This window comes from Furipterus horrens, unplaced genomic scaffold, assembly GCF_987537825.1.
Source record: "Furipterus horrens unplaced genomic scaffold, mFurHor1.1.pri manual_scaffold_1, whole genome shotgun sequence".
Lineage (NCBI taxonomy): Eukaryota > Metazoa > Chordata > Mammalia > Chiroptera > Furipteridae > Furipterus > Furipterus horrens.
In genome coordinates this window covers 208,529,485-208,673,663 of record NW_028327171.1, presented here as the reverse complement: position 1 = coordinate 208,673,663, position 144,179 = coordinate 208,529,485, and the positions used below count along the sequence as shown (strand labels likewise).

The window sequence follows — 144,179 nt, the reverse complement described above, 5'->3', positions numbered from 1 at the left end:
ACTCCCGAGTCGGACTGCACAGCCATTCTCGGCGGTGCAGATAGACTCTTAAGAAGCTACACCATCGTCTCTCGAGACGGACGGCTGCCGACGACGACTCATCGAATTTCTCAGGATTCTGAAGGCTTTTTATCATATTCCTTCTTTTGATTTTTTAAAACAAATAAGATGTTTTAATAAACATTTTTATGGTGATAAAATACACATAATGTAAAATTTACCATCTTAGCCACTTTCGAGTATAGTTTGGTGGTATGGCATGCATCCATATTATTGTGTACCCCTCACCACAATCCATCCCCAGAACTCTTTTCATCTTGCAGAATTAAAACTCTATATGCATAAAATAATAACTCCTCATTTCCTTTTTCCCCAACCCCTGGTAATCACCATTGTACTTTCTGTGTCTATGAATTTGACTCCTCTAGGTACTCATACAAGCGGAATAATAGTGTTTGTCTTTTTGTGCCCGGCTTATTATACTTAGCATAATACCCCTCAAGATTCACCCCTGCTGTAGCCTCTGTCAGAATGCCATCCTTTTTTAAGGCTGAGTAATATTATATTGTATGTATATATTGCATTTTGCTTACCCATTTAGCTGTTAGTAGACACTTGGGTTGCGTCTACATTTTAGCTATTGTAATTAATGCTGCTATGAACACAATTGTACAAATCTCTTCAAGACCCTGCATTCAATTCTTTGGGGTGCACACTCAGACATGGAATTGCTAAATCATACCACAATTCTATTTTTAATTTGTTAAGGAATTGCCGTATTGTTTTCCATAGCACTGCACTAGTTTATATTCCCACCAACAGTGCCCAAGGGTTCCGGTCTCTCCATGTCCTCACCAACATGGGTGGGTTTTTAAAATATATACGGTAGCCATGTGAAGTGCTGTCTCCTTAGAGTTTTGATTTGCATTCACCTAATGACTAGGGATGTTGAGCACTTTTTCCTGCGCTTATTGGTCATTTGCATATCTTCTTTGGAGAAATGACTATCCAAGTCCATGGTCTATTTTTGAATTGGGTTTTTTGTCATTGAGTTTTAGAAGATCACTATGTTATTCTGTATATTATTATCTTGTTAGATAGATGATTTGCAATTATTTTCTCCCATTCTGTGAATTGCCTCTTTACTGTTAAGTGTGTTTTGATGCACAGAAGTGTTTATTTTCATGAGGTCTAATTTGCCTATTTTTTATTGCCCTTGTCTTTGGTATTATATCCAAAAAATCATTACCAAATCCAGTGTTGTAGAGCTTTAGTCCCATGTTTTCTTCTTAGACTTTTATAGTTCATTCATTGTTTTCTTCTTGCTTTGTTCTTAGAGCTGTATTTTCTCATATAAAGTTTGCAGCCTAAATATGTCCTGGGTAAAATACACACATGTATCACTCATCTGGAAAACGCAAAGGTAATTAGCTATTGTGCCTGTACCTGCACACATGTGTGTGTATGGACACCCAAGTGCTCACATCACTTACTGCAAGAAATAGAAAATCTACATAACACCAATACAAGAAAATAAATAGGGTAGACTTGTGGCTAAACAAATAAACCTAAAAATATATAGCTGTTCAAACAAAAACAGGGTTTGCTTTTTGCTTATGTAACATCCAAAACAAATATTTCCAATTGATGGCAGGCTCTCCTTAAAGTCATGCTCCAAAGACCCATGCTTCTTCCTTCTTGTGCCATATTTAAGAGACAGTGTCCACTTGCATCAAGCTGATATAAACGGACAGAGATTGTAGTAGCCACACCTGCTTCTTAACCATCTTGGTTTAGATGTGACATACATGATGTCTACTCCCAAGCGTTTGATGATACTTAGTCACTGGCCTTTCCTAGATGCAAGGTAACTAGGAAATGAAATCCCTGATATCAAAGCTGCCTTCCAGTGATTGCTCCATGCCTGCACCATTCAATATGGTAGCCATTAGTTATTGGGCCCTTGGAATGTGGTTCATCCAAACTGAATTGTGCCGTAACAGAAAATGTACACCAGACTCCGATGCTTAGCCTGAAAATAAGAATGTAAATATCTCACTGAAAGCCTTTACATTGATTACTGATTGAAATGGAAATATTGTGGATATATTGGATTCAATATATTATTAAAATTAATTTTGCCTATTTCTTTTTACCATGGCTACTAGAAAGTTTCAAATTATATACGTGGTTTGCAATCTATTTCTATTGGATAGCACTGCTATAAAAATCAGCCTTTTCTGTACACAGATAATCTCACAGAATCAAGATAAGGAATACATCTGGGTCTCCCAAGGGATCAGAAGAAAGAATCAGAAGCTCTCTGGAATCAAGATGTGTATTCTCTCTTTTGCTTTCTGCTTCTCCCTCTCCCTCTCCCTCACCTTCTCTCACTAGAGCCACATGGTCACTGGTCTCTATTTCCATACCTACTGGCTTTACTCTTCCTTCTGTCTCTGTCTCTGTATCTCATTTTCTCTGTCTTTTTCACCCCTATGGTCAGGAGGGTAGGGTCACATGGCCTGCTGCCCATTCGTTAGAAGCAGTGGGAACAGCTTCTCAAGAAGGGAGCACAGGAAGGTCAGACAAATTGACTGACGTGTTGGCTCAGCATGTAGAATGTATAAATGTCACATGGGCTTGGCAGCTGTCAACATTCCCCAATTTTTACACTTAATAGACTGTAAATTTGCTTTGAGGCCTTTTGTAAGAACTCTGTGTTAAATAGGTGACAAATTTAATCTGAGGGCATTACTAGTTAACTCATGTCATCACTAAATAAAACATGTAACAAATCTTTCTTGCTGGGGCTTGTACTAGTGCCCAGAAACAGTCAACCTCATTGACATGTCTAGAATTTCCAACAGTGCCTCTTGGGATTAATACATATTTATATAACACCAGATTTAGCCCAAACGACCTAGCTAATCAAATCATATGCAGAAATTGTATGAGGGCACAGAGTTAACAAATGGGAAATATATCTTCAAATATAACTCTTCTTTAGGGCTGGAACTTTTATTTTTCACTGAATTTATTGGGGTGACATTGGCTAATAAAGTTGTATAAGTTTCAGGTATACAATTCTATAATCCATCATCTGTATATTTTATTGTGTGTTCACCACCCCAAGTTACGTTCCCTTCGATCACCATCGATCCCACCTTTACCTTCCTCTACCCCTTCTCCTCTTTCCCCCTGGTAATCACCACTGCGTTGTCTGTGTCTACAAGGGCTTTTGTTCCCATTGCTCAATCCCTTTACCCTTTTCACCCAGCCCCCAAACCCCTTCCCTCCGACACCTGTCAGTCTGTTCTCTGTGTCTAGGAGTCTGTTTCCATTTTGTGTGTTAGTTTAGTTTGTTTATTAGATTCCTCATGTAAGTGAAGTCATATGGTCCTTGTCTTTCTTTCTCTGACTGGCTTACTTCACTGAGTATAATACTTTCTAGTCCATCCATGCTGTCACAAAGGGTAAGAGTTCCTTCTTCTTCTTTTTTTCTTTTGGCTGAGTTAAATAGTCCATTGTGTGAATGTACCACAGCTTTTTTATATTTACTCATCTACTGATGGGCACTTGGGCTACTTCCAAATCTTGACTATTGTAAGTAACACTGTAATGAACATAGAATTGCATATATTCTTTTGAATCAGTATTTCAGGTTTCTTTGGATATATTCCCAGAAGTAAAATTGCTGGGTCACAAGGCAGTTCCATATTTGATTTTCTGAGGTAACTTTATCCTGCATTCCATGGTGCCCAAACGAATCATATTCTCACCAATAATCACAAAGCTTCCCTTTTCTCCACATCCTTGTCAACGGTTGTTTGTCGATTCTTTGCTGGTAGCCATTCTGACAGGTGTGAGATGATATCTCACTGTGGTTTTAATTTGTATCTCTCTGATGATGAGTGATGTTGAGCATCTTTTCATATACCTATTGGCCACCTGTATGTCCTCTTTGAAGAAGTGTCTATTCAGGTCCTCTGCCCATTTCTTAATTGGATTGTTTGTTTTTTGGTGTTAAGTTTTATAAGTTCCTTATAAATTTTGAATATTAAGTAAGACTGGAACTTTTAAATTCTCTGGACTTTAAGAAATGTCTTAAATTCATGTATATAGGTATATCTATGTATATAGTCATAGATACAAAGATATGGTCTGCAGCCTTCTGAATCATCAGTAGTTTACATGAAGGAACATTCGAGCTTAACACAAAACCTGATGTAGATCATTGTTATACCCAATCGGTAATTTTGAGTATGACAGCCACATAGTACACATGCTCGTTTGATGGCATCGATTGCTCCCACTGACTAATACAGTGAAGTCATCATTGTTCACGCATGCACATTCCAGTCCACTCTCCTTGGCTGTCAGGTTACATCGATGTCGCACAAATTGTTCTCATTGTATTAACAATGGCTGGACTTTTTCCAGATAGACCTTGTATTTGAGGCTTTTAGGGAAAGTGTAATGAGTGCAGCTCAAATAAAAACATGGCACAAATGCTTCGAAAATGATTGAGAATCTGTTGAAAGTGATCCACATTCTGGAAGGCCCGCAACAGGCAGGACACCTGAGAATGTTGAACATGTATGGGCTGCAATCACAGAGACTGGCGACTGACAGTGTGAGAATTAAAAGCTGATCTGGGGATTCAATAAACTGCTATGTCCAAGACGTCGATGCAGGATCTTAGCATGAAACGTGTCGTGGCAAAATTCATTCTGCAGCTTCTGCTACCAGAGCAGCAGGAACATCGTGCTGCAGTTGCTAAAGACAATTCAAATAGCTATCCATGAACCAGATTTTCTCAAGAAGGCAAAAAATGGAGATGAATCATGGCTCTATGGCTATGATCTGGAAACAAAGGTCCAGCCATCCCAATGGAAGTTGCCTGGTTCTACACACCAGAATAAGGCGTGGCAAAGTTGCAGTAAGGTCAAGGCCACATTAACTGTGTTTTTTGATAGGGAAGGTGTTGTCCATCATGGGTATGCCCCTCCTGACCAAACAATTAATGAGGAGCACTACCTCAATGGTCTTCATCGGTTGAGAGATGCAACAGGATGAAATGGCCTCAGCTATGGGCATCTGGTGATTGGCAGCTTTCTCATGACAAGGTGCTCACTCATGTATCACGTCTCATGCAGTTTTTGGTGAAACATCAAATCACCCACGTGACTCAGCCCCCCTACAGCCCAGATTTGGTGCCCTTTGACTTATGACTTTTCCCAAAACTATAACTAAAATCACCTTGGAAAGGGAAGAGATTTCAGACCATTGATGAGATTCAGGAAAATAAAATGGGCAGCTGATGGCAATTCCAACAAAGGACTTTGCAGGGCTTTAAATAGTGGAAGAGATGCTGGGAGAACAATGTGAGGTCCCATGGTGCCCACTTTGAAGGATACTGAGGGGTCATGTCCAATGTACAGTGTTTCTTATATCTTGAATCTTCTTCAATAAATGTCACTGTTTTTCATATTACATAGTGGATACTTTCTGGACAGACTTCATGTGCACGTGTGTGTGTATACATATATACATATATATAAAATATATATTATGACTTATCATAAAATAAGAATGTAAATATTTCATTAATAATTTTACATTAATTACATATTGAAATTACAATGTAATAGATGTATTGGGCTATATATGTGTGTATGTATATTCACTATATATGTTTTATTTATTATATATAAATATATGTAAAACTTAAAGAGATTACCAGATGCTTTTATATTTTCTTGGAAAACAATTTATATGTCAGATATAATCCTATATCCATTATCACCATTAACAACAATTAATCATGAATGGATTTTTCAGATTATCTTTCACCCAGCAAAGCAAAAAAAGGGGGGGGGCATAAGGGATGGAAGACAGGATAATAACTCATGGTGAAAGATAAGATTCGGTTAGCCTCAGCATATTTCCAGATGAGAGTCACTTCAGTGGGGCTCTGCAGAGGAACAGATGTGGCTCAGGACCCTGGGATCAGAGAGGGAAGGGGAAGTAAAAGATGATGCAAGAAGAGGGGGCAGTAGTGTCACCAGATACACATTTGCCTGCTTTATCTTTCCGATGGAACTTGCGCTCTGATAATGATGCGCTCTCTGCTAGTCCAGTTTCACAGTTCTGCTTTGAGGTTATGGACTTCAAAGTCAGTAGAAGTCTCCCAAGCCTCTGAGGTTCTTTGGATTTGTCTCAGTAGGTGGATGACCTTCCAGAAATCAGCTAACATTTCACATGGCATTTTAGGATGCTGAACAGGGCTGGCTGTAAGTTGGGGATGCATTCTTTGCCTCTCTCTCTCCTGCAAAGCCTGCTCAGAGATCAGTGGGTGGGTAGGTCTGCCAGGAGACAATCTCCACTCTGCCAGCACACTGAGCTGGGCCTGCTACCTCCCACTTGAAATGATGACCTACCTCGTGAGAAGCCCAGCCTTCTCCTGAGAGTGATACTTTTCCCTTTCCACTGAGTAGAGGTGGGGTGATCACGCTTCTGACAGCTTTAATCTCCTCTCAACTGGAATCTAGACAAATGCCAGAGGGGACATTTGCCAGGGAGTGGGATGAAGTAATGCAAACAGCTTAGGTGTCTTCCAGAACTCGTGGGTGGCTTTGAGGTCTACACATACATCTTTGTATGAATCATTGGCCTTGTAATTTCTATAACGAATAGTACTTCTCAGCTCATGTTCTTTCTAGTACATGTTCCTGAAATTAAATATACATCTTATAAATGTCCAGCACATTTAACTAGAACTACATTATTAGCTTTATGAAGACCAGAATCACTTCTGCTTATTGTCTCGTTTTTCCTTGTATCCTTGGAGCTAAACAGTGATTGAATGAATGAATAAACGAGCAAGAAATTTATTTATTCTCTCGGTGTTATGTTGTCTGTGTTGATTATGCATCTTTGCTGTATTCATTCTTTTAGGGAAGAATACGATGGATTTGGCTCAATAAGACCCAGATGCCATGTCTTCATTTGGAAATTCTGCTTGAACATATTCTTCATGTTTTTTCTTAGCAATTTTATATAATAAATCTTTCAAGTTGTGCAAAAGCAAATTCTTAGCTTTCATTAGAAAATCTGGTTCTGCATTACAATCACAGACTTATAAAATTTAACTCTTAGATGGTTTTTTAAAAAAAGACATTAAAATATGTTCACTATTTTTAATGGAAGTCATTTTTTAATTAATAAAAAAGGTTATTATTACAAGATTTTAAACTTTTTTAATAGGAGATATCTATATCAAGGGACTACTTACTAAAAATCATTTGCTAATAAACAATTGGACAAGAACCCTATCCTCTAAAGCACCAATTCTTTTTCTACTTGCTGTGTGAAAATAATAATAATGAACACCACAGAGAGATAAAATAGTATCTGCACAAAACTCTATGCTGTGGGAAAAAAAACACTTTCACAAATATTATTTCATTTTGTTCTTAGAACAATCTCCTTAGACAAAGAGCTTACATTATATAATCTGTTTTATTAATAAAAGAGTAATTTAAGGCCCAGATAACTGAAGTGTAGTTGGAAGTATCTCCAATGAAACTGCAGGGGTGGGCTCACTCATTGTGATGTGCTGCTAACTTTACTGTGAAACCTGGAAACAGAATTTCGTAAAGCGATTCTCAGGCGACGGACTTACAACTGTAGCTAAAACTGTATTTTATGTTTGACTTCTACACAACCCTCCGATCTCAATTCAAATGCCTCTTCCTCTAGGAAGCCCTCTCTGTATACAAGGCTGGGTCTGGTCTCCCTAGTCCATGCCTTCATAGCGACTGGGAGCTTTCATACATGGTAATTATCACAATCGCCTCCTACAGGTTTTTTGTGGGGCGTTATTTGATTACTATCTTGTCTCATTGGCCAGAAAGCATGCTGAGTTATCATGGTATTTCTGGCGCTTAGCACACAAAAAGCATTCAATAAATACCATAGCATTAATGAGTACTGCAACACATAAATATTGATTGTTTTAAATGGAGTTTAAAATCCAAGAAGGCACTCAAAGGAAAGAATAGCAATTCTTTTTCAGAAGACTTGATTCATGTTTACATTTTCTAAGAATTTAGAAGAATTTTCAAAATGAAAATAAACGTAGCCAAGAGAGTGAATTCAATCAGTTATTACTAAATCACATTATTTTTATAATTATGTATGTGCAGTAAAAGACCACTTAAAACACTCTTAACATCGATAAATCAGTAATACAATTTGAACTTACTTTTTTAAAACTTGGTTTATTTATGCTTTTTTAATAAAAGCATAGGTTAAGTGCTGAATTTCATTAATTTTTTCCTCGCTAATAGCCTGAGCATCCCATGTTTAAGATAGAAATATTTGATTGACTTTATTTATAACAATATATTTTATTAAACTGAGGTTGAGCAAGAAAAAAAATGGTAAGAAAGTCTGAAGAAATAAAAATAATGTCATACTACATATGGATTAAATTTATAGGAAACTTGAGCCTACCTCTTTCTTTACAAAGTTTTATAAGACAGTAAGACATCCCCCCAAAAAATTTTTTATGTTGATTAATAGAAGTAAAGAAAGTTTACAGATTATTTTAACTCTCCTTGATCCAAAACAAAATTAAATATTTAAATGTGAAAAAAATAGTAGATAAATGTACATTTGTCTTATTCTAACTGTAAGAGTTTTATGGGGTTTTTTAAAATATTTTTTAAAATTACTTATTTGTTTGTTTGTTTATTTATTTTTAGAGAGGGGTGAAAGGAGAAAGAGAGGGACAGAAACATTATTGTGTGGTTGCCTCTCACTTGTGCCCCCAACTGGGGACCTGACGTGCAACCTAGTCAAGTGCCCTGACTGGGAATCGAACCAGCGACACTTGGCTCGCAGGCCGATGCTCAATCCACTGAGCCACAGCAGCCAGGGCTTCAAACTGTAAGAGTTTTAATATGGAAGATTTTGGTTACTTTTCTTTCAGTCTAAACACTGATAAAATGTTTTTTAAAAGATTATAGTTTTAACTTTTTTCATGTTCACAGAAATACAGATATGTATTGCATTAAGATATCCTCAGACTCAGTCAAAGAAAAGATTACCTAAGTAAGCAACTGAAAAAACAAAAAAAGGATTTGGGGGAAAAATTTTGAGACAATTTTCTTAATATAAAAACTCAGGAAACATGAAACAGTGAATGAGATCTTTAAATAAGAGAACCAGAGCAAGCCCGGAGGACTGTCTGGGGAAAATAAATGGGGGTAGAGGTCAGGGAAATATTAAGAGTAGGAAATAGGAAAATCTATAGGCCTCTGAAAGTTTCCATAAATATAAGTCTTTTCCCTGGTAAGCTATAATTTTCTACTCATGTTGTTTAGCTTAATAGTAGAATTTTACCTTAATCAAGGTTTAAGTAGGCTTACTAAAAATTTTGAATGTTTGTTTTGGTGAATTCCATGGTTACTGTGATGCTGATTCACAGGAGTCTGACATAAATGATACATAATGCTAGAAAATTGGGTTTAAAATACACTTCTCTTTTATATTCTCATTCCCATAATAGAATAGAAAATTGAGTCTAATGCTGCTTGCTACTGACACTTCAATAAGATTTAATTAGTTTCTCTGACAACGCAGTAAATCTTTAAATTAAAGAGTTCAGGAGTGCTTAGCCCCATAAATCCTCTAAGGAAATTTAAATAGGAATAATAAGGTTTAAACACATCTTTCTTACTGTTTCTCATGAGGCAGCCGGTGCTGGCCCTTGACAAATGGCAAGCATAAATATACCTTCAATCTGTAAGAGTCCATTTCAGACATCCAGTAAAATAAAATTTCACAAGTGTTAAAAAATTAGAAGCCAACCTCCAGAATATCAAAAAAATGATAAAGAGAAAATATCAATCAATAAATGTCATATTCTTCTATTAAAAAAAAAAAAACAGCCAACATTTACTAAGGGCTGAGGAAATGCTCTACAGTCTTTTAAGCGCTTTACGTGGATTGAATTTTTCTTGAATCCTGCTAACAACTCTGTGAGACTGGTGCTATTATTATTCCCACTTTACAAGTGGGCATAAACAGGTTGGGTGACTTCCTAAGAATAAAAACTCAAGGATGTGTGTAGCAAAGGCCGTTGGTATGCCAACGATACTCCCCTGGGTCTTAACACATGGAGTGCACACCTCATTCCCAACTGCCAGGGCCCATTGCAGCCCAGTTTGTCCTGTGTGCAGGACCGGCCAGAAAAGCCAGAGCCGGGACACTGACCCCTCCCAGGGTCCTTCAATCAGTGATGAAGGAGATTTGGTGTAAATTATCCCAGGCTCCTTTATCCTCAGGTAGGATAACTCAGAGTTGCATGTTCTCCGTTGGTTAATAATAATCTCCAAGTGGGGCTAAACTTTTGTTACCCACGGCCATAACTTACTTGAAAATTCATCATTTATCGGTGGCCTTTCCTCCCCTTTCTCATTCCCTCAATTCTCACCAGGGATTCCTGGGATCACCTCCCAAATAAACTGCTTTCACTCATATCCTTATCACAGAGTCTCTGTCTAGGGGAACCCATATAAAAAGAGAGCCCTATACAGGATTAGAACCCAGACAGCCTGCACACAGAGTCCACGTGTTTAATTACTACAATATACTGCCCGTTCTCCCAAAAAGTTAGTGTATATTTTGTAAAAATTATCTCAAGACATGATAGAAGGGAGAATCTCTGTATCTATTTTACACCCCAACTTCTTGTCAAGAACTGTGAAAGTTCTGAGATTTTACTGGCCTTGCCTGCCACAGTTTGATAAGGGCTGGTAGAAGGCGTGAGGTTCCCGGGTCAGAGATGAGAGATGATATTACACACAGAAATAGCAGTAGCTAGAGAATCAACATTTGCAGCAGCTCCCCTAGGCCCATTTCCCACAGGGCAATACAGATGAGCCCAGGTAGGTAACTGCACAGAGAGTAAACTGTGTTTTGGAAGAGAAGCTCTGAGGTTAGGAGACCCAGATCTTTTATACTGGACAGTAAGCATTCCTGATCTTTGCTCCAGAAAGAGACGCTGTCTGTCTTTCAGGGATGTTATCTATACAAAAGTTTTTGAAAAGATAGTCTGTAATAAAGGTAATCAGTGTCTCACTAGAAAGGTGAGTAGATACGCAAGAAACCCATGGAGAGTTGATGTTCGTGTTCTGAAATCAAGAAAGAGGTTCACAGTTTCACTGCACAATGGAAACATGGTTATGCCTTCCAGAAACTGGGTGGAACAAATGACAAAATTTAAAAACTGTGTTGTGCTTAGTTTTTATGTTTTTGTCCTTTTGTTTTCAAAGTGTCACTACATTTTCCTGTGATGCCCCCAGTAATCCTGTGAGGTGAGTCTGTCATAGCTGATGGAAGAATGACTTAGAAGATAAGGAACTCCACTGTCACCTAGTGAGTGGTGGAGCCAAAAGTTAAATCCAGGATTTCTAACTCCAAAGCTGCAAAAACCTTTGACTGATAGTATTAGAGCAGACGACAACTGCCTAGAACTTAAACCATAAAAGTTAGTGATCTCTTCATTTCTTGAACGCTGCCACATTCCCATATCAGAATAAGACATGAGTTGGGGTGAAGGGAGAGATGCAAACAGAGGAAAGGACACTAATTTGTCCTTTTTAGCTTTTTAATGCTGAACTTCCCTTTTCTTTGTTCATGCTCTTTAAAGGTGGTTTGCACTGTGTAAATCAGTTTCTGCTAAAAAATATTACAAGTCTTACAAATGTCACAATTTTGGAAGTGAGCTGTGAGAAAGATTCTAGAATTATAGCATTTTCACTCAAATAGATACAATAATATTTATTTCAGAATTCCATGCATTTTTTTTTTCCCACCAGGGAAATGTGCCAAATTTGAGAGCATTCAAAAGCTCAAGCTAATGTTACATGTTTGGACATACCGTTTATAGCATCAGGATGCCATCATTTATCAAATATATTATACCTGAAAAAGGCATATAGGTGAAATTGTACTATAGCAAATTATTGTTCAAGTGCATTACGGAAATTTGTTACTTAAAGGAACCCTATAGTGAATCCATTTTGTGAAGAAAAGAAAAAAAAAAAAAAATCCATTGCACTTGGAAAGGCACCGTGATTAGTAGCAAAAGCCTTGGGCAAATAGTAGAAATTTGGGGATTGCTGACCTTTCTGTCATTTGTAGTAAGAGGCAGAGAAATTGAACTAGATAATCTCCAAGTGTCTGTAATTCAGATTTCCTTTTCCTGGAGTGCAGCGGTTAAGGACACTGGTCATAGACTCAGACAGATGTGGTTTGACTCTCAGCTGTGCCACTTCTGGATGTCCACCCTCCTCCCCCACCAAGTTACGTAACCTTCTTATACCTTTTCCTGGCCTGTAAAATTAGGATAAATAACATATATAAATTAGATGATGCTTATTATGCTCTCTGAACAGTGCCTGGCACATACTCGCCACTCAATAAATTACAATCGATATCATTGTTCATTCTACATTTTCATGTATCAAGTTCACTCACTGTGAGACTCCCTATTACATATGCACATCCTAGACTTTTATTTATTTTAAAATAAAATCTTACTATAAGTCAATCCATGTATTCATGTTTTGTCTCACATTTTATTGAAATTTTCAAACCTATTATTAAGTTGAAAGAACTATGCAGTGAATACCTAGATCCTACAATTAACACTTCACTAGATTTGTGTTATCACATACCTGTCTACTCGTTTCTAAGTCCATCCAACAAGCCTTCCTTACTGGTTTTATTTTTTAAATAATTTATTTGTTTGTTTACTTATTTTTTTATTTTTAGAGAGAGGAGAAAGAGAGGGAGAGAAGCATCGCTGTGTGGTTGCCTCTCACTCGCGCCCCCAACTGGGGACCTGACGTGCAACCTAGTCATGTGCCCTGACTGGGAATCGAACCAGCGACGCTTGGCTCGCAGGCTGACGCTCAATCCACTGAGCCACAGCAGCCAGGTCCTTATTGGTTTTGGAAGTTCAGTGGTAGACATCAGGACACTTTTCTCCTGAACATATCAGCCTGCACATATTAAAGTCCAGAATGTTTTTGTGTGTCTTTTTTTCCAATTAAGGTAAAACTTAACATACAACAGAAGTATGCATTTATTTTAATATCTGAGGGTGATTTAAATATTCCAAATTGACTCTTTTGTGTTGACTTAAATATTCAAAATCAAACCATAAATTATATTTGCTATAATTTCATAATACATTGACATGCCTTTAAAATCCTGGTGTCAAAAGGCAATTCTACCTTGTAGGTCAGCTGTACCATATCACGTTTTCCTTTGGTGGTTGTTTTATTTGGGAACATGTAATTTGATACTGGTGTCATATACCCCAACCCATAAAATAATAAACTGTAATAAAAGGATGTTCCATCACACACACAAATAAATGGTTACTATGTGTGGTGATGGACGTCAACTAGACTTATGGCGGTGATCGTTTTGCAATATATAGATATATTGAATCATTATGTTGTACACTTAAAATTAATACAATGTTATAATCAATTGTATCTCAGTTTTTAAAAGATAAGAAAAATAAATATGTAATAAGGCATAAAAATGAGTTTTGAGAGCTAATAATGAGACAAAGGTCACATTCTGGTTCTACAACTTTTTATTTGATTCTTCCATGCTTAAACACTCAAACTCAACAGTTCCCACGAGTAGCACTAAAGGAAAGATGAGTTAGAGTACCGCACTGAAGGAACGCGCTTTAACAATCTTGAGTCCTGTTGGGTACACTTTAAGAGACAGGATTCCAACAATATTATCTGCTAAAGTATACCTGTTTAAAGTGTTTTATCATTCACCTACACCCTGCCTACTTCTCATAATATGTTTTCTGCACAAAGTAAACCCTGGACAGAATAAACAAACAACAACAACAAAAAATTTCCACTATATTTACTAGAAAGTATCAATTAACCATAGCTGGGACACGCGGATATTTCTAAAGTTTCTGGTGAACTAAGGAAAGTCATTATGCTCCAAAACCTCTATTGAAACGTTGGTTCCTTTCTCTAACATGCTAAGTTATGCCTTAAAGTATACAGACATGGTCTTCATGGGTAAAGATGATAGTGACATAGAATTAATGAAGCTACAGAGGGCATGAAGAATGACTGACTGTATGACCTTGTTCCAACCCCACTATAAGCCCACAGGGTAGTTTGCTTTCATTGCTAGCATGTTTGTTTGATTTGCTTTTATGTTTCTTTCTGTCAGAACACAAAGCCTAATGGAATGGTTAATTTTATGTGTCAACTTATTGGGCTAAGGGATGGCCAGATAGTAGATAAAACATTATTTCTGGGTGTATTTGTGAGGCTATATCTGGAAGAAATTAGCATTTCACTCAGTAGACTGAGTAAAGAAGATAAACCTGATCGATGTGGCTGGGCATCATTCAATCCTTTGAGGGTTCCAATAGAACAAAAAGTCAGAGGTTACTCCCTGTTTTGCATGGGACTTTCAGCCTCTCTTGCCCTTGCACATAGCACTCCATGGTTCTTGGGTCTTTAGACTCAGACTGATTTTATACCTCATTCTCCAGCTTACAGAACGCTAATGGCAGGCTCTGGCTGGTATGGCTCAGTGGATTGAGAGCAGGCCTGTGAACCAAAGGGTTGCTGGTTTGATTTCCAGTTGGGGCACATGCCTGGGTTGCAGGACAGGTCCCCAGTTGGGGGTCTGCGAAAGGCAACCACACAGTGATATTTCTTTCCCTTTCTCCCTCCCTTCCTCTCTCTCTGGGAATAAATAAAATCTTTTAAAAAAAGAAAAGGAAAGAAAAGAAAAGAAAGCTAATGGCAGGGCTTCTTAGCTTCCATAATGATGGGCTAATTGCATATAAGAAATGTATTTATCTATGTATCAAGCAAGCAAGCTGTATCAGGCTGGTTGTTCCTCTAGAGAGTCCAAATACATCTGATTTGTAGGTTCTTGTCACTTAAGGTTTTGCTGCCCATTGTACTAAACTTACTCTGCATGTATTGAGAGCCTTTTAAAGCAGGGGTGTGATCCAGCAGGTGGTCAGGATCATGAGTAATGCAGCCACGCACACTTCCCACCAGGGATCTCTCACCTGCAGTCAGGTAAACCACTTCACCTTCCCCAAGCCATGAATATCACTGCACTTCCAGACCATCACTCAAAATTACAACAAGAGAGAGGCGTAGACAGACACGCTGCGTCTCCCTCCACAACTAAGAAGGAATGCAACTACCTCAAAACTAGAAACAACCAGAGGTTCCAGAAAATCAAACTGCATGGAAGTCCAGCAAATAAAGGTATAAAGAAGAAATACTCATCCAGACTGGTAGGAGGGGCAGAGCCGGGGCAGACAGGACTCGGTGTGGTGGCAGCAACAGTGGCAGGCTGGTGGAAAAGTGCAGTCACACGTTTTAAAAAGTCAGGAGGAACACCTGGGGAGCATTCCCAGCTCCTCACCGGACATCGCAGCTCACGGTCCCAGCACCGGGGAAATCAAGCCTCATTGCTTCTGACTGTGCAGACCAGTGGGGGTTGGGTTGGAGGCAGAAACTGCTGGTCTCTCAGCAGAATCTGCTTGTTTAAAGGGCCCTCGCGGTCCTTGAACGTCCACAGACCCATCCACTCTGAGAACAATGGCCAGGGCAGCAGCTAGAGGGGCGCCAGTCTGGTGCGGAAGTGGGAGAGGTGCCTAGAAAAGGGGCAAGTGCTGGGCAGGTGGCATTGTTCCCTCTCAGACCCCTCCCCACATACAGCACCACAACATGGTGAAACAGGTTGCCCTGTACTGACGAATCCCTAAGGCTCTGCCCCTTACAATGTAACAGGAGCGACAGCCCTACCTGGGATGCGAAGGCAAACAAACACAGCAGCCTGTCAGAATGAGGGGACAGAAGTATGGCTGAAAAGGGGGAACGGATCAAGGTTCCAGTGGGAGAACTAAGCGACGAGGAGATAGCCAACCTAACAGATGAGGAGATAGACAACCTCACAGACGAAGAATTCAAAACACTGGTGATAAAGATGTTCACAGGCTTGACAGATATGCTTGAGTACGGCAAACATGTAAGAGGAAAAGTGAAGGCTATGCTAAGTGAAACGAAGGAAAATCCACACAAAACCAATGGTGAAGGGAAGGAAACCTGGGTTCAAATCAATGATTTGGAACATAAGGAAGGAAAAAACAGTCAACCAGTGCAGAATGAGGAAGCAAGAATTGAAAAAAATGAGGAAAGCTTTCCAAATTTTACAAAGGAGATGGACATACAGATCCTGGAAGCATGGAGGGTCCCAGATGAGACCACACTAGGAAGCATCATGATTGAGATGCCAAAGGTGAAAGATAAAGAGAGAGTCCTGGGGGAAGCAAGAGAGAGGCGGAGAGTTGCCTACAGGTGGGTGCCTATAGGACTATCAGCTGATTTCTCAGAGGACACTTTGCAGGCAGGAAGGGACTGGCAAGCAGTATTCAATGTGATGAAAGGCAACCTGCAACCAGGACTACTCTATCCAGCAAAGCTATGGAAGGGCAGATGAAGTGCTTCCCAGACAAGGTAAAGCTAAAGGAGTTCATCATCACCAAGCTATTATTATATGAAATGTCAAACGGACTTAAGAAAAAGCAAATCAAAACTATGAACATTAAAATGACAACAACCTCACAACTATCAACAACTGAATCTAAAAAACAAAATCCAACTAAGCAAACCAGAACAGGAACAGAATCCTAGGTATGGGGATCATTTGCAGGGTTATCAGCTGGGAGGGTGGAGGTGGAGAAATGGGGAAATGGTGCAGGGATTAAGAAGCATCATCAGTTGGTACAAAATAGACAGGGGGAAGTTAAGAATAATATAGGAAAGGGTGAAGCCAAAGAACTTATATTCATGATCCATGGACATGAACTAAGGGGGGTGGGATTGTTGGAGGGAAGGGGGGTCCTGGGCAGAGGGGAGCAAAGGGGAAAAAAGAAATTGAAACTACTGTAACAATATAATCAATAAAATATACTTTAAAAAAATCACAATAAGATAGTTTGTCAGGGTCAGTTGGTCACTCCACAACATTCACTTAGTGCCCTCTAGATGCAGAGCACTCAGAATGACACCAATAAATTCTTTTTGATCCCCGACATTTAGGAGCTTTGTCCCGCTATACTGTGTGAAACAGAGTATCTGAAATAGATGATTCAATAGAAAAATGTGCATACTCTGAATCACAGAAAAAACTTCAGGTAGATTTAAAAAGTTTGAATTCCTCTCTCACAATTTACTTATATGGTGATCTTCAACAAGTTACTTAACCTGTCTCAGATATGACAAGTTACTTAGTCTGAGAAATGACTTTCTAACCTGTAAAATGAGGAGCACAATGAAATAAGAGCAGACATTAACTGTTAATTATTTGCAAGGTGCTGAGCTAAGAGCCCTTAAATTTCTTGAACTCATTTAATTCTCAAAACTATCTCATGCCCGTGGAAACCATTGCTGTTATTCTCTTTTTATACAGGAGCCACTAGGTCATCCAGCTGACTCGGGGGGTGTCTGGAATCAAACCCCGTGCTCTTCATCCAGGTCCTAACAATACTGAGTCACACAGGGCTGCTGTGAAGATGGATCAAAGAAAGCCGAGTTGTGGAACAGGCATGTAGTAAATATTCAATCCATGACAGCCCTTCCTACCTTTGCAAAAGTGTACTTCAAGTAAGAACACTCAAAAACTTTACTTTAGATGTTTCCTTACTTTAAGGTAGTGAAAGTAAAAAAAAAAGAAAGAAAGAAAGAAAAAGCAATAAATTAAGAATAGATTTGACCTAAAACACTAACTTCTATTCCCAAAGGGAATTTTCCTTGTTACACAAGCTCTTTATGTCTTTGAGAGACATTTACACCAAACAGTAAACACAGGATCAAGAGCTTGAGAGGTTCCAGAATGATGGATAAATATCAAGTATAAACACTTCTGAACTAAACACCCTAATACAAAATGTTCACATATCTACTCTTTCCCTTCATGAGGGTCTAAAATGAACCCAAGTCATACTTCATTCTGGGGCAATGTCTTGATTAATTTCCATGGTAATGTGAAGAGAAGCCAACCTCTTATCAACAAGCAGGCAGTGAAGAAATGGTCCCAGGACACCCCTCAGCAGCCAGCCAGGGGAGGAGGAGCTACCAAAGGGCCACACCAGCCTCTCCTGTGAATCTTAAGTTCACGGCTTCTTCCCCACGTATTGGCCCAAGTAGGACACATGTCTGAATCTCTCGGTCACATTATTTTTCCATGTGTTTTACATAGCTATATTTGTCTTACTGGAAATCAGGCAAAATGATAAGAAAGTTGCGCTTCCCTCTTTGAAGATCCCACCTATCTAGGGAATTTGCTTGTTTCTTGGTGCACTTAGTATCTATGATGCAATAATTGACGCCAAGGTGCTGGTGGCTTTATCCAATAGTGGCACTGCTGGCTTTGGGGCTCACAATGGAATACTGTGGGGTTCAGAGAGATAGCATGGACCTCTGGCACCATGTTCCCTATTTAACCATCTCATACACCTCAGCAAATAGCTAGTTTGGTCCCTCTGTGTGTTTTGTGCATTTGGTTTCACATTGTTTTCTTTTCTGTGTGTGGCGAGTTTGGACAGTAAAGGGGTCTCTCCATCCCCTGTCAAACTGGTCTGTGTAGGCAACCAGCCACCTTGTCTCCATTTGCCTGTTGCTACCCTTGTCTATAGATCTCATAAAAGCAGCGAGCAGAGAATAATGCTTCTCTAGTCCCTCTGAAAGAGAAGCCTACGGTCCCTAAAAGATGTGTGCAAGCGTCTGTGTAAATGTGCAAGCCCATGATACCTTTTTGAAACAAGCTGTACTTTTCTGTGTGTGCCTGGCTGTGATGTGCTTATGTTTGATCTCCTTATCTGTGTTCAAAAGTTGTACTTTTAATGTTGTTGGAGCCTGAGATCATGACCCTGTCGTTAGCCAAACACCCTATTATTACACACACATGCACACACGTGCATACACATACACACATTTCCCTTTGTACTCTCTCAGACTCATCTATCACCACGTAAAACCTCTTCAGAGAGAAATGTCCTCTGTACGAGTAGGTGGTGGTAGCTGACTCCCAACTATCCTACCCCAAGTAGTATAAACGATGCCTAGTCCCCCTTGCCACTGAGTGGGTTAATAGAGACATGTAACCCAATCTTGGCCAATGAGCCACGAGAGAGTCTCCTGGAACTGCTTCTGGGAATAGTCTTCTAGCTCATAACACAGATCCATAAAAAAGAAACAGTCTGTCTCTCTTCCTCCTCTCGTCTAGACTTTGTTGTATCTGTAAGTGATACCTATAATGACTGCAGCCACTGTCCCACCAGCTAAAGTCAGGGCCAAGAGACTTGTTACAAAGCTTGGCCAAAGCCCTGAGGTACCATGCCTGGGACCCACACTAACTCCAGACTCCTTGTTGTGTGTGACAATAGATTTGATTATTCCTTATGCCAGTTTAGGTTGGATTTGCTATTACTTGCACCAAAAAGTAATTTAGCTGATTCAAATGCACTATTTGTATGGACAACCTACATTGTTAACAGTTATTTAATTTCACATATTTCTTGAGCTGCTCATAAACTTCAGTGCTCTGATACAACCATATGATAATTGCTAATATTCTTTGAGTTCAAATTACACGCCAGGTATAGATACAGAAGAGAGTCTGTTTTGCTGTGTTTTAAAAAGCGACATTGCTTATAGTCAATTAATTTGTAATTCTTCTCTATCCCTACCCACAGTCACTTGTTACCAAGTATCACTGGTTAGTGTAATGTGAGATGGTAGCCATGTAAATTAACCAAAAACTGATGGCAGATGAGTTGATCAAACTATACCCATATGGCCTATTTCTTTTGCTTCTGAAAGTCTGAAGAAAATGACTAAAAGAACTGCCTTCTTATCAGTGGATCTAAATAAATACTTCAGGTTATAGGGCATCATGCATTTAATCAAAAATTTAAAAATACATTTAATTTTCCATGCACTTAACCATTGACAGCGAGACTCATCATTTTTCAGGTATTGTAATGATGTAAGCTCCAGCCTGGCTGCCCTCTTGTGCAGGACAAATGTGTCACGGCAGTCGGGAAAGGAGCGCAGGGGCACGAATGAGGAATTGGACCACGTAATTTCCATAGCCCAAGTCTATAATTTGTGTGTTTTGGAAAGAAACGATACAGTACAAGCGAGATCAAGAGACGTGACTGTTGGGAGACAGTGCTTTGTGTGTTTATTTTTAAAAGTCCCTTGATTAACCTTAAAATGAGCACGACAGGTTTAAAGTGTCAATCCTAGAATTGTGAAACCAAATCTCAATCAAAGTACAGAGGAGGTGTCTTCATGATTTAAAGCTCGGGGAAGATTCTGACCTGGTTTGAAAGTCAAAGCAGAGTTCCCATCACTGTTTCTTCCCGTCACTTGTTTTTCGAAGCCTTGCTGCTCCTGGGTCTCCCTGGGAGGACAGGTAATTTGGGATCTGCCTCCAGTGATGAGACAGCGAGTGAACAAGCCTAGAGCAGCGAAAGTTACAGGGAAGATGAACGCCGATTGGAAAGCAATGTGATGGAGAGCATGGAAGTACAGATACCAGATATAGATGACAGGGAGGCCACCGGGTAAGGGGCGATGGGACCGGACACTGAGAAACAGACCGAGCAAATAGGAGGATCTGGGGACTGCATGAATAAAAGCCAAAAATGGAATTAGAAATTAACCATAAACTAGGCGTTAATATTTCCGGAGTTCAGACCACATGCCAGCTGCACTGCATACCTTATACCTACATTGTCTCATTTAATTCTCACACCGGCCTTGTGAAGTTGGCACTATTAGTAACCTAATTTTATCCATGGGAATAAATGGGGCTCACTTGATACACTGCAGAACTCAGATTAGGATCCAGGTCGTCTCATTCCAGAGCTGGCACTCTTTACCACGGCGCTCTATTATTTCATATTTTAAAAGATTAGTGTACTGGCAAAGCACAGCCAGCCACTGCTACTCTATATGATGGTTTTCATGCAAGTAAAAACAGTCAAAGGGCCCTGCCTACCACCCAGAAAAATCCAGCCTTGTAGCTTCAAAGGCAGCTGGCATCTTTGATCAAGAAAACAAACAGGCGCTCCATCCTTCAAGCATTGACAGCGCTTGTCGGACACACGCCTTGGGTATCGGCCTCCATTTACCTGCTCAGCAAGCCACCTTCCTACAGTGCAAAGGCTCTGCGACAGCATGAGAGGGCTTTTCAGAGATGCTGTATAAATATATCTTACCTTTACACATCAGAGTCTTGTTTGCAAGCACTCTCCGTGGATAGTCCTTGTTTGCCTCTCTAGATCTAGTCCCCACCCTTCACTCTGCTCTGGGTCTTGGAGGGCTGACCTTCATGAGCCCCATCAAGGGCTCCTTTGTCTCCTGGTTTTCAGTTAGTTTCATCCATTGGAAGGCACCAGACAGAAGTCTGAAGATAGAAGGAGAGCGAGGCCAAGGTATTTTGTCCCCTGGCCGCCTCCATACAAAGCCAGTAGCCTGAGTTCTCTCCTAAGACCCCAGCTTGTCAGCGAGCCCTCTCCCATAGCTACGGAGAGAATTTTCTCTCCAGGTTCTGGTGGCCGCTTCTACAATTGGCCCTTCTAGCCTAGAAGTGCAGCAAGACTCCCTGCTGTGGCTAGTCCTGAGATGCTTCATTATCCCTGATCACTCCCTAACCCCGCCCACACTTCTGTAAACAGTCCCTGCACTAAAGTCACCCCCAATTCCCTGTCTGAGTGAGCCATCTGTTTCCTGCCAGGACCCTGACTGATGCACAGCGGAAACAAACTTTGGCTATTTTAAGCCAAAATGGAATTTGGGGAAGGCATGTTTGGAGTCACAGAAATCAGGGGAGGTGGGAGAACCAGGGCTGGAGAACAAGCAGGAATCAAAGGACTGCTGGAAAGTTGAGGAGCAGGAATGACAGCTAAAGCCACTTATGGGAAGAGCATACGCCACCCACAGCTACCGCCTGCATGCTCACCAACTGTCCCTCTGTCCTTCACTCACCTACTCGAGATTTCTAGGAGAGGGTCTGATGGTCTGAGTCTACATTATACATCCCCTGGCTAATCTGAGAAATGGGGGTTGGGGGTGGAGATCAGGCCCCTTTGGCTATTGTGATAGGAAGTAGATACCACTATTCACCAACACCAACCAAAGGCAGAACCCTTTAAGATAAGAAATCAGGGTGGTAAAAGGAAGCAAGACCCCCCCCCCCAAAGGATAAATGTTGCTATAATAATTAATAAAAGAATGTGAAACTGCCTTAACAATCCAAGCATTAAAGCAACTTTTCCCAAAAGATGTAGGTTCCTATATAGAGAGGCACTTCTCAGCAAGGATTGAAGTAGCAGAGAGGGAGCATTTCTAAAGGTCTCAGAAATGAAAATGCTTTAAAAGGATTTTTAACTGGGGTAGATATAAAGTTGCTGGTTTCATCCTAATAAGGTGTCCATATTGTCCCTTTCTTAGAACCCCATATTTAAGGTGTCTTCTGCCCAATAACCAGCCACCCAAAACTAGAAGATTCACAAGCCAGTAATCACAAATAAACTTATCGCTACAAATTCATTCATTATATCAATTGGGATAGAAAGTGGCCCTAACGATTTTTTTCTTATTTGTTAGTCTCTTAAAGGTTATTTTGAATCTCTACCAGCAATCCTTTGTTTTACTCAGATTTTGATTTTTACCAGTTCCAGGTATAAGAAATACAGTTTTACTGTGGACTAAAGAGAAATAGCTTATTGAAGAAGTTTAAAGATAATGCCATTTTATTACATTTGCTGATTGTTGTATTCATAATTCACATGATTACTAAGCCTAACATAAAATTTAGACTATTTGCTTTTATAGTTCTTTGGAATCATGCTTTATCTCAACTCCAAAATTAACTTACTTCACAAAGACAGAGCTGATGACTTATGTCAACATACACTTTCCTCATCACGAATGAAAGCGATACATATTTGTAATTGTTCCCTGGAGGTCTCTTAGTACAGTTACTGTTATCAATAAAAGGAAATTCTTTTGATTCAAAATAAAACTACATGGATGCAATACTTATCATTTTCAACTAAGAATTTATGCTGTTAAATTAGGTTAGTTGGTTGTATATCTAAACATTTTTATTTCAAAAATATCAATTTACTAGGAAAATAGGAAATAAACAGAACACTGTTCAGGACAACTAGAAAGATTCCAGAGCTGCCAGTGAGATGATTTTGTTCGGCATGACAATGTGATGAAAAATGGAGACAGGTTTTTAATAACAGATATTTGAGATTTTTCTTTAATTCAAGGTGTAACTTGTCTCATATGTTCTTATATCTCATATGTTCCTTGTTTTAAGGAGATATGTAAGGAAAATAGGAAGTATCTGTGGTATGCTTCAGTGGGATGCTCCTCTAACACGTCATCTTATAAAGCACATACAGATGTAACTGCTTTAACTATATACAAATCTAATGGCCTACAACACTTACTAGTTGCCTGGTGGAGACAAGTAAGGAAGTAGAAATCTATCCTTGATTTTCACAGAAGTGATAACATCTGTAAATCTTCCCGTTCCAATTTGAAAAACATACATCTTTCCCTAACACAGTCTTTGTCTATTCAAAACCTTGGAACAGGTCTAAGTGAATTGGTAGGCTGTCAGCTGTTTTAATAACCAGTATCAGCACAACCAAATCAGCAGGTGTGATACAGTGATTAAAAGTGGCTTGGTATCCTAGAAACTCATGGCCAAGAAGAGGCTATTCCCTTTTACTGGCTTCTAACAGTGCATAATTTCCAATTCGAGACTGAGATGTAGAACAGGGGCCGGCCCGCTCAGCCTTCCAGCTTTGACTGCGCATGGTCCATATGAATAAATGGAAATGGGGCCACTGTTTTCCTGTGTCAGGACACCGTCAGCATAAGTGGGAAAACAAACCCACAGGCAGACAACATCTAGCAAGTTCCAGTTCCAACACTGCTTTCTCCGCTAGATTAGGTGGCAGTTGGCAGAAAAACTAATACCCTGAAAGTTAATTTGCTAGCTGCCAAGTCTGGTATAGAAGAGTCAGAGTCTGCTGCTGCTTCAGAGAGTATTTTACATACACTTTGAGGATGCTGGTTTCTTGGGAAGAGAGAAAATCTGATTTCTGGACTGGAGTATATAAGCAGTTGTTGCCAAATGCAACTTGGGTCTGTGGTTTCCAAATTTTGAGATGTGAAAAAGAATGATATAGTCTGTGATGGAAGCTCTCATCTGTCTTATTCACCTTAGTGCCTGACATATAGCAACCATTAAATAAATACTTTTTTAATAGATGAAAAGATAACTGGACAAATAAGTGAGCAGTATATTTCTTAATGGAAATGGCAGATGAATTCATTTTAAAGAGTTTCTCTGGGTCTTTGTGATTAAAAGCCTAACAGAAGACATAATTGATAGTGATCTTTCAAATGCAGTCAAATTTTACTTAAACAAAATCAACATATAAAAAAAATGTGTGTTCACAAAACAAATAAAGGGTGATTATATGCATCACAATCACATGGAAATATGCCTTACTATAGAGGGTTCCTAAATGTGGGCCCATGACAATTTTTCAGGTTCACAGTGAAATGAGAAATATCAGCTCAGTGGATTGTTCTTCATAAGGCTAAATTAATCAATTTAAGATACTGTCCCTTTTAAAAAAAATCGACCTTTCCCCATTTATGTAGTTAAAATACTAAACAAACAAACAAACAAAAACCATAATGAACCGAATTTAAGCTAGCTATTCCTTTTTAATACTCTTATTTGCCAAAATAAAGTTGGGGAATCTGTATTGGTTCCCCAGGTTTTTTAGAGTGTTTTATTGGTTTGTGAAACCCAAGTATTGGAGACCGATTCCATTTTAAAATAAAATTCATTTTTATAACAGTATAGAAATATTTTTTAGAAACTTACATATTGAGTAAAGGAAGAGAGTATAACCTTGGCCTTAGTTATCTATGATAATAACAGCCAACAGGTGTTAAGTGGCTACTCAGTGTTGAGCACTGCTCTCTGGTTTTTTGAAATGTATTAACTCATTTAAATTTCATAGCAGCCCAGGAAGGAAGAATTATTATCCCCATTTTACAGATGAGGAACTCCAAGCAAAAAAGTTAAGTCTTTGCCCCCAAAAGCACAAAATACAGCTAGTAAAGTGGTAGAGCTGGGAATCAAACCAGTGGCTCCATAACATACTTATACAGTCTTATATTAAGAAACTGGGCCATATGATATTACAATCAATAAAAAAACATTGGTTGTTGTATTCTAATGACCATACAAATGGAGGTTCAATCACCATACATAAACTCCTATCATTTTATATTTAAATCGGAGTCCCTCCCAGTCTTACCTTAACAATCCAGTTCTTGATGACCTATTTTTAGCTTCAGTGTTTACACAGACACTTGCTTCAAGCAACATCCTCATTTCTTAAACTCATGTTTTGATTAGCAAATACCGAAAAAGAAAACAAGAAAATATATTTTCAAATGGGGCATTTCAACCAATTAGGAGATGAAAGCATACACTCAGATTTAGTTTTGGGATTAAGTTAATTTAGGGGCAAATTCAACAAGTAAACACACAAAAAAGTGTACTTCAGTTTACCTGTTTTTAAAAATAGGCTAAAGTATTAAAATTCCAACTTCCAAATGTATATACCCACCCCCAACAATAGGTTCTTACTTAAAATGAGATCACATACTTCTCTGCAGCATCAGAACTCCGAATATAATATCATTGAGGCAAAGAGGCAAATTAGAAAGTAAAATTCATGACTGATGAATCAAACCAGATGTTTTGACCACAACAAAAAAAAAAAAAGAAAAACTTCCAAATTTTCAGCAAATTGAATCAAAGACAGTAGTTTTGTCTTTCAAAACCTACAATACTCTTGGTAGTGGTTAAAATGATTGTTAGGATAAATATGGGTTTCCATCATCTTATCTTCTATTCAACACCATTTACCGAAATATTTCACTACATTAAGGGAGTTGTCATTTTAGTTCGACGGTAAGGAAAAGAAATTTTAAGACTAAGAAGTCCTGGGTCCCTCAGAGAATATCAGGGATTGAAGAGGCTCTGGAGTTTCGGCAGTTGAAGGAAATTTTGCGGATTAACATCTCCACCCCTCAGTCCTGGAGCTGAGGTGTGCACATCCAATCCGAATACCTTGTTAAGCATCCGGGACCCTAATTTCTGACACTGCAGGTGACTCCTGCACAAACTCTTGTTTCAACTTGCTGGCTTCTGCTCAAGTACCCATCCCTAGTCCACATGCCCTAGAAAAACACAGGAACCAGTTCTAGGACGTAGTTATCCAGCTTGCACCCCACGTTCCTCCCGAGACTACCCTCCCGCCTCAGCCCCCGCCCAGCTCAGCGGGACCCAGCCCACTACAATCCGGCTGGGTCTCTCCAAACTTCCCCCGCCCACTGGATCCACGTGATCAAGACACACCAACCCGCTCCACGCTCCACCAATCAGCAACTACCTCCGTCCTGAACCCAGTTTCCGAAGCTCCCCCTTTCAAAAAGGCAATTTACTCCTCCCGCCCTCAGCCACGCCCCTTTCCCCCACTTCCCTGCTCTGCTGGTCCCTCCCACTTCCCCAACTCCCCACTCCGCCCTCTCGCTCCCGGGCTTCGCCCCGCCTCACCCTGGGTAGCGCGCTAGCCCTCTTCTCGCGAGACCGGAGCGTCCCTTCCCCAACGCGGCGGCCGTCCACCGCCTCCTCCCGTCCTCCCACTTCCCTCCCCCCAATCTCTCCACTCTCCGGCTCTCCTCCCTCCCTCCACCCCCTCCACCCTCTGGGCCGGATCTCGTCTCGCTGAGGCGGAGGAGGAGAAGGAGGAGGAGGACGTTCGGCTTGCGCAGTGAGATGTTTGTCCGTCGCCGCCGCCGCCGCCATCGCGGAGAAGCGCGATAAAGGGAGCTGAGTCGGGCGTGAGGGGGACCCCGCGGAGCAGTCGCGCCAGCGCAGCCGCCCCCCCAGCCGAGCCTCAGCCGCCGGAGCCTGAGCCGCCGCCGCCCCCGCCGCGGCTGCCCAGGGGCCGGCCAGCTCCTCAGCCCAGCCCGGGGGTCGTGCCGCCGCCCCCAGCGTCGCCCCTCGCCTGCCCGCCCGCCTTAAATGTGACACCGGCGCCTCGGAGTGCGACCCAGAGCCGCGGCCGGGAGGGTTCGGGCACCATGTCGAATCTGAGCAAAGGCACGGGCAGCCGGAAGGACACCAAAATGCGGATCCGGGCCTTTCCGGTGAGTCTCTGCTCGGCCCCCGGGACTCCGGGGCCGGGGGCCCGGCCGAGAGCCGCACGCGAGGCCCAGGCTGAACTCCCCCAACAGGCCGCAGGCCTTGCCTCCCCTCCCCCACGCCGGCGGCCGCGGGGCGCGAGCCTTCCCAGCAACCGGGCGGCGCGGGGCCCCTGCGCGGTCGCCCTCCCGGGCCTGGCCGTTTCCTTCGCCCGGCGCCGCGCCCCCGCCCGGAATGGCTCCTCCAGCCGCCCCGCGGGCGTCGGCTGTGGCCGGGACCCCTTCCGGGTCCCAGCACGTCCCCCCCGTTCCTGGGCTGTAGCCCCGGCCCCTAGCAGCCCTCTCGCCTCAGTTCCCGGGACTGCCAGCCCCGCGGGGACGGGGACGGCCGAAGTTCTCCGTGTGCGGGGGGCCTGTGTGTAACTTTTCACTGTGGTTTCGCAAAATAACCCCGCGTGCACGACGGCCGGCCAAACCCTGGGGGTGATGCAGGAGACCGTTCTCGCGCGCGCTCTTCGCCTCCTCGGGAAGCGTCCTGCCATCAGCCTCCCCTCGACGCAGTGACAGCGCTTCCACGTAACGCTCCCGAGTCGCAGGCGGAGAACATCGGGTGTACGGAGAGCATCTTCCCTCCGCAGGCGTGCAGAGCGCTTGGCAAACCCTCGCGGACAGGGACTGCCCGCCGCCCCCCGTGGGAGGGTCGGGAGAAGCGAGCGAACACAAATGGGACGATCAATTCTCCACTTCTTAGCCCCGGAAGCCCGAAAGACGGAGTAGTCACCACCACCACCACCCCCCCCCGGGTTGCTTTGCTCTGTAGGGTTTGGTGACAGCAAGCGTATTCGGTTTAGACTCTTCGGCCTTGCGTGGAGCCGTCCGCGTGCGGTGTGGAGCACGCAGGGTGTCACTTTGGACGTGCCACTGATGCAGCTAGAGAGCGGCGAGCGAGGAAATGGACTGTTAAGCAGGGACGTGGACACGCTCGCTCGTGTCGCTGCAGGAACACGTATGTGTCCCGGTGGACGAACTAACCCTCGGACGGACTTTTAAAACAGCAGAACTGGAGAAAGGCCTCGGGGTTCCTTTCTTAGGCTCCCAGACACATGGCCGATGAGGAGGAAAAGGGGGGTGGTACTCACTTTAAAGCACGACTTTCCTTTGGTGTAGTCTGCAGCGAGGAAAGCCCTTACTAATAACGTAATTGCCGTAGTTGGGAAAGAAACCCCCACCCAAAGAATCTGACCTCTGACTTCTTAAAATTGAAAGAATACACCTGATTCAGACTTAAGGCATTTTAACGTAAATACTAATGTCAATGCATGGAGACTTCCTGCTTTCTGTAAGGCAACGTGGGGTATACTCGGGGGAATTCAATGTTTTGAAAGGATTTTGAGTCTGAAGTTTTTTTCCAAGTAAATGTGAGAAACTGCAAAGAGAGAAATTTTGACCCAAGAGCGCTCATAAAGCCCACTAGCATGTTTTCCCGTGCAGTGGGACGGTGAACTGGGTTTATGAATTTGTGACCATTTCTTTTAGCAGATTTTAGAATTACTTAGTATTTTAAATAATATTAGACAAGTTTTCTAGGAAAAGTTTGCTCTTTTGGAGTCTGAGTTCTTCTAATTCAGATTATTGCTAAAATGTGGAATAGTTCACATTTGGCATAAACTCATTTAATATTCTTATTAACCATTTGAACCTTTATGTATTGTCAACTCTTTGGTCACTGTTGCTTTGCTTGTTCCTGTCTGTTTTCCCATTTATTCCATTCATTCAACAGATACTGAGTACTGTGTGCCAGGCACTGTTCTAAGGACTTGGGATATATCAGTATAGCTTGAAAGACCAAGATTGCTGCTTCTGGGTCTTGTATTGTTGGGAGAGAATTTCGTTCTTTTTGTTGTTTTTTTTTAGTTGGAGAGTATAATATGTGATAGGACTGAAACTGATTTTTTTAAGTAGCATTATGGTTATGAGCTAATTTGGATCCTTTCTATCTCTTAACTTGCTGTCCTGTAAGTTTTTAAAAGTCCTTTAATGAAGTTTATGACTAGTGTTTAATATTCAGTACTCAATATTTGCTAATTTTTAAAAGCATAGAATTTTTCATTATCTATCTTATAATTACTAACATCATTCATAACTAGTTCCCAGTGAAAAGAACCATTATAGTTTTTTAATATGTAAATTTTTAAGCCACAGTTCCTGAGCCTTTATTAAGGATAGAGATATATGCCTTAGTGGTGTGGTAGTTCATATTGGTAGATGAGTACTTATAGACCTTAAAATTTTTTCTTCCACGTTAGTGATCTTTTGTGTAACTATAGTCTACATAGATTGCTAGTTAGAAGTAGTAAATACATAGTGTTCCATAAAGAAAAAGTGTTGTTTATGCGTGTACCTATGTACATACAAATGCTGTATTTTACATTACCCTTTGGACGTATAGTTACTATAATTTAAGGGAAATTATAGTTTAACCAAAGATCTGAAGTGCTCGTTTCAGATTCTGTTTTATGAAACTGATGAGTGAAATGTATAAAAATATGTTTGGGGATTGTTTTGTTTTCATTGCAAAAGAGAGGTAAGTGAACTAACAGGATATTTTATTGTCGTGTAAGCCTATTCCAGGTACAATCCTATCAATAGAATCAGGTTCCTCTTAGAACTTTGAATGCATATTTTAAGTGCTTTCATCATTGTTCACAAGAACAGAAGTTACGCCATGCCATACCATACCAATTTTATGTACAATTTACATTTTAAGTAGACTTTTTCATAAGATTTCAAGAGAAATTGGTTCTTTTTAAGATGGATAACAATAAGGAACTTTCTGTATTTATAAATTGTTTATAGAGGAAAAGTTTATTCCAGTTTTTAAGCTTTCTTGCAGTGTCCAGAATATATATCATGTAACATCTTTTTGTTTTTTGGGTACCCAAAGTAACAGCGAGGGCCACAAACCTTTTTTAAGGAAGAAGGCTGTAGTTGCCAAACTCTTGGAAACAACATGGATTTGGACCAGAGAGTGCCGCCCCCAGAAGTTCCTGCTCTTCTTTCCTTGCTGTTGCCTTGTGTCCCACTCCTGAGCCGGTGTTCCACTGTGCAGGATTATTTGCTGTCAGCTGAACCTTTTGGCCGTATCTCTGCAAAGCCATGCCTCACCATCTGTACTTTACAAGGTTTTGTCCACATGAGCTTGAGAAGTTGGTTGGATTGGAGGGGATATATTTGAATAGAAGTGCTGGCCTGTCCTCTGATTTGCCTTAATTGGCTTAGCCTTCAGAGTTTAAGACATTTTGAAAGTGATTGTCTTTTAGAGTGTGATCTGGAAATGGCTTTAGTTGCTAGTCTAGAGAAGCGTGCTAATCATAAAGAATCTGTGATTGTGATGTCCACTCCATTTTAGATGACTTGCCCCAGAGCTCCTCTACCCATGTGGCTCGGACAGGGGATGATGTAGAGGTTACTGTTAGATGGAACCCGTCAAGTGACTGACATTAGTAAGATTAGGTTTTAAGATTATTTTTGATATACTTAAGGGCACAAGAACTTAACTTCAAATGGGGACAGTTAATGTTTTTGTTTTTCTAAGCTACCTACTACTTGCCACATTTTGGGGAACAACTTTGATCTTTATAATAGGTTTCTCTCCCTTAGGGAAAGTAATTGTTGCCTAGAACTACCTGGGTATACATACAGGGAATCTGAATAATAGTCTCTCAAGTCACACAGGGTGGGGAATTAACTATAAGTTTGTTTTTCCATGTTCTGGTATTTCCTTATAGAGAAGTTCTGGAGTGAGGTGTAGCAGATTCATTAAAGGGTTGCTTACACTTAAACTGATTCTTTTTAATAGTTTCAGGACAGCTGGCTGTGTTGTAGCTGTAAGAAGTTGAAAAATAAGAGCATAAAGTGTTTATTTTGTATTATCTCCTAGATAGCAGTTCAGAGGTAGCTGGAAAATTATTAGTACCAATGTTGAATTTGAAACTATTTTTGATAGTATAGAATATAATGTGAGAATTTGGTCTTTTAAAGAGTGCATTAGTCACAAGGTTGATTCATTGAAACAAAACAGAAAGCTTCATTTGTTTGTAATACATCATTCATTCGTTTGTAGTACATCATTCATTCATTAACAGCATTAGTTCAGGGTAGGAAGATTTTATAATTAAGACTAGGAAAATGCAGTGTGCCTTCCCTCTGTGTTATAAATTGAGAAACCTTAGAAATAGTTTTTTGCTGTTATTACCATTCAAGATTATCTTGATATTCTTTAGCAGTTTTGCTAGATTTTTATAAAACTTGCTGGACAGTTTGCAGTTTTAAATAATGAAACTTGGAATAGTGCCCATTTGTCTATTGTAAAGTCAACAAAAAAGTAAGGGGGATACTAGTAAGAACATGCCACTGAGATGAAATATGAATTACAATTAGTGCCTAGATATTGTGAAAATTGTTCAGTCATAATCTGTCAAAGCGATGAATTCATTTTAGTAGCTTTTCTAATTATAACAGTGATGCATATTCATAATAGGAAACATAATAAATATCTAAATTATAAATAAATAAAAATTACCTGTAACACTACAGGTAGTATAACACTTTGTGTTTCCTTTTAATATGTCATACATGTGTGAACACACAGTAAAAGTGAGGTACTATATCAGTTTATATTACTGCCTTTAAAAAAATAGTATCATACTGTACATATATTTTCATGTTAAATATATTGAAAACATAATTTTTGATGACTGTAATACTCTGTAGAACCTCATTATGCTTAATCATTTTCTTACTGCGAGGTATTTTGATTAATACCAGTGAATCCATATTTCCTCTTATAAATAATGTAGCTGTGACCAGCATATAAATATTTGAGCTCATTTATGATTATGGAATTACTGGGCCAACCATAATTGATATGTATTACCAAATTGACAGAAAGATAGTAATAATAATAGCTAACACTTACTGAATGCTGTTCTCTGTGCTTTGCATATATAAACTCATTTAATTTCCACAACTCTGTGGAATACTACTATTCTCATTTGTTTTACAAACGAGGCCTTGAGAGGTTAAGTAATTTGCTTAAGGTCGCTGTAATTGTAAGTGGCAGAACTGGGATTCTAACCCAGACTGTCTGGCTCTAAAGTGATGCTCTTAAGAATTAATTATACCTCTCAAGGTTGTGTCATTTAACAGTGTAGCAGTGTCTTAGTCAACATACACCTTTAATGTTATAGGTGAAAATATAGTACTTTAATGTTTTAATTTGCATTTCTTTGACTACTTGTAACAAGAATAAGAATGTGGAGAGCCTGTAGGGAATTTTCATATATCTTTACAATAGTGTATTCAACATATCTATTAGGAATATGCTACAAAGTAAAGAAACTGAGCATATCAGTGAGGGCTCTGGGCTGTCAGGGTTTGAATGTCAGCTCCACTTCTTAACTGTGTTATCTTTTTAACAAGTTACTTAACCACTTCTAGTCTGGGTTTTCTCTGTAAAGTGTGAATACTAGTAGTACCTACCTTACAAGGTTGTTGTGAGGTATAGAAAATAAAGCATTAGAATAGTACCTAGCACACAGTTAGCTATTGCAGTACCAGTATGTAGCCATGATTATGCCACCATTTAAATACTAAAACTGAATGCTATTTTTGCAAGTAGCTATATGAGGATACTATACACTTATTTTAGTGATGCTGTGATTTTTTCGGTACAGTTTTAAAAACTTGCATTTTGAAAAGCCTACCCAGTCAACTTGTGAACGACACTAAGAAATTAGTCTCAAAGGATATAGGTTTGGTACCACTGGGGCACTTCAAAAGAATGCTACTGGCTCTTGGGGGAGAGATTCAAAAGAGAAGTTCCAGTAATGAGTCCATGTAATCATTGGAGTAAGTTTGTTATTGTATTGGAGGGCTAAGCACTCGTTTGGTATGTACATTCTAATACATACATTAAATTTTTACCTGTACTTTTTATTTCCTTCCAGTTTTTCCTCCCTTTCTCCTCCATCCTCCTTTTGTGTTTCACTTGTGAAATAGGTTGTGGTCCTTGTCAAAGTTTATACCAGACGCCCTTTTGAACCACAGAGCACTTAGCATAATGTTAGAAAGTGTGAGTGGTTACTGAGAGATTGATTAAATGAGAAACTAATTCTTTTTTTTTTTTTTTTTTTTTTGAATCAAACAGATTTTATTCAACTCTTTAGGATGAAGAAAACAAATGATATAAAATAAGTCATAAGAAATGCTCTTTGTACTACTATCTCAAACCATTTTCAATGTTTTACAAAATGCTTTACAGAGCAAATACGAAAAGCCACAACATACTCTTATAACTTTTGCTGCAATAAATGCAGCATTAACAAATATATAAGAGAAACTAATTCTTAAGCCAAACCATAGTAATTGGTTAATTTGGTAAGTCAGTGCAAGCAGCCTGGTCTCCTGAAACAACGATGGCAGAATAAAGGTAGAGTGACGCATTGGCAGTGACCTCGGGTTGCGCGTCAGAAGACTTGATCTCTCGTCCCATCTTTTCTGTGTACTAACTATACTTCACATCTGCTGCCTCCACCTTGGCTGCTTCCGCCCAGGCTGCTCACCTGTACACTCTGATCCCCTGCTTCACGTCTCCATGTCCTCAGCCTGTTCTTGGAGTTCTTAGCTTTTTCAACTGAAACCTTGCTTTGCCCTACGGATGCAAGCTAATTTTCTTCAATTGTGGTGCCTGTTTTCTTTATAGTCCTTGAATCACGGGGCCCACGTGCCATTGATTGCCACTTTCATCATCCTCTTGTGGCTCAGGCCCTGTGAGCTATTCTGTTGAGTCCTTCTACGACCCTCTCCTAACTTCTTACCTGTTTTCCCTCCATCACTGAAGACTTGAATACCTTCTTGATGGACATTCTCTCCAGTTTAAATCTTAACTTTATCCAAAGCATGTGGACATAGTCATTCATTTATTTGATTTAAAATACATTTATCGTGTGTACCTCCTAGGGGGTCAAGCATTAGATACACAGTGATGATCAGACAGACGTGGCCTCTTCTATATTTGTGACCTTCACCCTGTCTTGGAGGTTGTCATCCTGCTGCTTTAGAAATCTTAAACTCCAATATTGCCGTGTATCCTAGCTCCTCCATTTATTAGATGTAGGATTTGAGCAAATCACCTTTGCTGGTTTCCTCTTTTGTAAAAAAGAAAAACAATGGTACCTACCTCACAAGGCTGTTGTAAGAATAGAGTTAATTAATACATGTAAAGCTCTTACAGTAGTGCCTGGCATATAGCAAACATTATAAATAAATGCATGCTGTGATTATTATTTAATTATTCTATCATGTTGTTTCCTTCTCACATTAATGCCCTCTTGGATCTCAAGTCTAAGACTCCTTTCATTCTCCTACTGAATGTTCCTAGTTGCCCCTTCTTTCCTGCTACTTTCTCAGAGCAAGATTGGGAATATTAGCCAAAAGGACCTTGGATTAATCCATCTTGTCTGCCTTTACTTTTACTGCTTACATTTTTTAGGCCATTTTGCACTCCTGGTGAAAATTGCAAGACACGGTGGTCTCTAACTTAGCTGGACTCTCAGTGCCTCTCTGCAGTTTTTTTGTGTCCCTTGTTAGCTCACTCCTTTGCTGAATGAACTGCCCTGGACTTTAAACACTGCCCTTAAGCTCTTTAGTGAGAATTCCCTTACCACTCTTCAGAAAATTTAACTACTGCTTCAGTGTGAAAACTAATGTTAACTTGTGTAAGTTCCTTCAACATTCTTCCCTTTCAAAGTTTTATCCTTTAACCTGTGTCTTGGCTCATTCTCAATTCCTCTCAGGTCTCAGAGAAAGGAGGATGTTTCTTTTCCTGTCTTCTCTACCATTGTGACTTGTGAATACCATATTATCCTTATTCGTAGCCAAGAGCCTCAGAGAATAGTCTGTCCTTTATTAGAACACATTTCTTCAGATGAGAAAGCAAGTCTTTTTGTATTGATCTTTGTCAATACAGCCCAGTTGTATCCCAACGATGCCAAGTGAATGAACTAATAATAGATTCTAGTTTTTCTCATCTTTAAGTTGGGAACTATACTGATCTTTCTCATGGGTTAATTATGACGAGTAAAAGAAATAATGTCAGAAAGTGCTTTCTAATCAACAGTGGAATCGCTGACACATTTAAAATAAATTTCTAATCATAAAGTCAGAATTTTCACCTAAAAGTAATGTGTAGCCAAAGAGCATATATGCATAACCCGCAGACACAGACAACCATGTGGTGATGGATGGGGGTGGGGTGGGGTTGGTGGTAGACAAGAGTGGGGCAGGGGGTGTGCATCTGTAATAGTGTAAACAATAAAAATAAAGTTAAAAAAAAAAAAAGGTAATGGGTTTCATATGGGACAGACCCAGGAAGAGGAAAGTAAATATCTTCAGAAATCTCCCTCTGTGATAATTTAGAGCAGGTCCTATGCTGCTATTTGTATAAGTAGTTTAACCATTGCTTTAAAATAACCAGGCATTAATTCAGCCTTTTTATAGTTGAGGAAAGTCCCATTTGCACAGGTTGTTGAAGTTAGTAGGGAATGGAGAACAGAGCCAGTCGTTGCCCTAACCCCCAATACAGAGCTTTTACTGCTGGAAAGCATCACTGCTTCTTCTTAAGTCAGTTCTAAAGTTGAAAATGTAATTGAGTAAAACTTCCTAATTTGATTTTTCATTCATTTAATATTTGTAATCATTGAGAAAGGAATGGATTCAAATTTGCTCTTTAAATGACAGAGGCCTGCTACTAAGCAAAAGAATAGACTTCAAAGGATATTTTTACCAACTTTAAGAAAATACAATATTCTTTAGAGATGCTTTTCTCTAAAAGCAAGCCATCGTTGCTAAAAGGAATACTTTCACAAACTGATTGTAAGTCATTCTTATCTAAAGCAGCCCTTAACTGAGCAACACTTTGCCTCTTCTACTTGCCCCCTCCTCTTGAAAGTAATCATGAAAATTTGTTTTCCCTTTTTTATTTCCAATTTATTAATAGTATGTGAGAAGTGTCTTTAGAAGATTAGTAACTACAACTTGTTGAATGTCTACCTTGTGTCAGGCTTTGTTTTAGGTACTCTGAACTATAATTATCTCAAATCCTCAAAACAATCTTTAGATGTTATTACTCCTGTTTTAAATCTATCTGGGGCTCAGAGACCTAGTGTAATACATTTACACCTAGTAAAACCTAGAAAAGGGCAGAGCTAGGATTCAGATCTCAGGCATGTCTGACTCAAAAATTCATGTTCTTCCATTATACCACACTGCCTAATTATATTCTGTTAAGAATTTGCTAGATTCTAAAATGTTTACTTTCTTAGTAGGAATGTATTAGAAAATTAGTTCTAAAGTTTCCATTTAAATTGTTAGCCAGGGGCAGAGTCAGGGTCCCTGAAGTGTATACAATGCAGTACTCTCTATGAAAAGAATTCAAAATTAAGTTCTGGGCCTTGGAAAGAGTGTTTTTTTGTTTGTTTGTTTTCTTCAGGCTTAAGCCTTACTAGATTCAAGGTAAATGCACTACTTATAAGAATAAATGTTATAAAAAATTTGAATCAATCAAAGTATATATTCAGTAAAATTTGAATATATAAATTGCTTAAAGGGGCCCTAGTGTGTTATAGACTTTAATAAAAATCATAACTTACAAGAAAGACACATTAGTTGTTAATATTATGAGTTAACACTTTCCTTTTCAAGTTATAAGGATGAAAGCACATATTTTTAACTTCCTTTGTCAGTTAATATAAATTTATCTTGTTAAGTATATGTTTAGAAAAAAGGGAGTCCTTGAAGCTATTAATATGTAAATACTTTAATCTTTATTTTTTTTGTCTTGGAGACTATTCTAAGAATTATGTTAAATAGTAAAATGAATTTTGAAGTACAAAGATCAGATACTTTAAAATAATTCACTTTTCCTCTTGATATATGCAAAGAAGACATGAAAAGGGTATAATTTTTGGATAAATGCTGTCACTACCCAAATAAACAAGTGACTTCCTTGCTGCTGTTTGTAGTATTTTAATTTTTAAAAGCTGTAAGGGACTTTAGAGAGAATCTGTTCTAAACTTATTTACCAGAGTAGCAACAAGAGAACTAGAGAGGACTTTAATTTATGGAAGAACCATTATATAGAAGCGTGATTTCTAGTTGAAAGCTTTTTTCCTCTAGACCAAACAGAAATAAGCATTTGGCTCTAGTCACTTAGTGCTTTAAAATTAGCCTATTCAATTAGAAAATGATTTTTTAACATTGACTACCCAAGTGATTTGAGTTGACATGGTGTAAGGGACACACTCTTAGCTTAGGACACTTGGATTCCTTCATTGTTCTAATTAGCTGTGTGGTCTTGAATAAGCCTCTAAGCCACAGTTTCCTCATTTGTAAGATGAAGAGATTTTAATTTGGGGTTATTTTAGGCTCATTCCAACTCTAAAAATTTTAGTGAAGACACTACTTATACATAAGTCTAGGATCTGAATCCTGGTGTGATCTGTGGCCTAAAACATTTTCTGTGATGTTGCAGAAGTCACCTTCAGCTTTACAATTCCCTTTAAAATAAGAATGGTGTATTTCAGTGATGATGGTTAAATTCTGATATGAAGCAGTGGGACAGTTAGCTGTGTTCTCCATCTTCCTGTGTGAGTTGATAGGTTTAAAGACATTTTGAGCAGATTTGATAGCATGAGGTTTGTCCAGAAACTATTCAGCCATGTAATATAAAAAATATAGACATTTATTGAAGACTATACAAGATATAAGAAACATTGTACATAGGACAGTGACGCCTCAGTGCCCTTCACAGTGGGCACCTTGGGACCTCACACAGTTATCCCAGCATCTTCCACTGCTCAAAACACTGCAGAATCCTCTGTTGGAATTGCCAACAGCTGCCTTTCGTACTTTCCTGAATCTCATTGATGGTCTGAAATCTCTTCCATTTCAAAGGTGATTTTAGTCATAGTTTTGGGAAAAGGCAGAAGTCACAGGGTACCAAATCTGGGCTGTAGGGGACTGAGTCACCGGGGTGATTTGATGTTTCACCAAAAAACTACATGAGACATGATATATGAGCAGGTGCATTGCAGTGATGGAGCTGCCAATCACCAGCTGCACATAGCTGAGGCCATTTCGTCCTGTTGCATCTCTCAACTGATGAAGACCGTTGAGGTAGTGCTCCTCATTAATTGTTTGGTCAGGAGGGGCATACCCATGATGGACAACACCTTCCCAATCAAAAAACACAGTTAATGTGGCCTTGACCTTACTGCAACTTTGCCACGCCTTCTTCTGGTGTGTAGAACCAGGCAACTTCCATTGGGATGGCTGGACCTTTGTTTCCAGATCATAGCCATAGAGCCATGATTCATCTCCATTTTTTACCTTCTTGAGAAAATCTGGTTCATTGATAGCTATTTGAATTGTCTTTAGCAACTGCAGCACGGTGTTCCTGCTGCTATGTTAGCAGAGGCATGGAACAAATTTTGCCACGACACATTTACTTCTCATACTGTCAGTCTTCAGTCTCTGTGATTGCAGCTTGTACACGTTCAACATTCTCAGGTGTTCTGCTTATTGCAGGCCTTCCAGAATGTGGATCGCTTTCAACAGATTCTCGACCATCCCATCTTTGAAGTGTTTGTGCCACACTTTTATTTGCGCTGCACTTATTGCCTCATCTCCAAAAGCCTTCTGAATCATCCGAGTAGTTTCTGCGGAGGAATGCTCAAGCTTAACACCAAATTTGATGCAGATTCATTGCTCTACTCTCTCAGTCATTTTGAATGTGACAGCCACACATTACACATGCTCACTCAACAGTGTCTGCCGCCCCTACTGACTAGTACAGTGAAGTTGTCATTGTTCATGCATGTGCGTTCCAGTCCACTCTCCTTGGCTGCCAGGTTACATCAATGTCGCTCAAACTGTTTTGGTTATATAACAGTGCTTGGATTTTTTCTGGACACGCATCCTATATTAGTAATAATAATTTTACATGATAGGCCTTTTGCTGCCTTAACACATTTGTTACAATTATGTTCCTTCAATAAAAAGACAAAGCTAACTGTGGCAGTTTATACTATTTCACGTTTTTATCTCCTCCTTTGGATTGTGTATAGTTGATTCTAGTGTAAACTAATTATTATTGCCTTACAGTTTATAGAGCTTTTGTACATTTTAATAGTTTTAGAAAAACTTGTTTGCCCTTAAAAAAATAGTAAAACAAAAATTTAGTGACTTAATCTAAAGAGAAGACAGTATTATCACTTTTGTTAAAATCAATACTTTTAGATTATAGAAGTGTGGAACTCAAACGTGCATTTAGATTTCATGTGTTTTTCCCTGTAACATTACTACTTCTTTGAAATTTCATCCACAGTATGGGTTCTGCTTTTCTATTATTTCTGTTTTCCAGATGAATGTTTAAAAAGCAATTTTATACACAGGATGCTTATTAGTGTTAGGTGTTTAATAGCATCTTGGGAAATACAGCAAATGATTTTAAAATGTTGATCTTACAGATGTAATAATTTGTCCTATTAGGGAGAATCTCTAATTATGATGTTTAAAGAATTTCAGTCAAGGTGTATATAGTGCATTCTTTGGATAAAATGTGCTTCAGAATGCCATGTAACATGTCTTTAACACCAGTAGAGGACAGTGACAAGCTTACTGCCTCAATGAGAGTACTATATAGGATTGCATCTTATTTGTTGTGGTCATCATCAGACTGAAATGTTACATGTATTTTTTAATAAATGCAAAAGTAATTCACAGAGATACAGTTGAAATAATACTGTATTGTTTGAACTTAAATCAGTTGTGATTTAAATGGATTTTAATAGGCTAATCAGGAAGCTTGACTTGTACCTTTGAAAAGAAAGTTTCAGATTTTCAAATAGATTTTTGCATAGTTTACTCATGTAGAGATCTGAAATGCAGATTGTAATTGAACCTTCTGTTGATATTTGGCTCTCTCATCACTTTACTGTTCTACAATTCAGTAATATTGGAGGCCACCTAAGGGTAGGTCAGACTGTTTGTGATTTCACAGACTTCGTCCCAGGCTACTGTGCTTTTCTGATTGATAATCTTTTTCTCTCTTTCCTTGACTATTACTTTTGGCTGCCCAGTTCCTCTCCCATCAGGTCTCCACTGGAACCTAAGAGAAACCAGTCAACCAAACGTCAGTAACCTTAACTTTACAGTTAGGTTTAAGCTTTAAGACTACCTATGTCTCTTCGGTGTAGTAAAGAAACAAACAGATTTGTTGAGCAAGTGCTGTGTGCCAAATGCTTTCACAAACTTAATTGCCACACGATACTCCATCTTCTCCCCTTTCTCCTTCCCTAAGCAGATGAGGAAAAGTGAAGTTTGGAAAGTGAAATAACTTGTCCAAAGTCTGAATGTTTTCCACTGGGCTGTTTTCATCAAAGCTTGAACCTTTGGCTGTATTTTTGCTGGTTGAGGTTACCTAAAGATCAACTGATGGGTAAATGGGATTGTTGCAGGTGTCATACATTATTAAATAGTTTTGGGTCATCAAGTAAGATTAATCATCAATAATTAGACTGCATTTAAATCATATTTTTGAATATTGTCTAGTCACTGTGCCTTGCATTATAAAGGATGCAATAAAATAAAGGAAGAGAGACTTTATCTTCCTCTGAGGTGCTTACAACATGGGAGGGAGCTTCCTTTTTATAATTTATGACTTAGTTGTGTCTGACTGGCACACTGCCATTCCTCAGATATTTGTACCAAGCAACTTTTTTGAGGCTGAAGCTTAAAATTAAGATTAAGCATTTTTCCTTGTTTATTTTTTTCTAGCTGTGTCATTCCGAGTTGCTTGGAATTTCAAATTCTCACCCTTTCCCCCACCCACCCTGTTCTGAATTTCTTGTAGAAAATTATTCACAGGGGACTAAAGACTTCTTGTCCTTTGTATGTAGTGAATCTGAAGAATACGGTTCTCTTCATTTTTGTTTTAATTGGCTCATGCTGTTGTTCTCTTCAACTTTTAGAAATAAATTACCTAACCTTCAAGATGTGTAAGTATAAAAGGGACTTAGATCCTTTCAAATTCAAGTATTTTGAAGGTTATCTTTTTGTATCATTTGAAGTAATAAAGATGAAAAATCAAGAGATGTTTTTATGAAAGAAAATAAAGATGGTTAGCGTTATTTCTGTTATTGCTACTTTCTAATGAGGGAATTTTAATCTTGGATTGGGGAAAGGTAAGGGGGAGAAGGTCCTGTTTAAAAATTAAAGTCTTAATTTGTTTCTTTAAAGTCTCACTAAGTCTTAAGAATTTAAGATTACTTAATTATATCTTTCCTTTAAAAGGGGGCTTTTGCTTTTCCTGCTAAATGAATTTACTTTGCTTGATGATCACTTTGTAACTTCAGCTTCTTAGGGATAGATACTGTATGCACCTAACAATGAACAAATATTAAATATTTGTGTGAGTATGTGGGCATTTTTTAATCACTGTATTGTTTTGCTGAAGTATCGTTACCAGATTCCTTCCCGAGTATGTGTGCAGTTAGTGCACTCTAAGTCAGTTTCTTCAGATGGAATTAAAATCCTGCTCACAGAATTTAAAATCAGAATGTTGTAACTCCTCTTTAAAAAATGTACATAAAACTAGGGCCTTATATTTTGTGACAGCTAATATTGTGTTGTGTATTAAGGATGGGTGAGAAATTAAAGTTTATTTTTAGCATAATTATTTTGCCACTCTTGGTTGACGTGTTCAATGATGCCAAGACCAAAGCATGCATATGTAAGAATTTGCACCTGAAGCTAGTGCCCTTTGGAATATTGTTTTGAGACTTGTTTAATTTCGGGAGACATTGTAGCTTATGGATCTTCTCTTTAATGGCCTTTTCCATTTACTGCTTTCCTCCCAATTAACACCTATTAATAAAATTCATGATTAAGCAGCCTTGTGAGGTATTTAGTTAAGCGAATGGAAAATGTGAAAATACTACTTGATAACTGAAATTTGAGTTTGTTGCTTGCACATTATTGTACTTCATTTCAAAAACACCTTTAACTATTTAAAAATTACATTAATTGCTATAGATAAGCACATTATAATATTTTTCTGTTATTGTACTTAGTAATTCAAATGTTTGTTTTCAAAATTGCATTGGTGTAGCATAAGTAAAATGATATTCATTCACTGGACATTTGCTTATTGCCTTCTAAATGGCACTGAAGAAAACGTATACTCCCTTAAGTATCTCATACTCTAGTCAAAAAAGATGCCCAAACATACTATGAAGTAGTATGGGAATGTAATGTTAGATATAACCTGAGTATTATGGAACAGCTGAGAAGGAATCATAAGCTTTGCTTGAGGTCAGAGAAGGATCCCTGGAGACTATGACACTTGAGCTGTGTTCAAGGGCTCTGTGAAGAATCAGATAAAGAAGGCGGGGCATAACGAAGACATGGGTGGGTGAGGAGTGGGTGGGAGGAATGACAGTGGTCTGGATTTTCCATTGGTTTAATGTTGTTAGGGAATAAATGTAAAATAGGTAGTGGTGAGTGAAAAATGAAGTTCTAGTAGGCATAGACTACATCTTAAAGAGTGTGTTATGTTCCCTTTTAAAGTATACCCCCCACTGCCCTGCCATTAATGAGAGCTGGATTTTGAATTGAGCGTGGGAATGATGCTCATGTGTTTATTTTGGTGTTGATTTTGAGGAAGATAGATTCCAAGAGGATATTTGAGTTCATGATGGTTGGGAGGCTCTTGTGGTGTTCCAGGTGAAAGTTTTAAGGCAATAGTATTCAGGATGAAAGAATAGGGCCATATTTGGCTTAATGTTAATAGGACTTGATGAATGGATGAGAAGGGTTTAAAAGAGAGGGAAAAAGAAAAACTGAGGGTTATGCTTCTATGTTGTTATAACTAGGTGGGTGTGTTGCCACTACTGAATGTATGAATACAGGAGGAAGATTTGGATGGGTGTGGAGAGTGATTTTGGACATGCTAAGTTTGATCCTTGGTCTGGAGCCTTTGGTTGGAGATGTCCAGCAGATAGTTGAATAAGTAGTTCTGGCTTTAGGGGGAACATCTGGACTGGCAATATAGGTTTGAGAGCAATGAACATATAAGCCAGTAATTTATCTTATTTCAGATGTGGGCCAGGCTTTTTGGGAAATCTGAGCTAGGAATCCACCACCCAGAAGAGTGTACCTACATTATATTTGCAAAATTCTGTATAGTTAGAAGGCCCCAGAATCCCTTGCCAGCCTAGCCTTGCGAATTTTAGAATCCTAGATGTTTGCGTAGTAGTTGTAACTGTGAATGAAAATGCATAGGGACCCAATGTAAAGTGAAAAGAGCCAAGGACAGAACTCTTGGGATTAAAATGATTTAAATGGCAGTGATTTAGGAGACATGAAGTAGGGGAATACTACTTCTGAAAGAAGGCTACAATATACTGACATATTTATTTAGCATAGTTGTACTCTTAAGGTACTTTTGTTTTGCTGAGCTTGAAAAACTGTACTTTTTCCCTGGCATTTGATGCCCATAGATAGATGAGAGCTCAAGAGATCCTCTCATTGGGTTCTTTTGTTAGTCAACATGAGGGGAATTATACTTTCTTGGGCTGGGCTAAATTCTACTGACATTCTTATTTAATCTTCAGAATAGTTCTTACATACGATAGTGTTATTAAATCCTCTTTACACGTGAGGAAGTAAAGGCTTAGAGGAGTTAAGTAATTTGCCCAAGGGCACGTGGCTTGTGAATTTAAAACAGCCGTGACACAAATTCAGGCCATTCAGATGGCAAAATCTGTGTACTCTACTAGCATACCATCCTGTGTTTACCAAGATAATCAGTGACTGGCACTGTGACACTACTTCACTATGTTAGCACAATGGAATGTGAGTGAGTCCGAGATTATGAACTAGCTTTGGGATGCTCTAATCCTAGCTCTATGATTAGGGTAAATCATTTAATCTCTATTTTCTTTTCCTTTGTTTGGAAATTTTTATAACCGCAGTCACCAGAAGAAACATTGTTGTCCTGTTGCTAAATCTCTGCTCTATATGGCATGAATGCTGACGAAAATACTAATACAGTATTGGATTACAAAACAACTTTTATGTGAGAAATGATTTTATCATAATGTGAGAGTACTTGTACAATATCTGAAACCCCTTGGTTTATATTTTTTTAATTCTTTAGTCTCTAATAGGAAATTTAGTAATTTTGTGCTAGGTAGAGACATTTTTGTATATTTTCTAGCTTTCATGGAAAGTTAAGTTGTAGAGCTTGAAAAGATCATTTGAAGTTTTGCTCAACTATTAGCAGTACAGGTATCTCTAGAGTTTATAGTCCACATGCACTCTGCTCTTTCTCTGAAATTGTTGAATATTCTGCTTTAGGTGTTTGTTACTTAATATTTGGGGTTGCTGTCTTAGTCTGTTTTATAACCTCTGCATATGCTGTCAGCAAACTAAAACCACATTGCAGATACAGTACTCCCCCCCCACCCCTTATACATGGGATAAGTTCCAATACCCCCACTGGGTACCTGAAATTGTGGTAGTACCAAACAACAGTAATAAAATAGAACAGTTATAACAACATAATGAAATTCAAATGATGTGAATGTGGTCATTTGTTTGAGGGGGACCCCTTGTGCTAGTCTTCATACAGCCTCAATGCTTTCTTGCTGCTCTCATTCAGAACCTGTTTTTTATTCATGTCTTCTACCCGTAAGTTTAATGCCTTTCCAACTAACTAAGGACTTATGCACTATGACTGAGGTGTGACAGCTAAACTAGCACAGATTTCTTTTTCCTTCCTCACAAGGTCATGGACAGAATAGTCATTCTTACTGAAGATCTTGACAACCTCAGCATATGATTTTTTTTTTTTTTCAAGTTGAGAACTTTCACCTTTTCACTTAAGGGAAGCACTTTACAGTTTCTCTTTGGCATATCCAAATTGCCAGCATCACCACTCTTGCACTTTGGAGCCATTCTTCATTAAAATAAGGATTACTTGAACACAAGTACTGTGAAACTGTGACTGTTGATCTAATAGGTGCCAAGTGACTGATGCTGGGTGACGTATACAGTGTGGATATGGTGGACAGATGGGATGATTTGTGTCCTGGGCTGGACAGAGCAGGATGGGGCACGATTTCATCATGCTATTTAGATGGTGCATCATTTAAAAACTGTGAATTGTTTATTTCTGGGATATTTTATTTAATGTTTTCAGACCATGGTTGACCGTGGGTTACTGAAACCACAGAAGGCAAAATTGTGGATGAGGGGGACTACTGTACATGGAGTATTGAACCCATTATTATCACATGGGCTTGTATTTCTTATTCATGAAAAGTTATAAATAGCAACATCTTATTTATATTTGATATGGATGGCACTCTGTGCATCAGGATATCTGACAAAAAAATCGTAGTTTAGGTGTAGGGGTAAATTCTCTTAAGGCCATTTCAGAAAAGTTCAACAGACCTGGGATTGAATAAGATTTGAGTAACAGGAAAGAAGTTCTCCTAAAAAGTTTCTATGAACCCTCCAGGAAAGATTTGAGTAATAAGACTCAGTTTGAGTCATCTGCTTAAGAATCCTTTTGATTGATAGTTGAGCTGGTATTTTGTTGCTAGGATGATTGAAAGAACTATTTTTGCCAGTCTGCTCCTTTTTCTTTCACATTCATACACATTGGACATGGCTTGGAGAGGATTTTTCTTTTTTAACTACTTTATGGAGGTATGATTGACATAAAAAAACTACATATTTAATTATGCAACTGGATGAGTTTGGAGGTAAGTATTCACCTGCGAAGCCCATCACCATGATTGATACAATAAGCATATTCTTCTCTTCCAAAAGTTTTTTCTCTGTCCTCTTTGGTGTGAATTTTACTAGCTCAGTAATTTCTGTCCAGTTTAGGTCAGAAGTATGTGTGAAACTAATGACTCATTGTTGCAGCGTTTCCCAGATTGTGAATGCAGAACTTGTACGTTTTATGTGGCATAAAAACAGCTCCTTAGGGATTAGCAGAAAATCATTTGATCAGAAAGTTTAAGGACCTGTTATATGCCAGGTATGGTTTTAGTGGCTGAGGGATTCAGCAGTGAAAACATCCCCGCCTTCATGGAGCTGACATTTGACGGGCAGGAGGGAGGCCAGGAAAAGAAATAAGGAGTGTGAGGTTGGAATTTGAGGGTCAGTAGTAGGAAGCCGCTGCAGTTTTTAAGAGTGGGCAGTTAAAGCTTCATTTTAAGGTGACAGCTGAGCTGAGTTGTAGTTGATAAGTGAGCGGGCCATGCAGGTGTCTGGGGAAGAATCTTTCAGGGAGAGTAGCCGATACAAATACCTTAAGTGAACTTGTTGGGTATATTCCAGGGAATAGCCAGGAAACTGATGTGACTGGAGCAGACTGAGCAAGGAGAACTAGCAGAAGTCAGAGAGATGATCAGACCAAAATAAGGCTTTGTAACATAGTTTAAGGATTTCAGGCGAAATGAGAAGTACCTTGAGGGTTGTGACCAGGTGAGTAATGATTTGATTTATGATGTCAGAAGGTCAGTTTGGTTGCTCTGATAATAGGCCAAGAGCAGAAACAGAGACTAGTTAGGAGGCTGTTGCAATAATGGGTATATGATGGTGGTTTGGTCTAGGCTAGTAACAATGGAATTAGTGAGGAGGATTTAGATTCTGAAGGTACCAACAACAGAATTTCCTGTTGGATTAGAAGTGAGGTAAAGGTGTATAAAGAGGATTACAAGCTTTTTGGTTTTAGAATATGTAAGGATGGATTGGGCATTTGCTCAGTTGGAGACAACTGCGTGAGAAGCAGACTTAGGGGAAAAGATTGGGGTTTCTGTTTCAGACTTGATACTAAGAATTCAAGTAGAAAGCTGAATATATGATTCTGGTATTAGGGGAGAGCGCCAAGTAGGGTATGTGCATTTTGAGGTTAACTTAAAGCCACGAGAATAGAAGAGATCAGCTTCACCTTTTAAAAACAATGTGGATAGACTAAAGATTTAGAACTGAACCTTAGGGTTGGAGGTTGTGGTGAGTAAGAACTGGTAAAGACTAACAGAGGAGCCAGTAGACTAGAAAGGGAAAAAAAAGAGAGAGATTGTAGTGCTTGGGAGGCAAGGGAGAAGTGTGTTTGGAGTAGGAATGCCCAGCTCTTTCATTTGCTGCCAGATAGGTCAAGTACGATAAGAACTGAGACTTGGACCACTAAATTTAGCAATGTGGAAATCACTAGTGATCTTTTGAGTGATTTCAGTGAAATGCTGGAGATGGAAGCCTTACTAGAGTGGATTCGAGATAAAATGTAAACATAGGACTTGGAGACAGTGAACATAGGTTATTGTCCTCTCCTGCCCCGTGGTTTTGCTGTAAATGGAAAAGAGAAAAATGAGGTGATGCTGGAGAAATATGTGGGGTTGTAAAGATTTGTTTGTTTTTAAGGTGGGAAAGTGATGATTTTGAATGCAGATGAAAACCATGTAGCAGAGAGGAAACTTTTGATGATGCTGGGAGGGGAGATTGCTGGGGGGCGGGGGGGCTTGAATAGTGAGTTGTGATGGAACTAGAGCAGTACTTGTTAAACTTCATTCTGTATGCATATTACCTGGGGTTCTTGCTAAAACGCAGGTTATGGTTCTGGAGAGCTGGGCTGGGGTCTGAAATTCTTCATTTCTAACAAGTTCCTAGAATTTGCCTGTGTTTTTCGTCCCTGTGCTATAATTTGAGTATAAGAATTTAGCATTTTGAGCACAAGAACTAACAGATTATATTGGTGTGCAGTCAGCTGGATAAGTGGATGTGGTGAGTTTGTGCGGTTTGTTTTCAGGTTGTTCCTGTGTTCTCAGTGGAACAGGGAGCAAGTCATTACCCTAGAGTGAGGGTGGAGGAGACGGTGTGAAGTCATGCAGGGCGTCAGGTCAATAGACTAGAAGAGATGGGGTTGTAGGGGTGCACCAAGGGCCCACTTGTGATGAATAGTCATGAATTTAAACCGAGGTGAATTAAATTTGGCTGCATACATTGTTCTTCATTTACTTTCCACCACATGGGTGCAGGTGAAGTGTAGGCGGGCAGTTGAGGCTTAGGATGGCGGCATGTGTTTTGGAGGGAGGAAGAGAGGGGCAAGTGACTTACGCTGTATAAACGGCAGTTACAAATGGTGGCCAGTGACATCCAAGTGGGACAGGAGGAAAGGTGAGGATGCTAACTTCAGCAAAGAAAATGTGCTGGGTTTTTGTTGGTTTTGGTTTTTTGTTTGTTTTGTTTTTAATTGCAGGTCTTCTCCCAATCTTAATTTGCTAAGGAGCTCTGTAAATCTTCAGGAAAGGAAATCTCTGAACTTGTGTTGTACTAAATAAACTTAGGGGAAAGACGTCTTACACTTTCGGCTAAAGCAAGTATTAACATCAGGGATTGATTTTATTTAAAGTGGAGGGTTCTGCTGTAGATAAGAAGGGAGGGAGGTCTTAAAAGATTTTTAAAAAATTGTTTCTGTCAACTCAAACTATTTTTAAATGCATTTCTTTATTTCTGTTGAAACAGATTGTTAACATCCTTATAAGTCATACAGCTTTATCATTATAGCCATATAATAAAATATTTACTATATGGACAAATACAGACAAATTTCAACCATTGGTTTTTTTGTTTCTTTTTTTTTTTTTTTTTTTTTTGTCTTTTTCTCTCTTGGATATTACAGATGACCATGGATGAAAAATATGTAAACAGCATTTGGGACCTTCTGAAAAATGCAATTCAAGAAATCCAGCGTAAGAATAACAGTGGTCTTAGTTTTGAGGAGCTCTATAGAAATGCATATACAATGGTTTTGCATAAACATGGAGAAAAGCTCTACACTGGACTAAGAGAAGTTGTTACCGAACATCTCATAAATAAGGTATCCAACTTTAAAGGACTGTTGCTAATTATATTGAATTTAGAAAATCCTTTATACCATATTTTACTTTGACTAGAAGTATTATTTTTAAATGCTCCAGAAAGTCTATAGAAATAATAATCAGTTACTTGGTTGTATTATAAAAACGTTCTCAAAACTTATAAGCATGTAAATCAGAATTTAAGGAAGCAAACTTTCAGTAATTTACAAATGCTTATTTAGTAATATGTTAATTATGGATCTTTTTTCCTTAAAATGCTTAATCAACCAACATTAGTTTTCTTCACTTTCTCTGTGTAGTTGAAAATATTAAAACCACATTGTTTAAAAATATCGTCTCAAGATTTTTTACCATTTGAAATTGACTATTCATTTTAACTGAGTTTTACTATAAAACTGTGAATTAAAAAAAATAATGGTGGGCTGTTAACATTATAAAATGGTTCTTTGGTTCCAAAAAGATGTATTTGCTTTTTTAGAACATATGTTTTTATAGCACAAACTCTTCCACTGCAAGTATGTCTTGCTTTAAGATTGTCAGATAAAATGTAAATGCCACAGATAAATAAAAACTCAAGAGTTTTTGTGTGGTATTAGGGTATTGATTTTTTAATTCTTATTTTGAAAAAGTTGCACCAATAGTACAATGATTTCTTCTATTGTAGGTTCACCAGTCAGTATTTTACCACATTTTTGCCAATCTTTTTATTGATACTTATTACTATTATTGATGTTATTATTGCTGAATATTTAGAGAATAAGTTTTAGATTTATTTACCCTCAAGTACTCTGGAGTGTTTCTCCTAAGAACAAGGAAATTCTCTTACTTAACCAAAGAACAATGTTTAAAACCAGGCAGTTCCCCATTACTATAGTACTGTTATCCAATGCAGTCCACATGCAAATCCACCGTTGTGCTGTGTAGCAGTGATGTCATTTATAGCAGTTTGGTTTCTGATCCAGGATCACACACACAATTCCTCAGGCTTTCTTTGTCTTTCAATACATTGATGTTTTTGAAGAGTATAGGTCAGTTGTTTTGTAGATTGTCCCTCAGTTTTTGGTTTGTCTGATTGTTTCCTCATGACTAGTTTCAGGTTATGCATTTTTGGCAGGAATAATACATAAGTGATGTTGTGTCCTCAGTGCATCACATCAGGAGGCACATGATGTCAGTTTATCCCATTATTGGTGATGTTAACTTTGATCACTTGGTGTCCGCCAGATTTCTCCACTGTAAAGGTACCTTTTTTCCCTTTGTAATTCATAAGTAATTTGTTCAGATATATTTTGAGACTGTGTGAATATCCTGTTCCCCAAGAAACTTTCATATAATGGTTTTAGCATCCATTGATGATTCTTGCATGAATCATTATTACTCTAGTGGTTACAGAATAGTCGCTTTTTATTTCTACTATTCCTTCTGCAAGTCTTTTCTCTTAAGTGGAGTTATGTGAGTAGTAGCTAGTATCATAAAGCAGGTGATTGTGTCCTTCATGCAATTCAGCAGTGTTTTGTTAAGTGCCTACTATGCACAACTTTCTAGGAAAATACAGTGGATATAAAATATATAAAGAGATACATGATACTATCTCTTACTAGGTTTGTTTTTACTCTGATATGAGAGATGATACCCACATTTAGATAACTGTGTGAGGCATTATATAAATAAGTGGTAAATAAGTTACTCTGGGCTGTCAGATTTCATGAAAAAGGATCAAATTGAACTGAGCTATAACAAATTTGGGGTATAAGTAACCAGTGTGGAAGACATTCCAGAGATTGCCAATGTCACATGAAATGTATGCTTAGGTGGTAAGTAGAGTTTGAGTGAGGTGTGTATATATAATAATTGTGGGGATTAATGGATTATAGTGTTGCAAAAATGGTTTAGGAACAAATTGGAAAAAAAATTTGAATACCGAGTTAAGGGATTTGGACTTACAGTTGAGGTTCATTGGATGGTTTTAAGTAGGTGATAATGTGACAATATTTTAGGAAGATCAGATTGGAGATGATAGACATGTGGAATTGAGAGGCGGTTTGGTAGCAGAAGAGAACCCGGAAAAGTCTGAGTCGAGTGATAGGCTGGAAATGAATTGATGATATCAGAAATTCCAAAGTAAGACGAGACGGAATTTGGTTAATGGGCTGTGGCGCCACCAGTAGAAACATTGTGAAGTTGCAATAGGAAACTGATTTGAAAGGAGTAGAGGAAATGAAAAGTTTTGTTTTAGATTATATTGGGAAATTTTTATAGTTGGCAGGCACCTTAGAAATTATTTTACATTTGAAGAATATTGAGTGTGAGATTAATAAGATGCTCAAGTAGAAATACATGTTTGGAGATGCACAGACTAGAGCTTGGGCAGGAGCTCAGCACTGAAGATCAAGGTGGCATTTGGAAGCCTGTACTGAGGAATAAGTGTTGGAGTTCAGAGAACAAAACTCCCAGAGCGAAGGAATGAATCTTCAAGAGCACACTGTGGTTACATAGGTATGGGAAAGTAAAGAAGACCAGTTTATGAAGCTTGACATCAAACCAAAGAAGAAAAGTACAGTGGAAGACTTTTGCTAGAAGCTCATAAGTGGGGAGAGGATTGCAGCAACTGAGTTTTTGCATTTGGAGAGAGTTGGGGACAACGGGGGAAGTAAAGGTAGAAGAGAGGGGCGTGTTCTCTCCTTTGCCAGAGTTCTGTTGGGAGTGATGATAACAGTCACAGCTGACTTGTAATTACTATGTGCCAGGTCCCGTTCCAGTGCTTTTTACAAGTATTAACTTAGTTAACGGTCACAAGCCAGCGAGTCAGATACTACTATTATCTCTATTTTACAAGTGAAGAAACTGGGGCAGAGAGAATTGGTCATTTGTCCAGAATGCACATAGCTAGTAAATGGCCTAGACATATTCCATCAGTGTAGCTGAGTCCTTGGCCTCGCTGTAGATTGGCTCCTGGGCCTACATAGGGAATGGATCCAGATGCAGTAGATATGCTGGCCTCAAGGGTGCCTGGGGGTCTTCAAGTCAGTGGGCTCAGTGTTTGTAAAGCTACAGTCCTTTTAATTCTAGGTCTTGGTTTATATGATTAAAACAAAGAAGTTGGCAATAATACCTCTGAGATTTTTTAGTTCTAAAACTGTTATGAATCTATTCATTAAACCATGCATCTTCTGAAAATAAGATGAAGAGGCTTGGAGTAGCCCTTGTGGGGAATATACCTAGGAATTGCTAAGGAAGGACAAAGATAGCTCAGTAGGAAATGGCCTGAATGTGTGATTGTTTGTTTGTTTTTTTAAGCAGTGCTTTGCAGCTTGGGCACAGATGTAGAAAAGCATTTGTAGCTCCTATGTAATGGTTGAGAATGGCTTATCCAAAAAGTGAGGAGAGGAGGCCAGAGTGTGAGGTCAAGTGTTTTAAGTGATTGATTTTTGGATTCTGCATCATGGTTAGGTAGAAATTGAAGTCATGTGAATAAATAACTCCATGGTGACTGTGGGCGCTTTAGCATATTTTCAGTTGCTTAAAGTGGTCCTAATATATAAGGTTAACTGTCATTTCAAAATATAGGCTGTTCCCCAATATATCCCAGAGAACATGTATTCAAGTTGAATATGCTAAAGAAATGAAAAATATATGCTAAACTCTTTATTTTTTTGCACAGGCCTTAACGGTGTATTTCAGCATGTGAAAATGTTCTTTAATTTTTTTTTCTCACAAACTCTCATTTGTTCAGCTTAAACTATCAGTTTCTTACTAGGAAATGTACCAATATCAGCATATCTACCTCTTTATTTCAGTTGAATTAAGTTTTTGAAACTGCTAGTCTCTGTGCTTTCATTTTTGTGTTTTCCATTTATCTTATTTGGTTTTTACCCTTCTTTTATGAAAAACTAACTGTAAATATGTATGGAGACACTACCAAAAGAAATCTATTAACTGGCAGGCAAGAGCTATCATACAGTACCTCAAAATATTCATCCTCTGATGTAGGAAGTTTCACACTTGTTCTACCAAACCGGACTTTTAGGAATGTTTCTGATAAAATGTAATGAGTGCAGTTTGCATGAAAATCAGTATCAAGGGCAACATTCTACCGTCCCACTGGAAGCTGAAGAAATGGTTTAGGGTTGTGTGGTGTCAATGTAGCTATTTTCAGTCTCACCGAATATAGCCCTTTGTGTTTTGAAAGCATTTACTGCATGGGCTATTCATCAAATTTTTGTCCATGGTGCTTGTTAGTAGTTAGCTGAACCTTTGCTTAAAGGTCCTACTGCAGTGAACCTTTCTAGTGGTAGTGCTATGGCGCAGATAGCCAGAACCTATCTTTTCGTGTTGAAGAACTCAACAGAAATGCAATTTTTACTTGGAATCAGTAGAATCAGGGCTGGTTCATTATAATTTATTGGTACCCTGATTTCAGAATGAGAATTGTGAACATTTTGAGGAACATTTTTGGTAAAGCAGAGTGGTACAGACTATCACGTCTTTGGGATGAAAGTATCTGACTGTCAACTTTGGAAATGAATTCCCAAAACTGAAGCAGGCATAGAAAAGCTAAATGCTAATTTCTGCTTCTTGGTAGTATTTTCTTTCTATCTCTAGAAGAATGTTCCCTTTGAGGAAACTGAGACCCAGTGGAATTCAGTGTATTTCACAAGACCACAAAACAAAAATGAGGGTGTGATGTGGCTTTTGTGCCTTGCCATAGAAAAATCTTATTTTGGTAAATATGAAAACATTTCAGATTTCACAGAAATTATTTTTTCTTTAACTTTTTTCCTAAATAAGATACGTTTAAAAGCATGGTTATATTGGAGGGGAAGAAGTTCTACTTTCCAGTTTTAAGAATTTTTAAATTTTAGATCATTTTGTTTAAGCCTTAAATGTATCCTTGTAAGACATCACAGAATTCAATATTCACGGGTATTTATTATTTGCCATCTCTAACTTAGGTGTAAAAAATATGTTGGTAAATAAAATGCATCTGATCCCTGCACTTGTGAACAGATAAACAAATGTTTAGTTAAGTTATAAAATATAATGAAGCAAGCAAGATGCAGTGATAGAGAAAATTGATGAGGGCAACTTGGATAGGCCAAGAAAGGGCTCTTTGAGGAAGTGGTGATTTTTAAACTAAAACTTGAAGAACGAAAAAGGTGCTCATAAGACAGATGGGTTGAAGAGCATTCCAGGCAAAAAGAATGCTTCTAAAACATTATTTTTTCTGTGAAGGATCGGATAGTCAATATTTTCACCTTTCTGAGCTGTACATTTTTTGTCCAAGTCTTCTTAGGGCGGTATTTCAAGAAATTTTTATTTTAAAAAAGAGCAAGCCGTTTTTTGCCCATTTCTGGACTAGAGAAATTGAAGGGGGGAAGAAAAATCCTGTTGTGAACGGGAAGTTAAGAATTGGTAGTGAGGAAGAGGGGGTTCAGGTGAGGTTGGAGAGGAGCAGAAGCCAGATCATGGCAGGCAGTGCAGCCTGGGTAGAAGGACTTCATACAGATTGATGTGAAAGGAAGCCACACAAGGAGCTGAAGCACGACAGTGACTCATCTGGTTAGGTTTTAAAACATTACTCTGGTTGCTGTGTGGTAAATAAGTCGGAGAGCTCAAAGTCGGAGAGCTAAAGCGTTTTAAATGAGGAGAACAGAAAGGAGTAATTCAGTAGCTTCAGGTGAAATAACAATGGTGATTTGCACCAGTCTAGTGATACACGGAATAGAGAAAAAATTTTCAGTTTCAAGATATATTTCGGATGTAGAAAGATTGTTACTTTGGAATGTGATTTTATACAGTGAAGAAGAGGGAAGAACGGTTTCTATGCTTTGGGCTCTCAGAACATTCAGTGACTCCGCTTTTTTCTTTTTTAAAAAATCTTCACTTAAGGATATGTTTATTGATTTTTTAGAGAGAGAGAGAAACATTGATGTCAGAGAGAAACATCAGTCGGTTGCCTCCCATGTGCACACAGACCAGGGATTGAACCTGCAGCAACTAGGCATGTGCCCTGACCAGGAATCAAACCTGCAGCCCTTTGGTGTACAGGATGATGCTCCAACCAACTGAGCCATTTGGCCAGGGTCGGTAATTCCATTTCTTGATACAGATTTAGGGGTAAAAAAAAAAAAAAAAACAAAACTCAATTTAAACAGGTTACTTTTAAGATGCCAATGAAATTGGGTATGCAAATCTAGTTCCCTGAGAAGTTTGGACTGGAAATGTAAATTTGGAGTTATGAGCATACAGATGATACTTAAAGCCCTAGAGGTGGAAGAAATCAAACAAAAAAGAAATAAGGAATCCAGATTGAACTCTTGTTGAATTTAAACATTTCAGATAGTTTGAGGGTTGCAGTGGAGACTGAAAAATGGCCAGTGTTCAGTGTTCAGTGCCTAACTTAAATTATAAAATAATTTAGTTTCAATATTTATGAGTTGTGGTTTTCTGTGTGTGTGTTTGTAATGTTAAAAGACAATTTTAGATTCAGAAATAGGGATAATTCTGTTACTAGTGGGCAGGGTTAAACCCGGTAAGGGTTGAGTTGTCTCCCTTTAAAAAATTTTTATACAGGTTTATTGAGTTATAATTGACAAATAAAATTGTAAGATATTTAAAGTGTTTTGTTTTTTGAGACTTTATTTCCTTTTAGAAGATTCCTATTTGGGGTTCAAACTCGACAGTCCGTAAGCTCACAGTACATTAACCTAGGGCTTGCCTTTTCTTCTTTTACGCAAGTGTTGAGCATTCCATGTTTAAAAATAAGAAATAAGGAACAGCTGCAGGAGAAAGTACTGGGTAGAAAGTAGGAAGATCTGGACTTTAGGGCTAATTCTGCCACCAACAGTCTTGAACAAATTACTAGACTTTTTGGAATTTCAGATTATTTATTTATAAAATGAGATTGGGATTGGTTTTGTTAGCCAGAGCCATAATATAATGATTGTGTGTCTTTAGTAAGACTTAGAAGGATCATAGTTCTTGCAGTTTTTTCCTTTGTCATAGTATGTGTTTAGAATAAAATCATTTCCATTTTTAAGAATTTCTTAAAGTCAGGGGAAAAACTTTTAACATGTCAAGAATTTTATCTCAATTTTGTGTTGCTTAACAGGTTTTTTAGATTTGCTTTATGTTTCATTTTCCATTCACTTTCAAATTATTGCTCTATAGTAATAATTTATTAATAATGCAGCCTTATAAATAAGCTTATAAAACCTAATTCTTATACTTTGAAGGTTTGTTTTCTTAGTAAAGCAGCTAACTCTATTAGAAACAGCTTCTTACTGCTATAAAGAACATTTATTTCAGTGGCTTTCAAAATATTTCTGTTTATATACCCTGTTTTTCAAATAGTATCTTACTCTGATTAGGTGGGAAGAAGGCAGAATAAGAGGGGCTTCATCCTACTTACTTTTCATTCATTCAGAAAACTGCCTATGAGGACCTACTAGTGCCAGGCTGTAAGCACTGTGAGGGCTGGTCCCCCTCTTTATCTTGTTTTCTGTTGAATTTTCCAGTGATATCCCTTTAATATTTATAAAATAAGTGAATTAACAAGCTAGGACCTGTTTTATTCATCTTTGTGTCTCCTGCTCCTTCATGGAGTTGTCATTCCGTAACTGTGGAAGTGAACCCCTGAGAATGTTACTAGCATTCAGATGGTTTCTATCTGTGAACTGGCGAGATGTGTCATCTTCTGTGTGCGGGGCAATACTTCTCCCTCCCCAAGTTAATCACTTCATCTAACTGCTGTTGAAACACAGTGTGTTTCACCGTTTTAAAGCACAGTATAATGTTTGGCTATATACCTCTGGTTTTTTGAGACTGTAGTTTTTCAGTCTACTGGGTACCAGATCTTGGGATCTTGTGGAAGTAATGGTTCTTTTTTTCCATGGTAATCAAGAGGACAAGAAGACTAATTGCCATGTTGTCATACTTTGTATGTTTTACTAGTTATTCTGTCACTGTCCCCATTGTTTAGGGTACTGCTACTATAATGGCCTTTAGTATATATCTTATTGTCTTAACCATTGGAACCAGAGTAGTTTAGAAATGATAATTCATACTGTCCTTCTGTGGTATACTACTTTTTCTTTCTGTTTCCCATTTAAATTAGTAGGTAAAAAGCTGCCGTTTCTTAATGGCATTACTTTGTACTGATAGAAATATCCTGATTTCTAACGTGTTATTTAAAAAAAAAATAGTTAAAGTATTTGAGCTTAGAATGTATTTTCTTAAAAAATGCTAAATTTAGATGAGTATTTGCTTGAACGTGTAGCCAGTTTTCTTTATGTATGAAATTATGAAAGCGTATTGTACTAATTCTCACTGTGTGCCCCTCCTGGAGCTCATGGCTTCTCTATCGCTAGTCATGGTATTGAGATCATATGAATGGTACTATTAGGCTCCTCTTTTCTCCCTTTCCCCATAGAGATTTTAAAGTGGCTTAATGCATTTTGTATTCCCCATAGTGCCTAGCATCCCGCTTTGCCTGTTGGAACTAATCATTAAATATTTGAAGAGTTATTTTGTGTAGAAATTTTATTTATTGTTTTCAATTAAGAGCTTCACTTTGGACACTTAAAGCAAGACACGGGAAATATTGCCACTAGGAGTGAGTTTTTTGAAATTGCAAGTAGTTTGCTTTTTGCAAAGTGCTTAAACTGGTATTACTATTATATGCGTTAGTAAACTACTTAGAGAAGAATATTCCTACAGTATCAGGAAAAATGTTTTCCCTACAGTGGCCATCTTGTTTTGTTAATGATACTGTTATGTCCTCTGATCAAGATTTCCACCTTTATTTTGAAAATTTAGTGAAAATGAGAACAAACCTGTCATTCTAGAAAATATCAAGGGAGCAGTGAATTTTATGTTTTCATCAATGAATTCTTAGAACGTTTTAAATATCTGCAACAGTTATGATTAATTTTCCTAACTTTAGGAGAAGCTTGCTTTGAAATAGGAAATCTTGAGGTATTATACATATTAGGAGAGGTAACAACATGTATTTGCCAAACTTATATTGAATATACAAATAATAGGAGATTGGCTACATTGCAAGCTCCTCGAAGTGTGGAGTAAGAGAATTCCTTCTAGTTATGGAGAAATAGCTGTTGTACAGAGGAAAGGAAAACAAGAATCAAGTGGAAATTGAGGGTGTAGAAAATACTGTATAAAATATGTGAACATATGTGTGTATGTTTTATGTCACTTGTTTCTCAAAATTTAAGGCCTTTAGGATTTCCTGCTAATCTTGATAAAATGTAGATTCTCATTTTGCCTTTCTAACAAGTTCCCAAATGCTGGTGGTGATGATCTTCACCATGAGACTGCTCTTTGGAACATGCTTTGAGTCACAGGATTTAAATATGTATATGAATAATATTATGAATGTGTAACACAAGAAATAATAGTAGAAAATGTTTATATGACATTTACTGTAGACTAGGCATTGTTCTAAGCATTTTGTGTTATGTTAACTCATTTTGTCCACACAGCACCTTCTTAAGTAGGTGCTGTTATTCCTATTTTATAAAAACTGATACACAGAGTAATTACGTTCCTCTGGGTCACACATCCACTAAAAGTTGGATCTGTGATGTGAATCAGGCAGAGAGGCTTTGCAGCGTCCATACTCCTGTGCAGCCACTATTCACTGTATGTGGATAGCAAAACATTGCACTATCTCCCTTTAATCTTTGAAATCAAGAATTCTTGGTGTAAGGCAATGAGCTGTGGAGCTCTTTTCAAACTATTTATGTTTGATTAGGAGAAATGTTCTTTATATTCCAAGACTTAGCTTCCATTGATATTCATTTCTGTACTAAGCCAGTTTTCATCGATATGTTTATGTTACATCACTTTGGTGTGATGAAGTGAAAATTTTTTTGAGATCTTCAAGAATAATTCTTTAATGGCATTTCTTGGAAAGCTAGGATTTATGTAACTGGTAAAATTTTTAAAGTGACAGGCTCCCAGATCACATAGGCAGGACTCTGAGAAAATAAAAATGTATAAGTGGGAACTTAAATCGTTTTTTAAATTACGGTAAATGTTTCATATTTATGCAAATATTTTTGTTTCATCAGATGAAACAAGCAATATATGTCAGAATTTAGAGTCAAAAGGATACACAGCAGATATCCAATGGCTCTCAGTTATTTTTTAAACCAGTAGAAAATCAACCCCACTTTTAAAATCATACAGAACCAATAGAAATCATGTTTAATCAGAGGAAACGAAGCCTGCCCTGCAGTGGTACTAAAGTGTCTTAGTGGAGCATGGTGTGAATGTCACTGATCGAATCAGTCCCAGTCACGTTACAGGTAAGAGGAGCTGCAGACTAGATAGGTTAAGTAACTAGTTAGTAGCTGCCCTGGGCTTGCAAATACTAATTCAATTGTTTTAGCTCCTCGGTGAATGTTAAAATACTACAGATTTCTAGGAGGTCATGCCTCTTAAAATTAGTATCCCTGTGATACTTGTTAGTCTTCTTCGTATAAGTAGCATGTGCTCCTGTTATGCATGCTTCATTTTGTGTTTTTAATACATGATGTCTATTTTAATGCAAAATAATACTACATACAAATTTCTGTACTTCAGAGATTAAATTAATATTTTAATTAAATATTGTTCAGAGTTTGGGGACTCTTAAGAAGAAGATCCTTAACTTTCAGTAATCCCTATCATCATTAATTATATGGCTCAGTTCTAATTTCAGTGAATTTTAGAACTAAAATCTTTATAATTAGTTTTAGTTGGTGAATTTCTTTGTGTTACCTAAACATTGTGTTAGGATTGGCTGCCTGGGATTTTGCTTCAGGCACTGAAATTTAGAGGGTGAAAATTTTTAATGAATGATTGAAAGTGATTTTGTGTGTGTGCCTGTGCATGTACACGTTAGAAGGTGGGGATACCGGCAGGTATTGTGCTTCAGCTTTCCATCCAGCCAGGAGCTGCTGGCCCTGGGTTAGCCCCCTTGTCAGTCCATGAAGATTCTTGGATGTGAAAACTCTGGGGCGAGCTCATGCCTGTTATCCTTTCTGTCATCCTCCTTTTCATTCTCTTCTTCCCTTGGCCAGTAATTTGTTTGATTTGAGGATGTGCTTTTTTGCAACTTAGGCATTAATTTATCAGTGAACATGTTTTATTATAACGTTGAAAAATAAAGGTTTCCTTTTGACTTAGTAATTCCACTTTAATCTTTGCTAAGTATGTAAGAAAAAGGACAGGAAAAGCTATATTCACCAAAATGAAGAATGTAGTTATGCCAATGCGAATTATTGCAGGGTCGTTTGTAAGGTTGATATACTCAAAATAATTCACAATTCTTTGTTTGGCATTCAGATTGCTTTTATGAGTAAAGATTGTGGTATCATAGCTTACCTTTATGGTATTGTAATAAAGCAGGACCCAACTTGGGAATCATAATTGCAAGTTTTTAAAAAATCAGTGTGTAACAAAATTGGCCTTTTATTTTCATGTACATTTCTATGAATTTTATCCCATATGTCAATTTATGTAATACCTATCACAATCAATACAGAGCATTCCCTGACACCATAAAATTCCTGTTTTCCCTTTATAGTCACACCTTTTTCTCACCCCTAATACTTGGCACCCACTGATCTGTTCTCTGTCACTATTGTTTTGTTTTCTCAAGGTGATATAAATGGAGTCAATTTGTAACTTTTGAGACTAATTTCTTTCATTCAGCATAATTATTTTGAGATTGATCCAAGCTGTTGTACGTGTCAATAGTTTTTTTTATTGCTGAGTAATATTCTGTTGTATGAATGCACCATAATTTGCTTATCCATTTACCTATTTACTTGTTTTAACACATTTATGTCGTATGCGGTGTCTTGTGATTTTGAATAGAGCTGCTTAGGACATTGTGTACAGGTTTTTGTGTGCGTGTACACTTTAATTTCTTTATGAGAGGGGTTGCTAAGGCATATGGTAAGCGGATGTTGAACTTCATAAGATGCTGCGGTACTGCCAAACTTTTTCTTCAGGGCTGTACCATTTTTGTGTTCCATTACCTTTTTGGTGATGTATGAGAGTTCTAGTTGCTGCGAATCATCAGCAGCACTTGGTACTGTCAGTATATTTTGTTAGCCGTTCTCATGGGTGGGTAGTGGTATCTCGGGGTTTTAATTTGCATTTCTTTAATGACTGATGTTGTTGACTATCTTTTCATGTGCAAAATTGCCTTTATATGTTCTTCGATGAAGTGTGTGTTCAAGTCTTTTGTCTGTTTTTTAATTGTTTGCTTTCTTTACTTCTAAGAGGGTTTTAAATATATGATGCTTTTGTCTATTGCTTGTCTTTTTATTGTTTTAACAGTATCTACAGAAAAAGTTTTTTGATGGAACACAATTTTTTTCTTTTATAGATAATGCTTTTAGTATTATGTAGTAAGTTGCTTAGAGTCTCAGATGATATTTTTTTCTTTTGTTTCATTCTACTAGACCTTTTTCTCTGAATTACTATGATGCTTTGGAAATACGCTATAACTAGGTATTTTTCTCATTAAAGCAAAGTTTAATGTTAACCAATGTCTTTAAAAAATCAGGATTCAGAGTCAACATCAGTAATATTATTTGAACTATATAAAAACATTCATGTTGAAGAAATTCTGCAAAGGTGAGGTACATAAAAGACTAGTGTGGTTCTTTTAAGCCATGGTTACATCAGAATCACTTGGGCCATTTTTTATGATAAAAACAAAACGGAGATTCCCTTTCTTTGGATCTTGGTTAGGCCCAATTATTTTAAAAACTTTTTTAAAGATTTCACTTTTTAGGGTGGTTTTAGGTTCATAGCAAAATTGAGCAGAAGGTACAGAGATTTTTCACATCCTCTGTGCCTCCATACATACCCGTACAGCCTCCCATGCTTTCTGCAGCTCACACTGGAATAGCACATTGGTTACAATGGATTAACCTCCACTGATGTATCATGGTCAGCGGTCTGTAGTTTACATTATGGATCGCTCTTTGTGTACCTGCTGTGGGTTTTAGCAAATAAATAATGAAATGTGTTCTTTGGTATGGTACCACACTGAGTAGTTTCCCTGCCTTTTCATCACTCCTTGAACCCTAACCCCTGGCAACCTTTTCCAGAATGTCACATAGCAATTGGAATCTCTTTATATGCTATTTGCCACCTGGATTTTTTTTTGGTGAGGCATCTGGGTCTTTTGCCAATTTTTTTATTTAGTTTTGTCGTTTTTCTTCTTATTGCTGAGTTTTATGAATTTTGTATACGGTAAGCTCTCACTTAACTTCATTGATAGGTTCTGCGACTTGAAGTGAAATGACATGTAATGAAACATTTTACCGTAGGGTAGGAAACAAGATTGAACAGTCCTTTACCAGATATGGCTTTTGCAAGTATTTTCTCCTGGTCTGTGTCTTGTCTTCTCTTTCTCTTGATCCAGATCTAGTGCTCTTCAAATGTTTCTAACTATTCACCAAGTTTCTGAACTGTTTTTTGAACTATTTTCTGTGTATTGCTTTATTCTTTGCAAGGCTCAGTGCCATGCACAGCCCTTGGTTTTCAGCTGCTCATTCTAGTCTCTGGCACAGCTGACTCATCCACTCTCAGCTGCCACGGCTTTGTTATTCGTCTCGCCCTTCGAATCCCAGCTCTTCCTCTGGGTCACCTTTATGTGGGTTTTTTTCTTCAGTGACAGTGCTGGTCATACTTAACCCGCAGGCCCCATTGGGTCTGCTATCACCTCTGTAGCAGGGCTCCTTCCCGTTTGCCTTTGCTGGTGCAAGGACAGATGGATTGGTTGTGCTGGGGTGTGAGCCTAACAGTTCCCGCCCCCCCCCACCCACACACACTACCCACCTTTCTCTTCTACAACTTCTGTATTGTTAACGTTAGTGATTTGTAAAATGAAGTTAACTTTTTCCACTTAATGGTTGTTTTTCATTTATTTGCCAACTTTTTAAAAAGTCTTTAATTTTCATAAAGGTTGAATTTTGATCTGATTCCTGCCATTTTATTGTATATATATATGAACAAATATCCATTTACTTTTCATGTATCAGAGTAGAAAGATATTTTCCTAGGGTAGCGTTAAAGAAATATTTTTTGCTTATAGACAGATTTAAACAATCAAGGAGATTACAGCAAGGGTACCTACGGCATTTATTTTAAGTCGGGCATGTGTGTGTATGGGTAATCATTCAGATAAATTAACAATATTCACTTACTAGCCATTTTTTGCTTAGTAATTATTCACTGTTGGTTTGTGAGGATAATTTTAAGTAATGCAAACAAAGTTTTATTTATGACACCTTGTGCTAGCTGATCACATTATTTTGTTGAAAGGTATAAATAGTACATAAATACTTGTTGATATTTTATTTTAAAGAGTATTAGTGATTTTGAAAAACATGTTTTATTTTATCACTTTTTCATTTTTCCAGACAAATACAGTAGTCCCTTGCTATATTGCAGTTCACTTATTGCGGCCTCACTGTATCGCGGGTTTTTTTTAAATATTATATTTAATTATTTATCGTGGATGTTTCGCTATACCGCGGGATTTTGCAGTACTGTATACGTATGTTGTTAAAAGTTAACATAGGTTTAAGAGTGTAGAATAAATGTAAGGTTCCTGCTTCGCAGGGGGCTCTGGAACGTAATACCCACGATAAGTGAGGGAATACTATACCAAGCACATTTTTTTTTTCTAAAATCAGAATGACTTTAGTATTGGTAACACATAACTTAATTTTCATAACAAAAGAGTATACAGAAGTTTATTTAAGTTCTTGAGAATAATTAATTGCTAAATATTCTAATGTTTGGAATATATATATATATATATTTTGTTATGTGGTAGAGTATCTCTACTGTTGCCATGATTGTAATTTAATTGACACTCAAAATTTAGTGGTTCAGTGAAAGAATGAAGTTTGGTGAAGAATTTTGTAAATAGCTACATTTTCAACTTGTTGTGTTCTTAGTTACCTTGGAAATTTGTATGTGGCAAATGGTAGGCTTAATGACTTGAAATAAAAGCTACTTTTTTCCACTTTGCATAATAATATTTGTTAAACACAGTACTATAAACTAACCGACATGGATGTTTATCATTTTTGATACAATCAACGTATTTGTGGAAGAATTTCTGGGTGATACATTTTGAAGTCCAGATGCTTCAAAATAACATCTGTGTATACGACAAAATACAGTTGTGAACAAAAACTTAAGTATAAGCTAGTGGTAGTAGAATAGATGTATTTTCCCCATCTCTAATATCTTGTTGAAGACCTCTTTTCCACTAATGTGTAAGAAAAAATAGATACAGTTTTCTCAATTTGAACTTATTCTTCCACGTGTTGGGAATAGTGTGTTATGTGTATTTTCTTTCAGTGTTTGGCACTTCAAACCACTTGTTTATACTAATAATATGCATTGACATTTTATTTACATGTGTTTAGAATTCAGATTTATAGGTATCTATATATTTCAACTCATGTATTAAATAATTTGTTTTCCAAAAATATCATGACTTCAGATTCTCCCCAACCTGAAAAAAATGTACTACTGCAGATTATCTATGGTACAGGATGTGTGGAGATTCAGGTGTCTGATAAGGCTGGAGCTCCTGAGAATTCTGCCATACCATGGAGGATTAGTTGGATTTGGATAACGGGAGAGGTTGGCAGTATAGTCCCAAGAGTTATAAGAACTTAGAGGACAAACACTGCTTCTTCATGATGAAGCTAGAACCAGAGTCTAGATTGTTTCCTACTAAAATACTCTTTCTTTTGGACTAATAGCATAACAAGAAGAAGTGGTCAGTAGCCCCTTATTGGAGAAAGTGCCAGTATGCTTGTGGACTATGTAAAGAAATTCTTGAAATCTGCGTAGTCTTGTCAGGATTGCATTAGAAAGGCATTTCAGACTCAGGGAACTTTATATGCAGAGACAGAGACCCTGAAAGAGCTTTACCCTATTGGTATTAGAGGGTGGGAATGAAATAAAGGTTCTTACCATACATACGCCAGGCACTGTTGTAGGTGTGAGAGGTTCACATGGAAAAGACATAGTCTCTACTGCTGTGGAGCTTACATTTTGGTGGGAGAAATAGTAAACCAGTAATGTAGTGGTAGCGATGAGTACTGTGAGGAAAAATGAACTGTAGGGTAAAGGAGTAAAGATAGAGATGGTCGTTTGAAATAGGCGGTCAGGGGAGACCTGTCTGTGGAGTTGAAACTTAAGCAGAAAAAAGTGAGGGTGGTGAGCTGTGAATCCAGGCGGAAGACATGGCAGAGCACATTTGCTGCATGTGCTCCATTGCAGCTAGAGGGTACCAGATTAATCGTTAATGCTCCCTGGGTGTGTAATGAGTGCGAGGCACTGTTCCGAGTGTTATGAGTGTTAACTCAATCCTTAACACCAATCCTACAAAACGGACACTTTCGCATATAAGGAAACTGAAGTATAGGGATTAAATAATTTACCTAAAGTCACACAGCTAGTCAGGGAGCTGGGATTTGAGCCCAGGTAATTTGGCTCCAGAATGAGTGGTCTTATCATTCTTTAAAGATGGGAGAGGGAAGGTGGAGATGGAGCAATAACCTGGGGCCAGTTCTATAGAGGCTTGTAGTTCCTTTTAAGTGTTCAGTATTTTACACCGACTGTGATGTTAAGAAATGCCCAGGAGGTTGCTTTATGATTTTGGAGGTGAAGGGAAGGATCTGGACTATACAAAAACACATTTCTTAGTCATCTCTACGTAGATTATATTGTAGCTTAAAATATTCCTGCTGGTCTGTAACATTTCTTAATTTAAATTTGAAGATTCCATTTCATTACTTTATTGAACAGATAAGTGCATGTATACGAATGAGCGCGCGCACATGTGTCTATATTTAAAAAAACTGTGATGAACTCTTCTGTTAATAGGTGCGAGAAGATGTACTTAATTCATTGAATAACAACTTTCTTCAAACGCTAAATCAAGCTTGGAATGATCATCAAACAGCTATGGTGATGATCAGAGACATACTAATGTATATGGTAAGCAGAGCTTTTTGTTTTTCCCTTAAAGAAGTTAGACATTTCAAAACAATGTTTTCTTTCTGGTGCGTTTGGTTGAATAGTATATGTCAGTGTGGAAAGTGCTTTTTTTTTTTTCAAAAATAAACAATATTTCATTTGCAAGGTCCACCTTAGCTTATGAGTAAAAGATTGAGTGTTTCATATACTTAATTAGTGGTTCATATACTTAATGATTAGAATGAAAGTCTGGGAGGATAAGTTGTAATATTTCCCCTCAATATCTAGCATTTTTATTTCAAAATGGGAAATATTGAAAAGCTTTATTAAAAACTCTTCTTGAGTAAGGGTGGTTGAATGACAACATGATAGATGAAAGGTGAATATTCTATTACACGTTTTTAAAACCTAATGTCCTTATTATATCTTCAGTAATAGGGAATGTCATTAATACAGATATTTTTGTAATAACTGTAATAGTTGCCATCTCTCTCCTAATACTAAATCCTTGCAATATATATATATATATTCGAGAGGGAGCCAACAAACCAGAATTTATTTATTAAAAATTGTGTATTTATTCTTACATGTCTAAACTTCAGTCACCTTCACAGTACTCTGCATTTGATACAGCAGACCTGTCCAGGCGGTTTTTCCCACTGCTCTAAAACAGTTCTTGAACTCATCAGTCTTGATGCCTTCTAGTGCCTCTGCCCTTTTTTTGTTTCACCTCTTCCACATCAGCAAAACTTTTCCCTTTGAAGACTTTTTTCATCAGGGGAAACCAAAAAGAAGTCTCTTAGGGCAAGATCAGGTGAATAGGGAGGGTGGGTGAGTACGGGTCATGCCATTTTTGGTCAGAAACTGCTCAACACTCAGCGCAGTGTGGGCAGGTGCACTTGTAAATCTCCCATCGAGAAATGGACAAACACGTTGATAGAGTCTAGTAAGATCTTGTTATATCGGTGTTCATGTTTGAGAATTCAAAATAATGATTTCTAAACTTTTACTCTCTGCTTTTCAAATTTTTATTTTGTTTAGTTGTAATATAGTGGTGAGAAGTTTCTTAGTTTTACTTGATAGAATAAAGTAACGTGTGGAAAGAATTTTCCATGAGAGCCAACACCTGTAAAGTTTTATGTTCTGATAAATTCAGTAGGGCCTATTACCCCTGTTTTGTAGGGCCTAGTGGCAAGGGGGTCAGGGAGTGGATACTTCATTTTTCAAGGGTTTGATAAAAGGTGTAACAAATTGTTCAGTGCTTCTCAGCCTCATTTTCCTCTTCAGGGTACAGATTCGTGTTGTGTTGACATTTTGATGAAATGAGATAGTATATAAAAACATCATAATGTTTGGGATATAAATGTGAAATAAGTTAGCTTGTTGCTATTCTATTTAAGTTCTGGGTTGATGAGTCTTTATATTCTAACACTAAGATGGAAACCACTTGTAATTTCATGGTCCATTGCTCTACTGAAACAGGAAGTATTCTAAAATTATGCACATGCTTGTTATTTTTAAAATTAGTTTTATTTCAGTTCTTTGTTTGTTTATTGTCTCATGAAATGCTAGCTGTTTTGTGGCCAGAGTCTAGTTCATCCCTCAGCTTCCTCTTTTAAAAATGAAATATGGTACCAGTGGAGTAGGGTAAGACATGAGGCTTAAAGGAGCCATTCATGTAAAGTATTTGCTGGGCCCTGGACTATAATATGCTCAGTGAAAATTAACTAATACTAATATTTCTTGTCCCATCAACCTTTTCATCAATCCCATCTGGTAGTGCTACAACCCTGGATAAACCCAGCAACTTAAACCTTTCCTGGGCCTCTGTTGTAGGAAACCCCACAAGCTCCCTGGGTAGATCAGTGGCACATTTGTCCTTTGTTACAAACCTCGGTCAGTCCCCCAGACTGCTCAACAGTCTCATGTGTCTGCTCATTCCACCGCTTTGTAACTGTTGTTTCTCTTCAGACCTCCCGCTCTCCTCTGGGCGCCCTTGCTTTTAGTAACTGGTCTTGCCTTCTGCCTCTCAGAGAGAAGAGAAAGCATCCCGTGGAAGCTATGTCAGTGGCTTGCCACTGGATCTTCAGTTTTACCTGTTATTTTCTCCCTTCTGTGGTTTTCTTTTTCCTTCCTGTTTTAATGGGGGAAATCCCTCTCTGGCAATAACCTCTTCTGAGGATTACAGCTCTTTTTATCTTGTCAAAAACCTGAAGTGTTTTCAGGTTCTGCCTTTCTACTGGGTCTCACTCATCAGCTTTAGTATGTGTGGGCCACTCACATCCTCAAAATGAAATTCTGCCAAATTTTCTGTTGGGCCCTTGCATGGCTAAAGGTCTCATAAGAAATGTTGACACTTGTTATCCTTTTCCCATATTTGCTTCATGTTGAGTATGTGTACACACCCATGTAACCAGTATTTTAGTCTAGGTAAGGAGTGATTTTAGTTTTCTAAAAATCAAAAACGTAGTCAACATCTACATTATATTTGGTCACGTTACCTGCTGGATAGGGCATATGCTTGAGGTGTACTGGTTATACCTTCATGGAGACTAAACAGATTTCTTCTTTCAATGAATACTAGTTCTAACTGTTGCAATTTTAAATCTCAGGCTCAGGGAGGAAGGAGACAAGCTGCTTCACTGTCTACCCACCTGCCACCTACTCAGCCAGCTGACTTGACTTTAACAAGGAGGTGTCTAAAATGTCAAGCACGAGCCCCAGTGTATGGGTACCATGAAACACACTCCTGTAAATGGGAATGCACTCACAGGTTACATGGAGGCAGCCAGTGGTCAGAATTTGTCCCACATAACTTTGTTATTAGGCAGGTTCAGTGTTGGGGGGGGGGGGCGTGTTTATGCCTCTAAATGGAACATGTGACCTCTAGTTTCTGCCACTCCACCTCTTCCTAATGTTTGAGACTGCATCACCTGTAGCTCCTGAAGGCAATAGAGTTTGTAATCTCTGCTTTACTTAAATTAGTTATTTTTTATTCATTCTGTTTTTAAACAGTTAACATGTTGAACTTTTAAGATTGGTTTGGGGTTGCTCAGTATAAGCTGTATTTTCAGCTTTAACTGTTTAAAAAATTAAAGATTAGGGGAGAAATTTAAATATTTTGTGGAGGAAGTTTGTTACAATACAGGTTACATAGTAACTTTAATTATTGGTATAATTCATAAATTTAGATTACAATTCAGTGTACTTTTTCCCATTAAACATTGTACAACATCAGGGTGAAATTAAATTATGAAAGGTACGTGCAGGCACTCGTGAGAAGCCGAAAAAGGCGAGGAAGTGGCTTCTCCCCACTCGGCCTCCAAAAGGAACCAGCTCTGCAGTCATCCTGACTTTAGCCCAGTGAAACTGACTTTAGCCTAGAACTATAAGAATATATAAGCTACTGAATTTGTGGTACTTTGTTTAGCAAGAGTAGGAAACTATTACAAGGGGGAAAGGTTGGAATAATTCTTGTGCTGGGGTCAGCTTTCTATAAACAAATGGATCATCTGTAGTTGTGAAAGGATGATTAAGGTGAGTTGGCCCAGATTTTGTATAGTGGAGGCAGTCAGCAGAGTTTGTACTTTTTCCGAGGATACTTAGCAGTCTCAGAGAAGAACGTTCGAAATAAGGAAAGGCCACTGACAGGCTTTGTCTTATCAGGTGTGGGAGAGAATCCTACGATTGTGAGTAACGTTAATGAGTAGTTGATCGTGGACTGTTTTAATAAGTAGGTAAGTGAATCCTAAAGTTCCAGGAAATAGAAATGTTAGGTATTAGGGATCAGTAGACCTGAAGATCCAGTGCGCATGCGGAGCAGGTTTGTCAAAGTATAATAAAGTAGGGAAAGGTGGGAGGAAGATTCCTTCAGTGCCAGAACTGTTTGGTGTTTCCTGATGATAAGCTTCAGGGTTTGCCTCTTATCACTGTCGGGGGAGGGGAGTCCTAGTAAGATGGGAGATGACAATCAACACATCTGTAAGGAATATGTCTGATTGGTCAATACTATGAATGTTAAAGTTACCGAAGGTAATAGATGGCAAGGAGCAGAGTTGTGAGAAATGTAAGCTGTTACTGAAGCTACTAGAGATTTGTACGTCCTTGGAAGTCAGATAGGATGAGAGGTGAAGATGGTGGAATGTGTGAGTCTGTATTTTTTTTCTATAGATTTTGATGCATTTAGGCCCCCAAAACATTTCTTCTTTGTAATGTGCTAGGTTACACATTTGGGGAAGTTTGAAAATAGCTATAGTCTGGATGAGCACAGATACTTTGCTTAAGAATCTTCTTGGCACTTTCTCTGCTTTCAAAATGATAACTTAGAAGAAAGCGGATCCAGTGGCTTTTGGGCTGTTAGCGTCATGCCTGTTCAGTAGTTTTACTGACTGCTTTTGCAAGAATGGTTTGTTCAGGACAGGCTTTCCCCTTATATTTTCTAGTTCTTTTGTTTGTGACTGACAGTATAAAATCTTGGCATCTTTATGGTTTGGTCAGAAGCCAAGTACTAGGTCTTTATGTAAAACAAGACCAAGGCATCATCATAAATAACTTTAAAGGTTAAGAGTGTTGTACTTGATAATTAGGAATTCTTCACTGCCTTCCGTTTCAGTTTCTGTTCCAAACAAATAGACCCATGAACACCTCTATTACTATGGCCTGTGAACTGTTTGTGCGTGTGCAGTGATGATCTAACAAGCAGTCCATGACATTGAGTTTAGGGAGGCAAGTATATGTTAAGCATGAAGTAGGCCCTGTGGTTCGGTCAGAAATAGAGCACATATTTCTTGATATAATAAAGTGAGTGAAACTTTTTGTACATAAAGGGGAAGCTCCCAATACTATATATAGGAGATTTGGAGTAGTGAGGAAAACATTTAATGATGAATTAAGAGACAATATGCTTTATTTCCTATTTTGTCATTAATTTGCTAAAGTTATTTAACCTTTTGGGGTAGGACACTTGTTTCCTTATCTGTAAGGAACATAAATTAACTTTATTGGGTAAGAGCTCTCTGGTTCTTTTGGGAGTTATATACCCCTTGGAGAATGGTCAAAATTCTTGGGTCCTCTCCTAGAAGACACATGTGTGCATGTCCACAGTACACAATATGCCCTTTTATGTGCAGTTTCAAGGTGTTAATGAGTTGGTGTCCTGAAACCTGCAGATAGGATCATTTTAAATTTTAGAGCTCTTTCAGCTCTGAAGTTTTATCCCATTTTAAAACTGAAAGTGAACAGCTGCACATGGTATCTGGAGGATAGTAATGAAGGACAAAACAGGAGCTGTGGGTAGGTTACTATTAAGTTGATGAAATGTCTTAAGCAACTCTTAAGGTGGGTTTATGAGCCTTGGTTGCCTATGAGTCTACCCAGTACTGTTCCTTGTATTAGCAGGTAGCTCTCTCATAGCCCACAGTGTGTGCCAGGCACTGTTCTGTGCACCTTCAGTATATTCATCTAATCCTCACAGCATTTTTTATTGTAGTTTGGGGAAGCAATAAATTCTTCTATTTATTTGAAAAAGTAAAATACTTTAATACACAGCAACAAATATCATTTATTACACGGCCACGTCCCTGTGCAAAATGTTTTAAATACTTGAACTTCCAGGTGAGTATTGTATTCTCCATTTTGTGAATTAATAAACTGAAGTTAGAGAGAGTAACAACTGGGGTAGAGAGATTAGCTTGCCAAGATCACACAGTTATTCCATTACCGGAGTGGTGAAGTTTTTTGATTCCAAAGCTCATGGTCTTCACCTCAGTGCAGAAGAATTATGTATATTGACTCCAGCTCTGCTTTAACAGAATTTACGAGTATGATAATTTACCCTGAGTCGGCTAACGTTCATTCACCTTCTGTGCTTGGAAGGGCAAAGTCATTCATTCAGAAAATATACAAGTGTGTATTATGTATCAAGCCCTTGTTCTAAAAAGCTGTGTTTTCTTTTTCCAAGACATCTGTTTGGGCTGATAACCCTGGTTTCCTAAGTCTAATTTAAGAACAGTGACTTGATCTCTGATCTAAGGCAGAGAGTTTCACCTTTTTCATCTCATGGCACACATAAACTAATTACTAGAATTCTGAGGCACACCAAAAAAAATTTTTTTGCCAATCTGACAAAAAAAGTAGGTATAAATTTGACTTGTTCACACTGGATGGCCATGGTTGTTGACTGTTGTCATTTCTTTATTTGGCGATCTAAGGAAAAAGAGGTCAGTGCCCCTCAGGTGTTGAATGTTTTAAAAATTCTCACTGAGCAGCCGTGTGCTGTGGCATACTGGTGGGAAGTGGCTGTTCTAAGTTATCAGAGCACATTCAGAATCTTTCGTATTGTGTGCTTTTTTCTCATTTTTACCAAAAATTTTGAATCTAATATTAAAATCCTCATTGAAAAATTGGCTTTCTAATACTTAGATTCTTAATTGTCATCAGAAGTCGTTTAAAACTATTATTTAATACCTAGAAACTCACCAAAAAATGAGATGCTCTACACTAGCCTTATAAGTCCTCTTCTAATTTTTGAAAACATTTTTGTTGACATATAACAATTCAAACAAATCTTTTTTGTCCACCACCCCCCCTTTCTTTTAAATAACTTGTGGAAATTTGTTACGTATCCTGGATAGACATTATTTGTCAGATATATGTATTGTGAAATACTGTCTTTCCATTCTGGGCTTGTTGTCTTCTTTCTTAATGGTATCTCTGAAGAAAAGTTTTAAATTTCCATCTAATTTCATTTTTTCTGTTTGTAATTGTTACATAGTGTATACATACCAGTTTTGTCAAATTTATTAACCATGTTCAAATCTTTCACATCTTAACTAAAAATATTTTTTATGACTTGTCCTATTAGCTATTAAGAATGTTAAAATCTTTAGATTTGTAATACCATTTATTAAAAATTAAGATTTGTTTATTTCTCCTTTTAGTTTATATATTTGAAAGTTTTGTTACTAAGTGAACATAAATTTAGAATAGTTTATCTTTCTGTTGAATTGATATTTTTATAAAATATCCTTTTTTATCTCTCATTATACTTCTTGCCTTACAGTCTGCTTTGTATAGTATTACTGTATGAGCTTTCTTTTGATTTAATTAATGTTCGCATGGCAAATTTCTTCCCATCTTTTCCTTTCCACTTTTTTGTGTCCTTACTTTTAAGATGCGTCACTTTTAAGCACCACACAGTAACAGGCCTTTTAACCCATCATTTACATGTAACGTTCATTTACACTTACTGTAATTATTGATATATTTAGTTTAAATTTGCCATCCCACTATATTTTTCTTTTAGTCTTATCTGTTCTTTATTGACTTTTTGGCTTTCTTGGATTCTTTAGGTGCATCAAGTATGTTTTATTGTCCCATTCTCCTTCCCCGCTGTTTTTATATATTCTTTTAAAATTATTATAGTGCTTATGTGAGTGATTATGACATAGATCCTTCACTTGTAGTTTACTTTATAGTTGTTTTGTATTCAGCTACTTCCTGGATAGTATGAGTTTTAGAATACTTTGGACTTCCTGTTTTTTTCCTCTTGATTTTCAGGCGTTTGATCCTGGAGTGTTTTGTTTTGGTGTGGGAACAAAACCTGATAATTTTACCAACACTGTATATGAAAAATGTGGAGACCTTGGATGATACTGTCTTTCTTTAAAGGAAATACAGTTACCTTTTGGCAGGCAGGCACAGTATAGGCAGATCACTATGATTAAGTTGAAGTTGGCTTTTAGGCTTTGTTAGGTTGGTCTGTTTTTAGTTTGCCTCTATTTCTAGGGCATAGCTTTATTCACAGAGAACAGACCTTCTGGGGTCTCCGCTGAAGCCTGAAGTGCTGAGCAGTTTGCTCTACACATTGCTCTGCCTTGAATTCCAACTTCTCTCTCTCCACGGCTGCAAGCCAGCCAGTAGTCTCTGTTTGGCTCTGGCCTCCCAGGGCTGCTGCTGGGTGTTTTGGTGTCGCATCCATGCTCGGGTGATGTGTCAGTGAGCAGCTAGATTAAAATAGTTTGCAGAATTTCTGATTCTGTTTTGGATTTCTCTCCTCTTCAGTTCTTGGCCCTTCGTAAGTCTTCACTGCTTGGTACCTTCTGTTCGGGCTCCTGTTTCCAGGTCTCCAAATAAACGACCGAAGGGAATGAGTCAAGATGAATGTGGGGCCCCCCACAGTGTACTTGTCTTTTCTCCAGAATCTTGACGCCTCAAGTCCAGGTTGTGTCGTAGTTGCTCTTTGATGCTTTTAAATACTTGGCTTTAAAAATACATATACTGTACAATGCATATAACAAAGTTTATCTTAACTCTTTGTATGTGTACAGTTCAGTGACATTAAGAGCATTCATACTGCCATGCAGCCATCACCTCCAGCCATCTCCAGAGCTTTGATCCTGCAGAACTAAAACTATGTGCCCGTTAATCGGTAACCCCCCATTTCTCCTTTCCCTTAGCACCTGGTCACCACCATGGTACTTTGTCTCTAGATTTGACCTCTGCTGTGACTCGATGTTAATTCGTGTTATCTGGGTCAGCATTCCCTTCCCTTTTAAGGCTAACAGTATTCTGTTGTATGTATGTATTACATTTTGCTTCTTCATTCATCTGTCAGTAGACACCTGGGTAGTCTTTACTCTTTGGTTATTTTGAATAATGCTACTGTGAACACAGATATACAGATATCTCTTTAAGACCCTCCTTTTCTCAGGAACTTCAATTTCTCCATATCCCCCCCACACCCCGCCAACTTGTTATTTTCTGTGATTTTTGTTTTGTTTTGTTTTTTGATAGTAGCTATCTTATTGGGTGTGAGGTGGTAGGTAGCTTTTCATTTTTATAGTAGTTCTTGCCAGAGGAGTTGGTCTTATGGAAGCTGTTCTTTCAAGTTGAGAAGTGGAAATACATGGACTGGTCTCTTGGGGTAGATGCTATTTCACAGATAGGAAGGAAGCTGCCGACAAATGTTTGGAGGCCACATCTAGTAAATGGCAGAGATAGAATAAAAATGGCCTGTCGGGCCCTTAAATCTCTGCCCTTACCCACTGAGTTACATCATTTCTCTAATACAAGTCTTCATTCCTACTGTCTTATAGTCTCATTGACCCAAGACCTTGAGAGTGACGGTTCCACTAGGACTGTGAACCCCCTCCCCCTGCCTGCCACCAGGTTATTACATTTGGGAGTGGGCAGCCGTGCCGTCACGGTGGCGCAGTTTATCCTGCTTTAGAAAAACATGACGGGCTTTGATTTGTCAAATATCCTAGGGTACACACTTAAAATAAATGAAAATTACTTTAAATAAAATTTCTTAAAACTACATTGCTTTTAAAACTTTCATAGGCCTGAGAGAGATTTAGGACCCATTTTACAGTGATGGAAACATTGAACTTTAGTTGTAGAGTTGTTTCCACGCCAGGTTTTTGACTCCATGTTCTCTGCTTTTTCATTCACTTTACCAGGAAAGTTAAATCCAGAAATGTTACTGTTTCTGTACAGTTTACTATTTCATATCTTACTGGTGCCCCTTCAGCAAGGAAGTCAGCCATGAGCATTGTGGAAAATATTGGGAAAGTTCTTTAAATTTTGAGCTATTTAGACTTGTTTCTACTGTAAAATTATTGTACAGGTTTTTGGGGGTTGTTTTAAATTTTCTCTGTCTTCATTGTGTTAAGCCTTCATAAGTCATGTTTAGAAAGGGAACCCTGTTTGAAAACGTTAAAATTTATTACGTGTTGATAAAAGATTTCCTAGTGATTATGCTGGGGAAAGAAGGTTCAAACATGTTCTAACAGACTTGCTATAGAGAATTATTTGCTTATTTGTTTTTATAAGTAAGCTAAACTTTTCAGGATTTCTCTCTATACCAGCAGGATAAATGTTTAATATTTATAAAGATTTTTTAACACTACTTACATTCTTCTTTTCCTATCCTCCTTTTTGAAAAATAAATGAAGACACAGTTATAGATCCTCTTGCTGTGAGGACAAGAAACTGAAAGAAGGATTATTTCAGAGTTTCATTAACCACCTTTATAGTTTGCTTGATAAACCAACTTCCGGTATTTTTGCTACAATTTTAACAGTGGGCTTTGCCTAAATAGCTACCAGTGACCACAGTAGGACTGGACACGGAAGTGTGGATGAACACTAATCTGTAACTGCCCTTGGTTGTTAGTGGTGTGATTAAAAGTACTGAACTACTTGTATTTGAAGCAAAAAATTTATAAAGAGCTCCCTTAAACTTAATAATTAGGACAAAGGGCTATTGTATTTATGTTTGTAGTACTAAGTTTTGTAGTTTAATGTGACCGAAAGGTTTGTTTTAGAATTTGCTTCCCAAGTACCTGTTTAATTTTGCAAGAAAACATTGTTCGATGCGACACTAGACATGAGTGATACTGTGAAAGAGCTTATAATTTCTTTCTTTCTGTGGGTGCGTCATTGGCTGCTGTGTCGGGTACCATTTTGTCCTACTTTACTTTTCTGTGACATAGTGACTGGTGGTTGAAAACATTTGCTGAACCATTTCTTGCAGGTAAATTAAGTAGTAAGAGTTAAGTTACTTTTTGAACTTCATTAACAGATTTTTTTTGTTGTTGTTAAATTTTGATTTGTTTTTAATACTGTTTTCTCAGTAATGAAGCTGTGTAGCCCACTTACAAAGTCACTCCTTGACTTTGCACAGGTTTAGCTTTCGGAAAATTTATATTTTTGCATAGCATGTCCTAACATCCCTAAGAATACTTTTGCATGCTGAGTTTGATCTGCCATACCTCAAATATTTAGGCGTCTTGTTGGATTAGGTATCTTGTGAAGCCATTAGTTAAGGGGAAAAGGCAAATCTTTTTCAAGATGATGGTAGTAGAAAGTAATATTTGTGGTCTTTAGGGCCAGGCACCGTGTAGACTGAGACCGGGAAGAGTTTCAGGGTCATGAGGAGGCCTTTGCCAAAGAGGTTTTACATGGACATCCGCTGGTTCAAGTTCCGTTGTTTTGTAGTAGCAGGAAGAGAGACTGCCGGACTCTACCTCAGCTCCCAGAGACCCGCCTGCGCTAGTCTGTGTTTTTAAACAGGCGGTGCTTGCCGTTTTTTACGTAGCTTTTATAGTTCTTGTCACGGAAGTTAGCCTTATAACAGTTATTCTAGCAAGGATAGAAGTGGAAATAAGTAGAATAAGATCGTGAGGTGGATGTTGAATTACAGATGAAGTACTTCTAGGTTGGTTTATCGAGTTGCCTGTACAGGTGAAGTCAGATGCAAACGCGGTCTGACGTTTTCCCAGTTCCGAAAATGGGAACAATGGATGGTTCTGTCATTGATGACTCCTTCCCACCGCCTGGTCCGTGTAGCTTGTGAAGGAAGTTCTTGCTCACTTCAGGTTAGCAACTCCTGAGGGAGAACCATAAATTTAGAGATTTAAAATAGAGCTTATCTCTGTGGTGATGAAATCGCATCTCTTTAGTGAATCTGATGTTTGATGTTTTTCTGAACATTTTATATTTAAAATGCCTGCATTTTGGCTTAAAAAGGCAGATAGAAGCAGCCATCAACTTTCTATCCTGGCTGAGCTCTCTTCAATAGGTAAATGATTAATGTTAGACTCATAAAACTACATTTTGGTTTAAAAGCCTGAGGTTAAAATACTCTTTTTAAGGTTAAATGATTTTTTCTTCTCTGTACTTTTGAGATTGTATTTTGACAAAGAGAGGCTCCTGTTAGACTCTAGTATTATGAAAATGCTATTGTGTACCCACAGGCTGAATGTGCTAATAAGCAATAAACAGAAATTTAGCATTTTTATTTTGCAGATATTTTCATTTGTATTTGTGTGCACATCACAAGTTTATTGTGAATGTCTGCATGTATTATTTGCTTAACGTATGCACACATAAACACGTGGGTGTATGCATGTATAGCTTTTATTTTGCTTGATGGTAATCATACATACCAGACATTTAATGTAAATGACTATTTAGTGTTTCTAATTTAAATAGCCAAACTCAAGTTTATGGGTTTTCTCTTCTCCATTTATTATCTCTCTGGGATCTATACTCAAATTTCAGGGTTAATATATGTCATTTAATTATCATTATATACACCTTGACAATCTTATATTAAAAGACAAAGGTTTAGCTTTTATGCTACAACATCTGTATCTCCCTTATCCACTGTCGCCTCTCGGGGACTTCAGTGTTTGATGCTCTGCTCCAATACTCCAGCTGTCACACAGCCACTTAATGGTAGAGCCATAGGTGATATGAAGAATTTCTAACTCCACATCTATTATTTTCATATTCAAAAATTTGTAATAATCAACATTTTCACTTTAGAGAAGATAGGTACTTTTCATGTGACTCAGTACTTCTACTCCTAGAAATCTATCCAAGAAAAATTGAAAGCACATATGCACAAAAAGGTTGTACCTAAACGTTCATAGCAACGTTACTCGTGATAGACAAAAACCGGAAACAGCTCAAAATATCCTTCAGCTGATGAATGAATAAATTAAATGGGGCATATCTATACAGTGGAATGCTCTTCAGCGCCAGCAAGGAATGAAATACCGATACATGTTACATTAATGAACTTGACCCACTCTGTGCTTGGTGAAGGATCAGAATGGAAGATCACGTGGTATATGATAAGTCCAATTACAAAATGTCTAAAAAAGAAAATTTATAGAAGGAAAAAGCAGGGGTGCTAGAAGTGAGGATTGACTGCAAACGGCTTGGAAGATTTGAGGGAGGGTAATGGAAATAGTCTAGCACTGGATTGTGGTGATCGTTATGCAACTATAGAAATTTACTGTAAATTATTCAACTGTACTCAAAATGAATGAATTTTATAGCATATAAATTATACTACAATAAACCAAAAAAGGAGGACATTTAAAATTTTTTCACTCTGGCACTCTTAATTTACTTTGAAGATTACATATATATGCCTTTTGGTTTATAATTCTTATACTTGGTACCCTTTCTTCAAAAACAAAGAGATCTCACTAATTTTTTGACATTTCTCTTAGCCTAAATTAAGGTTAGTATCTTAGTAATATGTTAAACTTGCTAGTATCATATATTCCCTTTAGGGGAATATATGTTCCATAGCATGTAGTGCTTTTGAAGCCTACAGTACTTGACAGAATTACCAGTACTTTTTCTTTTAGCTGTGAAGTAGCCTAATACGAAGCTCTCTCACTGCCGTTTAATCACTTAGCAGTTGAGCTTGGTGCTCACTGAGAGTCCGCTGTACTTGTTTTCAGCCCTGTTTATACCAGTTGTACTTCTTATTATTACATAATTTAGTATGTGAAGACCAATAAAATGGTGTGGAAAACAATAGAATTTCTTCTTTGGCAAACTAGATCAAATGTTTTGGAAAGACTTGACAAAGGCAAATCACTAAGTATTTCTTTGAATTAGGTGTGGGTAATTTTTTAAAAGATGAATGGAAATTGTCAAAGTGTGGGAGAATTTTGTGTTCGGATTGCTTGTTCATCCTCCATTCCAATGAAACTGGGAGAAGAGATGTTAGTTCACTGTGTGTGGGTGTGTGTATGAAGACAGTGTGGGACTACAGGACTCACTCAGCGTCTTGACATCTCAGTGAACATTTTCATATATTTTAAATTAAAATGTTTAAGATGCAAGTATGTGTATGTATGTATATTTAGTAGTTTCATATGTCTCAATTAGTCAACCAGTTACTGGTTTTGATCTGTGTGTGGTACTTTTCTGTATCACAGAAAATGAATATTCAAAAGTGCAAAAATCACATAAATAATTTATGCTGTAAAAAGGATCATCATTGCTTCGTAAATTATTATATTTGTGTCAGTTTTTATTAAGTGCAACTTGTTCTATACTGAAAGTGAGCTAAAATTTGGACCACAGTCAGGGAGCCAGGGCTTGAAGGTCCTGAGTAGAAAGAGTAGCTTCCACACGTAGGAAACAGTGAGAGTCATCACAGGGGAGGGGAGAGGTGTTCAGGGGAACCTTGGAATTTAAGATCTTGTGAAGCCCAAGAAATTGTCCGAGAAATCATCAGTGGAAATTTCTGTCTCACTAAAGTTGGTCTCAGGACTTCACAAGCGTGAGTGCCGCAGATGCTAAGGAAAGAGCAGGTTTTCTTTATCCACTTGCTGTGCCCATTCTGTGAGGTAAATAAAGACTGGAGGGTTGATGTCACACGAAGAAAGCGCTACTCGTGGAGAGTTTAGTAAGCATTGGTTGGAAGGCTGATCAGTATCGTTTAGTTTCTTTGGGGAGAAAGGAGGATCTGCTTACCTTGCTGTCTGCCTTTCTCCTCTGCTTTCTGCTTACTTTCCCCCATCTCTGGGTCTGTGCTTGCTTTTTTCCTCCTTTTTTCTTGGGGTGAATGGGCAATTACCTACAGCCATTGTTTATTTCACTAACAATTGTAAATTGTAAAGTCCCACTTTCATAAAATTTAGAAGGTAGTAGAAGACTCCATTTTGCTTAAGAGAGTTTGAAGTGTTTCTCACCCGAAAAATTAACTGCTTTTGAAATTTTATTTCCTTGATTATTGTAGCTCACAGTGATTATTATGTCTGCAGGAGTTGCACTCATGTTTACATGATTTTCTGTTCACTGCAGGACCGTGTGTATGTACAACAAAATAATGTGGAGAATGTCTACAATTTAGGATTAATTATTTTTCGAGATCAAGTTGTACGTTATGGGTGTATTAGGGATCATCTACGACAAACGCTGTTGGATATGATCGCAAGAGAGCGGAAAGGAGAAGTTGTAGACCGGTATTTATCATATTTTTACTCAAGTTTTGGATTTTAACAGTTATATCCTGAAAACCGACACACTGTCAAAATTTTGTTAAAATAAATAAAAGTTTGTTTAGCACATTATGAAAATTCTTGAAAACCCCTATCACAGTTAACCAAGTTACATAGATGTTGACTTAAAAGCATACTTCTGTTTTTAGAGGAGCTTCTATTTGGTATGCTTCTTTAAAGCAAATCAGCCATTAGTTTCCCTGTTTAATTTTGCATGTATTTTTTATGCTGGCTTTTCGGCTGCATGATAACATTGTTTTTCTTTATTTTGTCTTTTTCTTTAAGGCCTTTTGACTAGCCTTCCTTGACATATTTGAATAAAAATGTTGAACATAATCTTAAAATAACCAGGAACTACTATACCATTCTGTCACATCCCTTCTCCCTTTCTTATATGATTAGAGTGCCATTTTTGTGACACCAGCTAGAGGGGCTTAAAACATGCAAAACTGCTTTCTCTGCTTCTCTATTCCAAGCAGCTGTTAAATGAAGACTTGTGATATTCTTTCTATTTCAGCTTTGGTGCTTGGTCAGGATTACTTAAAAGCTGTTTGATACAGAAATTTGTATGTCAAGCAGTACAGCCCCTCTCCCTCCTTCCTAATAATAAGCAGTCTTTTTATTCTCTCTGTTTTTAAATACACAGAAATATTTAGACATCTTAAACATCTATAAAATGTTTAAGTAATCACTGCCTGAGAACAACTTGAGATAAATACCTGTGCAGTCAAGAAATGTTTTCCAATCAAAATTGCTTTGAAACCTTATGCTATAAAGAAGCTGCTTCTAGGAGATGGGTCACTTTGATTTAAAAAATGTTCTGAAACCCTTCCTAGCCCCTTATATTGTTTTTTTTTTTTTTACTCAAATCTTTGGTATAATTATATTTTCAAATGGTTTTAACTTCTTTTGACAGAGGCGCAATAAGAAATGCTTGCCAGATGTTAATGATTTTAGGTCTTGAAGGACGATCCGTCTATGAAGAAGATTTTGAGGCTCCTTTTTTGGAAATGTCTGCAGAATTTTTTCAGGTAATCAGTGAAGTGCTCTTTTAAGATGTTCTGAAAAGATACTAAATGTGGTTACTAATTTAAACATTTTTACCTTTGTTTACTGAGGAGAAGATCATACAAAAAATATTCTTCAGCATACCTACCCACATTCTCACATTTTAGTGAAGGAACTCATTGAAAACAAATTGAAGAGTTTGGACTTAAACAGTGTTTTTAAAATTACATCTCATAAAACTTATAAACTTAGAAATAACTAACATTTTATTATATGTTGCAAATTATGTACCACCCATTAATAGGCAGTGCATCACCAATGAAGTCTCACCATTCAGTAACTAGTAAAATAAATGTAGAAATATGCATGATTCCATAGTGCGTGCAAATCTTAAAAGACTATTTATTGGGAAATTTTAGGTTAGTAAGTACAAATGATACAAATTTGCGGCAGTGTATATAACCCAAACACCAACTAAAAAGACAGTATTTATAAGGTAATGGTAACCAGGGTTTATCAAGATGGTCTTGCCAGTATTTTTGTTTGGTGTGTTAATGTCAGTTCTTAGAAACTTGATTATTTTCATGGATTAAAAATATTTTTAAGAAAGAAGTGTTAACTAAATTTGTACTAGTTCATATCAACATACCTTTTATTATGTAATTCTTAGATATGTTCATTAATCCAACTTTCAAAATAGGTTTAAATCATTTGGGTTAACATTGGTAATTTAGTGGAACTTCTTAAGGCTGGTGCTAGCAGGCAAGATTAATAGTTATTTTAAAGCTCTATTTCTCCAGCTTCAGTATATCTGCTCTTTGAGACTGGGGAATGGGGTGGCAAGAGACTTTAGTAAGTAGGAGCATTCCAGCAAAACTGTATAATAAACATGATGGATCTTTCTAGGCATAATTTTACATTAACACAGATCAGAGAAGAATTCACCACTCTCACTTGGAATCAGATGCTTTATTCTGTCATGTGTTTACTTTTTCTGCTATTTGGAGTATATAGGCAGTATTTAAAAACACTGCTTAAGGATAATGTATTAATTTAGTCTTAGGTACGTAATGCTTTAAAGGATATAACTTGGACTGTGTGAACATGTGTAATAAACTACATAAAATGTTAATAGTGCTTATGATAGTTTGGTTTATGATAAACACTAGAGAAACCTATTTAAAAGCAGAAGCACCTTCTGGTTTAATGTTGTTAAAGAATCATGTTTCTTATTTGCAGATGGAAAGCCAGAAATTTTTAGCAGAAAACAGTGCTTCAGTATACATAAAGAAAGTAGAAGCTAGAATTAATGAAGAAATAGAACGGGTGATGCACTGCCTTGACAAATCAACTGAAGAGCCGATTGTAAAGGTGGTTGAGAGGGAACTCATTTCCAAGCACATGAAAACTATAGTAGAAATGGAGAATTCTGGGCTAGTACATATGTTAAAAAATGGAAAGACAGAAGGTAAGTCTTAGCAGTTGAAAAAATGCTCTACCAAGTACTCAATAATTTTTTTATTTTCCTATAAATAGATTACGAATGTCAGTTTTCAAGAAGTTGTGGTATATAGCATTGATTTCTCACATTACCTTGAAAGGATGTAATGGTAAAGCTTTATATTTAATAATGAGGATTTTAGATGTTTCTGGTGAATCAAATGGCCTTTTTTTTTTTCTGTCTTTCATCTTAAGTCTCCTCACTTCTGTGTTTTTCGTAACCCAGAAGATAAAAATCTAATATTGGTGAGGCCAATGAGCTTCTCGTCTATTCCTGTACTTTGGTGTTATTTCCATATGGTATTCTGTACTTCTTGTGATTTCTTTTAAAATCTGAAGTTCCGCTCTTACAATTTTTGTAAGCTTTCTTGTCAAAGTCGATTTTGATAAGGGTTCCAAAAATGCAAAAATAGGTGTCTTTCATGTTGCTATATTTAGATAAATTAGTAAACAGGTTTTGGGGACTCAAGTTACAGACTGTGAACAGGTAAGGGAGAATTGCATAAAATGAACATTTTGAGATAACTAGCATTTACTTTTTTTGGCCGTTTACCTTTATTTTCCTGAAAACATATTTGGTGACAAATACCGTAGAGGATATAACAATCAATGTTGTCCTCATTCTTAATTTCTGAAGATTTGCTTTAAAACTATGATGTTATAAATAAATTGCTGACATGGTACTAAAAAATAAACAGGGTACTTACTCTTCTATTCTCCTACTTCTTGAATGACGTCTTGGTGGTATTTTAGCCACTTATATCTTATAGAAGAAATACGTATTGTCTGTTTGGGGTAATGACTTAGAGGTATTTGATATGCCAAATTTACTGTGGTATACAAACAATGTCTGTCCGGAAAAAGTCCAACCACTGTTAATATAACTAGAATGGTTTGCGTGACATTGATGTAACCTGACAGCCAAGGAGAAATGGACTGGAATGCGTGTGCGTGAACAGTGACAACTTCCCTGTACTAGTCAGTGGGGGTGGCAGACACTGTTGAGTGAGCATGTGTACTGTGTGTCTGTCGCATTCAAAATGACTGAGCAAGTAGAGTAACAAATCTATATCAGATTTTTCATTAAACTTGAACATTCTTCCGCGGAAACTGTTTGAATGATTCAGAAGGCTGCAGCTATGGGCAGCTGGTGATTGGGAACTTGATCAGGACTGTGCACCTGCTCATGCATCACATCTCTTGCAGAGTTCTGTGGTGAAACATCAAGTCACCCAGGTGACTCAGCTCCCCCTACATCCTAGATTTGGCGCCCTGCAACTTGCGGCTTTTCCCAAAACTAAAATCACCTTTGAAAGAGAAGAGATTTCAGACTGTCGTCAAGATTCAGGAAAATACAAGGGGGCAGCTGATGGTGATTGGGAGAACTGTGTGAGGTCCCAAGGTGCCTGCTTTGAAGGGGACTGAGGCATCATTGTCCTATGTACAGTGTTTCTTGTGTCTTGTATCTTCTTCAATAAATGTCTGTTTTTCATAGTACATGGCTTGGTACTTTCTGGACAGACCTTGTGTGTCCATATTGTTGAATTTGTAATACCTGTTTTTAACACGGGAAATTTGGTTGTATACTAAATGTGAAAAAACTATAAACTTTATTGTATGTAGATTACTTTGGACATGCATTACTGATGAAAACTTATTTTTAAATAAAATTTGCTTTTGTGAGTTACTGAAACAAATTTTAGAAGCCCTTTTTTAAAAAACTTGCTTATATTTTTAAAATACATACCATGTCGGTTTTAGGATCTAAATTGCTTTTATAAATGTATACCAGACTAGTTAAATTACAGCCTGTTTGCCAAGTATGGCCCACCACCAGTCTGGATGGGAAAATAATTTTTTTTTTTTTTAAAGAATAATTTTTCATTACACATAAAATTATATACATTTTTGATTTAATAACGTTTTATTGAAATAGTCATGCATATTTATGTGTTACCTATGGCAAAATTGAATAGCAACAGAGACCATGTGTGGCTCACATATCTGCAATATTTACTATTGGCACTTTACAGAAAAGAAAAAGATTTACCAGCTTCTGATCTAGAAACTGTTATTTTAACTCCATTTTTAAAATTCTTGATTATAAAACTTTCATATCATTGTAAAGTTCTGATACTATAGTCTCCCTGTAAGTTATTTCAAAGAACACTAGACATAAGGAAAAGCAGTATTTGAATTCCACATTTTAATCTTGTGAAAATAATATAAAAAGTGGACAGTCTTAAGGTTTTCATTCTAAATAAAAGCAAGATAGTGAGATAACTCAATTTTTAAAGTACAGATATTGGCTCTAAGACATCACCTGGGAAATCTTAGCGATTGCTTTGAGGAAAAGATTAAAGAATAGGAATTGGTGCTATAAATTTTATTTAAACTTTACCATGATATGAAATGAAATAAATCCTAGTATATTTTATTTGTTTTTGTGGTTGTCATTTGAACTTTTGAGATGGACATGTTTAAAAATATCTAAGACTTTAATTGGTTTTACATTTTTCTTTATTACATTGACTACAAATTACACCATAATTAAAGTTATCCTTTTGCTATACAAGTTCTAGTAATACTAGGCTCTAGATTAGAATTATATATGTTAAACAGAAGCTCAAAACTGCAGTTTTCTTTTGTGGCTTTGTTACACTGTTTGGGCATCTCTTCCATGTAAACTAAAATGGCTCAGACATTCTATTGATGCTTTCAGAGTGTCTCATCTAAAATCTATATTTTATAAATTGCAGTAATAACCATTAACCTGTTGGTTTTTTTTTTTCCTTTATGCTATTTTGCTGGAGTTTGTTGTTTTTTTAGTAGTTTTTCATACCAGCAAATGATTATAATGGAGAAATAAACTAGTTTAAGTATCACAAATGAGCATGAACAGATATTCACATTTTTTCTTAATCTTTAATGTAGCCGATTTGTGTGTTCTTTCTGATTGCAGACCTTGCTTGCATGTACAAGTTATTTAGTCGTGTGCCAAATGGTTTGAAAACGATGTGTGAGTGTATGAGTTCCTATTTGAGGGAGCAAGGTAAAGCCCTTGTTTCTGAGGAAGGTGAAGGAAAGAATCCCGTTGACTATATCCAGGTAAGTAAATACAGAAGATTCTCTTTAATTTTATGATGAAGTAATATTGGCAAGTGCTAAAAAGGTCACTTTTACTATGTCATGTATTACGTATTTTTTACTTAATTGTCCCAGAAGTAAACTAATATGTATGATTATCCTAAATACTTTAGGATTTTGCAAAATAGCTATACATATGGGAGCCAGACTAAGCTACTTCTTTTCATTTATTCTGCCTGGTAAAGACCTTGTTTAAATAGTCTTATGAATGAAAGCAATTGTTTCTACATTTTTAGGTGCCCAACTGTTCATATACCTTAGTGTGTTAAAAAAACATGCGTTAAATGCTTTTTGTTTCAAAATGTTTTGGTTTCAAGCAATAGTAAGAATAAGTTTTTCATGTTTTAATACAAATAAGGGGCTTTTGAGGTACATTTTTAAAGATAATTTTCTCAGGCTTGCCCATTTAGTAAAGACAGAGGATGGGGAGTTACAAGTGAGAAGATTTCTTTGATTCATTGTCAGAGTAATAACATAAATGGAAGACAGAATACTTCTCTCATCACTGACTTTTTAAATACAGGCTTAGATATAGGCTTGAAAATAATAAAGTATCTAAATTTAACCCTGAATGCACACTTATATTACCAGCGAACTTAAAGTTAACATACATGTTCATGTGTGTGTTGTTTCTAGAAAAATTATAATGTATCTTAAATTTCTGTGTTTTTATTTGGAAGGGATTATTGGATCTGAAGAGTAGGTTTGATCGCTTCCTCCAGGAATCATTTAATAATGACCGACTCTTTAAACAAACTATTGCGGGTGACTTTGAGTATTTTCTCAACCTCAACTCCAGGTCCCCTGAATACCTCTCATTATTTATTGATGATAAGCTGAAAAAGGGAGTCAAAGGGGTAAGTATAATGTATTTGAAAATATATTAAATTTTCCTTGTAAGATTGTGGATAAACTTAAGAAATCAAGTATAAATTTAGGGAATTTGGTAAATATAAAAATAGCATAGCCCTGTGCTGTGCGTAAATGTATGCTGTGATCTTTGTAAAAGATTGTTTAATGTATTTGAAATTGTCAGAGGTACTTTGACATTTCACTTAATGTATAAAACCAAGCAAGCAGCTACATAGTCTTGGTCTTAAAGTCTTTAGACTGTGATTGTTAGATACACTATAGAGATAATAAGGAACTAGAAAGTAATTATTCGTAGCACAGAATGTTGTTGCCCTCATCTGGTTTTGGGGGTTATGAATCAGATAATACTTGGATGCCAAGAATGTGCAGGCATAGACTAGAATAACTATCAGAGAATAGTTTGAAAGCATATACTAAAGCTCAGTTTCAAGATTTTATTGTACATCTGGGATCTTGGAAGCTAACGATAACATAGAAAATCAAATTAAACATACGGTGATCACACGTAAATTGGTCTTTTTGACTTTATCTTGGAATTTGTGAGACAAAAGGGAAAAGCGGGCCACAGGTTTTACAGGCTCCTATAATAGAAACAAACAAAAGGAAGATCAGGAACGCAGAACAAAAAGGACGCATTTGTTTAATCTTTCATACTTTTTAATATAAGCTTAATATAACCTGCCACTGTATCATTTTTCCCTTACTTAAAATACGAAGGCATGGGACTTCTTTACTCTTTTAAATTATAACAAATGATTATCCTTTTGTTTACACAATTTGGATTTTGAATGAGCTTATATGAAAATATCTACCTCTTGGCTGTGTGAGTTCCTGCATAAGTATTATGCAAAGGCATCAGAAAATGTTCTGTTTTGCAATTATAATTTGATTTCATCTGTTCTCTGTCATCCTTTAATCTAGCCATGTGTCATTTCAGTGGTAGCCCTCTAGGAAATGGAGCGCCACTTCGACCCCGCTTAATGCTGCACTGGAATAGGGTGTTGGAGCTGTGGGGTGCTGCTGCTGTGTGAGGTCGGAGGCACTTTCTCTACTGAGATTGCTCCTCTGATACATAGGGCTCAGCCAGATACTCGAGTTTGTGGTCCCGGTGTTGTTTTTAAACTGTTGGACTGTCTGTACAACCAAAATTTTGGAATTATTAAACAGCCTTTTAATTGATTTTTCAGCTAACAGAACAAGAAGTAGAAACAATATTGGATAAGGCAATGGTCCTTTTTAGGTTTATGCAAGAAAAAGATGTATTTGAACGTTATTATAAACAACACTTGGCAAGGAGACTCCTCACAAATAAAAGTGTTTCTGATGACTCTGAAAAGAATATGATATCTAAGTTAAAGGTAAGGTGTATATAAGATGGAATGCACTTAACTAATGTTTGCCACGTGATTGAACATCAACAACATTTGACTAGAAAATATTTAATATGAACTGTACGTATATTTGTTCAAGTTCTCAGACATTCAGAGTTCGCTGGAATTTCTCTTGGTGTGGCAGGGTATATTCATGGAGGTCTGGGTAGGATTAGTACAAGGGAAACAATAAGGGACCGTCACTGTATAGTTCTGTCATGCAGGTGGTTCGTAGGCCACCTGTACCTGTATCACTTAAGGTGCTTGTTAAAAACACGGAGTTCTGGGCCCTACCTTCAGTGAGGTTATTGGAGTCTCTGAAAGAGACTTGAAATCTGCATTTTTAAATGAAATACTTCTGGACACACTGAAGTTTGCACCTGTAGTCACAGAGCAACTATGGGGAAGATTTAGAACTGGTGGCAGTAACATGAATTGTTATTTCTTTGTATGCGTTCTCATAGAAAAACCCATCATTTATATGTGTATATTTGTGGTTTCCTTCCACAGACTGAATGTGGATGTCAGTTCACATCAAAACTGGAAGGAATGTTTAGGGATATGAGCATCTCAAACACAACTATGGATGAATTCAGGCAACATTTACAGGCAACTGGGGTAAAACTCTCTTATTTCTACTTATATGTATATTTTTCTATAAAGCTTTTGTAATGGGCATTTTCATCCATATATCAAATAAATGAACTGCTGGTGTCAAATTTTTTTAAATGTCATTAGTGACAACATGTATTGTCTGAGTGCTTTAAAAATTATTTTTCCCCATATAACCTCTTTTTCTAACTATTAATGTTTTTGTTTTTGTTTTTTAAACTTAGTTTATCCTACCCACTAAAGGAATATTGCAGTCACTCTAGATTGTGGCAAGAGTGGGCCTAGGCGAGCTTACTGAGTTACAGTCCTCTTCCCCTCACCTCACACCGGGAGTGTGCTGCACGCCGGTACCTCATATTGACTTGGTACTGGGTGGGCCTGGCATCCCCAGGGTCAGTAGGGGACAGGCTGCATGTGAAAACGCTAACACTGATGTGTTTGTTCTAAGTGTGGTTTGTACCGTGACTCCCAGAAGGCAGTGAGCCGCAGCTTGTACGGCTTTGGAGCCCAGTGGGGTTTTGTGAGGATTTAATAAAGTTCTGGATTTTTTCACTGATTTTCAGCTTTTCCTTAAGTTTAGAGAACTCCACAGTTTTTCTTTTAAGTTTTCTCTCTCTAGTCACTGTATATCACTTGGTAATTAAGACATGTTAGAACTACTTTTTAAAAATTAGAGGTCTCTTTTTTTTATATTTATGTATTAGATTATCACTTCTATTGTCCTATAGTCTCATAGCAAACAAAATACATGAAAATAGCTGATTCTGTAGAAGCAAACAAGTGCATATTAAGGCATTCTGACCCAAAGGTATTTGTGGTCCGTCTTCATTGTAAGTAGTTATATAATGAGTTTGCTCATAATGTTTACAGTGGAGAAGGGCTAAGAGCAAGAAAGATACAAGTGTGTGATATATTGAAGTTTGTGTGGGCAGGAACTAAATAATGTCATTTTCTTAGGTTTTTGTTAGATTGTTTAAGGACTTGTACTTCTGTATAATATATTGATGTAATTATGTTTTCATGTGGGAGAGTTTTTTTTCTGTTTATTTTTTTCTTCCACTAGTCTTGCACAGTTTGAGAAGTATGGGGAAATAACCTGGTCTGTATAAACACTATTGAAACCATCTGTAAGGGACTGTTCCCATTGGGTTCAGCACCCTTACTATTTTTTCAAGTGCCAGCTTACCTTGTCTGAGATAGTTAAAGACCTTTTGATAGGAAAATTAGGATCTTGACTCTTGATCGTTCTGTTGTAGTTGCTTCACTTAAGGATGGGAGCAGGGGTGACTATGATCAGCTCATTACCTTGTTTGCCTTTTGTTATTTTCTGTTGTTACAGAGTTTGAATTTTCTAGTCTTTCATTTTGATTACTCAGATATATCCATCATTGTGTGATAGAATATTAGTTAACTATAGTAAATAGAATACTTACCAAGGTGCTCATTTATATATCTGCTAATTCAATTGCAGCTTCCACTTACTATAAGGCCATTATTTGCATGCAATTATTGACTTTTTTATAATTGTTTCTGCTCAGTACCTTAAGCCTTAAATCTCCTGAGCCTTAACCTACATTAGAAAGATTTGATGAAATGTGACAAAGTGATCAAATAAATCCTGAGCTTTCTGAAATCTTAGAGAACTCTTAAAATATCACTAATCCTCAAGCAGGTGATTCTCTGTAACTTTCTTGGCCTGTTGAAATATATCAGGAGAATGGCTTTCCTTTATTATGCTGAAAGTGACTCAAGTTTTTGTTTTTGTTTTTGTTTTCCTCTTGTTTTTATTTTTTAAATATGGATGGGGCAGGAAAACCACCTTGCTATCACATTTCTATTTACTCACAGACTTTTCTAGTACCTCTACCTCTCTGTACTGGCCTCTTGTCATATGCTGTCTTTGGATATAAGCTTAATGGCTTCAAAATATTAATAAAATAGCGAGGAAAAAAAGATACAAACCACTATAATAGTTCTTTGAGGCTCTTTCTGTTTTCTTTCCCATGTAACACATAATTTTTAAGTGCTGTCTGTGCTAAGCATTGTCCTAGGCATGGGGTGTACAACAGAGTGGGACAGACAGCTCCCTGCTGTTACGGAGTTTACATTCTAATCTAGGAAACATGAAGAACAAGATAAGAAAACTCATAGCGCCTTAGCTCGTGACAGCAGATACAGAGGACATGTATAGGGGGCAAGAGTGGTCACAGAAGGCTTCTTTTAAAGATTTGCAGGTTAAGTCTGTGTGGGTATATGAGAGAAGAGATGAAAGACTATTGTCTTGGGTGGATCGAAACAAGTTGTGAGCGCTGGCACCCGCTCTCTCCTCCCCAGCTTACAAATGTCCCAGCATTTCTCAGCACTCCTTCGTTCATCAGCTCGTAGTCTCTGCTGTGACCATCTCACCCATACATCATCTAGGGTTTCCATTTTAGAGTCTTCAAAATGGAATAATCGTTTAGTAGATATTTGTGAAGAAATCTGAGTACAGAATACTCCACAGTGTTTTTTATAAACTCATCTCTTACTCTTAGAAATCTATGTCACTAAATCAGGTTAGATAAAAATGCAATAATAGTTTAGAACAAGCTGTGATTATCAATAATAAAGATACTATTTCACATTTAAGAGTTTTTTTGATGTGCTTTATTTTTGTTTTCTTAAAAACTTAATATTTTTTAAAAAGAAAATAATGTGACAGTAATGCTAGCATATATTTTGTAGGGGTAGTCATCCATTATTCGAGTATTCATAGAGCACCTGCTGTGTAGAATTGGATCTAGTGTCCTACGCAAAGGTCGTTAGAATGTGAACTCCATGCAGAAAAAACATGTTGGTCAATACACTTCATATGTGAATCGGATAGGAATATTTTGTGTGTTAAGATGGTAAAAATACTTAAAAGCTGAGATGAAAGATATTATCTTAGATTTTTTTTTTAAATGACACAGATGTGACCCCTTAACGTTTTATCTAAAAAAGCTTCAGGGCCAAAACCTTGCATTTCTCAGTGATGCTGGTCACCCTTTGTTCACATGCTAACAACTATCCTTTGGTCGGTATTTTAAAGTCAACATCTTAAGCAATAATTATAAATATTCACCAGGAGAGTTAAAATGTGAAAAACACTGGTGCATCTAATCTTTCAGAGGATAATGTTTTATTTGCTTGATACTGAACATGGAGCTAACTGCTTTGATGACTCGCCCAGTGTCTATATGGAACAGATAACAAATCCTAGTTAATTGTTGGGGAAATTTCTTCCTCTACACAGGTATCTCTAGGTGGTGTCGATCTCACAGTTCGGGTGCTCACCACGGGATATTGGCCCACTCAGTCAGCCACACCAAAGTGCAACATCCCCCCAGCACCAAGACATGCGTTTGAGATATTCAGAAGGTAAAGATAGATCAGACTTTGTATTTATAAGTAGAAATAACTAGCCAACATTGAAATGAATATGAGCAGTTGTAGTTTCCCTGATTGAAGAAGAGCATACTCCATTTTTTACCCCTTGTTCAAAAGGAGAATTTATCCTTTATGGTTTTAATGATGCCTTGCATAAACTCTTTTTGGAGGACTATTTAATTGATGTCCTTCAGCATTAGTGCCTAGTTAAGAGTGTACTTTGTATTGTTGATGTCTGCCAGTGACTTAGGACTAATTGATTGTTGGGTGACTGTGGAGAAAGGTGGTCTTATTAACAGCAGTGGCTGAGCAGCAGGCCAGGGGCAAAGGGTCCCCTTAGAAATTCTGTAGTGTGCTGCCTTTTTCTTGTGATAGCGAGCTAGCTTAGGTCTGCATTTTTCTCTCCCTCTCCACCCTTCCTCCCCCCCCCCTTATTTCCTCTTATGTAAAAAATTGGAACTGAATTTGATTCCTAAGGTTTCCTTTATCTTTTAAACTCTCCTTTATGTATGTATTTAAGGATTGTTATCCTGTAGTTTATAATTTCAGATATGTAAATTGTATGATATTCTTAAACCTGGTTTGGTTTGCTGAAGGTTTTACTTGGCGAAACACAGTGGTCGACAGCTCACACTCCAGCATCACATGGGTTCTGCAGATCTCAATGCCACCTTCTACGGACCAGTTAAAAAGGTAAAAATTGCTAGTTTGAACGTATTTATATTGAGAAACTTAAAATTAGTCTGTGGAACTGATAACATGATTTTTGTTCACTTGGGTAAATTATTTCTCTTATTTCCCTACCTGTTTCATACATTTAAAAGGGGGAGAACTTTGGCTTTATTTACCTGTGTTCTCTCCGTTGCTAAATAATTTCATTTGACAATATAAAGGGTAGTCTTTCTTATGGAGTAAATAATAACAACATATTTACATATTTTACTTACAAGATTCGACTTGAGAAGACCATGTTGCATAAAATAATAAAATTTAAGTTGATTTGAGGGCATGCGAAGCTGTGAGTTGCTTTTCGAAATTCTCAGTCTCCTGTAATCCTTATTATTTTTCAGTAATCAAAACTGGGGACATTAACACTTTAGATTTGTGAGATGTACAAAACGTTACTATAAAGTGATTATTTAAAATACGCAAGGGACGAGGCAAGGGACGTGTATGAATGACTGTGAGAACGGGGAGTGGGCTGGGCGGAGGAGGGCCAAGGGGGAGAAATTGGGACAACGGGAACAGAGTAAGAATCAAATATTTAATTTTAAAAAAGATAGTCAAACATTTTTTTAAGAGAAAAAAATAAATAATAAAAATATAAAAGGAGCACTATGCTAGTGAATTTCCTTCATTAAAAAAAAAAGTAATTAGTCGCACCCTGGCTGGGTGGATCCGTTGGTTGGAATATCGTCCCCCACACCGAAAGGTGGTGGGTTTGATCCCCAGCTGGGGAGCATACAGGAGGCAACCAATAGATGTTCCTTTGTCTGCTTTCTCTCTCCCTCTCTCTAAAATCCTTGGGTGAGGTTTTTTGTTTTTTTTTTAAAGGAAGAAAAAAATTACCTTTTCATATCTAAAATTGTAAGGTTTAGAGTTCTTTCATTGCTTGGTATAACTCAAATCAGGGTCATTTGCCTTAAATAGAAAAGTAATTAAAACATTAAAAAGTAATATGTAAGTTGTCATCTAGGCAACAAATAACTGTTCTATATTATAATTTTAATAGTTTTATATGATACGACTATAACACCAAAGTGTTTTTTAATGTTGAAAATGGCTACATGTACTCTAATTTTTATATTTAATTGAAATGGGAAATATTCCTTACAAATCATTTAGTTGAATAATGTTAGAAATTATTGTATACAGGGTGGGGCAAAAGTAGGTTTACAGTTTTTTTGTATGGAAAACAGTACAATAATTAATAAATAATAATACAAGAATGTATGTGTTTCACATACAACTGTGTACCCACTTTTGCCCCACCCTGTATTTTAAGTGTATATGGGAAGGTCAAAGATACTAAAGAACTCAGCTTTTAATTGTTGTGTGTGTGTGTGTTTTTTTTTTTTTTTTAAGGAGGGTTTTTTTCCCCTAAATAATCATGTTTATATTTGAAGTTCTGGTAAACGGATCAATAGGTTTTTAAAACAATCCATGCGTTAATTATTGAAGACTTAAATTTCTACTTTGTACTTAAATGGTAGAGCAGGAACAGGCTGTGAGCGTAGCAGAGGACCCCCACCCCATCTTATGCTATTGTTTGATCTCTTTTTATGATCAGACTTCACAAAAAGAAACCTAACCCTGCTACTTTTGGTAGTGGTATAATGGGATGATGTCTTATAAGTCCATTATTATCCTATTGTGTACTGTTAAAATAATTTTCTGTTGTAAAATTATAGTGTTCATGATTTTTTTAAAAGACAATCCTTAAAGACTGTGTGTTTACATACACACATATACACAGGCATATACACTTTTAAATGACATTTTCTTTTTATATAGGAATACATTTTGTAGTTTTGTGAAGGAGGGGTTGGACCCTACAAGGGTTATTTCTCAAGCATACTGTTAAAGTTGGCCCTGGCTGGTTTAGCTCAGTGGATTGAGCGTCGGCCTGCGAGCTAAGTGTCGCTGGTTCCATCTTCCAGTCAGGGCACATCAGAGAAGGAAAACTCTGACTCCAAAAAACCTCCGCTGCCTTGCGGCATACCTCTTCAGGGGAAAGGCTAAGGGAGTAAACCCCGACAGAAAATCCGGAGCCGGAGTCCCTAAGGCGGTTTGACGTTGTAGTCAACACCGGCAACTCCTGCGGCGCACCTGAAGCCAAGCTGTATTGACTCCGTCTTTCCCTTGGACCCTTCAGCTGCGAAGAGAGGGGGGGTCTGCTGCATGGGCAACAGCAGACCCTCCATATCACCCTGCCCAGGCTCTGTAGCTTCAGCTTCACTGGAGAGGACACTCCAGCGTCATCGCAAGATGTCGATTCAACACGGGAGGAGACAGATACCGTGTCACTCCCGAGTCGGACTGCACAGCCATTTTCGGCGGTGCAGATGGACTCTTAAGAAGCTACACCATCGTCTCTCGAGACGGACGGCTGCCGACGACGACGACTGTTAAAGTTACTGGGAGGTAATTATATGTTTTGTTTTGTTTTTTTAATGAAACAGGAAGATGGATCTGAAGTTGGTGTTGGAGGGGCACAAGTCACTGGCTCTAATACGCGGAAGCACATACTGCAAGTCTCCACTTTCCAGATGACCATATTAATGCTCTTTAATAACAGAGAAAGATACACATTTGAGGTATGGGTTGGTTTTATAAATTTTATCCAATTGTGTTGTTTCTAATTCTCCCGTGTTACTTGAGTCTTACTTGAATAACCTTTAGAGTCATTATTTTTGATGATTATTATTAGTAGTACTGAGTAGTACCTTTAGAGAAAACAGCCTAAAATTAGGTTTATGGAGCTATGGGAACATCATACACTTGTTGGGTCACGTTTTCATTTGGCTTTTTAAAATCAGCCTTATTGAAGTATGCGTTCTGTGTGATAAAACATACCCCATTTAAGTGTGCAGTTCGATGAGTTGTAACAGATGTGCATACCCGAGTAACTGCCATCACAATCTGTCAATTATTACCCCCGAATGTCTTATACTCCTGCGCGGTCAGTTCCCTCCCACTGTCCCCATACCCAGGCAGCCAGTGATTCACTTTATATCACCAGAGATGAGTTTTGCCTTCCTAGCATTTTCCATAGCTGCAATCATACAATACATGCTGCGTTTGTGGTGCTTCTCTTACACAGCACAGTGTTTCTGAGGGTCACCCGTGTTATTGCAAGTATAGTTACGGCAGTTCATTCCTTTATATTGCTCAGTGATACTCTGTGGATCTGCCACCTTTTCTTTTTGTTGATGGGCATTTGAGTTACCAGATTGAAGCTGTTATGAATAGGGATGTATGTTTAACTTGTTAAGAAATTGCCAAGCGGTGTTCCAAAGTGATTGTACCATTTTCCATTCCTGCTCACAGTGTAGGAGAGTTCCAGTTCCTCACACCCTCTTCAAAATTTAGAAATAGCAGTCTTTTTAATATTAGCCATTTTAACTGATGTATAATTCTATCTCACTGTGGATTTAGTTTGCCTTTCCTTGATGACTAATGATGTTGAGTATCTTTTATGTGTTCACATGCCACTTCGGTGTTCTGTTAGTGAGATTTCCATATCTTCATCGAGTTTCTGAAAGCTCTGTAAATTCTGTGTACAAATTCTTTGTCAGAGCTGTGTCCTGTGAATATTTTCTCACAGTCTGTTGCTTTCCTTTTCAGTTGTTTTAGTGGTATGTTTTAAAGAGCAGAATTGTTTAATAACTGACACACTTGAATTGTCAGTTTTTCCCTTTTATAGTTCTTGCTTTCAATAGCCTATCTAAGAAGCTATTGGCCACCTCGAGGTTGCAAAGAATGATAAACACTGATACTTAGTTGTTCGTTCTAGCATCCTTTGTCTGAAGCAGTAGTCTTTTCCCTTTAAATCATCTTGGTACCTTTATTTTTAAAAAGCAGTTGACCATGTGTGAGAGTCTGTTTCTGTCCCCTCGTTTGTTTCTTTGATCCCATGTTTGTCCTCATGCTAATTTTATATTGTCCTGATAGTTATCATTCTTTTTCTTCAACCCATCTTTTTAAAAAAATTTTTTACAGTAACTTAATATGCTGATTTTTTTTATTACCCTATTTCTTTCTCCACATATCTTTAAATGGGTGGGTTGGAGTTGAAATGAAGATCATGTGATTCTTACTAAGTTTAAATTTAAAATAAAGAATAAATATTTGTTAAAAGCTTTAAAGTTACTGCCATATTTATACTAATTGAGAGCCAAATTTCAGATATAGGTGAACACAGGAAATAGATTTAAGTTTGAAAATTAAGAGCTATATTAAATTCTAGGCCTATTTTAATACTCATCTCCATACTTCTGTTTTTATGTGAATGGTACAGTTCAGAGATGACCATTTTTATCTGCTATTCCTCAAGGAAATGTTTTGAAACCTGAGTGTTTTCTAAGTCAGTGGTTTTGCTTTTACATATCTCCAGGTGTGTCTTACTTAGGGAATAACCTTAATTGTCACGCACAAGTTATAAGTTATTAGTCCCAAGAATATTGATTGGTGGAATTAAATTCTTTTAACAGCTTGAATATTTTAATCTGCACCTCTCATGGATAATTTTTCAAACAAAATAAGCTAAATGGAAAATGCTAGAGTTGATTTTCAGAGTTCTCCTTTATAAAGAACTGGCAAAATAACAGGATAAACAAAAACATAAATTCATTTTCTATAGCCATTGTTGGAATTGCTAGGAATTTTATTTTATTTTATTTTTAAATTTTATAATTTATTTGTTTATTTTATTTTTAGAGAGAGAGGAAAGGAGAAAGAGAGGGAGAGAAACATCACTGTGTGGTTGCCTCTCACTCGCGCCCCCAACTGGGGTCCTGACGTGGCAACCTAGTCATGTGCCCTGACTGGGAATCGAACCAGCGACACTTGGCTCGCAGGCCGATGCTCAATCCACTGAGCCACAGCAGCCAGGGCTGGAATTGCTAGGAATTTTAGTGGTTTAAGCTAACTCTTGCCTTTGGCAACCAGTTTGGGGTCTTCGATGCTAATGAGCGGTGATTAGGTAAAAAGTAAAATTAAGTAGAAAATTCCTCTGATATTTTAAGTTTTAGCTAAGTCACAAACCAGAAGCCTGAACCTAAGTGGCATATATAGAATGCTATTCATGTGACTCCAGAGCCTTCTGACTATTCACATGGTGATCTGGTGGCACTGTGAGGAGCCTGTGAAGTTTGTCTTTATTCATACCATGTGTTTCTTCATAGTCTGCTACATAAGTTTTATTAGCCAACTCTTACAGAAATCGTCTCTACAAATTAGAAGAGATAGTTAATAACTTTAAAAGAAGTTGATCTTTTATTTTTTAATGTTCTTTATGAGTTCAGTAAGATGGTATATTAGTTATTTAATGATACATAACAAGTCTTAAAACTTAACCACTAACAATTTATTACCTTTCGTGGTTTCGGTGAGTTATGGATTCAGGAAAGACTCGTTTGGGTGGTTCTGGCTCAGCTGCGTGAGGTTGCATTAACATGTCAGCCAGGACTTTGGTCATCTGATGGTTGCTTGGGGCTGAAAAAACACTTCCAAGCTATTGGTATATACTTCCTTCCACATGGCTGGCAAGTTCTTTTGGCTGTTGGTAATAAATCTTAGTTTCTTTCCACAGGGGCCTTACCACATGGCTGTTTGGTTGTCCTTGAGTTATGGTGGCTAACTTTTCCTAGAGCAAGCAATCCAAGCAACCCAAACAGAACTGCAGTGCCTTTATGACCTAGCCCTGGAAGTCACATATTGTCACTTCTTATTTTCTTTGTCATCCGTGTCAGCGCTGATACAGTGAAGGAACCATACAAGGTTAAAACATACCAAGAGATATTGCAAGCCATCTGGGAAACTACCAACAGAAAAGTGGCATTTATTTGTAGTTTCGTTTAATTCATAGAAGTCAGGCTACTGTGGCTTTTTCCTCTTTTTTCTATATATATGTATTTTTATTTTTTTAAAACAGAAGTCTGTATTGTGTATATACAGTGGTAATTAGCATTTGGTTTTTAAAAGAGCTATGGATGTTAATACAAATTTCCTGAATGTTCTTTATTATACTTTAAATTGTTTCCAAGAGTAAGTCTGAAATAAAAGCTACTTGTGGACAGTAGCAAAATTAATATCAGTAGAACTTAAATAACAAACCATTAAATATCAGTGATAATATTTTATCAAGAAGCTAACAATTAGTAATATAACCACAATATAGAAAAGTAAATGGTTGGAACTAGAAGGAGAAAATTCCACAATCAATAGAAATTCCTCCCATGTGCTGACAGACAGACAGTACAATTGAATGACACAATTAGCAAATTAAAATGAAAGCTGTACAGAGAGAACTTTGAGCCCCGAAAGCTAAATACACATACTGGGAAATACACATGTTGGGAAATATCTGATGCGAGCATAACCTTAGTACAAAACTGAACCAGGAAAATACTAAAACAGAAACTGTGTTGTTCAGCATAAATGCACTCATGTTCAGCAGTATATTGAAATAGTAATTTATCGTTTGCAAATAGGATTTATCCCTGTAATACGAAGGGATTTATTAACAAATAGTTCCAAGATTTTGTAATAATAATAATAAAATAAACTGAACACTTGTATTGCCAGATACCACTTAAAGGAAAAAAAAATCAATGAATGATTTCTTCAGGTGTACAAAAAGCATTTGATAAAAATCAGTCCCCATTCTTTATATCCAGGACGGGGGGACTCTTGGCCACCTAAGACTGGAATGAAATGCCTGTTCTTAATGTCTTAAGGATGTATCCAGTGAGAGACTTAAGCAGTAGTTATTAGTAAAATATTAGATATCTTCCCATTAAAGTCAGGAACAAGTCAGGATACCTACCTTTACTAGTGCTCCTCAACCTTGTTCTATAGGTCTTAATTAACACCGTGCAAGAAGAGAAAGGAATGAAATTTATAAATATCAGGACTTGACAAAATTTGTAGACAGTGTGTTTATCAACTATAGTAATCAGCTGAGAAACCATTCTCTGAGGTTTCAGTTGAAAAATCAACTTTTCTATAAATCAAAATTAGAACACGACACTGGGATATTTTAATAAGATCATGATCTTCCTAGGAATCATTCTGACAAGGAAGGTAGAAGGCTAAGCAAAACAGCAACAAAAGAATAGCAAGGGGTAAAGGTACCCAAATAGGGAAAATACATGTTATAAAGGAGTTATTTTTTTTTTAAGTCATCTATAAATTTAATGAAATTGCAATAAAAATCTGCAAAAGATTTGTTTTCTATGAAACTTGACAAGCTGTTCCCAAATTCATTTAGACAAGAAAATGCACAGAAATATGCAAAATATTTTTGGAGGGGCAGGGTTTTGAGGTAGGAAAGTCCAATAACAGGAAAGAATTTGTCCTAATACCAAAACATACAGTTAAAATTGTTTAACATGTATAGACAAATAATTTATTTTAACATTATAAAGAGTCCAGAAACAGCTTAATACCAAGAGAGGTGTTCAGACTGTGATAAATTTGCCATTTCTAATTAAATTCAATTAAAATAATTGCTGCTTCATTTGTGGGACTAGGAGGAGAGTAGTATGGGGATATTAGTTCCATATATCATATAAAATAACAAAATCAAATTTCAGATGGATGTAAATACACAGCTGTAAAAGTAATAGAAGAAAACTATATTGGTGAGATAGATATGAGAAAAGCTTTTTTTCCAAGCCTGTTTCATAAACTACAAGGAAAAGACTGATAAACTTAACCACATAAAAGTAATAAAACATTTATATAATGAAATATCATAAAGAAGGAAAGATGAGACTAGGAGAAATTATTTACAACATGTAACCATTAAAAACAGAACACCAATAAATTAATAGAAAAACAAACAAATAGAAAAACACGGAAGGAATATAAATAGGCAAAGCAGGGAAGAAGTGATACAAATATCCTTTAAACATAAAAAAGCTTTCTTTCTTATATTGGTCATGGGATTACAAATTAAAATAATGAGTTACCATTTTTAGCCCAACAAATGAACAAGAGAGAAAGAAAATTGAGTGTTGAGAGAATGGATACTCAGACTGTTGTAAAGATAAATAGTTAAGTAACTTGAAAGACACGTTGTCAGTTCTGCTTCAGAAAACCTGGCTTTTGTGTTCAAAGTCAGAAATGTTTGGTCTTTCGTAAAATTGGATACAATCTCAATTTTCATTTATATCATAGAGCAGTACTACGGAATTACCTATAGCTTTAAACTCGGTGCTGACATGGAAAATCTCCAAGAAATTAGTAGAAGAATTCATATAATGTGATCCCATTTATGTTTAAGAGTAGTAGTTATATAGATGGCATGTTCATGTGCATACATATGTATGTGTATTTCTGTTCATAGGTATACATGTAGATGTATAGAAAAAAGGTATAGAAGGATACATATTGTATTACAATAGGTACTTCTGGGAATGATCTATAATTGTATGCTATCACCTGAGAATGTAGTTCTGGTTCTTTGAATATGATAAAGCAGTAAAATATTAGATAACTCACTTTTAGCATATATAATAATTATAATAAACATTCTAATAATAACACCTGTTTAATTTGCTGGGGTTAACATGTATAGTGTTTGCAATGTCTAAACTAAGTGAACACAACCAGAGATCATTTGAAGCAAAGGAATGTACATCATCAAAAAATTCATGTTCCTCTCAATCCTCACTTAACCTGACAGTCATTTAAGAAAATCCACTGTTGCTCACAGATTCTTGTGAAAAGCAGAGTGACTCTCCACATTAGTTATGTGATCTGAGCGTCACCATCTTTGTGCCCACCTTCCGGTACGACTTCTAAGGAAAACAGCTGTGTGCAGTGAACCAGAGGGGTGTGAGCTGGTGTGCAGGCTTGTTGCGTCACACACCCCTCCAGTTGTGCAGGGACTAATTCGTACCTGTGTGCAGTTCTTACTGTCCCATTCATCTGAGGTTGGAATGAATTTTAAACTTACACAGTTGACTCTTGAATAAGGTGCCAATACGTGCACACCCGCAGCTGAAAATCCACATAGGACTTTCTAACTCTAGTGGTTGGCCCTTCACATCCCTGGATTGAACCACAATTGTAAAATGCTGATTGGGAATGCAAAAATACTGTTTTCCATTTGAGGTTGGTTGAGTCTGTGGATGTGAAACCCACGGATACGATGGGTTGACTGTATGTATTGGAAAACATCCACAGTGTACCAACATGGTTCAAACCCATGTTGTTCAAGGGTCAACTGTACATTCATTTTTTTTTCCTGAACTCCTTTTAGTGTATTTTATTTATCTCATAATACGTAGCAACAGTCATTGCTGCTTCAAAACAGATTTATTGCTTTTCATATTTAGTGTTAATTACCAGGCATTTAATTTTTTTATTTGGTCATATAGACAGTAGATACAGTCAGTGTGGACTATAAATTTTGATTGTATGAAGAAGGCCTTAGTTCAAGCTTACTTAGCTTCTCTCTATGAAAGAAATTGCTAAGCAAAAGAGTCGTGTGGATAAACTTTGAAGGAAGATTGTAGAGTATTTCTAAAAGTAGCAATTATATGTTGGTTAACACTTGTTTTCCCCCTTAAAATATCAAAGCAAGTCCCTATTATTCTCTGCTGGGTGACGTTTTTAGATTATGCTTTGTATCTCCTGAAACTAAAAAGTGTGTGCATTTTCAATATTTTGTAACTTGAATCACCTTTTTCTCTGGTTTATTCGAATAAGTGAGATTTTAGTGAAGTATAATAGAGCATTATTGGTTGTAAACTATTACTTCAAGGGAATTACCTCTCTAACCACTGCTTGGTCAGTTTTACTTTATATAATCTGCTTTAATCTTTTCAAAAATCTATTTATAATTGTGTCAATCTGATGAAATTTCAGGAAATCCAACAAGAAACGGACATCCCTGAAAGAGAGCTCGTCAGAGCCCTGCAGTCCCTCGCCTGCGGTAAACCCACGCAGCGGGTCCTCACAAAGGAGCCCAAGTCAAAGGAAATAGAGAACGGCCACATATTCACAGTTAATGATCAGTTCACGTCCAAACTGCACAGAGTCAAGATTCAAACAGGTATGAGAGTTTTCCTCTTAAAACAAATGGTATTTTTTTCTCTATAAATTCTTATCTGTTTGATTTTTATCTTTAAAAAAATAATTCCTATGTAGCAGAGAGAAAGAAGGAACTCCTGCCATTTGCGACAACATGGATGGAACTAGAGAGAATTGTGCTGAGTGAAATAAGCCAGGCAGCGAAAGACAAATACCATATGGTATCACCTAATACAGGAGACTAATGAACAACACAAACGAACTAAATAGGACAAAGAGCAGAATAGCAGTCAATAGGGGGGAGGGGGGAGGGAAAGAAGGGGGATAAGTAAGGGAAGGGTTTAGTCAAGGAACGTGTATAAATGACTCATGGACATAGACAACGGGGAGGGATATGACTGTGGGAGAGGGGGTGGGCTGGCTGGGGGGGAGCAATGGGGGAAAAATGAGACAACTGTAAGAGAAAAACCAAAAAGGAAAAGGAAAAAAAAAATTCCTTTTGGACGCTGCATGACGCATAGGCTTAAGTAAAATGGCTTTTATTGATATGTGTTCCTGTGAAAATGCAGTTGAATCCAAGTACAGTAAACATTTTTAAAAGTAATTCATAGTGCTGAACATGATACTTATTTCCATAGATTTTCGATGCATGGAGTACAATTTTATGACTGTATTACTATTTATAACTGGTTAATAGTGGGTGTTTGCCTTTAAAACTGATTAACGGATTTCTCAAAATTGAGCTAAGGTTTGATCTTAGATGCAGCTGTTTATATTTTGATGAATATTTTTAAGTTTGAAGACCTTAAAACTCATGTTTTCTCTCTAACTTCAAAATATAGAAGGGATCCTGTTGTGAGTAATTCTTTAGTACAGCCTTAAAGTTAATAATATTCTGTTTATTGCATATTTAACATAATGTGAGATGTATATTTTCTATGCATTTAAAGGGGGGAAAGGTACTCCACTTTTGTTATTTAAACTAATGTAGTTTTCTACTTGATCTTAAAATTAGAATTAGGAAGTTTCCTAGTACTAATTTATTTAATTACAGTGAATATATCTTCTGGTAAAACTTTAAAATAAGATAATGACTACAATTTTTTTATTTTAAAAAATTATATTTACAGTGTATGCTAGTAGAAGATAGTCTTTTAAAAATTATTTTAATGCTAAATATACAATTGATTGTCAGAATACTTTGATTCAAGAACTTTATGGACACACTTCTGTTTCCCTTTTTGACCTGATTGAATCTGTATGACATGCGAAGCACGGTGGTGTGTATCTGTTAATGCCTTGACTACTTTGTCCCATAGTTGAAAAGCATATCATTGTATTTTCATGACCAAAATTGACCTCATATCTTTGGGACACAGATGTAGATTATATGTGCTAGTGAGTCATGGAATAAAATGTCCTTTTTCTTCCAGTGCAAGTCATGCGAATTTGTAGTCTGGACAGATGCAGATTTGGGGTTCCAGAACTTACTTCTATCCTAGATTTGAAGGAAAATATATGGTGACATATATCTGAATTTCTTAGTGTCATGCAGCCTTACCCTAATACATGTGTTTGTAATACAGATTCCATCATGTTCAACAGTAATGTTATGAGATACTATTATCAAAATCAACTGCCCTAGTTGGTGTGGCTCAGTGAATTGAGCACCAGCTTGCTAACTGAAAGGTCGCTGGTTCGATTCCTAGTCAGGCCATATGCCTGGGATGATGGTCAGGTCCCCAGTTGGGGGCATGTGAGAGGCAACCAATAAACATTTCTTTCACACATCGATGTTTCTCTCCCTCTCGTTCTCTCGCCCTTCCCCTCTCTCTGGAAATAAATAAATGAAATCTTTTTTTTTTTTTTTTTTTAAGAAATTTAAAAGAAATAGTCCTCTGTTAATGGATTTTTAATTTTTGGTATAATGTGTGTGTAGTGTTTTAGATCTCATTAAAATAGGAATACAGTCATATATGATGAAAAATTTAAGTGATCTTAGGTTCTCAGCTATAAAATTCTGTAAAGAATATTTTTCATTGTGGAGTGGTACTTAGATTATCTTGGCTCTTACTGGTACTTTGTATAAGTTAAAATTTTCTCTCGTAATAAGTGTTGTGGCCACAGAGGTTTTCTTAAGTTGCCAAAATACCTATTGATATTTGCTTTTTGAAGAAAATACCTAGAATCGTAATCAAAGAAACTCTGACCATACCTATTTATGCTGCTTTTTAGTATAGTTGGTACTAGAAGTTTAAGCAAAGGAGTTAAAAGTACTACCTAACACAGCCTTTGAAAAGAACTAGATTCGTTGTAACTTACAGCAGTTTGCATAGTTGATCGATTTTCCCACCACCACCACTCACCTTCCTGCGCTCCCCCCTTTCGTCTGCGTACACAGGGACCCACCGCATGCGCAAACGCCTTTGTTGTGCTCTTCCGTGCAGAGCATTGTGCTAGGCTCCGGGAGTGGGCCCCTGCCCTCACATTTTTAAAAATCATAATTCAGTGTGTGTCACCACAGTCTTCACATTTATTGTGGAGTGTACCTGTTTAGGTGACCAAATCTAGATGGATCAAATGGGTTGTTTAAAATAATATTTCTTTTTCCCTCCAACTTTTTATTTTAAATATTTTCAAATCTACAGAAAAGGGAAAAAACACAATGGATATGTGTATGGCCATCACATATGTTTATAAGTCATTAAAAATCTGCCATGTTTGCTCAGCACCCTTGCCTTTGCTACAGCATTTTAAAAGTAATTTGCAAACATCATAACACTTCTCTTCAAATACTTGAGCATGCATGTATCTCTTTAGAGATATTTCCCCCCATAATTGTAATATTTCACACCCAAGAAAATTAATAACGGCATGCAACTATATACTGCCTGTGCTTGTATGTCTGCAGTTGTATCAGAAATGCCTTGTATACCTTACTTTTTGGTCCAGGATTCAATCAAGTTTTGCCCATTAAATTGATTAAAGCAATACTTATCTTCTTTAATGACATTGACTTTTTTGAGAAAAAGCATTATTCTTTCTTAGGAGACCATTTAAATCTAACTTTACTCTTTTTTTAATAAGATTGATTAACCTAAGAGGACATTGAAAGCAGAGTTCTCAGCCAGGGGACTGTGGTTGGAGATAGCTAGGTGGGGAGGCTCACTGGGACGGGCGTCTGGGCTGGGTGGCCTGCGCTTTCGGGGGCGTGCCCGTGCCAGCGTCGGCGGTTCCTGCCCTTCGTCATTGTCCTGCTGCTGCCACCGGAAAGGTCCCACCTGTCTCCTACTGAAGACCAGTAAACCAGAATTGAGTTACCGCTTGTCTTTCTCTGCCTCTTCAACTGGAGCAAAGTTGTAGGAGAAAGGAGCTTCTATATTTAATTCCTTAACAATTGCCTTGAAGTCTAAAGGGAAGAACAGCAAGACTTAATATTGAAATATAGTATGCTTAGTGACAGTGAGATTGTGAAGTTAAAAAATTAATAAGATCTATGACAAGAAATTATTAGATAATTGGCAAGATTAAAATGAATTAATTGTTATGGAGTTTCTTTAATTGACATTCTAGTGATACTTTTTAATTATTTATTGACCTAACTAAATCTTGGCCATACATGCCCTTTCCTCCTCTTTAAGCGTTCGACAGTACAGCTACATTTTCAGTTGGTAAGACATCAGGTATTTCTTGTCTGAGATACTTTTGGTGAGGTTTAACTAAGAGTCTAGGTGATAAAATGGTAGTTGACCTACTGAACTCACAAGCAGTGAAAATGACTAATAACTACTAAATATATTTAGCTACCTTTTTCCCCTCCAGGAAAGGAATTATTCTATAAAAATAAAATTGGTTTATTATCTCTATAAAATAAATACCTAATACTTAAAAGGAATAATTTAGAATTGTAGGATTTTTATATCACTGCTTGTTATTTAAATATTTTATTAAACACTGAATTAGGGACTTTTGGCTGTTTACTTGGAATAATGAGTATATGTGTAGACGCAGGTTGAAATTGGTTTTTCCCAGTGGATATTATTAATTTGTAGTGTTTGTTTAACCACATTTGTTTTTTTCGTTACATTTGAAATTACATGATAGTCACATAAGTGTCTTTCTGTTTTAGTCGCTGCCAAACAAGGTGAATCTGACCCGGAAAGGAAAGAAACGAGGCAGAAAGTCGACGACGACAGGAAGCATGAGATAGAGGCCGCCATCGTGCGGATAATGAAATCGCGGAAGAAGATGCAGCACAACGTGTTAGTAGCGGAGGTGAGGACGCCGGGACGGGATTGACGTGGAAAGGCAGAACAGCCCGAACAGTGGAAATTTCGGAAAGTACTATATCTCACTGATTAAAAATACCATTTTAAAATTAGGAGACTGCAATCAGGTGATGCCTACTAAAAGCATGACATGATATTTAAACACAGCACACATTGAAATAGGTGCATACTTTAAAAACTAGTATGTTTGTGATGAAAATCATAGAATACGGTCACATGAAGGGTAAATAATTCACTGCCGTTTAGGACTTTAGTGTAAAACAAACTACCTTTATGTCTAAAATTAATCAGTTACCATTTATTGAGTGTTCACATATTACAAATTCAAAAATCATGGAAAAATAAAATCAAATAAATAGTTAAGGCATGTTGGCAATTAGGTGACCGCTTAGCTTTCACAGACGTTTTTATTGGGCTGGCAAGCGTGGGTATTTGATGGCAGTGCCTTGAGAAGGAAATGGAGGTGCCACGTGAGAGCTGTGTGTCCTCGGCGATGCTGGCTCACGGGAAGGTGGCGCTGCAGGCGCAGGGCTGAGGCGAGCGGTTCTGGGTTTCATTTTTCTGGAAGGGAAGATGTTGAGCATATTTGTATACTGAGGATAAATAAGGAATGCTTAAGAACAAAGGGAGAAAATGAAATGGGTTAGCATACCAAAGTCAATGGACGGGCAAGAGGATTGTACAGAGCACAGGTGGGTGGTAGACATGTGAACCAGGGGTGTTACTGACTGTTCCTCTCCCTGAGAACGCAGGGCACGGGTGCAGGGGCGTGTGCTTTTAAATAAAGGGTAGGTACAAATACGGCTAAACATGGACGGTGGTGGGAGTTTGAGGAATTTGCAGCTGGGTGGCCCCTTCTCCCTGTGTACGACAGGCTGTGAGGTCGTTGTCCTCAGAACCTTGCTGAACTTGAATACTGTAGATTTGTGTTTTGCTCCTTGGCCTTTGGCCTTTTGGCCAGCATCGAGTGTAATTTGTGTTAACAGGCTGTTTCAGAGATTGGCAGACCGGGGCTTTGTTTGTTGTTTTTTATAACCATGAAAGCAGCTATAGGTAACGTGAGTGTGGCTGTATGTTCTGGTTAGAATTAAGAAAACACGTAGTGGGTTGTCTTAGGCCTGTACGCTGCAGTTTTCTGACTCCTGGTCTACACACAACATATTACAAACTGCAGCTGGACTGTTACTCAGCAGGGAACTGAGTACGTAGTAGGATGTGAATGATGTAGTGACTGTAGAAAAAAGGGTGTTTACGGGACGGAAACGAAGGAATCCGGGAGTTGCGGGTGCTGTTGAGTGTGTGCTGAACCGATCCTGTGTGCCATCGACTGTCAGGGATGAGACGTGATCAACAGAAGTTATTACTACAAAGGGTCAGAGGATCAGATCAGAGGTCTCAGCTGGGTTGAGAACAAGTTTGTTGATACTGGAATGATAATGCTAGAAGGGTGGTAGGTAGATTTTAGTCGGAGAGTGAAGTGCTGGAGTTTCAGATTTCAAAGAATTTCCGTTTGTTGTGGCCTTGGGAAATGACCCAGCAGCAGTGAAAGAAAGGCAGGCTTGTGGGTGGATGCTTTGCTAGAGAGGCCGCGGGGAAGCGTGGGCTTGGCAGAAAGGTGGGCTCCCCTCTCTAGCTGCTGGCTCTCTTTACTGCCGTTGATGTCAGTGCTCTTCCCTGGCTTATTTTCCTCCTTTAAAAAAGTCAGACAGCCTACTTTCCGGGGCCAAGGGCATTAAATAAACCAGTATATAAAGTGACTGGTACGCGGTGCACAGTAAGGTTTTGGCTGCTGCTCTCGTTACTGTTTTGTTATGGCTGATGTCACAGCCCTTAGTCCTGACAGCAGTTGGAGAAAAAAATGGCAGCAGGAGCACTTACTGTGCACCCGGCGTTATGCAAAAGCATCGTGTCTTGTCAGCTCATTTAATACACACAGCAGCTTGATGAGGTTGTGTGCCTTCCCCAGAGTCCCAGAGCAGCCAGTAAGTGGGGGAGCTGGGCTTTGAGTCCAGGCAGTGTGGGTCCAGAGTTTGCTCTTACACACATTAAGCTACCTTAAGTCAGAATGGTTAATGGTAGGGGGTATACATTCATACTGATATACCCCGTAAGCCCGTAAGTCAGAATGGTTAATGGTAGGGGGTATACATTCATACTGATATACTCCAGTTAGTTGTAACCCACTCAGTATTCACATCCTGATGTGGAAAGGTATGTTTGAACCTTACGTTACATCTTCAAATAAAACCTTTTTAAACTTTGGTATTTTTAACTTGGGTAATCATATTACTGAAGTTTGAGTCTTAAAAGGGCACATCAGTTCTATTCAGATACAAATTTTGGTGTTAGTATGGAAATGTTACATATTTTTTAAATTTTCTGGTGAAAACAAATTTTTTCCCTTCTGTTTTAGGTCACCCAGCAGTTAAAGGCTCGATTCTTACCAAGTCCGGTTGTTATTAAGAAACGTATTGAAGGACTTATTGAGAGAGAATACTTGGCACGAACACCTGAGGATCGCAAAGTGTACACATATGTAGCATAAAATGCATTCAGAAATTTGATTTATTCTTGGACTGTACTCCGCATGGACTGGGAAGTTCTTTTAAATCATTAAATATTAAGACGACCATCTCTTCTATTAAATTACAGTACATGTTCTAGACCATTCAGATCAAGCCTTTACTCCCTTTGAGAGTTTTCAACAAAAATTGATTGAGCTTCAGGCTTTACGACGTTTATTCCTGTAGAGATCATCTTTACAGCTCCTCGGGAAAATGTGAATGTGCCGCGTTTTGTTTTCAATACTGTATGAAAACAGGAAAAAATAAAACAAAAATTTAGAAAATACAGCTCATTAAAATAAAATCGTTGGATTTCATTTCCCAGGTCTTCAGTGTTGATGTAAATGTGTTTTTGTAGGGTTGCTTAGCACTTGGCGCGCTGTGTAAGTTGGGTAACAAAAAGGGTAAGAGAAAGGACACGATTCCCAGTCACCTGGCTCTGCTTAAGGCATTTCTTTAGCTGTTCTTGTTTAATCGAAAGGTTTGATAAGTATACAAAGACCCACGCATACAGTTTGAGCATGCTTTATTCTGCCCCTCGCACTTACTAATCTTACGGCCTTACGACCAGGAACCTTTGGTTTGGGCTCAGTGCACACTCTGATTTGGTTTTTCCTTACTGTAATTGAGATTTCCCAAATTAAGTCTTGTAATGATTAGGTTTTCTGCATCATCACTAGAGAAAGAAAATATTTTAGTATGTATAAATTGTACAATAATTTTTCACTGTTGTACTCACTGCTAATAGTGGATTGTATAGGGCAGTGTTTTTATCTCATTTATTGTTGACAAAAATAAATGAATTTAGCATACCCCTACCCACTAATTCAAGTGTGTCACAGCACAACGTTGGCAGCTGGTTATATTTAATTCAGTCCCTTTGAAAAGCACATGTAGTCTACACTTTGTTTATAAACTATTGTAGGTTCCCCCTCTCTTAAATATATATATTTTGGTGAAGCTGGGGTGCATGTTAGTTTTCTGTTTTGAAATGCATTCTAAAGATGCAATAAATACGATTACCTTGATATTTTTTAACAAGATCTTCAGTTCTTGCAGCTAACCGTGTTTTGGAAAGTGATTGAGCAATATTTTTCAAACCTGATGATTCTTGGATATTTAACTGTTGTCCTCCAAAGAGTATAGTTTCATGTTTTTAAAGATGTGCTTTGTGCTGAAGATTTCTGTCGGTTATCCTGTGCTTCCAACTTTCACCAGTGTTTTTTACCTGATTGATCTGCCAAGGATTATAGTTTGCTTTATTTTTAATACCTTCAGAGTATTTTTATCTTCAACTTTATTTAATTTTGTTTCATTTGTTTTCATAAGACATTGTTTCAGATATGTAACTTAGGGGCAAACCACTATAGATTTCTATTGGATAGAAAAATGAAATGTTACTAATAAGTTCATATAACCCACCCTTCATTGACTATCAGTACTGTTGATATGTTTATTAGAGTGTATGTCTCAGAAGATGGTTTCTGTTTAAATTTATGGTGAAGTTACAACAATTGAATTCTAATATGGATTAAACACTCCAGATAAATCTTTTTCCCCATGCGTCTTGGGTTATAATTTTCCTTCTAGACTTGCAGATATGTTCTTACTGCGTTTAATTTTCTGTGCATTTGTACCGTAGAATTACCAACCTTATGCTCTAAGTCTGCATTTTCCACTTCTACACGATGCAATCAAGATACAAATGAAAACTCATGAACACCGGTCTCAGGTGACTGTCATTGTACTTAAGCGATAGTAGGTCCGATGTGCTGTGAAAGCTGAAGGGTTTCACTTTCTTATTTTTACATAATTGAAATTTCTCTAACAAATGACAGGAAGACACTGGTATTTCAGATTTCAGAATTTTTTTATTGCTTTCAATTTCTACTTAAATGATACATACACCTTGGGAATTAGAATAACTCAGATTGTCATACTAATAAATATGAAGAATGTAAAAACTTCGTTTGAAATCTAAATGAGACATGGAAAGGAAAAAGTGCTAGTTTAAAGTTAAAAGTCAGTAAATTGAAATGTATGTCATTGTCTCAAGGCGGACATACAAATCAAATCTAGAGTTTAGAGACATTGTCAGTTTTGGAGCACAAGTTTAGTATTTATGCTTCAAAATGCTTATATAGAAACTAAAACCCATTTCTGAATTGCAGCCGAGCTGACTGGTAGGGGAATGCAGCCGTTTGCACTCAGCTGCATTTACTCAATTGCAGTTGAATTGAACGGAACGGTGCTGTGTTGAAAAACAAAATTGGTTCATGTAACACACTTGTGTGTTTTAGCTCTTAAGTATTATTTACGCTCATAATATATTTCGACGTTGCTTTCTTTTTAGCAAGAAGTTATTCGTGCTAGTTTTCTGTTTGTTTTAAGATTTTATTTATTTTCAGAGAGAGGGGAAGGAAGGGAGGAAGAGGGAGAGAAACATCTTATCAGTTGCCCCTCCCACGCCCCCAACTGGGGACCTGGCCTGCAACCCAGGCCTGAGCCCTGATCAGAAATCAAACAGTGTGACGTTTTGCTCTTTTGTTTAGCAGGACGATGCCCAAACCCATTGAGCCACGCTGGTCAGGGCTTTTTTTTTTTTTTTTTCCAGCTTTTTAATGTTTTAATTTCAGAGAATAATGCATTTTAACCATTTATTTAATCCTGTTGATGTGAATAAATTTTGGTGATTTATACTTGAAGAAATTTAAGGAGGGTGGATACGTAGTTTTCCAACTGCAAAGATGATATTACCTTTGTTCACTTGTTAAATTGTAATGCTCTGATATCAAATCCAGGACAGTGTTTACTTTGAATTGTTACATAGTTATATTATTTAAAGATTGAAAATTCATTGCAATTAGGGAACACAGCGTCACAAAATAAAATGTGGTGATTGCAAGGATTCTTTATGTCGGTGAATTTTAAAAATGTGGGGGGAAGGGATGTGTGTCTCTAAGGGCTGTATTAGAATCACCTGTGTAGCATTGTATGATGTAGACATGTTCCACTCCCAAACCCCCAAGATGCTGATGTGCCTTCTCAACAATTCTTGTCATGGTAAAGCACTGTTGATGTTCTATTCCCTCAGTAACTTAATGAAATTGTCGAATTTCAATACTCAGATAAGAACGCACAGTCCAAATAACACCTAAAACTTTTATATCAGAATTCCTTCTGCAGTTGCGCTGCTTAAACACCTCAGCACAATGTCTGGCATGTGGTGGGTGTAGGCACTCAGTAAATCTCAGAAGAATGTGCCGAATGATCACTAAGGGTCTTGGAAATCTTAAAATAATCAAACTTGATAAATTGGAATTTGTACTGCATTATTGGGGGTGTGACATAATATTCACAGTGTAAGGATTATATTTTTGCTTTTGTAAATGGAAACTTGGATATTTGGTTTTCAACTAGTTAAAAAGTGGAAAATGTAGACCAACTGCTGGGTTGTTGCAGATGGTATTAAATACTGATTTTAAAGCTCTTGAGTCGAGCATCCTATGAAAACATTCAGACTTTAAATAAAGACTCATTCAAGATCCCACTCATAGTTGCGTGCAGGAATTTGGGTCCAATTCGTTCTGATATTGAAACCTGTGACTTTAATGAATGTTACTGTGTCCCCAGTTTTGGCATTCTGGACAGGACTTGATCAACTTAATTTGGATCTACAAGGAAATTTTCTTAGTGTTTTGGTGAAAGTTTACTTTGAGCAATTAGAAAGTGTTCCTTGGAGAATTTGATATTGTGGAACTTCTATAGATCCTGAACAAGAGAAAAATTTGTGATATTAGCTCTGCATATTAGTGTATGTGTGATTTGTGAATTATTTTGTTTACGTGTTTACAGAACTGATGTAGATATCTGTAGAAATAATTTTAACATTTCCTATATGGTGCTGTTCTCTGTATTAAAAAGTAACCACTAGACTGATGTATTAAGTGGAATGGAACTGTAGGTCGGAAGAGACAGAAAACTTACCCAAAGGGCATGGTATCAGGTTGGGGGGGGTAACATCTACGTTTTGTTCCGGTGTAGCCTTAGCAATAGGCAGCCGGCTTGTGTAAGTATAAAATAAGGGAGATTCTGTCAAAAACCCACTGCAACGTAAGAACGTCTGTCTATACATACTGGATTCATCCTCTTTTAAAATTTGCCCTCTAAAATTTACCTGCAAAGCCATTTTGCAATACTAAGGAAAGTGTTCTTGCTACTCTTTTGACCAAAACTAGCATTGTCCAAATTTCTAATAAGGCATTTATATTCACCAAACTAACAAACCGTTTGAAAAATAGTGCATTCCATTCTCAAAGAAACAAAAGGTTGTACTCAGGAAGGTAATAGAAGATTGCCCTAAAAACTAAAGTACTGTTCCAAAACAGGAGTTCCAAGTGCTTCGGTGTTCTAAAACAATTTCCTGGGGAAGCCTCAAAACAAAATAATGCCTCGTGTAGATTGGATTCTATAGGTCTGCGGTATCTTGTGCAGACAGACTTGGGAACCATTGCTTTAGATTATAAGTTACAGTAAAGCGTATAAGCTCCCACTTCTACTAATCAGGGAACATTCATTTGATAACGCAAGGTGTGGGAGCTTGAACAGCTTATGCACTTACCGTGCCTCAGCTGGTTAAGGCAACGGTATTGGTCAAGGCAAGAGGTTTCATTAAAAGGGGGGCAACTAATTTCGTGCCGTTCATGGTCACGGGTCACAGTGCTCATCACAACCAGCCAATAGCCAGCCAGTCCTCCTTGTTGGAGAATCAGCACTAGCATTCTCTCATCAGAGGGCAGCCTGTGGGCTTCCAGGTTTCATTAGGCCCTCCCACTGGCAGAAGCTGGATTCAGAAGCTCAGTGTTCAGAGCTCAGTGACCTCTGTCCTGTTAGTATGAGTTTAGCTAACAACACTAAGTGATTGTAAGAATAAAAAAGCAAGTGTCAGCTGAACAGATTGGGACTTTTTTTTTTTTTTTTCCCCATTAGAACCTTTGGTTGTGAAGCATTTAGTGCTATCTGGGTGACAAAAATTGGTCTGTGCTGCCAACTTTGTGAGGTCATGAACAACTGTAAACTCGAGTGTAGGTCGTTGGTGTGATCCAAAGGGAGCCAAATGATTCCTTTAAGACCACGATACAACTCCCTAACACTCAAACCTGACTTTGGATTATTTTTCAGTAATGAGCATTTATAGGAGCACCCACATTTTCTTTGACCAGTAATTCAGCTAAGTACAGGTTTTTAAAATTCTTTTCTCTTGAAAACAAAAATTGAGTCATAAAAATAGCTCCTCCTTCGGATTGGTGCATAGAGTAAGATCTAAGTGCTAAGGAAACCCATAAGCTCCTTAACAGGGAAACGTTCTCAAGATTGGTGAGGCAGGGAGGGCCCCCTTCAGCTTGTGCTTTGGCCCCAATAGGTGCACTGTGGGGATATCTCACTAATTACTGCCATTCTTATGACCCCGGCCCCAGTAACTGCTGCTTCACCCCAAGTGTGGATACACGGCCCATTAATGCTGACTTCTTTATATAACTTCCACTTCTCCATGGGCCTCAACTGTGAATCCAGTGATAGCTGGGTGACAGCTGCCATTACTGCTTCTGAGGGAGGTGTTCCTCCCTGTAGCTCCTAGGAAATCTGGAGCTTGGGTTGACCAGACGAGCGGTGCCACGGTGGCATATGCTCTCTACCAGCTCTTAGCATCATAACCTGTCTGTGGGTCCTCGAGCAGTGCTGGCTTCATTCCATCTTCTGAATGACAGTGTTCATTTATGAGACGATGTAGGGTCCCCCTTCTTTATAACCAACAGCCCTGCACATGGGCCTGAGCTGTAGCATTACATTAGCCTTATCACGCCATGTTCTCATCTGTTACACTTACTGCGTTAAAACTGATTTATACACTAAACCAGTTCAGACTATTCTCCCTTCTCCTTTGAGCTAGTGTAACTTCTGGAAATAGAATGTTTAATTTCTGTTACGGACTTTCTGCGGTTCTTGCTTAAATGTTCCATGTTTAATATTTAATTTTTGCAATCAATATGACCAAGAAGTGAGTTACTAAAACTTAAAATAAATCACAATGTTGAAATCACTTTTGTGTAAATGTGCTGCACATATATGTATATATGTATATGCATGTGCTCAGTGGATTGAGCGTCGGCCTGCGAGCTAAGTGTCGCTGGTTCGATCTTCCAGTCAGGGTACATCAGAGAAGGAAAACTCTGACTCCAAAAAACCTCCGCTGCCTTGCGGCATACCTCTTCAGGGGAAAGGCTAAGGGAGTAAACCCCGACAGAAAATCCGGAGCCGGAGTCCCTAAGGCGGTTTGACGTTGTAGTCAACACCGGCAACTCCTGCGGCGCACCTGAACCCAAGCTGTATCGACTCCGTCTTTCCCTTGGACCCTTCAGCTGCGAAGAGAGGGGGGGTCTGCTGCATGGGCAACAGCAGACCCTCCATATTACCCTGCCCAGGCTCTGTAGCTTCAGCGTCATCACAAGATGTCGATTCAACACGGGAGGAGACAGATACTACCATGTCACCCCCGAGTCGGACTGCACAGCCATTCTCGGCGGTGCAGATAGACTCTTAAGAAGCTACACCATCGTCTCTCGAGACGGACAGCTGCCGACTGATATGCATGTGAAAATTTGCATAAGCATGATGAGTGACATTAGTTCTTAAAAAGTAGTGGATAGCTTAGATTGGTGATTTCCACTATAAATTACTACTAGATCTATTGCTTATCAAGTGGCAAACTACATATTAATAAGTTTAAATTCATTTTATTTCACTAAGAAACAGTATTATTGAATATCAGTAAAATTCTATAATAGGCAAAAAAATGCACACACACACACAGGGCTTACATAGAAGGAACTCTTAAGAAATGTATTGACTAAGAAACTAAAGTTGTGTTTATAAGTTAATTTCCCGTGGTTACATATGTTATCAGATATTAATGATGTAAATGACTTGTAGAAAAAAGTCCTAGAAATGCATAAACATATAAAGATGTCTATATATAGTATACAAAAAATGTTACATTTATCTAAAGCAGCCAAATAGCTACATGATTTATATTATTTTCACAACTTCTGATGTCATTTTTCTGCAACTGTGTTACACGTTGGCACCTTTTCAAAAAGAGGTGATAAGTATGTCACCTGATCTGTCCCTGAGACTGGATGGATGACCACCAAGTGCAGTTGTTCAAGTTCTTTCTGTGTCTTCTAAAGGGTCCGCGGCCCCCTCCCCAGTGCGGCGGAGCGACGCCTCCTCTCTCTGTGTGCTTGCTGCCAACAGCCTCTGCTAGACAGGGCAAGTAACAGAGTGGCCTCGTGAGTCTGTTTACTCTTTGCTAGGCAGTTTGCGTTTGGATCCTACAGTGTAGGGGAAATCTAACCTCCAGAATAATGACGTGTACCTGTTTAATATAAAGTTGCCTCTCTCCATTGACTTCTTTTATATTGGATATTATTGGGGTGACATCGGTTAATAAAATTGTATAGGTTTCAGGCATACAGTTCTATAATGCATCATCTGTCTATTGTGTTGTGTTCGCCACCCCAAGTTAAGTCATCTATCACCATCTATCCCCCCTTTACCCTTTCTACCTCCCCCACCCCTCTTTCCATCTTGCAATCACCATAATGTTGTCTGGGTCTATGAGGTATTTTTTTCCCTTTGCTTCATCCCTTCATCTTTTTCACCCAGCCCCCCAAACTGTCCCCCCTGACAACTGTCTGTCCTCTGTGTCTATGAGTCTTCCTATTTTGCTTGTTAGTTCATTTTGTTTCTTAGATTCCACATGTGAGTGAAAGTATATGGTACTTGTCTTTCTCTGACTGGCTTATTTCACTTAGCGTAATGTTCTCCAGGTCCATGCATGCTGTCACAAAAGGTAAGAGTTCCTTTTTTATGGCCAAGTAGTATTCCATTGTGCAAGTGTACACAGCATTTTTATCCACTCATGTACTGATGGGCACTTGGACTGCTTCCAAATATTGGTTACTGTAAATAATGCTGCAATGAACATAGGGTTGCTTGTGTTCTTTCCAATTAGTGTTTTGGGTTTTTTTGGATAAATTCCCAAAAGTAGAAATGCTGGGTAATAAGGCAGATCCATTTTAATTTTTTGAGGTCTCCATACTGCTTTCCACAGTGGCTAGACCTGTCTGCATTCCCACCGACAGTGCACAGATCTTTAAACAAGGTTCCCAGGTGAGAAGCTCTGCTCTGAAAGCAATTCTCAATTCCTTTACACCCCCACCTGCTGAGTGGTGAGAAAATTATTAAGTTTTGGCCTAATGGAGATTGGTTCCAATTTAGTTTAAAACAATGATTTATACAGTCTCTAGGGTTTAAATCAGTTTACAGGGGGCTAACTGCAGTCTTGTGGGTTCTAAACCTCTTGTTCCTTTCTATTGTGCTATCTGGAACACAGTGCGGACGGCAGAGTCTTGTGTCATTTGGGGTTAAAAGGAGCCCCTGATCTCAAGCTGGTCCTCAATGTACACTTCGGTCTGCTGAGAGATGACAGTCCCATCCTGTTGTGGGCATCTTGCTGGTGTCTGCGTGGCCTCTGGGAGTGATGACTTTATAGTTGATTCTTTCCAGGCTCCATCAGGGCCCAGCTCCCTCTTGCCTCATCATCCTCCCGTTGATTTTCACTAAAGCTGAGACCCTTACCCAGATGCTGCACCCCAGCTTTAGCCCCACAATCCACCCAGAGCCTCTGCCCTTTCCCTGCTGGTCAGCGCAGGATCCCCCACCTCCTGGAATTTGAACAAGGACCATCCAGGGACAGATCCTGCTGTGTGTACCTGCGCTGCCCTCACTTGTTAGAACAGGGCCACCCTGAGCCTCCAGAGGCCCCGTCGTCACCCCAGCACTAGTCTCCCTCCCTGAGACAAGCCTCCCAGAGAAACGGCCGCTCCTCTGATCCCTTCCTGCTCATTACAGTCTCCATTGGCCGCCTGGTCTTGTCCTTCCAGCCATCACCCCCTAGGACCAGAAGGACAAACTTCTCTTACTCCCTCTGGTCAATACCTTCCCCATTATTGATCTCATTTCTGGGTTAACCCCACCAGCAGACAAGATTGTTTCTCTTGAAAACTCTGGGGACATTAGTGCTATTGAGGGGAGAGAGGGCTAGCGTTTGGTATATTAAGTAGAAACAAAGGAATTGAGACATTTGTTTTCAACTGGCTGTCAAACATTTGTCTTCCTGCAAAATGTCACTTAAATGTCATGTCAGAAACTGAAAACTCTTTGTTCATCATTACATTTTCTCTCTATAAGTGATTCTTAATAATTCTCATTTTTCAACATCTCTTGACTGCAGATGAACTCCTTGGACTCAAATTTGGAAAGCCAGGAGAGAAAAGCATATAACTTTCTTTAAAAACATTATCTCCACATGCTAGAGAAACTATGGTTACAGCTAGATAGTTTTCATAAGGTAGTTAAGTGTACAGGTGGTAAAAAAAATTTTTTTAAATAGTGGCATAATATAAAAAAATAAAAATTTTAGAAACATTTTTACAGTTTCACTGTTGTTTGGTAAAGCAAGATAAGTAAGATATTAATAAAAAGATTTTAAAAATCCTGTCTGGAAACTTGAGATTGCTCTTCTAAATAACTCCTGTCACAGAGGAAATCATAACTGGAATTGCAAGCTCCTTAGAACTGAATGACAATGGGAATATTAGGTATCAGTAACTATGGAACTGGCCACAGTCACATGCTAAAGAAAACTCAGGATTCAATACTTTTATTAATAAAAGATTAGGCATTCCAGTACATAGTAAAAATAACCACAAAAAATGATATAATAAATATAAAACTAGAAATTAATTGATAAGAGAATATAGAAGTCATAGATAAAACCAAGAGTGTGACCTTGGGTGGGAGTGAATTGATCACAGATACATTTTTAGCAAAATAAATTGGTTCTCGTGTTCATACGAAACAATAAAAATAGAGAGCACTCATTAAAGATATCAGATTGGATGCACGTTTAACCTCCACTCCCTCCTGAAATCCTACAAAAATGAGATTAAGGGTGTTTTTCTTTGTTTGGTTTTTGCATGAATCCTCAAGGCCAGAGAGGGAAGGAGAATGTTAGGGTCTGCAAAGCAGATGGGTAATGACAGCCGACCCAGCAGTTCCTAGAAAGCTGAATCTTAACCAGGCAGTGGGGAACACGCACCCCTTTGCATGACAGAAGCTGGCAGATTTCCTCCAATGACACAATGATGCCAGAAATATGGTGGTTAAAATAGGGGGAATGATGGCGGGAACCAAAAAATGCGTGAATAAACTTGGTAGATCATAAGAAGCCACTGATATTTCAAAGGGAGACATCAAACAGATCCCAGAAAAAGAATTAGACCAGAAATGTTAAATCCAGCAGAAAAAGAGAAGATGAAATGCCCTTTAACAATTACAATTAAAATAAAATATCCTTAGTAGAAATGTAACCTGGATTTTTTCCAAGGAATTTGGACAGAGTATTTGATCTATAGCCCCCCATCGCCCTTCTACTCTTCTATGATCACTCTCACGCTCTTTAATTATGCTCTTCAGTTAAAAATACAGCATATTGAGCTTAGTTTCAGACTTTAAATTCTTAAACTTTACAATGACTGCATATAGAAGCATAGGAAAAAATTGAAACTTGTATAATATTTAATGTTTTAATTGTATAATGTTTCAGATAGTCTCTAAGACAATTTTTTTAATTCTGAAGACACAAGCCCTGGCTGGTGTGGTTCAGTGGATTGAGCACTGGCCTGTGAACCAGAGGGTTGCTGGTTCGATTCCCAGTCGGGGCACATGCCTGGGTTGCAGGCCAGGTCCCCAGTTGGGGGCATGCGAGAGGCAACCACACATTGATGTTTCTCTCCCTCTCTTTCTCCATCCCTTCCCCCTCTCTCAAAATAAATATTTTTTTTAAAAAACAATTAATATATGAATTCACTTGAAGATTAATATTTTCTCAGAATTAGGTTTTGTCAACAAGTATGTCACTTTAACAAAAGTAGCTCATTATAGCATTATTGAGTTTTCGTTACATTTTTGGAAAGTAAGAGTGAGTCACAGAAAGAACACCTTATTAATCTACAAAACAAGCTTTGGGTGTGACCTCGGGACAGACAGAGGCTTCACCTTTCTGTGTGTAACTTACCTATGGAAGGCCAGGCCAGAAGGAGTGGCCCAATCAAGCTCCTGCTCTAGGTTTCACACGTGTGTGTGTGTGTGTGTGTGTGTGTGTGTGTGTGTGTGTGTTTTGCCACCGTTTTTTTAAGGCATTGAGTTGACATGCCTTTGCTGGAGCCTGCACTCTCCAGTTTCATCCCGACTGACACCGTATCTACTGTCATATACAGCATTGGGACACATTTACATAACCTGTCTGGCTTCTGAAGAAATCAGAGTCTGACTCGTGGATTAAGATCTATTCCAACTCCCAAAACTGTAATAAATAGGCCCTTGCTGAATCCACCAGGGGTCAGCACAACAAGCATTATTACTCCCAGAACAATATAATTTGAACAACACACACACACACAAATTAGAAAGCTTAGAAAAGAAAAGTGCCTTTTGAAGCTTGAATATGTTTATAATGATTTTTTTTTTTTTCCTTTCAGGCAAGTTGCCACACACGCTTGCTTTGTGCAGCTTTGATTCTTCCCTCTGAGGCCCAGGAACTCAGGGGCCATTAACTCTGATTTCTCGTCAAGATGACTCCATTAACCTTTTGGAAACTACAGAACTACATAGCATATAAGCTTCTCTAAGAGTGTTACTGTGATGTGTTTATTTTTTTAAGTCCGTATTTACTGAATCCATATCTGTTTGACCATGAAACCCTTTTATTCCCCTAACTCCTCCTGATTCCTCCATGATGCACTTTGGAAAATGCTGTTCTCAGCTGCAGAGAAGATTGAAGAACCCACTGTTCCAAGCACCTTAGAAATCAGATGCCCTTTTATAAAATTACCGTATCTTCCTTTTGAACTTTTTGATTGTTGGAAGTGTAATGGAACATCTCTGACTCCTTCCTTGAGGCTCGAGGGTGAAAGTGGTCCAGCGTCCCTCTCTGTTCAGGTATAGGGCTCATGTCTTTTAAAGTCATGGCTGGCTGCTTTTCTCCAGCTCCCAGCGGTAGCCACCAGTCTGGAGGGGCTGCGAGGGGGAGCCCCACCAGGACCTTCCGGAACTGCGTGGGAAGTGGAGTCGGACACTCCTGAATCCATTCCCACTTTCATGATTCCCTGATTGGGACTTCACTTAATGCCTCTGGGTTCTCCTTTCCGGTACCTGCCTCTTGGACAGTCTTTAAAATACATCCGCGCCTTGAAAGACAAGCTGGGTGGTCCTTCCTTTATCACTTGAGGTCACCCTGAGCCCCGCGGTTCTTTTTATAGACTGAGACACCCAAGACTTATCCTCATGAAACAAATGACCCACAAACTAGCTGTCTCCAATCTGGTGCACATTTGACTGGAGATCACCTCCGGCTGTCAGCGTTTGGGCTCTCCTTGAGACCCCAGGCCCTCCCGAAAGACCTCCCGGGTGGGGTAGAGGGGCCATCGAAGGATAAGGGGATATCTCTGGGTCAAACCTGCAAAAGCAAATGGAAGGAAGCGCTGAAAACCTAAATTTCCAAAATAGACTTTTAAAATACAGTTTCGTAATTAAAAAAAAAAAATTCTTAAGTCATTTTTCTTTAGGAGACCACTAGCCTGCCCCACGTGCTAGGGGAGTGGGGTTAGGTGGGAGGGTAGGGCGCCAGAGGCCCTGATGTGGGGACTCTGCTGGGCAGGCTCGAAGGGCAGAGGGGGGGTGGGGGGCGGCACAGAAAAGCGCAGAGGCGCGCGCGGCAGGTCGCGTTTGCGCCGGCTGCGCGGTGCGAGTTCGGGCTCTCCGCATTTAGGCAGGCGAGCGGCCGCGGCCCCGGCGGGCTGCTGACGCTCGGGGGCGAAGGGCGGGATGCAGAAGCACAACTCGAAATCTGGAGCCCCCGAGGTCGCGCTGGGTTTTGCTTTTCAGAGGCGAGGTCGATGCTGTGAACTGCAGGGTAGTTCGAGGCCGTGGTTTTGTGCGTTTGCCGCCAGAGGCGTAATGGGCGCCAGGCAATCCGCGCTTCTTTGGGCACTTCTCACCCTCCAAGCAGGTGGAAGAGCGTCTGTGTGTAGGAAGCCTGAAAGGTGGTGTGAGATGGGGGAAGAGGCGCTACAGGGGCTTCGTCAAAAATAATCCTTTTGGAAAGAAGAGCGGGCCAAATGACAACACTAAGCTCAGCCCAGAGGGAGTGCTGGTTTCACCCTTCCGGCTCCGCGCCTCCAGGACGCCTTCCGGAAGTGCGCCGCCTCCAGCAGACCACAGCAGGGCCTGGTGGGCCGGAGCCCCGGCAGCCCCGACCAGACTCGGAGCGGCCCAGGCTCTCGGTGTTACTGGGGCGAGGGCGCAAGCCCGGGGAGCACGGTGCCCAGAGGCAGGCAAGGGGGCCGCAGTGGCGTGGATTCCAGTACGGAGTGGAGCGGCTCCGAACCGCTCCAAGGAGACGGTGGAGAGCGCAGAGAGACCGCGGCGGCTGCCCCCGCGAATCCGGTGGAGGAGCGCGTCCCGCCAGTCCTTTTGTTCATCGGTTGCGCTCCACGTGGCTGGGCCGGGATCGTGGAGGGCGCGGCCTGAGATCCGAGCCTGGGCGGGGCCGGGAACCCGGGGCACCCCTGCCGTCGCGCCCTGGTCCCTGGTCGGGATGGTGGGGGGGGCCCGGCCTGCCTTTGTCTCAGACCTTGGCCTGAGGGATGGGAAGGGGTGATGGGGAATCGGCTTCTTTTTCTTCCCCATTCTCACTGGCTCTGGGTCCGGGATTTTCGGCTTGCCTCACTGCCCATGTTACGTATTCTTCTTCTTGAATCCTGATGCCCTGACTCTCTTTCGCTTCCCATTCTGAATTCCTCGGAAATCCATCTCCCCTGAGCTCAAATGCCCTTATCTTGTCCCTCCCCCATCTTTCACAGCACACAATGGCCAGTTTGCATTTTACGGAAAACACACACACACTCCTGCCCTAACCCCACCCCGCCCCCCTCGCCGCGTTCATCCTGCAAAGATCCAATAGCAGGCTTAGACACCGGGCTACTGGAAAGCTCTTCCTTCTTTTCTCGGTTCTCAAAGGCGAGTGGTGATGCCAGCGCTATTGCTGGAGGGTAAGTTGGAGGCCTGCGTGGGCGGCTGCGGTGAGAATCGCAAGCACCTGAGGGGAAGGCCTGTGCGGCGGAAAACTACCTGAGCTGGAAGAGACCCGGCAACTCAAGTGGCTGCAGTGTCCAAGGTGACGTTTCTCTTCTCCATGGTAGGGTCTGGACTTGGGCTGGTCAGGTGTTGCTTTTTTATAAAGGCCACACTTACGACAGCTTACTTCTGTAATACTGACCCAGTGAAAAGAAAATTCAGCCCTCGCTGGTGTGGCTCAGTGGATTGAGTGCTGGCCTGAAAACCAGAGGGTTGCTGGTTTGATTCCCAGTCAGGGCACGTGCCTGGGTTGCACGTCAGGTCCCCAGTTGGGCGCGCACAAGAGGCAACCACACAGTGATGCTTCTCTCCCTCTCCTTCTCCCTCCCTTCCCCTCTCTCTAAAAGTAAACAAATAAAACCTTTAAAAGAAATTCAAATAGCGGCTCAAATGGTAACTTGGCTAACCTTGCTAACTTTGAGGAGTAGAAACTAAACCGTGGGTGTGAGAAATAGCTTCGTGAATCAGCAAGGTTCAAAGGAGTGAAGTTGCTGGGGAATGTTAAATGGACCGGGCCCCCACCAAGCAAGCACGGCACAGTCGTCCTTATGTCACAGCTTTAAGCTGGAGAGTATTAGGCACAAGAAAAATAAAGGGGAGAAAAGGAGTTTGAACTGAGGAGTGAAAAAGGTAATCATGGGCAAACTGGTTATGGGTAAACCCAGTTCAAGAATTACTACTTTAATGGATTGAATAGTGTTTGCAAACCCAAGATGGGAAATGTTCATAGCTTTAATAATAAATCATAGAAGATATTTTCTAGATTGACTGAGGCTATTTTAATCCCTCCTCTCCTGTTTGCAATAAGGCCTCGTAGCAGAACATGGCATTTGGGATCAGGAGAAATCAATGTGAATCCTAAATCAGGCCTTTCCAAGCAGCAGGAGCTCAGGGATGGGGGTGGTAGGGACGCAGGTGATCACCTTTCGGAGCCTCTGGTCGTCCATCTGCTACAAAGTATTGTGTGAGAATTAAGTGATGTATGGTCCCTGTGTACCCTGGGAGCTGCTATTAATAAATGTAGTTTTCATTACTAAAATGAATAAATATTTTTGTAGAAATAATGCTATGGCTTTAATAGGCATTAAATAAATATATTTTTTAAAAATGACCTTAAGTCATAAGTAGTACTGTCTATGTCTTCTACCTAGTCACAGACTTTCTGTTTTATCCCAAAGACAATAGGGTGCAAACTAAAACGTAGGCCATGTCTCAGTTTTGATTTGTTCTATTTAAGAATCCTAGAAACGTTTACAGGCTGTGGCATAAAGAAGCTGCTAGAACTCTGTAATCAAATGTGTGGCCTCACAGAGCCAGGACACCCATTTCAATCTTGGGTGTTTCCCAATTTTCTTGTCATTCCCAAGGTCAGTCAGTATCTAGTCTTCTCAAGTTGCAAAGATGCTTTGAAATGTGAGAAAAAAAAAAGTGAAGGATATTTTTCCTGCCCCTGGGAATCCTTACATTCCAGGGGGTGCTGGGGAGAAGGGAGAACGATTAAATAGCAAGTACATTAATATTGATCTCATTCTGTTCACAGGGACTGTACAACTGGATTTACATTACAAAGGTTGAATTTACATTATAAAGTCCTGTAAGAATTTTACAACTAAATCCTCTTAGACACAGTCTTGTAAAGACTTGCCTGGACTAACTTTGTAAAACATCCCAGCTCCACATAAAACCCAGTGAACAGATCTGTGACGAATGCTGTTTGGAGTAAGTCTGAAAGGACTTGGTAGGTGGGAAGGCGTGCTGGTGGCAGAGAGGGGCTTGGGCGGGACACCTGGCAAAGGCTTATAAGGCATAGGCTGGTGAAATTGGAGAGAGGTGTGCAGTGGTCCCAGTAGGTGACTTCTATATCTGGGTGACTGGTGGGTCCTAGTGCTGGTGCAGAGGTGGGAGACTGGCGAATCTGTGCAGGGGATAGGAGTTAGCTCACAGGTCTAAAGAGGGTGGAGTGGGGTTGGGGGCTGGGGAGGAATGGGCTGCTTTGTAAAACCTCAAAGCCCTGGGCAGGAATTGTTTCATGATGTGAGGAGCAACTGGGAAAAAGAATGACAAGGATCAAAAAGGAGTCAGTGTGACTTCTTCAGTGGCAGCTCCAGAATTTCCAGTGTAGGAGGCAGCTACCTCCTTGGGGACATCTGAGTGTTTGTCTGGAAGCTTGTGTGTGGGCGAAACATACTGATTTTATTTAGATTGCACATGAATTTGGAGTGGCTCCTCCAGATGAAAGAGCGAGAGCTGCTAAAGTAATACCCCTCCCAACCACCTCTGGTTTTTGGGTTTTTTTAATACTCACCGGAGGTCATGTTTATTGATTTTAGAAAGAGGTGAAAGGAGGGAGAGAGGAGAGAGAGAAACATGGATGGTTGCCTCTCCTACTCACCCTGACCTGTGACCTGGAACGAATGGGCAACCTAGGCATGTACCCTGACTGGGAACCGAACCTGCGACCTTTCAGTTTACAGGAGAGGACAACACTCCAACCAACTGAGCCACATGGGCCAGGGCAACCACCTCTTGTTTTATTTGGATTGTCTTGATTGCAAAAAAGTGATCATTGCAAAAAAAGAGAGACACAGAGAGAGAGAGAGAGAGAGAGAGAGAGAGAGAGAGAGAGAGAGAGAGAAAGAGAGAGTTTTTATTATAAAGATATTAGGGAAATAGGGCCTTAGTTACCTGCTACAGAAACTCAGCAGCCTTCACAGAGACCATGACAGAGTCCTGGAACCAGGTTCCTGCAGGAGTCCTTCAGCATGTTCCCTTGTGGTGACCTGTCTCTTGGCCCTGTTCCCAGTTGCTGCTGCTTCCCAAGGCTCTCCACCTCCCTTCTGGGGTCTCTTTGACATCAACCTTTGGTCTCTGAGTTACCCACTGATACCTCCCTAGAAAGGATACCCAACTGGCCCATTTTTGCCTCCGTGAGGCCAGGAGCAGAACTCTGCCCCTCCAAAGTTGCGGGGAGGGAGTCACCCCGGAAGACTGCACTTTAAGAACTGCCTGGGGCTGCTTCTCAAAGCAGGGCCTGTAGGAGGCACCTCCATTGAAGGGGTGAGACTCCCCCAGGACACAGACTTGTCTCCTCAGAGGGCGCCTGAGGGCTAGGGAAGGTGCTCAGGTTACCTTTGCCTCAGCACCCATTGACTGTGTGGACAGCAAAAGGGCCTCAGAGGGTTTCAGAAACAGGCTCCTTTAAAAACAAACAAACAAACAAACATCCCCCTTTACAACATTCCTGGCAAGTCGTTCAACCTCTCTGTGAAAAGGACAAGCGCAACAATGGGCCACTTTGAGCGGGTGTTTATTACCTGGTAGGAACAGGTGCAGCGCTAAGCACTTTTCTGGCTCTGAGCGTCACACATACTCACTGCTCCTCAGCAGCGTGGTAAGGTAAGGTAGCCACATTTGACAGATGAATCATCTATTCCTATTGAACAAACCATCCCAAAACTTAGTGGACTTAACCGCCATTTCAGTTGTTCAGACCCAGTGGTCAGAGACCCAGGTGGGACTCCGCAGGTGCTCACCTCTCTGCTCTAGGGGTTCGGGGCCTCAGCTAACCTGGCTGGCACTGGCCAGTTCTCTTCTTACGAGATGTCGGGGCCACTTACTTGGCGCTGGATAACCCAAGATAGCCTCACTCACATGCCTGGGGCCTTCGTCTGGCTGTTGGCTAGAGGACTCGGGTTCCCCTCTGGGGGGGTCAACCTCTCCGTCTTTTCAAGGTCTCTTAGGTAAGATGACCTTCTTCACATGGTGGATGGCTTCCAACAGGGCAAATGTGGAAGCTGTGAAAGCCTCCTAAGAAAGAGGTTTGAAGTCCCATAGCATCACTTGGCGACTTTCTCTGGGGCAAAGCAAGACGCACAGTCAGCCCAGATTCAAGGTGAGGGTGGTGGGGCCCATATGCGCACAGAGATGGATGGAGGAAAGACGGCTCGTCTGCCGTGGGCTGTGAGCTCAATGAAAACGGCAGAACCACCTTTTTAATTGAGACTGACCCTCAAGTCCATGCTTGAAACTGCCTCACATTTCCGGTAACAGCCCAGTCAGCATTGAACTTTTGTATTTATGAGAAATATTTTCTGTGCAGCTGCAATCTGCACCCCCCCTACCAGGGTGGTGATCAGAGCACCAGGGCCAAGCACCTGAGCTAAATATAGAGTCCCCAGGAAGTGACTTTGTTGACAAAGTTTGATGGTTTTACCATAACTTTCTCTTTTTTTCTGATAAAATTTAAGGCAACTCCCTTTTTCAAGAAATACTACGTACTTGGAGATTTTACTATAAACTTAAGTACTTTCAACTGATAAAAGGAAACCCTTTTGCAATTTAATCACAGAGAATTTCACTCTGGTTTTATCTGACTCTTCAGGAGGAAATGGGTAATTAGTATGGGATTGGTGTGCATCTGCATGGAATCCCACTTCTTCCTAAAAGGAAGGCCTGAACAATAGCGGATATGAACTTTTATTGGACTGTTATTATAATAAATAGGCGCGTCTGTCCAGACACATTCTTTTCTGAACTTCCTTTTCTGGTAAACCTTTTATCTTTCGCACATTTCCCCAGCAGATGCCTAATGCCCCCTGAAAGATGAAATTTGCATAAATAATGATAAAAGTAGTACTAGGGCTGGATGATATTTGTGTTTGACTGGGTAAGGTTTAACTTTAAAGAAGAGTTATTTGATTTGTGGTTTAAAAAGAAACTCCTCCCAATGCAATGATGTCATTTGCCCAACCAAGCTCAGTTTGCAAAGTAAAAATTCCTTGTGCCTCCCCCACATCTCCGCGGAGCGTGCTTAGGCTGAACATCAGTGTGAGGAGTTGCATGTTCCTAGGCAGGAGGGGGCCGTGGCAAGATCACGACTGATCATCAGTGTTGGACAGATGGGGATGAATAGCAGTGGATCCCGTCTCTGTGACCTGCACAGGTGGCCGACTTGCGATGACCCGGGAGGGGAGGGAACGGGAGGAATAAAGACCTGCCTGCACTGCCCTGCAGTGTTCAGGCCCCCGCTCTGGCTCAGCAAGCAGGTGCCGTGGGGCAGGTGAGAACGGTGGGGGATCAGAGGAACGAAAGGAAGCCTCCAGCATGACTTGGCCAAGGGAACTGGGCGGAGAGAAGCTGAGGAGCAAGGCCAGCTGGGCTTGGGGCCCCGCAAGGAGAGAGCTGGAGTACATGACACTGGGACCGTCCCAGGAAATCCAACTCCGGTCATCTCTGTGGCACCCCAGCCCACCTCGTCTTCTTCCCTCAGGTTTAGGACTCAGAGGACGCACAGTGAAACTACCCCCACACCTGGCAGATCACCAGGGCTCCCTGGCCACGGAACCGTGTATCAGGCACTGTTCTAGGTGGTGAGGCTCTAGGTGGGAGTAAAGCAGACAGAAATTCCTGTCCCCCATTCTCTGCCCCGTGCTAGTGAGGTCCTCAGAAAAGAAACAAAATACATCTTCTGAAGAAATTCAGGAATGAAATCTGAATCAGTAGTCACCGAGTGAATGAATAACGGTACAGATTTTTAAGTTAAGAAAAAAAGAAGCAAATGTATGACCAAGTATTTTGAAAGGGAAAAAAACTCTGCAGTTCCTGAAAGGTGAGGGTTTTCTGCACTATCCCAACAAAAGTTTTGCAGGTTCATAGCCAACAGCCAGCGCACCGTCCTCCTGCCTCCATGCTGTGTATTCGGTTCCAAGAGAGCCGCCCATGTCAGATGAGAGAGTCAGAATATAGGCTTTTCTTGTTTTTGACATATTGGATGGTACTTGACCCCTACATACTAGAAATTGTTTCTCTGGAAATTGAAGTATTTGGTGGATTTATAAGCTGTCCTTCCATTATCATTTTGTAATTTAGCAAAGCTCCTACAGCCTCTATTTAATAATCTGCAAAATCTGTCAAAAGTATTTCACCAACAATTGTCATTTTGGCTTATGATAATTCAAGGAAATTAATATCTTTTTTTTTAAGTTGTTAGAAGTGGCTGGTGCCAATATTGGGAAGAAAACCATGAGGCAGCTCATTTTAAACTGGCATCCTTTTTGTGCAGTCCGATCAACATCAGAGCTCGTGGGGTTTACTGCCTGAAAGGAACATGCTTCTTCCAACTCTATTCACGTCATTATTTTAAAACAGGCGGAACTTAGGCGTGATTCTGTTGCGCCGAGTAAGCACTGTTCTGTCTCCCAGTGCTTATCATCGTGCCCGGGAAATAGGTCATGATTAGCGGGTGCTTACTGAACACGGCCACATTTATCGTGCTTTCCTGTGCTCACAGCCATGACAGGCGTTGTCGGGAGCAGAGCGGGGCTGTGAGGCGGGATCTCCGCGCATCGTAGGTTTACCGTCTCTCTCTCGGGGGTAGTCCGACCAACGAAATAAATGATCGGCAAATGGGAACCCCGACGGAGCCTGCGCGGACGAGCTGTGCTCTGGGCCATCTCCTCAATTTACTGACTCTCATGGCTCTGTCTCTCACTCAGGGCTTCTTCTTTTAAGTAAAATTGTTTTATTGTATTATGATAAGTAAAATCCTGTTGCACGTTATCGTGGTTAAACAAGAACGGACTAGTCAAATTTCAGTCAGGGCTTTGCATGGCTTTAAATACTGTCTCTCTGCTGCAGCCTCTCCAAGGTGTATCTTTTCATCCAAAGCCCTCACGCCTGCAGCTCAAACTCACGGGTTCAAAGCAGCCCTGACCCATCCTGCTCCTTGGCCAGGTAAATGCCATCACCGTCCCCTTGGCTTTTCAAGCCAGAAACCTGGAGTGTTTTCATTTCTCCCTTGCTTTCTTCCCTACGTCCAGTTCATCGCAAGCCTTGTTTGTCTTCTACCTCCCAAAGAATTCCATTTAATTTTCACCATCTCTGACCCCAACCCGTTCTTCTCATAGCAGCTGGTATCAAAAGCGTAAGTCAGATGATGTCACTCGCTTAAAACCCTTCACTGGCATCTATACAGGGGATGCAGCTGAATAGAACAGGATGGTCATACAGACCGATGAAGGCATGTCAAGTGGATAAAGTCAAGCAGGGTCTGTGGTCTAGTTACCAGTGTTGTGACCAATGTTACTCTCTCCTGATGTTGACATTGCCACCATTGTTGGAAGTTGGGTTAAAGGAGCACGGGAATCTATGTAGTGTTTTTGCAATTTACTGTGAGTTTGTAATTACTTAAAAGTAAAGTTTAAAACACTTGCCTAAGAGTAAAGAAAATCATTGTTTTTGCACTGCAGCGGGTCCAACTCTAACCACAGCCCTGTGGCAGGTTTCACTGTCTGCTGTGGTTCTCGCCAACCCCCTTCCCAGCCCTTCCCAGGTCACTTTCCCATCAGTTACTCTTCTTCAGCTACACTGCATTCCTGGTGGATCTTAAACCACAGCAAACACCTCCCTGCACCAGGGCATTTGCACATGCTGTCCCATCTGCCTAGGATGTTACTCCCATGGTGGGTCTTCCTCATTCACTGGAGAAGCCTCTTCTGACACCTGACACCTGACACCTCTATTGGATTCCCACTTGTTCTTTTCCTTAATAGAACTGTTTATGATCTATTAATAGTATTATTTGTAACAAATGCTTGCATAGTATTCACTGGACTATACAGCCTAGTGAGAGAACACAAACAGGTCATGTCTGATTTATTTACTGTTGTATCTTTGGTCCCTAGCACAGTGCTTGGCCTATAATCAGTGTTCAATAAATATTTTCTGATAAAAAGAAAGAGCAAAGAAACATGCTTTCAGATCCCAGGAAATGAGGATGTCAGTGTTGAGAAGAACTTGAAGAAAAGCTTCATATGAGATCTTGTTAAAAATGTGAATTAGCAAAGGGGGTTACCCGGTTTGGTAAATGTTGTTGTTGTGTGTGTGTGTGTGTGTGTGCGCACACACAAGATTAAGATTCTGTTTTCAAAATATAATTTTATATCATGGATATGCACAATTCTATTTTAAGTTTTATTAACTTTAAGATTTTGTAATCTATTTTAAAACCATCTGCAGGAACTACTGGAAGGTCTAGTATTTTAAGTCTCCCCCAATAACCTTTGAATTTATTTTAACTTATTTTACCTACTATTTTTGTGCAAGATAAAAAAGAGAGATGTTGCATTTAGGTTACTTGTTAAAATATATATACTATTTATTGTTTTTTCTAATTAAAGTTCTAATTAAATAATTTGGAAGATACAGAAAGATAAAAATGGAAAGAAATACCATAGTCATCCCATGATCCAGAGATCACTCTGTTCACACTTCTTACTGCCCTTTTTAGGAATATTTTTTTCACCAAGATTAGAAACATACTATATATGAAATATTATGCCCTGGCTCTTAAAATTTAACATTAACAGAAGCAGTTTAGCACCAGTAGGTATTATTTGAAAGAAGTTTTCAAATTCTAGGGCCATGATTTATTTCATTATGCTCCATTGTATAGATGCACTCTATTTTTACCTTATTTGAAATGTAGGCTATTTTTCCCTCTTTCACAAATTTGCAACGTGATGAATCTCTTTGTCCACAAATGTTTGCCACAGTTTCTAATATTTGCTTAGAATAGCTTTTCAGAGCAGAATTACTGAGTCAAACGGTATTCACATTTTTAAAGCTCTTGATAATCTACGGCCCAACTGTTTTTCAGAAAACCTGCATTCCCAGCTGTCCCTTTATTTCCAGGCTCCTTTGTCAGTTCACTTTACGGAAATTGGTATAACTCAGGTCTTTGTTAAGTCTCTTCCAGGAGATGTATTACTAAGGTACCAGAATGGCCTCAGTCCGGGGTGGTCTTGGCATTAAAAATGATCTCAGTGCATGGAGACCCAAAGACAGCATTATCCTAAGCATCCTGCACATTTGCTTCCTCATTATTCTAGGGAGAAATGTTAGTATTCGGGTCTGGTTTTCTGAACTTGAAGTTGGAGAGAAAAGTGGAGGAAGTGGGTTAGTTTAAATTCCCTCAGCATTCCTTCACATCAGTGAAAAGTTACAGTTTTTGAATAGATACCTGTATTTCATCTGGTCCCATGGCGCCTGAAGAATTTAGGGCATGATTAAAAGAGTTGAAAGGAAGCAGTGTCAAAAGACCCAGAAAATCCAGTGTGTCGAGACTGAAAACAGGATTTCAAGCCTTGAATTCTTTCACCTTATTCCCAGCCACGCATCCTGTCAGATTTGGAAAAGAGCTTTGGTATTTACCATAAAAAATTTTTTTTGAAGCTGAAAGGAACACAAACAATTGCAATTACAATAGGCTGACAAGTTTTCTGGAAAATGGTTCATTTTATTCTTTTTGAGAAAGGACATGAGTATTTGGGGCTCGTGTTGCCTGAATAGTGAGGATTTTGTCACAGTCTTGATTTTGCTGATGCATAACAAGTCAACGATGTGTTTTTGTGCGTGCACGTGTGTGTGTGTGCAGAGAGAGCATGCTAATGTAAAACAGAAGTATATATTCTGTAGATCACGGACTCCAGCATGTCCCAGTAACTCCAGAGGAGCAAAGCTGGGCGTGGCTGTTCTATCAGTGCTCGTGAAGCTGACGAGTCCCTTCAGCTCTGTCTGTCCTGTTGTTCTGGAGCTTAGATCGCTGGCAGAGATCCGGATCGCAGTGCGTGCATCACACCCTTCTTTGAAGTTATGCTAGGGTGTTAACTAATTACTGGGCTAATGGATAATTACTTCTAAGAGGCTTTTTAAGCAAGTTTGTTGATATCATGATTAGACTATATACAGTGTTTTTCAAGCAGTTTCTGAGTCTTTCTCTGTAAAAGCAAATGTAAAATTAATAGAGATGGTACAGCAGGGTCCAGTGATGTTAGCCTTTTTGGAAAGAATGTGGTGCTATTGAGGGCATGATCCCCCCCCCGGAGATCAGAAAAACAATTTCATTATCACGAACAGAGACTTCTCACCTTCACCAGCTTTCCCAACTCAGGGCCAATTTATCATGAAAAAAAAAAAAAAAACTGGGTCAATGGGACAAGATATTCAGTGCAAACTTAGGCCACCTACGGTTCCCCGTTCCCCTCCTGGCCAGGAATAGTCATCACTGCCATCCTGGAATGTGGTGACTTTTTTCTTGAAAGTACTCTTCATTATGCATTCCTGGCTTTACTTTGCAAAAGTAGGGGTCAACTTGAGTGGGGCACAGAGAGGGTGTTCATTGGCTGTGCTCACAGGCAGGTATCCCCCTGCCTGCAGGAAGCCCTGGAGATGCCACTTTCAAACACACCGCCTGTGCAGGGGTCTGGGGCTTGCTCTGGGCATGGCTCTCCTCACATCACAAACGCTCAGGCAATAACTCACTGATGGAAGTGAGAGCAAAGAAGCCTGCCCTTTCAGAACTACATCACGTCGTCCCTCTTTTCCTTTCTTTCTTTTTTTAAAAAAGATTTTATTTATTTATTTATTTTTTTTAGAGAGGGAGGGGAAGGGAGGGAGAAAGACGGGGAGCGAAACATTGATGTCTGAGAGAAGCATTGTTGGGTAGCCTCTCGAACACCCCCAACCGGGGACCAGGCCTGAAACCCAGGCATGTGCCCTGACCAGGAATCAAACCAGGGACCTTTTGGTTTGTGGGACGACACCCAACCCACTGAGCTACACCAGTCAGGGCCAACTGACATTTTCCACCCCACCCAGACTATCATTCATAGTGGGCCAAACCTATGGGTGGAGTAAAGGGGGCTAACAAGGCATTTTTCTGATCATGTCTTTCATACTTTAAAAAATATTTTTCTAATTTATCAGGAGAATTTTACTACAGTTTTTTTTCCTCCACCCTTTTTTCCATTGTGTGTCATCTAACTGCTTAGAACTCTATGGTCCCAGACAGTCACACAGTCAAAACCAAGGGTTGTTAAAGATATTTGTTAGATTAAATATATTACTATAAAATTATATCTTTAACAAGTTTTTAATAGTCACTTTCAAAGGGTCTTAACTAATACCGAAGTGTAAAGTATTCCATTTTTTAAAATTTTTATTGATTGATTTGAGAAAGAGGCGGGTGGGGAGAACACATCGATTTGTTGTTTCGCATATTAATGCGTTCATTGCTTGATCCTTGTATGTGCCCTGACTGGGGGTTAAACCCACAACCTTGGTATATTAGGACGATGCTCTATAAAGTGTTCCCTTTCTTTTAAGGAATATAAAAGGAATGCATCATCCATGTTTCTAGATAGAAATAGATGAACGTGATAAAATCAAAGGATGTCATACAGAATGCTAGTCTATCCCTTAAAGAAACCATTAGGTCTCTTTGCTCTGGGTGGCTGATGAATAAAGTAGAAACTAATTAGCTAATTTATTTCATCTATTACTTTTATTTAAAGTTATTATACTATTATGGCTTTTATGATATATCATAAATAAAGACGGCACCTTTAAAAAGTAAGGACATTTTCTTACCTAACCACAATATTATTATCACCCTTAACAAAATTAATAGTATTCCTTAGTTGTACCTAATACTCATTACTTTCTTCCAAATTTCCCCAATTGTCCCTAAATGTGATATACAGTTGGTTTATTTGGTCAAAGCCAACACATTGCATTTGGTTATGCCTCTTAAATTTCTTTTAATTTAGAACAGTCTTCTCCCCCTGACCCCCTCCCCATTTACTTAATAAAGAAATACTCAACCATTTTGTAACAACTAGCCACATTTTACTAATTGCTAACCAAGAAGGCAACCCAATGGGCCAAATAGTCTTGCCAAGTTAATGAAATCAGATGTCTTCATTCCATGATTGGTATTTTTAACCTGGAGTTTACTGATAGTTAACTTCAAGAGCAAAGAAAGAAAAATAAATAAATAAACCAAAGCTTGACTTTGACTTAGGTATGATTATACATGTAGTAGTTCTACAGCATGAACCCCTGTGGCTCAGTTCCATGAATCTCTGAGTCAGTGGCTGTTTCATTATTTGGTACCCAGTTATTGTGAATGTCTACTGTGATTTCTTTCTCTCTAGCTCCCCTTGATTCTCAGGTCAATTTTCAGCCAGCCACCAATCTTTACCTGTGGGCTGCCTTTCGGAAGGTATGTAATCTCCTACCAGCTCTGCAGAGTATCTCCCTGGGAAGGAGACTATGTTAACAGTGGAGAGATGTTTTCTAAATTTTCCTTTCACTGGTTACATCTGACCTTCATCTTTACCCTTTTTTCATACAAAAAAGAAAGTCCCCATGACAGAATGGCAGTTAGTCCTAGTATTCATTCTAGAAAAGCAGTAACCTAAATGTTAGAGTGCACGTGAAGTAGAGCTGTGGGGAAAGGATCCTTTATTCATAATGAAAGAAAAGTGCCATTTAAGATATGTGACTACTACAAGAAGTGCTTAAAAAAAAGTACCCAATGGTTAGCTAGTATGGGTTAGAGGTTATCTCGTCTTGCACCTGTGGACCAAAGTGCCTTCACCAGACCATGGTCTAGTTCTAGTTGAACCATATTAAACTGAGAGTCCTGAGGCCACCCACCCATCTTCCTTAGCTTCACATTCTCAATCTCAAAAGTCAGATTGGACTAGATGTCTAAGGTCCCTTATAGCTATTGAGCTCGATGACTTAATCATGTTAACAGCAACTCCAGTTTTCCCATTTTGACTCTTGTCTCATCCCATAAATAACCTCTTCCAACAGGTACTTGCCTTCGTGTGTGTTGGGAGTCTCTGTAATGGTTTGGGAGCTATGAGTCAAGAGGTCCTTGTTCTGTATCTTTAACTATGACTTTGCCAAACAGGTAATTTCATGTCTAGGTTTATGCGCTGTCAGTTTCCCGCAAATAGAAACTACTCACCTTTTTAATTAAGGCCAGTGAGTCCAAATCCATTTATGTTAAAAGGCATGCTATCATAAGGTTGTGTGGAACTGGTTGGGTTAAAAAACACATAGAGTAAGCAGATACGCTGCTACTGAATAGAAGAGCAGAAAACGCAATGCACACTACACTAAAAAATGCATTATTGGGCATGTACCTTGTGCAAGGTACATACATGCAGGCTCATTTTCTCACTAATCCCCAACGATGGAGCCAGCCTGGTTTGGAAATGAGCAAAGAGACCAGACTTTGTGTGTAATTCCAGCCTGGTCTTCTCCTGCCTCAGACCAGTGTTCTCCTGATGTGGGAACTCAACTGTTTACATTGTCTATTTGAGCAATAGTATTGTTTATAGTTATATGTAATTCAGAAGCTGTTCCTTTTTTCTCATGTTATCCTACAGACTAGACACCACAGACAAGCTGAAAAGCTTCTCAGAATGATTCACATTTGGAGAAAAATTCAGCTGCAAGATAGTTGTATTTACTAGGTAGCCATAGAAACTGCACCCTCTGTTGCTGTCTCATCAAAGAGTTCTTTTATGAAGTCCAATAGAACAAAGTTCCAGCTTTGTGTTTAAAAAAAAGGGTGATTATTAATGTGCATGGTTATATCTTCTATTTTTAGTCTGGGCAGCTTAGCCTGCCTTTTACAGCAGCTGGGATGTAAACACCAAGAGGGAATTGGGGCCCATTAGCAGTGGAAGAACAGCTGACAGAGCAGACACAGCCCGGCGCTGCAGGGCGGACCGGCCAGCCCAGGCATGCTGGTTTCGGTCCGATTGGCTTGTTGGCTGGATGTTGAGCTGAGCGAGCTTTAATGATTTACAGGTTGGCATGGGAAGCAGTGTTTCTAGCCATGAGAATATCCATCTTTGTTTATAACCTATGTGGCAATTAAGGCCAGACTTTTTGATGGAGCCTCATCCTTACAGAGTTTGAGGCGTGGTATTATATTATCTGCCCATTTCTGCCTTATTCTTAAAGCTGCACATTATACGTTAGTGAAATAGTTAAAAATTGTTTATGGTTCACAGTCACCTGGCATCCTCCTTACCAGTTTATAAACATGTCACTTCATGGATGTAATCCTAATGTTGGAGAGGTGCTTGTTTAACGCCAGGGTGAGAGTTTACAACAGTATTTATGGTCCCTTTTGCAAACCCTGGTGGTTTTTGTTTTTGTTGTTTTGGTTTGTTTGCTATTTTGTTTAGTTTACTTTTGGGTCATGTCTTAAACTTCTAATGAGAAGTTGCTTATTCCTTACAGTTGACCAACAACTCAAATGATTGACAAAGACCTAACATTTTTCTACCAGGGGAATAGAAAGTATGTGCATTGTATCCAACAGAAAATTTGTCATAGATATTGAGCTAACATTTTACTGTAGCAAACATTTATCGGGTACCACCTGGCACCAGTGCAACTTTGAAGGGTATAAAGATATGACCTCACTCCCCTAGGGGCACACAGCTGTTTTCCCCAGTTCAGTGAATGGCAACATTTTGTAAAATATAAATATATGTAAATGTAAATTACTGTAAATATAATTATGTATTTTTATTTTATATTTTACTACATACTGTATTATAGTTCATAAATATAAACAGTTATGTTTATTAATTTATTTTCTTAAAATTTATTAATAACTTAACATTAAATTATTTTAAAGGTTAATAAACTTCAATGTGTTAAATTTATTGATGTATAAAATATAAGTTTGTATATTTATATTAATAATTTATAAACTCATATATAGTTATATATAAATGAGTATATAGTTTTTAAAAAATATTGTAACAAAAAACAAAGATGCCAAAAATATGAAAGGTAGTTGTGGCTTTACATGTCATAGATGTCGTACGACCAAAACTTCTACACTTCCATTCTTTCTCCATCTGTTACTCAGTTTTCTCATCTGTAAAATAGGCATAATCCTAGTACCTACCTCATAATGTTGTCATGAAAATTAGTTAGTTAGTAATGTATAATTAATTAATGTACCTTGGTGTTTAAAACAGTGTCTGGCACAGAGTAAGTGCTCAGTAAGTATTAGCAATTATTATTATCTGACTCGTGAATGGATTTGCTTCCTCTCTGGGTTGCTAGGAGCATTCTCCATGATACGGCACTTTTCCAGAACTCACATATCAAAAGCCTTCCAGCCAAACCTGTTTTTGCAGAATTTCCTGTTTTAGCATGGTACCACCAGCTACATAGGCCAGTCTTTCCTGCCGCTTGCCCTTGCCTGCCACAGGGTCTTTGCATCACTGATCCATGTCCTAGAATGTGTACCACTTCTTCCATGTAACTTCTGTTCATTTTCCAAGATCACAGCTTCCTTCTGTTGAGATGTGCTATTTGATCTCCCTGAACAAGTCAAATCCTATGTAGCATGTATCTGTAACTTTCAACAGATTAAAGTTGCCACTTTACATTTCATTGGGTGATTATTTCATTACTGTCTGTCTCTCCCACCAGAACATAAGCTCCATGAGAACCAGAGCAGCACTGGTTTTTCTAAGTCATGGTCTCTGCACTGTCCAGCCCAGGGCCTGAATCACATAGTAGGTGCTTAATAAACATTGGTTAAAGAATGGGTTAGAAGGCTGTAGGGCATGTATTATTTTAATTGGTTCATGGGCCATTTATTAGTTAATTACAAAAGTAATACATAGTATTTGTAATAAATACAAGTAGTGCAGAAATATGTGAAATAAGAAGTGAAATTGTCCCCATACCTTATAATCCCATCTCCCAGAGTACCCACTATTGACACGTTATTGATACAAGCATGGGTTATGTCCTTCCAGACATTTTTTCTATTTTACACAAAGGCACATATGCACATATATAGTTCTTACAGGAAAATTGAGTCATATGATACACAGGCTTTTTGTTAACACTACACTGGAGCTTTATTTCTTGGTTGGTACGTAATAGATCTCCCTCATTGAAATGATTATGAAATACTTCAGAAAGGTCTGAAAACAATACAGTGAGCACTCATGTACCCACTGCCCAGCTTATTAAAGGTAATGAATACATTAATCACAGTCCCCTCAGAGCCAAGGTAACCGCCATCCTGAGTTGGGTGTTTTTCATTCCCATGAGTTTCTCAATTTTTTGACTCTCTAGGTCTATATCTATAACCCATGGAGAGTCTTTGCATGTGTTCAAATTTTATATAAATGGAATGCTTCTGTGTGCATTTTCTGCAACTTAATTTTTTTTCACTCAACTTTAGGTTTGCTTGAGATTCATTCAAACTGAAATGGGCAGTTCAGTTTCATTCATTTTCATGGCTGTAGCATATTTTGCTAGAAGATGCAATTAATTATCCATTCTTCTAATGATGTGCATTTAGGTGTTTCCCTCTCCTCCTCCATATATATATATACTAGTTCAATAATACAGCTATAAAACACTCTCAAATCTGCCTTTTTTTGTGCATATATGAGAGAATTTATCTGGGAGGGAAGATGCTGAAGTGTAGGGTATGTATGTCTTCAACCTTACTACAGAGTGGCACTCCTTTCATTGTTTTTACAGCTGTACAGTATTCCATTAAAATCGAATTTATTTATCCCTCTACTGCATTTGCTGGATATTATTTGGGAGGAGTGTTAAAACAATATTAGATATAAATCTTTCCCATTGAGACGATTAGGCTAGCAGAGCTCAAGAGCTGGGAAGGTCCTCTGGGGTACTTGAGCTCATTTGATCCACGGAGGGAGTCAGGTCAGTTATTACCATTGCTACTCTTCATCTTCAGTGAAGACGGTGGAACTCCGCCCGAGGGATGAGGGTTCTGAGGTCCCGTCTGGGTGCGCAGCAGAGCCCAGGTCTCCGGCTCGCAGCTTGTTTATTCCACTTCTCTCCCTCCCCTCACAGTTGCTGAGTGGGGACGGCCGAGAACTGGAAGCGGTCAGAGCCTGGGAAACGCTGTCGCAGCAGAAGACCACAACAAAGAGCAGGAGGAAACGCGCCTTTATTGGTCGCACCTGTGAAAACGCAGGGTATCAGCTCGCAGGCCGCATTGTCCTGGAAAAGGGGGAAACAGATGGCCGTTTCATAAGAACCCGATTGCATTGTTTGGGGCTGGGCCGGGGGTATTCTCTGGGGGACCAGGAGAGAAGCTTTCAGGGAAGAGCCACTGCAGCGTGTGGAGAAGGAGCTCGCTGTGAGGAGGAACCCACAGAGGGTGGGGGTGGACAGGCTTCTATTGTCTGCCTGCTGCTGTCTCTGCCAGAACTCCCCTGAGGGGCCAGGAGCTAAGACTCCAGGATACAGGCGTGTGTGCGCTCGTCTGTGTGCGCGCACTTGTGTGGGTGTGTGTGTGTGGGGGGGGGGGCTGAAATGGTGAAAGCTGAGGACAGGAATGACCTGGGGCAGGAGTCCGCAGGGTGGGGAAACACGTTATCCAGAGGTGTCTCGGGCATGGGACACAAACGATACATTTAATGCCCGCCCCTTGCACCTTCCGTCTTCCTTTCTGTGCGCTGGGCTTGAACGGCTCTTCCCGGAATAGACAGAGCTGCTGAGCATGGCTTCCCTTCAGAGTAGGGGAGAAGCGTGGTTTCAAACCAGCGTCCCAGGCTCTGCCACTGCGCAGCTGTGTAGCGCTGGGCTAGTGCCTCAACCGTCTGGGGTCCTTGCGCCACAGGAGAGGCCAAGTTCCTCCTTCGCTGCAGGTCTACCTAGCGCCTCCTCTGCAGGTTCAGGGCTGCAGGCTGCTGTCGCGGGTTGAAAAATAAGCATGAAAGGACTCTTTCCCAGTGCTTTTCCCTAGTTACGGCCTTCAGTTCTACGCTGCCTCGTCCCTGGTGAGCGACCGAGGTCAAAGTGACGGTTGCTTGGCAAACAAGGAGAAGAGGCTCCCATGGTTCCGAGGCGGCCTCGGTGCTTCTTTGGAGTTTGCTTCATTGAGAAGGCAGAGTGAGTCCCACGGGGTCAGGGCGACACACTCGCTCTCCGATTCCCCCCTGGGTGCCACCCGCACGTTCCTTGGCCCTGAGCCTGGGCCCTCCAGAGCCCCCTTCTCTTCCCTGTCCTGCCCTCACCATGTGCTCCCCACCTGGGTCATCATGTGCGGTCCCACGGCGACCTCGAGACCAGCGAGCCCCCAGCTCTGGTCTGATGCTCCCCTCTAACGTCTGTGTTACGTGGCTACCGGACAGCTCCAGCCAGACGTCCCACGGGCACCTGCTACCCTCACCGGGACCCAGCTGCGCCCCTCAGCCTCACTCCCAGCTGTGCTCTTCGCCCCGTTCCCTATCCGTGGTGGGCAGCCGCACCAGGCTCCTGAAGTACCACCTGGGAGGCCTCCTGGGCCCATCGCTGCAGCTTCCTGCCCACATCCAACCAGCTGCCCGTTGACTCGGACTTTCCCTGTGTCCCTCCACTGGTGTTCTCCTCGGAGGATTACTTTTTTCCCCAGCCAACTCCCATTATAAGAAAACCCTAACTCTGTAGGGCGATGTGAGAGACGTGGCTGCCTTTCCTACCTCTTAAACACCTTCCTCCTTCTTGGTCTCCCACCTTCCAGACGTCTTGAGCTGCTTGCAGCTTGGCCAGTGGTCGCAGGCCCTACACTCTCACCCAGGTGTGGCTTGTCCCCACCAGGTCTCTTTCCCTGGAGTCCCTCCCTCTTCCCCAACCCAAGCTCCTCACCGGGCTGCCTCCTTCCTCCTCGCTCTTCTGGACTTCATGCGGCATCTCCTCTGCCTGGAGGCTTCCTGGGCCCTCTCCTCTAGGCGGGTGGCTCCTCCTAGGGACTTACATGACAACCCGCAGTGACCTTTCTCACAGCGCTGACAACATGACTTAAGGTGATCCTCCGAAGTGGGGCATGGCAATTATTATCTGCTCCTGACACCGTGCCTGGCTCTCAACATGTGGGACAAATAAGCACATTTTATAAAGAGAGAAGGAAATTCTCCAAGTTGTCTTGGGATGGTGGTGGGACCTCAGACTTCTCATGTACCCCATTGTGTTTATCACAGCAGGGACACATCCCTGTTCATGCCTGGGTTCCAACAAACCCTCACGCTAGCTGACAGACCACCTTGTACTGCCTGTCACCAGCTCCTCCACATTGCCTGAGGAGTTGACTCATCACCTGCTGACTAACATATCCCCGGATATCATTGCCAAGTTTAAGAAAAACAGGTAGAGAATCGAGTATCAGCTGTCCAGGTGCTAGGA

At 38.9% G+C, this 144,179-nt stretch overlaps 1 protein-coding gene across 5 annotated transcripts; it reads left to right on the top strand.

Moving 5' to 3' along the window:
- Positions 1-26,914: 26,914 nt before the first annotated feature.
- CUL3 (cullin 3) lies at positions 26,915-111,133 on the top strand. 5 transcript variants are annotated; one of them, XM_090284672.1, is made up of 16 exons: positions 26,915-27,428; positions 49,237-49,434; positions 66,374-66,487; positions 81,085-81,245; positions 82,198-82,312; positions 83,529-83,757; positions 86,752-86,897; positions 87,617-87,793; positions 88,997-89,167; positions 89,690-89,797; positions 93,066-93,190; positions 93,796-93,892; positions 96,382-96,516; positions 103,799-103,985; positions 108,093-108,238; positions 110,666-111,133. In XM_090284672.1, exons 1-16 carry the CDS (start codon positions 27,363-27,365, stop codon positions 110,795-110,797), a joined length of 2,307 nt encoding a protein of 768 aa, XP_090140798.1. In that variant the 5' UTR covers positions 26,915-27,362; the 3' UTR covers positions 110,798-111,133. The 5 variants fall into 5 exon arrangements, with proteins under 5 accessions (XP_090140798.1, XP_090140806.1, XP_090140815.1 ...); XM_090284680.1 differs by lacking the exon at positions 66,374-66,487 and having other exon boundaries at positions 26,916-27,428; XM_090284689.1 differs by lacking the exon at positions 49,237-49,434 and having other exon boundaries at positions 26,918-27,428.
- The last annotated feature ends 33,046 nt before the right edge of the window (positions 111,134-144,179 follow it).

What these genes read in the sequence shown, in the direction of transcription:
- CUL3 (XM_090284672.1), top strand. Translation starts at nt 27,363, where the DNA reads ATGTCGAATCTGAGCAAAGGCACGGGCAGCCGGAAGGACACCAAAATG. An exon ending in TGAAAAAGGGAGTCAAAGGG is followed by an intron (nt 87,794 to 88,996) that starts GTAAGTATAATG and finishes TTGATTTTTCAG; the next exon opens with CTAACAGAACAAGAAGTAGA. An exon ending in ATATGATATCTAAGTTAAAG is followed by an intron (nt 89,168 to 89,689) that starts GTAAGGTGTATA and finishes TTCCTTCCACAG; the next exon opens with ACTGAATGTGGATGTCAGTT.